Source organism: Melopsittacus undulatus, chromosome 7 (assembly GCF_012275295.1).
Source record: "Melopsittacus undulatus isolate bMelUnd1 chromosome 7, bMelUnd1.mat.Z, whole genome shotgun sequence".
Lineage (NCBI taxonomy): Eukaryota > Metazoa > Chordata > Aves > Psittaciformes > Psittaculidae > Melopsittacus > Melopsittacus undulatus.
Window position 1 is genome coordinate 8,253,286 of NC_047533.1, and position 119,229 is coordinate 8,372,514.

General features: G+C 43.3%; 1 long non-coding RNA gene across 1 annotated transcript; it reads left to right on the plus strand.

Annotated features, from left to right (window-relative positions):
• Window positions 1–28,214: 28,214 nt before the first annotated feature.
• Window positions 28,215–89,760, plus strand: LOC117436541 (uncharacterized). Its single transcript, XR_004549877.1, has 3 exons — window positions 28,215–28,314; window positions 57,114–57,205; window positions 89,651–89,760. It is a non-coding gene; the product is annotated as an uncharacterized lncRNA (long non-coding RNA).
• The last annotated feature ends 29,469 nt before the right edge of the window (window positions 89,761–119,229 follow it).

Genomic DNA, 119,229 nt, shown 5'->3' on the forward strand with positions numbered 1-119,229 from the left:
AATCAGTATCTGTTGATTGGCTTTACTTACTTTATGCACATCTGTGTTGCCATGAACATTAAGGGTCCAAAGCCTGAAAAAAAGGAGGAAAATTACAGATGCAGGGAACTGTTTATCTGCAAAATCTGGTTATGTTCTCCAATGACATTTGTTACCTCACCCAAGAGAAATGCCTCGTCTTTTTCCCAAACAACACACTGGACTTCAAATGGAGAAAAAGCTGCTGGGAAAAAAGTGGAACTGGGTGGCAAAAAGCAACTGAATAATTTCCAAGTGTGACCAGTAACAAACAGAATACACCATGTGGCATATATCAGCCACATGGGAGTTTGTTGTACTGTGAAGTTTTTATTGCTGTGGGTTTCAGATGTCTGCATGACACATGAAATGACAGAAAGACAGAAGCCCCATAGGCTCTGACCAGCAAGAGCCATTCGAACTTTAGAGCCACGCTCAGAGCTGAAGGCCAAGAACAAAAACGAACGTGTGGGAAGAAGAATGTTTCTCAACACACAAAGACAACAACAACAACAAAAAAGCAAAATTTGGAAAGATTTCAGAAGTCTTACAATGGAAAGAGTGTATTCTATGTAACTTCTTAACTTTCCCATCGAGTTATGATTGCTTACTTCAGTAGTCAGTTATATGCATAGAAAGGCCATTCCTGCTCTCCAGGGATCACTGCCAAAATAGACGCAATGAGATAAATGGAGTGGAAAAGCATCATTTTATGGAGTTTAGAGACAGCAGGAGAGTTTGAAACTTAGATCAGAGAACTTATTTGCGTGACTAAATACCCTTCTAGAAACAGGCTTTAAAGACTTGGCTCATCTTGCACAAGAAATCTGCAACAGGGCCAAACTGCCCCTGAGAGCCTCCATCCAGAAGAGGAAATCTCCTGGTGTTCCCACCTCTGTAGACCATGTCTGTGTTGGACTTCCTTCTGTCACATCTTGCAATAGCTTCAAGTCATCGCCTTCTTGAAACCTATGAAATCCTGGGGAGCATATACTCATCATTTTTCCTAATTAGGGGTTTTCTGGGGAGGGTGAAGCCAACAGGGAATTTCTGTTCCTTCTTGCTCATATCTCCTACCTCCTGTTGTCCATAGCCTAGTTCCTGTTCATGTACTCTCAGATCATCTGAAGCAGCATTAATTAACTAATAACTTGTCTTTATGTTTAAGATCAATTATACAGCACAGATGAAGCTTTTCCTTTGTTTTTCGCCTTAGCTCCTGAGAGAGCATCTCTCTTGCCCTTTTCAGAGAACATCTTTTTTTAATTAACTTTTTTATTGAGCTGTTCAGAAAAATCACAATTACAGAGCTTCGAAAATACAATTAGCATAATGTAACAGTATCATCGTTAATGAGGTCTGGCATGCATTCACCCAACAGGGCATGATTACATAGAGCACAATAGCAGCTTCTTTCTTTGCAATACCGAGAAGTCCCAACCCAAGTAACCATTGCCTTTGTGTTGCATAAGCTGAGAATTGCCTACACATCCCAGTCTCTGCTCTACACAGGGATGCTGTAGCTCTTGAAAATGTATGAATGGCCTGTGAACAAATGACACACCATCAAAGGAAAGTAGAAGAGAACAAACTTCTAACTGATCATGACAGAGAAGTAAATGCATTTAAAATGTAACCACTCCCTCTGGCTGTCTCAAAAGCTGATGAAGAACTGGACCAAAAAAACAACCTACAAACCACAAAGTGAGTGCAGAATTTGTGGGATTTTGGAGGGTTGCATCAGGCAGAGCTGAAGTAAAATGTATTTGTAAAGAAAGAAAACTTCTGACCAAAAGCTAGAGATTGTCAGTCAAGGCCCATAGGCCCCTATTCAGATCATGTGTCTAACCTGAAGTATTTACACTTAACCAAGATTTAACCATGTGGGTTGAACATGGTTAGAAAGTCTTCTAGCCCTAGCAGTGCTGTATAACTATGAACACTGAGATATTCAGCAGGAGATTAGATTTATGCAAACCCTGGACAGATTTTAGTACAGATCTTATAGTCAGCAAACTTTCCAAACTGACATCTGCAATTCCCCCCTGCTTAACTTTATCCCATTCTTTCAGTGTTTTCTTGGGTCATCAAGAATATTCATTCTCTTGAGTGAACCCACTGAATGCTTACCCATGTGCCTTTAATTTGAATTTGTTTAACAAAGAAATAGGCATTTGTTTCTTTACTTGTCCTTACATATAGTAATCTGCCTCTGTCTCACTTGTGGAAGTCCTGGTCGCTTCCCTCTAACCACTCTCCAGCCCAACAGCCTGACTGGTGCCGAGAGCTGAACATTGCATTTGTCCATCAGCTGCATCAGACGGAGGTGGAAAAATGAATTCTCAAAGGAACTTCAATATAACAGGCAATTTATGTGCCCAGAGCCAAAACTTGGACCTTCAACAGTCTGTTACCTCCCATTTAAGTACTGCTATTCCTAATGTTATTCTGCTCACTTATTTTACTCTAGATGTCTCTCAATATCAAAGTATCTACTGGCTGTGTGAGATGCTGGGCTGCAAAGGTGTTGTGCTGGCAAAGCATTCATTCCAGTTAGAGAAAATCCACCCTTTTGTGTCACCTCATGAGATTTCTCTTCCTGAACATAGGGAAGGGCAAACTGTTCTCATGATTCCTCCTCAGCCTGGGTTAATGTTTTGTGAAATTGGCTTTTACCACAGAATTTTGGTTGATACCAATCCATGCTTAAAATAAGACAACTAGGTTATTTGGAGCTCAGACACAAATTCCTGGGGGACCAAACTCAGGATTGCAGTCCTCAACCGTAGCAGGGCCATGAACTGCTCTTAGGAGAAAATAGGTATTGTAAGGACTATTATAGAAAAGTGCACAAAAATACGTTTGATATCTCTCTGGTTTTCCTTATGGCAAAGGTCAGACTGTTGTCCAGCCTGCTAGAATTGTTGAGCTGCTAATATTATTATGCCTTTTGAATGCTTTGGCTGTGGCTTTCACTGGATCATCTTTTGATGCTCACCCAGCCTTGCACCCACAATGACTGATTTAGAGATTGTGCAAGGGTGCATTGTGAAAGCTGCTCTGAAGCAGGATATGTGCCGTGCTACAGTGAAAAAGTGCAGGGGTTGGAAGTTGCAAACAGAACTGTGTATACAAAATTCGGTTTCTGGCTACTCCCTTGAACTGAGAACAGCTAATCTTAACAAAACAAAAGCAGACAGGCAAGAGACACGGTCCAGAAAGGCACAGTCAACCTGACTTATCAAACAACCGTGTTTACCTTTTGACACTGTTTTATTCTATTAACAATTACAATCTAAGACAGTTCTGCTAGAGTATTGGAAATCTTTACAACTCTGAGAGAAAAAGTGTATTCTCTTAACAGTTTTGTTAGCTCAACAATTTATTCTATATTTATATTGGCTTTGATGTGAGAGAAGAAAGTGAAAAAGAATGTAGAAAGTGGGCAGTTTCATAATACAAGTATATTTATCAAGTGAAAGAGGCTTAGGAGACAAGAAAAAACTGTAACATGAAACACTGCAAAAACACAATTAGGAATATAAGTATGAAATTATGCACAGCCTAACCTGAGTTCAACCTTTGCTTGCCTGGTATGAAGGTAAAGCTCTTTAGTGGCATTTCCAAAAAAATAAATACCTCGCTTTATGTTCTAAAACTCAACCAGGAAACTGCACCAGCAATTGGCATCACTCTGCTAGAAGGAAGTCTTGGTGTGCAGAAGACGTGATGGCTCAACACTTTTGAAAGTGCTGAAAGGTGCCTGAGATCAGCAAAGTCTCCCACATGGTTTTGGGATTAAATTTATCTGAGGAATAAGACGGGAAAGGGCAAATAAGAAAATATTTTGAGGATATTTCTATAGACCAGTCAGCCCTACTATATACATTCAGTATCATCATTAGTGCCTTATAGAAAGGCTTGTGAGCTTAGAGAAAAGCTGATATCTCAATCTCAGTCTAATCTCAGATCCGTGATCACATTTACATCCGTCTTACATTTATTTCTTCTCAGTGTGCTAAAGCAGCCTGTCTGGCTCCACTTTGAGGAGGAGAAGGGTGACACATATTGAAAAGCTTCTCTACACAAGGAAGTTGCACAGGGTGATGACCTCCCTGTGAGCACACTCCCCTCATCTCTCAGATAAAGTTTCTTTCTTTCCAATTTGGCTCAAATCAAGCTGTAAAAAGCTCTGTTGCACTGGAACAAGCATTTGTGGGTACGTGTTTGACACCAGCAATTGCATGGTGAGGCTGTTGGGAAGAAGTGAAGACCAGGTGCCTGTGAAAGGGGAGACAAACAGCCCATGACAGAGGAAAACATGTAGCCTGTGTCTTCCAGATCCTTCGAATCTACTCCCTGGATCCTCCTGGCCTCTCTCCTACTGCTCTGCACAGATGTGGAAACTCCTGAATGCAGTATCTAGGGACTTGGATCTTCCTAGCTAACAAAGCTTGTTCTGTCTCCTCTCTAATAGGAAATAAATACCTTCCAAAGATTTGGCCTGGTTTGGATTCAGTCTTGCTTTTCCCCTCCTGTCCCAGAAAAATTCTTCCTGTCTATGTGTGTACAGAGCTGCAGATGGTGATGAGCAAGACTTGCATGCTTGGGAAGAAAAATATATGATGCACCTACAATGACAAAAGGTTTTATCATTTGTAAAGCTCCTCAGTTGTCTTAATGGGGAATGGAGGATATTGAAGCTCTCAGTGGTTTCCTTTTCAGAGTCTAGCTTTTTTCCAGAAAATAGTATAGTAATGAGAAAGGATGAAAAGATCTTGCTTGAGTAATTTATTGGATTCACCTGATTTGGGGTAATTCCTGGGATTTCCTCAAATGATCTTTCCCTTTCTCTAGTCCCTATTGGGGTTTACAATTTGCTTCCTCTCTCTGAGGACCTGGTACAGTTATGGTGGTGGTGGGTTGGTCATAGCCATGTCTCCAGACACTGCTACCTGTTGGCTGAGCATACTTAAGCAATGAAGGAAGGACCATGTTTCCTATATGTAACCTTAGATGAGCTCACTGGAGACATTATTCAGGCAGGAACTCGCAAGCACAAATTGGTCAAGTGTGCATTCAGCTGTCTGATTTGAGTATCCCAAGGTATGTTTTCTGCTTGCACATGGGAAAACTCATGTTCTCAGTTTCAGAAGTGGGTATAAAATAAACCTGTTTTGGTATCTACCAGGAAAACTTTTCATTTAAAGAGTTGCTGAAAATTATTGCACCAGAACATCTCCCAGCTGCCTCAGTCTAAGGGAGAGGATGATCCAAGTTACTCTTTTCTCCCTCTTCTTTCTTTGTGTTTCATGAGTGACTCTCCTCAGGCAGCATGATATCAGACATCCTTCGTGGCAGACAAAGAATTCTGTTTTGCCTCTTAGTTTCTTATCCAGTTGTTTTCAATGGGGGAGTTAGTTTTTCCTGTATGATTGGAATAATTACTCTGACAAGGCAAAGGACTGGGACAGATGTTCTCCCTAACCAATAATAAAAGCAGTGTCTTTCAGCTTTTTGCTGGCTGTGAAATCCACCACCATCCCATGATATCCGGCAATGGGATGTAGGTAGTGAATACTTGTAGAACTGGAGTGTTGCTGCTCATCTTCCATCCATATTCAAGAAAGGACAGGGCAAAGAATGAAGGGTTAAATTAAACTGTAAGCTCGCCATCTCCAAGAAGAAGAACAACTGTTTTAAAAGCTCCTAATTGTCGCAGGTTACCTGCCCTTTACAAGATGGAATTGTTATAGTTTTGATATTTCACCATGAAATGGTGCTGCCAGCTGTCAACAGCTCAGGGAACAGTCAATTATATTTTTGTACAGCTGTTTGTAAGAGCATAAAAAGCTGCTGTTCTCCTTTAACCCCCCCAAAAAAGAAATACAAATCTTGGCATCAGTTCTTTGAGGAGAATAGTTAACAAGTGTCCAAAATACTTGTAACTGGAAAGACAATTATTATGCTTCCTTTTGTCAAGTAAAAATGCATTTCCTCTGGTGTAAAGGGAATCGGCTTACTATTATGGAGTTAAACAGGGAATGGTTGTGTCGGAAATTCAAGGGAATTAGTAATCTCCACTTCTGGAAGTGCCACTTCAAATCCAGGGCCAATTCCTGTCTGCCCACAACAGGGAAAAGGCAAAGGAGCTGCAGATTTCACACTAGCAATGTGTTTGTGTGGATGGATCTGCAATGACTTCACATGCAGCGAAGTCCTTAGATTGACCATATCCTGCTAAATCCGGGTTGCTCCTTTCTGATGGACAACAAATGCCTCAATTTCATGCTGTGACATATCCCTTTCATGCTGTGACGTATCCCTTGCTACCCCAGTGATCTGAGGTTTGCATTTCTGGCAATGCTTGAAGGACCTAACCCAGTTCTGCTAGATCCTGCAAGATGTGAACAGTTTCAGAGAATTTACAGTGCAGATAGTCAAACCAGACACTGGGGAATGTTTTGAACTTTTTTATCCGAAAGCTTTGATTTGTCACAAATAAATTGATGTTATCGGGAAGGGCTTGCTTTCAACAAATTCAAGCCTATCAAAAATAACATTTTATTTGGATGTTTTCTAAACCAAAACTTTTACTGTCTAATTTTTAAATGAGAAAATTATTTTGACTTATAAATGTAGGGTGGTGGGTTTTTTTCTACTTTTTAACACAGTGGTTGAAACCAAAATTATTTGGAAATGACAATATATTTACATTGGCCCAAACAGACCTCTTTTTTCTTTTGGAAGCACATATTCTCTGTCTTTTTTGTATTTGGGAGGTGAAATGTTCACTTCAGATGTTTTGGAGTTAAGGCATCGTTTCAAGATATTTAGAGTGCATGGAGACGAAGAGACGTTCCAATTGAGTCCCCAGGCTCACTGATTGAATTCAAAGGTTACAAAAACCCCCTCCTTAAGCCAGGGAAATGCATGGCTTGCAGTCTCACCAAGGTGGCAACTAAAGATGACCCATAGAAGCATCCACACAATTGGGTGCAACCTGCTGGGGAATTATGTTGCATGAGCAGCAGAGTGGGTGTTTCCCAACTTTGTCACTTAACCCACTGCAAGCCCTAAAGAGAGCCTATCCCAGGAAATCCTATCTATTCTGGCTTGGCTGCTCAAGGCTCCTCTTTGTATCATCTACAATGTTCTTCTATCTCACTTCTATCACACATGTGTGAGGCCTCCCCTAAGTGGCACACACCTCCATCTGCTCCAATATATTGTGAAAATTAGATCAAAATCAGATAATTGTTGCAAAAATGTCACTTAGCAGCACTGTGGTTAGTGGGTCTATTTGCTCCAATGATTCCAATCAGCTGAAACACTTCAGCAATTACCCCAAAATTTCTAGCAAGCTTGTATGCAAAAAAAAATAACTGGTTACTGATGACTTGGTCCAAAAGCTGCTTTTTGAGAGTCTTAATCCAGCCAAAACATTTTTTTCCTGTTTGTAGTGGTATGGTTTGTTATAGCTGCACATTGAAACAGGAGCCTTCAGGAGACTAACAGAAAGTTCCGACATTCAGAAAGACATAATTAGTTGCAATTAGCTTTGAGATGGACATAGAAGGCTTTTATGCCTTTCCACGGAAAGTTAAAACAGTAAAACATTAATTGGAAATAACAACAACAGATGGATACTCAAAAGGTGGTCCTTATGGAAGGACAAGGCAGAGGGATGGTCAGAAAGGAAGTAGTTTTGCTAAACAAAATCTGGCTTACAGGATCCCAACAGAATATTTTGAAATTAAAAGGTCTTAAAATTACCTTGTAGCTTTCACAGTTTTGAATAGCTCACTACAGTATAAGTAATTTTGGGCATTTTTTTCTGTCTTCCTCCTTCCTATTGGCAGTCTGTAATTTTTCCAAAGTTGAGAAACTTTGGAAAATATGGATAACTTGCAGAAAAATATAAAGAAACATTCTTTATTGCCCCACATTTTTTTGCCAGAAACAGGACACCTGAAAACTCTCAATTAAAATATATCTTCGACAAAAAGTGAAGCAAAGTAAATTCCAAGCCTGATTTAAGTGAAGACACACAAGCTGAGTCACTTAGGAAAAAAAGTGCCAAAATTTACACACAGACTCCTGTTCCAGCAAGAGCACCCAACCCGCTCCAGCACTCAGTCTCCAGCTTTCTTCTTAGATGGGAATAATTGCTTCTTCCCATGAGAAAATGCTGCTTTCACTTTTACTGGATCATCATCTTTCTGTAAGTGAGTCTTCCCTAGTGAAAGGTTGGTGGGGTTGTTATCTTGTGTGTTTGTTTGCTCAGCATGGTACACTGGGGTGTTCTTGTCTCTGCTATTGAGAAAGACCTAGATTCAAAAAGCTGGGGTGCATTCATAGCATTATCTGACAGCTCTCTGTTTATACCAAACTCCCCCCAAAACTAGAGTTATACTGAAAAAACTGAGTTATACTGAAAACACTATCTGCAGTGCACCATCTGTTGCCTACATCTGCCTGCTCCACAGAAAACCCATGACCACAATCACTCATGAGACTTCAGAGAAGACTCATGAAGATTCTCTACCCAGGCTTTGAAGGTTCTTCCCAGTAAAAGAAAAACCCTGGTTAAAATAAAGCTGGAGGCAGCTGAAAAACCTTTTTGAAGTCTTCATAGGATTCAAAATATGAAGGATCTGTCCATGCTGATGTTCTCTGCACACCCATCAGTAGCCATCATGCCCTTTAACTGGCAATTAGTGCTGTAGCTCACTTGCCTTGCAGGTCCTCAAAGCATCTGGGACTGCCAGACCTTTTTCAAGCTGGAAACATGATGGCTGCTAACAACAGAGCACTGAAATGGATATGGCATGATCCACATCTTGCTGTCTTCCCTAGAAATATGACTTTCACATGCTGTGGGCTTCAAGGCAGTGTTGGTACTAATGGAATGTGAAGAGAGACTATTCCAGTAGCCTGATGGCTCCTACAAGATCTACTAGAACAAAGCTCATGCTGAGGCTTATTAAACAGTTGGTGACAGCAAATGGCTGTGAGGGAGGATGGCAGAAGCATTGGAAAATGCAGCCCAGAGACATGAGTAAGCGTGCTTGGCAAGATGCAGGGTGCTGCTCTATACCTCAAGAGAGGAATCAGATGCTACCAATAGCGATTCCTTGAGCATTCCCCCACCCAATACCCTTGCAAGTAACATGATGCACAAACACATCAGCTAAAAGCTGTTCCCTCAATAGTCTGTTTGAAAAGCTAAAAAGGAAAAAAAACAAAACTCAACCCCCTTAACATCTCTTTTGCAGATAACTCTGGACTAGAGCTGAGTTATGCAAGTAACAATCCATGCCCAGTTCTTCACTCTCCTTCAGCATTTCCAAAATATAAAGCAGCAAGGATGGTGAGAAATTGAGCAAGCAACATGAAAATGGAAAATAAGGCAGATAATTATGATTTAATTTCATCAGTGCAATTGTATGGAATTGAAAAGTCATTTCAGCAGCCCCAGGACATGTTAACAGCCCTAAAGAGTCCAGACATAAAAGCAAGATATTTTCCAAACTTCAAATGGATCCAAAGTTTCCTAGCAGGAGGGAATTGTTTTAGCATGTAGCTTTTTAATTAGATGTTGGAAAAACTTAGTGGTGGACTAGATTCTGCCCTAATTTACATTGAAGCAACTGCACTTTAAAGTATAAAAATTATTCTGTGTGGATATTGCCTTACCAAAGGACAGAATTTAACCCAGCACCTTTAAAGTTCACGCATTTACGTGGTCAGAAACTCTCTTGCCCTGTACTGCAAATGATGGCTAAAACTTCTCAGAGCTGGAGTCAATTAACGTTAATTTAGTTCGGTCTTCCTTGCAATAAATGGATGTAAATGAGGCATCCCCAGTGGAGACAGATTTACAGCAGGCAAAACAGCTATAAAAGTAAGAACAACAGGAAAATGAAGCTGGTCTCTGATAAGAAGGTGTGAGGTAATTATGAGCTTCCAGCCAGCGCATGAAAGTAACACATTTAACCCCAACAGACAGTAAATGTCTAATCTGGCCATTTATGGTGATTGACAGGTGAGACTTGCTGGGAAGAAGGAAAGAGAGGTGACATAGCAGCTCTTTGCATTACAGTCTAGTCCACGGTGTGTGTTACACAGGGCAAGGTTCTGACACAGCTCAGATATGCAAATGGAGGTAATTTAATCCTGTTTGTTATCAAAATTTCCTGAGTGGCTCCTTCTTTCCCATCACAAGGTTTCTTCATCGCTTATGAGCCAGTTCCTGATCCTCTTAATCTCCCTTCTTTTCCAAGTTCAGGTTTTGCTGAGCCTCCTTAGGCTTGCTGTAGACACAATTCAGATGGGATGGAAAGGAGGAAATTAAAAAAGAAATCATATAGCTACTGCAAGTCACATGGGCTGGGGTGCTGTCTTCCTCTTTCTCCAGGAAATCTTGGGTTAGCTTTCAATGGGAAGGTGCATGTCATTAATGGTATTTAGTGCAAGCAGATATATTTCACTCTTGAGGGGCACCGATGCAGTTAGTAGAACATATGAGCAGACAAAGGTCCATGTGACCCAGCAGCCATATGGGACATTCATAAGGAGAGGGAAGATAAGCCTATACTGATATCTCATTTTCTATACTCTCCCAGTTTCCGGTGCTCTGGTTTATACAGCAAGACATAAAACCCCATAGTTGTCTCTTACTCAGACTTGAGTGTAATATTTGTTCCTTCTTTGTCCATACCATTTAGATTACAGGGGAATGCCCTCTGAGCCCATCTGTGCTTGGCAAACGATGAGTGATGAAGAATGTATTAATCTCATAGGCAAAGGAGGGCAAGCCTGCCCACCTCTGGCCCTCTGGAAACAGTTAAGCTTCTTTGTGGCAGAGAGCCTGAAGCAGCTGAGATAGGTCAATTAATATGAGACTCTCAAGGGAAAAAAGAAATTGACTTTTCACAGGGGAGAGCACCAACATTTCAACAGCCATTGAGGAGATGTGTTTCCTGCAGAGTGTACACAGCATTGACCTGGATTGATCTCTGCTCTTGCCTCAAGATCCAAATGTGGTGGGAACAGGTTTTGTGAGCTTTGAATCAAACATCAAGCAGGGCTAATGCCTGAGGGTTTGCAAGAAGCTATGAGTAAGGATGGTGCTACAGGCTAGTGTGACACTGAATGAACTTCAGGAGGGACTAGTAGATAATCCACTACATCTCACATCACATCCTCATCCTCCAGCTGGCTGTACCTACAGTCTGGTGAGCTGGTTTTCCAGTTACACTGGTAGGTGAGGAAGCAAAAAGCCTCCCAGAGGAAAACAGGACAATTGCTGGAGAAGAAGCGCTAGGAACTCTGTAATCCATAGCAGACATGCTCCTGCAGAAGAAGCTGACCATTCAACTATATGTGCTTGACAATTCCCCCACAAATAGCTCAAGGTACTCCAAGGATGAGGGCCAAGAACTGGCTCAGGTTTGGGCACAGGGCTCCCACAACAGAAGGAAAAGGGCACGTTTGAGTTGTGTTGTCTGAGATATGAACTGGGCAGTAACAGAGCGTCTATACATATACCAAATGCTGTGGATAAGACCCAGGAGACACCGGGATGGAGAGTGCACAGTGGGTGCAGGGATGTCTGCGAGTAATGCACCTTAGTCTGGGCAAGAGGAACCTCACAATTTCTCAATGAGTACAGCTCTTTTTGTTCAGGTTTGAGTGTCAGTTGTTGCAACAGGGAGCCAAGCAAATGACCCAAGAGCCCCTGTGGATAGGCAAATGCTCATTAGGTAGTTTTCATTGGCAAACTACAGGTACCCAGGTACCAAAGAGCATCCCAAAATCGTCTGCAGCTCCTCCAGACCGCAGGCACACTGGAACTGTAGACCAGGGCCATGCACTCAAAGCAGTGCTTAAAGCTACATCCTACCACCTCCTGTCACCTCCCAGCAATGTGTGAGGGCAGGACTAATTTTGTAAGCAGCAGGGGTGGATTGTGACAGCCTGTGGGACTGGCTCATACCCAACAGGCAGTGCAAATGCACGTTTGGCTCCACAGTCTGTTACACATCAGTGAAGGAGCCCTCTGAGCCTGTAAAAGCAGCCACTGTTCCGGGTGTACATTGATGCAGGTCCCCCTTGTGCTGCCACTGGAAGTCTCAGCTGAGACTGGGAGTTTATTAAAGAAGGTGAGTAATTATGCAGAGCAGTTCACATACCCACCACGCCATATGTGTGCAGTCTGTGACCTTTCTGGTGGTTTCTGCAGCACACCCTTCAGCACGCTTGCCACAAACATAACAGGTAACTAGAGATGTGCACCGGGGAGCACTAGCTGATTGCATTGAGAGCTGCTAAACAGCTCTCTGACAATGAGCATTTAAAGAGCAGTTTCCTTTCCATCGTTCACTTTTCTTGCCTAATTTATTACTTTGAGGTCATTTTGATTATTAACCTGAGCCCTTTGCTTTCTATGGGCAAGTGCTTCCACCCTCACGCTGCACATTTACACGCCAGCTCTCTGAACGTTTTATTACTCGATTTTCCTGTTTGATTTCCCAGGGTACTTCAGTTCCTGCTCTGAGATATGGTATGTTCAGATTGTTACTTACAGACCCGCAGCTCTCCAAGTCGTCAGGGATAGATTCTTTTCCTCCTTCCCAGTAGCTGACAGATGGTTATTCTTCAACAGATAAAACCTAAATTGTATGAGTGTGTGCTGCTGCAGAAGAGGGTTCTTAATAAGCGCCTTGCTGTGATGAAAGGAAATAGAAGGAAAAGCAACCCCGAAGTGGGGGTATTTAGAACTAAAAATAGATTCCACGTGTCCATTTGCTGGAATTGCATGGCAAAATTTCACATCTGAAGGGCACTTCAATGGCACTGAGGCCTGGTATCGGCTTCTCCAAAGAGATGGGTTATATCCATAATGAACTCTCCTAACAGGCACATTTTCTGAACCAGTGGTAATGATGTGCTAACTCTGCCTTGTGCAGGACCCCATGTGTGAACCTGTATCAAGGGAAAAATGAGTCTGCACCCACTCAGGGTGACACAGTGAGGGATAGACCATCAGAAGCACCAAGGCTAAGCTGAGTTTATCAGGCAGAAGCTGGCTCACTGCAGGCATGAAGGGCTCCCCATTTACCTGACCTGCAAACTCATGCCGTCCTTTGATCCCTCTTTGTTAACAGTCTGACAACTCTGAAATGGCTTTATAAAACTTCAAAACCACACTATGTCTTTGTCTTAAAAGCCCCATCCCAGGAACTGTTCAGTTCACATCTGCATGTTATACGGCTGCTCTGGCTCTCCTTGGGCCAGGTTCTACTCTGGTTAGCATTGACATGGACCAATTCCCACATCAAAGTCTGGATGATTCCACCAACATCAAGGTTAATGTGGTTGTACAAAAACAGATTAACCCCCCTATTATCTTTTTATCATTAAAAACATAGGGTTTAGTATACTGCAGATACGGTGGGTACCAGTGCAGTGAGTGTACAACAAACATGGCCCTTTGGTCAGCATTGCTGCAGCACCATGGGTTGACCCAGCAGCTAGTTGCTTTCCCCATCATACACCTCTTACCTGTTCCTGAAATGCTGAGCCAGCCAAGGTTTCCAGCCACCTAAAATGTCTGCAGATTTTGCTCCTCCTAAGGTAAAATAATAAATATGGTTGTGGGGAATACAAACATCCATCCTGCTGTGAAGGGGCTGAGAGAAAGTGACCATTGGAAAGATATTCCCATAGGAGAGAGACCCTTAGTGCTCCAGAATTTGACAGATGCTGAAAAAAAATGTCTTTATTAGGTTTTCATTAGCTGCAGACTGTGAATGGACTGAGCTGATTAAGCAAAGAACTGCCTAAAGCCCGCCTGTCATTAATCTTTGAATATATATTCATAATTCAAAATCAATAGTTCAGATCACTTAGAAATACCTATTGCTCCTTGGATACAGAGAACAGAAGCAGGGAAAACTATTTGCTAACTTCTGGATTCTTTCCCCAACTGTATCTTCTCAGGTACTCTGAAAAACTCTCTTCATTTCACACTGCTCCTCATTTGAAATTCATCAGGTTTACATGGAAGCATCAGGTAGGAATTGGTGCTTCCCTTCCATTTAGTCAATGCTTCAGAGAAAAAGGATTGGGCATGTATATGCTCTTCCCTGGTGTGCTCCAGTTTATTTTCAGTCCATAGAAAGTCTAAATTACCTGGGCTGCGTGACATCTCCTAGGAGGTGCTCCAGCCTCAGCAAACCCAAACAATGAACTTAATATCAGCCCTGGGAGGATCAAAAGGGTGCGAAGCAGCTCCCATTGGAGAGTCCTGGAGGAGCAGTTTATACCAGCTCTTGCCCTGCTCTATCTGAAAGTTAAAAACTGCAGCAAGAAAATCTTGCTCTTTGAAGCAATTAAATTGCTCCTCTACCCACCAGTTCTCTGAGCACCTCTTAAATCACCTTTAATGTGATGTATCTTCACAACTCCCCGGCAAGATAAGGGCGATACCATCATCCTTGTTTTACAGATGGAGAGTCAGGGCATAGACAGAGCACTGTTGCCTAATCACTTTTCTTTTATTAGTGAGCTTACCTCCGGCAGTGCCTGCTTATGTCTTACTCAGCATTCAGCCCTTTGAACAGCTGCTCTTACATATGAAGGCTCATGAAGGCCGTCAAGTTGCCACAGAAGCAGCAGACCAAGAAGTTTGGCTGGTTATATCACTGCAGTTCTTGCTGTACTGATGTAGGTACAATTACAGAGATCCTGAACATAGAAGACTGTACACTAACCTAAACCTGGTCCATTTAAAATCAGATGCCGATTCACTTCATTCACAAGCAATTGCAATTCATATTGGTGAGAACAGGTTATATACCTCAGGGAGGTAATTTTATTTCATGGTTTACTCTGACTCCTCTAATTAGTACTAAAAAAGCACTTATTTTGGCTGTGCACTCTCTGTTCCCCAGACAGGGAAATCCTTGCTATAGTTTCATATTGTCTGAATATGTGCCTATTTTCAGAATGCATATAAAATCTGCTTGCCATGTTATAGCATGGAACTTCAACATCACATGGAAAATCATAGCTTATGTTTACATTTCCATGGTGTGGCTTTGTACTCATGTGAAGCCGGACATCTGATGCAGCCCTCCTGACTCTTGAGCCTAGTTATTTTTGGTGCACCTCATGACAGACGTTGATCCAAGCAACTGTGGCTTTCCTATGCTCACATACCATATCCATGAAAACCTAGAGTTGGATCCTGAGCAGCTCCATTCCAACACAATGAACCACCCTTCTGCCTGAAAACAAACCACCTAAAATTCAACTTTGACCAAAACAAAACTAATATTTTCATCCCTCCTGTTCAGGCACCAGCTGGCTGCTGCTTTCCAAAGATGCCCTCCACTGCATGGGTAGAACTTACTGCCCTGCAACAACAGCCTGCACAAGATGGGTTTCCAAGGTGGAGTGAAAGTCCATGTTGCATTTACACCATGTGTGCTAAAACCTAAGAGCTATTGAGCACCTTGAGGTGATAGATGAGCTGTGCACACAAAACAAGCTGCCAAATCTTTTCCCGTTGCTCATTTTTCTTTCTTTCCTTTCTCTTCCTTCTTATCTGCTGGTATCTGACACCTGCTGGGGAATGTTGGCCTGAAGCCATGAGGAAGAAGGAGCAGCTGAAAATTGCTTGTCTGATTTCTCTGTGAAGAGCTCTCAGCAAGTTTTGCACGGACAATGAACAAAGTGCCGTTTCGTGCTTTAAAAGGACAAAGAAGAAAGGGTGGGATAGAAGGGCTCTGCAATACAGATCTTCCCACAGTCCCAACTTTATGGAAAGGTAACACAGATCAATCTTGAGTTCTCTTATTATGGGACAGAAAGCCGAAATTCAGGCATCAAAGGGCACGGCAGGTGCTAAGAGCCACCCAGACCGACAGTGTCTCTTGTAGTATAAACAAGTAAACTGTTTGATTTCAAGCTCCAGCTATTTTGCTCAGATACCCCTTGTTTACTGAGTGCTGAATGGCACTCAGCATTTACAGATGTAAAGCCCCTGACTGGGAAGGTCATTAAAATTGACGAAAAGATTGGGTAAAATCTGAGAAAATCCACAGGGGAGCCCAGCTAATTAATTATGGTTTTGTAATGCACCTAAGAGAACAATGTCCAAAGCTCTGAGCTGTTTGAAGGGGCTGTTTAAAAGCAAATTAAAGCAGAATATCTACTGTAAATGTACAATTGAGCTGTATGCTAAACACACAGGCAAAGTTGTTTACCCAGCTCCTGGACCCTCTTGAGCATGGTAGGTTTGAACGTTTGAACACAAATGTCACTGGACTGGGAGAGGTTGTGAGAAACAAAGCAGGCAAGGGAGGAGAGAAAACATCCACTGGAACAAACAGGAGTGAAATACTGCAGCAAAGAATGAAAATAAATAGACACAAAAAAGGGGTAAACAAAATATTGAGATAGAACTGAGTCTTCTCACCACCCTCTAAGGAATCTGTGGCTCTTCCTCTGGAATATTATCTGTGAGGAGTCACTGTTAAGGTTTTGAAGAGATGAAGTTGGCCCCCACTGCTGGGCAGGCTGGGCTCCCATTCAGAGGTGGATGTAGAAAGCCAGGGCAAGCACTGATGCTCTGCACCTCACTGGCAGCCTATGGCGTAGCAGATCTGTATCTGCCACATGGGTACCATCTGCCTGGGATCCAGCAATGACTGACCTCAGATCTGGGGAAAATGGGTGGACTCTGGTGAACAAACGATCAGAAGGTTTCCAGCTACCATTACACCCAGCCCTTATTCAAAGTATTGCTGAACCATCCCAGTGAAAGAACCATCTGCCTCCCATCTGCTCTCCCTGTTTGCAGGGGCATATTTTTTCCATAAGCAAATGATTTTGCCTTGAGTCAAAAAACTGCCTTTTGGAATGGGCCACAACCCCTGCGCTCCTGGAGCTCGGTCACTCCCCATGGATGAGAGCTTGACTCCAGTAGTGAATGTGGCTTTTTCATCTGACAGCGTAACCAGATACCTTTGGCAACTCCGGTTATTTCAGGAGGGGTAAAAAACACAGCTTTCTGCTGATAACCTCATTGTAATTTGGCACAACCTGCTAAAGACTCTCCAAAAGGTGATGACACGTGATGCAAGACAGGTGAAACTGGCTCTTTGGAAAGCACTTGTGTGTACAAGCTTGTTGTACCTGCCCTTTCTAAACTGCTTGGTGGGCAGGGAACAGTGGTGGCTCTGGAGGACTTCACAAGCTGTCAGAGGCAATGCTGTGTGCATTCCTGTGTGGGGCTCAGATGACACCGAGTGAAGAGAGAAACCATTATGTAACTTGGAAGATTGTATTATACAATAACTTACACAGGCAAAAAAGATGTATCCCAGCCAACTGCTCCAGTGTGAAAGATGAGATTCCGAAGATTAGTAAGGCCTCCTATCTGCCAAATCTTGCTGAGCATTACACCACATGGTGGAGCTGGGCTAACCCTGTGCATTATTATGACTCAGCTTAGTGGGAGAGGTAGGGCAGGGCAAGGCAAACTTTACTATCAGCATCTGCTTAGAAATCAAGTTATATTTACAACACCACGGCTGATAAAATGTCTGTTGTGTTTGACTAACACCAAATATTGCAATACACTGCTTACCAGAAAGGGGCTGGATTGGCAGCTAGATTGTTTAATTAAGATTGAATTACCAGAGGGCTAGATCTGTTTTCAAGATGTAACACAGAGATTTATTAGTAAGAAATGAGTTTTAATGTAAAAATAGCAGATGCCACCAGGTACAACACGTAGCAGCAGGTGAGAGAAAACCAGTCTTTGCAACAGTGATCTTAGCCATCACCCATCACTAGCCTGGTGCTGGTCTTGCGTTCATCCAAGGGACAGCCAGGGCAGGGCAAAGGACTGGAAAGCAGGAATCGATGCTGTCCTTGGCTCCCACCCAGCTGCCATGAGGGCCTCGTGCAAGGCACTTTTCCTCCTGTTCTGGTGTTCAATGGTCCAGCCTAGGGGAGGGGTAGTTCTCTTGCTTGTCTCTGCCCTGGGAGGTCAAGCTAGCTCCATCTCTGAATGGGAATATACATGGTGAGAAGGAACATCACATCACCCCTCCCAGTAAAGGGGCCATTGAGTAAATTGATCCCATGCTACACATCCCCACTCAGGAGAGGGGTTAACAGAACTAAATGCAGGGTTAGGTGATCCTCAAAATCCCTCCAGGCTTCCCACAAGGAGCTTCAGTGCAGCAATAGCAACAGCTACCAGTTGCAAGCACAGGAATGAGCAGAGCCCAGTGCCTTGGAGCTTTGCATCCTTTTAGTATTTCTTTCTGTGAAGGTGTGAGCCCGCATTGCTCAAATCCCTTCCCCTTTTGGACACACTGAAAGGTTAAGTGGCCTTCTTCTGAGACAGTAGGACTTCTGGCACCCTTCTCTCACTTGGCAGCCCCTATCCTTCAGTTTTATTTACTCTTGCAATGTATTTCTTTCTGTGGAATGTGAATAAATTTGACCAATGGATGGAGGAGTTACAAGGGAGGGTCAGACATGAATATGGGGTTTGTTTGAGCTTCATTTTCACAAGAAACCAGACTAAGATCCACCCAGTAATGAAATGCCCTGCTCCTGCTTATCTAGTGAGACACTAGAGAGTCTCTTAGCTTCCTGGTGCATTAAGCTTCACTCAGTGCAAAATCTGCCTGTGACCTGGCATCACCTCTGCATTTCCTTCTCTGATATCACAGCACACAAAGGATTTCAAAAGCAGGATCTCAACTTAGGGACACAGACTTATGGACCCAAACTCTGCCTAGTTTTACCCACAAGAAAGCAGCCCTGCAGCTCCCACCAAAGCCAACGGGAGCTGTTGTATATGAGGCATGTCAGGTTATGGCAGCGTTTCTTAATGAACTGTTGGTTCTTTTGAGACTTGTGTTTCTTCGTTGTAGCTCAGTGCTCAGGAGAGAGGGAAGAAAGAGAAGTGTGTTGGTCTAACACTGAAACAACTAATTTATGTAGTTACACTGTGACTTAAGAAAGTTCTGCTTTAAGTGAGTTTATTAAGTGGAGTCAGGATGTCTGACAGCTAGCAGAGCCTCTGCAAATAAGACAAGGCTGTTGGTAGTAAAAAGTAGGAATCCAGTTAAAAAATAGCTCCTCCAGTTACAAGACTGCTTGAAATATTGTACTCTGGAAATGTTTGTGTTTTAAGCTGTTTTAGTGTACAGTATAAGTCATTGATTTTTTTTTCCCCTTGGTTTTGTTGCTAAACCTATGAAGGGAAATGTTTTTCTCCACTTGCTGGACAGCAGCCATGAATTAGTAATGACTGACCATGTTTCAAAAGTGCGTGTGTATTTTAATCTGCATTGAAAGCCATGTTTATCTTCTTTCTGGAAGCTTAAGGAACTTTTAACGTCTGTGCTGCTGGCAAAATGCAAACTACTGCAAGGAGGCAAGCCTGGTGCTGGGCTGAGCAGCTCCCACGTGTAGATGCCCTGCATCCTGGTGTAGAGGTATCAGCTTAGCCTGTGCGGCTGACAGGCAGCTCTGTTCTGCATCAGGCTTCATGACCTCGTCTCACTACCCAAATTAACCTCATCCTGTTTAGGTAGTCTCCCCATTTCAGCACAATCCATCTGTATCCCTTGTTTTTCTATGTTTTCATGAAGGAAATGAAGCACCTCTATGCTGATGGGCTGTCACAGCCCTCTCATGAGGTTTCTCATGAGGAAATCACTGACGCTTTGAGCAACAGCTCTACGGCACTTCCTGACCAGCATCCTAGACCAATGTATTATCTGAGAATAAAGGTGCTTACTTCAGAGTGCTTGCTTTATGAATTTATTATGTCTGAGTCTGCAGCGATTATGTTGGTTCCTCTATGGAGGCAATTTCCTTTGTGCAAGGGAAACTGAGGTAGAGAAGAAGAATCATGTAGAAGCTGAAGTGCTAATCTGATACTTGAGAGACCTTGGTTTAAACCAAGAAACTAATTCCCTTTACAGACTTCCTTGGATATACTGCAGAGTCTTCTACTCCAGCCATTTCCAAAATAAATGTTGGAATTTAATCAAATTTGCCTTCTGGGGCAGTGAGCAAAACACTTGTGAGATAAACTAAGGTAATGGGGCTACATAAGTACCTCTCAGAGGGATCCAGATGGATGTGCATGAAGAGATTAAGTTCCTGATCTTCATCATCTTTATAGGAATGTGGACTGGGAGGAACCCTGCTAACGCAAAAGGAGTATGAGAGAGAAGTGGGCTCCCATAATTTAGAGACATAAGGTCACGTAATGATTTCTCTTGATTCTCAGTAGCCTACTTGAAGCAGCAGAATATTTTTTCTAATTCCCCTTTGTTCAATTACACCAACTGCTCTTCCTGGTGACCAGACAAGCAGAAATATTCACCTCAGACCTTCCACTGTTATTTCTTCTTCTCTGACTGCCAACAATACTTTGGGGTCACTAGGGAGAGCAGTAATAGCAGCAGCATCTTCATGGCTGCTCTACAAGTTTCACATGTATAAAATGTACTGTGAATAATTTGTTAAGGAACAAAAAAAAAGAAGTCAAAGCTTAGAAAAACCCAACTTTGGACTTTAAAATTGCAATGAAATTATCACTTGTTTGGCTACATCAGTTTCACAGTAATTCTCTATTTGGGTGGAACAGGATAATCTGTGAAAGCCACACCCAAGTAATTCCAGTATTTCTGCTAATGTGCATACACTTTGCTTCTGTAACCTGAACTAGCATGTTCCCAGTTAGCTCAGGTATTTCTGCATGGCACTTCATGGAATAAACACATCCCTAGGCCAATGTCCTCTCTTATGACCATCATTTATACCTAGCAAAAGCATTTCCTTCACATTCTACCTCAGTTTTGGTCAGGTCCTGCTGGAGTTGACACTCTGGGTGATGCGGTGATGGATAGAGCAAAGGATAAAGACACTGTATAAGTAGAGAGGTTAAAAAATGACCCCCAAGATCCCATGGAAATATATGGGAAGAAAGGTCTAGGAGCATAGACATGGAGTGAAGAGGGATTAGGATGTTTGAGGGAGTGCTTTAAGTTGATTAAACATGAAAGTATTCCAGAGATACCTTGAAAAGTAAAATGGGGAGAAGCAAGGAAATTTGAGATGTCCAAGGGTGCAGACCTCTAGCGATAATAGCAAAAGAAACATCTTAATAAATGGAAAAAAAAAAGGAATTTCACAGGACCTTGTAATCTTTGGCTAGAGTGAGAATGGATACAAACTGTTTTCTTCAACTGCAAGTGCAGTACTGTGGAGATCATGCTCTTGTCATATGTTTGCATGAAAGTAAGGAGCCCCGGAGAAGTGGGCAGGACTGTATAGTCATACAAAGCTATCACTTTCAAGAAAATACTGGGCATAGTTAACAATGCTATAAACTACAAGATGTGTTTTGTTCAGAAGAGATCTTTCTGTTCCCCAGAGTAGCTCAACTGACTTCATCTTCCATCTCTTGGATAAACCTTTCTGGGTTCCATCGAAGTCCAGTACTTGCCTAGGACGGGGACAGCTACATCATACAGATTATCAGTGACAGATAAGGCTGAACTAGTGTGGTCCTCTTCACTCCATGCACACAAAGTTTGGAAGACCAGAGAGAGTCCTGATAACAACAGAGGGGTTTAAGATTCTTGTAGCTTTCAGCAGCTCTGATCCCAGAGCAAATCCACATCCTTCCTAATAATGATATATCTTGAAAGTTCACAGTACCTCCCAATAATAAAATTGATTTGGGTCGAGGGTTCAGGAGTGGATTCTGAGGTTTGGAGATTGCTGTTTCACAGATGTGTGCCCATAAACATTGACTTCACTATAGCCAGACTAATGCACAGCTGTATTTCTCCTTTCACATTGTTAGGTCTTCTAAGTGTCCTGTTGATCCAGGTGAACAGAGCATGGTATAAAGAGGTTTCCAGCCCATGCCATGCAATTGGGTCATTCTGAGCAAATGAACCTTGAAATAGCCCTTGGGGGTCTTTGCGGACAGCCTGGCACCAGTCTTGAGCTCTGGGACCTTGATGTGGAGATGTGTTGTGGCTTGACTCAGGACAGAAATGAGGGTAATGGCCTTCAGCTTGTATTAAGTGGACAGTGGCTTGCACCATAAAACCCACCACAAGTATTTTATTACTGCCTGGTAAAAAAGACAAGTTTTTGCTTGTGCAGAAGCTGGGGTTTTACTGAGCTGAAAACTGAAATACACCTTAGACTAGGACTGTGCTTCACAGTTCTCACCAGTTGTTGTTGCATTGCATGTAGCTCTGTAAGCTGCATGATCTGGATATTTTTCATGTCCTTCATCTTTCCATTTCTAGATGCTTACCCTTTCGTGGGCTAAAGCTGAGACAAACATATATGTTGAACAATATCCCATTTTCCCATTGAGTTTTTGTTTCCTGTTTGGATTGATTAGTATATGGATGTTTTTGGGCCACCAAGTGAAAAAATAGAGGTGTTAAAACACCATAAAGCTTCAGTGGAAAAAAAACCCCAAACAAACAACAATTAAACAATGGACTTGGAATACAGCTGGATTTGACTCAGACTTCCAGTGTTCAGTGTTAGCCTCTCAAAAAGCTAACATTGATTCAGAGTATCTATTGCAGAGCCAAAAGCTAAACCACATGGTGGGGGAGGGCAAAGGGAGAGGTGGAAGCATTTTGCCAGTGGAAGACTGTGTGCATTATTCAGGCTTTAACATTGCTTGCATTCATGGAGCAATGCCCTTCAGTTTGGGAAAGCATCACAGGCACAGCTCCTGTTGGCAGGATGAATGAAAGGCATCTTACAGAATCTGTATGTGAGACTATTAGCCTGACGTCCGAGCCACAGCAAAAGCTCCACTGATAAACCACACCTCTTGAAGGAGACTGGTATCCTTGCATCACTGACACAGGCAAAGCCCTAAAACCTGGGCAAATAAGGCCTTGTCTACTGGCTGCTCCCCTCGCCAATGCTTTCCAATGTTGCTACCCAAGGGAGGTAAATGCAGGGAATATCATGAAAAAAGAATGACTCTGTCTCATCATTTAAAAGGTAATTTCATGACTTTGGGTGTGGGTTTTGGAATTAGTACCCTGGCAGAAACAAAATCCCAGTCATTTCATTGCAGTTTTCATCAGTAGCTCTTTGAGTGCTTCTACAATGAAGGGCTGTACTGGGGACCCTCATTTTCTAGAAGGGTATATGGAAGAGAAAGGCAACTCAGTCAAGGCTGTAGAGCAGGCCAAGATTAAAACCAGTCTCTACATTCATAGCCTTACCCATGGACAGCACAGCCTCTCCAGAGCATGTTTAATGCATCTACAGTTGGAAAAAAAACAGTCAACAGCGTGTTAAAGATTCCTCTGACTGCCTGTAACCTTGTTGAATCAAAGTCCAATATTGTGCTGAAGAAAAGACATGGCAGTTCTTCAACATCATGGAGCCCTGAATGCTCACAGCCTGTAAGCAGTCAGTCATCATTCAACTGACTGATATTGGCTCACTGGTGGAGAAGTATCTACTTTCAGACAAGTTTTGCAATGCAGAATTATCAACCAGCTTCAACTCTTCTAAACATTTAAATGCAGACACTGTTCATGACCTTATATTTTATTGCTTTGTGGGTTTATTTGTGTGTCTTAAAGTCTTCCTGAAGCACTTTGGATCAGTAGCCCTTTGAAGCACAGACTTGCCAAGTCCATCTTCGGATAAACCTCGTCGCTTTCAGAGCAGTGGTGTGGGTGTATTTGGAAGCAGTCCAAAGCAAATCCCAGCTGAATTGCATAATTCTGGAGTAAAACAAAAATATATGGGGTGGGAAGAGTTTATGGCTTTTGAGTAAAGGAGAAGAGAGGGAAGAGTGAATGAGAGAAAGCTTGTTAAGTGTAAATATCATGTGATCACAAGTCAAGCAAGAGGCTAAACAGAATGCTGTGCAGCCAAAAAAGAAAACTCCGTAATTTCTAATATTAAAATAGGCCTGAAAGTTCAGGCTTACACACTCTTACAGGATAATTGTTTACTGCAGGTCAGAAGTGATGTTAGGAGATCTCTAGTTCAACCACCTGGCCAAAGCAGGGCCAAACATGAGGTACTTCGTTCTGCTCTCACCTTCTTACATCTTTATCACTTTAAATAACACTCTCATGACAGCCCCCCTCTTCATGGTTGCAACAGCAAAAAGGAAAAGAATAAAGAGTAAAGCATTAGTGATTGAAATGATTGAAGGACTTGTATTTCTCTTTCTCAAAAACAAGATGAAGTAAAGCACAAAACTATTATTTCAGTTAACAGCTCAAAAAAAATCAATGTCAGCTGTATCCAGTTGGGATATCATCAATATCATTCCAATGAGGTGCTCTCATGGGATACCTGTTAGAGAATGCTTGCCTGAGTGGTCTGTGTGTTCTACACTTGTGATGGCCTTGCCCTCACACTTTTCACCCACCACACTGTGAGTTAGCCAGAGAAACAGAACAGGAGACCAAACGACACTGACTCTTTCCTTACCCGTCCTGATAAGAGATATCACAGTTTGGAATTAAAATACCAGCAAAGTTTGCATCTCCCTCCTGCGTGACTGTCTCGAATGTTCCTGCGGCTTAAATACACATCAACACAATTTGAGAAACCCAAGATAGAGAGGAGAGCATGTAAATTCCAGCTGGGCTAAGGGACACTAACAGATGTACAGTACAAATTATTTCTTAGCACCCTTGCTGTGATTGCTAATTCTGTCCAAGATTTCTAGGCCGGTATGAAGGGATAATTATTCACATAACCATGAGGATTCTGGGCTGAATACACCAGGACTGTAGTGCCTCTGTGTCCCAAACGCATGCCTGTTTGATGATCTAAGCAGCGGCTGGGTTAGTCAAACTACAGCTTTGAAGATATTCACACACCCGCTCGTGTTCCCAAAGATACTTTTTCAGAAGAGCTCAGATTGTATTTTTAAGACATTTAATGTAAAGATGTGATATTCCAAAGCAAGACAGTGCTCTCTGAAAACTGGGATGGTAGGGTGAGAAAAATCTCCTAGATTGTACACCCAGGCATTAGACTACGATCTTCTGAACACATAGGAAAGCTTCTAAGTTCCCGTAAGTGTTTGAGTGATATTTGAGAGTAGCCTATAAACAAAGAAGAGTTTGAGGCATTAATGCACTGTACGAGGAAGTTTTTCAGGAATAGCAGGGTCTCACAGAAATGAAAATTTGGGGAAAATTTACATTATAAAAATTACTGGCTCTGGAAAAACAGCCTGACATCAGGAAAGCCTGGAATTTTAGAGTTATTTTGTAGCTTCTGTTGCTATCATAGTCCTACATAATTTTTTTAGAAGGCCATGAAAGGTACCTAATTCCCATTAACTTCAGTGTCAATTAGATACCTAAGAAGCACCTATTTGCACCTTTCAGATGCCTAAATACCTTTAACAGCCTAGCATTTCAAAATTAGTCCAGAAAGGCTATGAACTATTTTCAGGTATCCAGCTGTTATTCTGCTACTGTACCAAATATATCAGTCTGCATTCTGCAGGAGATGGAACCCTGGAAAAAAGAAAAACAGGTTATGAAATGTCAATGCTTGGAAAGCATTATAATTTATATTTACCAAAAAAATTAGGTAGCCATTAGGGAAAACTTCTTGGTGTGGGGTTCCTGCTAGGAAACAAGTAGAGTTTTCCACCCTGGAAAACACAAACCGTTCTTCTGTGGATTATCAAAAAGTCAACAGGAGCTAATATTGATGCAGTTTCATGTCAGTCAATTAGCTATTGTTCCTGCCCTAAATAGAATGATTATTTTCATGTTATGCTTGTTGCTAGCTAATAACTGTGCTGACAGATGTCTAGAAATAAGGCAGCACTCAGGTAGTTTCCAGGCAGAGTGATTCAGAGGACTGTTGGCAGAGCATTTCTTAGGAGCTTCTAAATATAACAATTCATTCACGTTTCTCTACATTGTATTGTTCCAGTGGTTTAGGAGGGTTTTCCTTAGCGTTGTTGTGGCAAATAATTTCTGCTTCTCTGATACTTTTTTGAGGACAATAACAGGAAACACCTCTTTTCCTTCAGAGGAGTAACTCTAATTACCTATAACACAATATGATTCCCGTCTCTCTCTGATTAAAGTCTCTATAAGGCCCAGCCATCCAGCTTGGCCACTTGAAAACAAACATGGCTTTTTTACACACAAACATGGTGGCTCTTCCACCACCCAACTTTTGACACTTTACACCCAGCACTGAGTGCCCTCAGCCCAGCTGCCTTCATTGGGTGGACCAAGTGGAGACCAAGCCCTTCCTCACACAGGACCTCACAGCAAAGTCATTTAACGCGTCTGTTCCTCATCTCAATACATAGTAAAACAGAGGTGGTAGCACTCCTTTGCATGTATCTGACACTTTCTACTAGGTGCAGTACCACTTAACATGATAGGAGCTTTTTTTCCTGTGCTTCTCATAGAAGTGGAGGTAACTCAACACCATTCAGCTTCCAGCAGGAACTTCTTTTTCTCGCAAGTGCTCATATTTATACATTTTCATGTAATCAGGCTGGGAAATTAACACCTCATGAGTCAAAACTTCCAAGCCACAGTATTCAAACTGGGACAGATCATAACTGTTTAATCCTCTTTATAATGATTATGCAGCTATCCATAGGAGGACTAAGTTGACTAAGTTACCTTTTAATAAAAGCTGTTAAGTCATTCCCCTATGTTTGACCACATTCTTCTTCTGTAAAAGGAAATGGAAAAAGCGTGAGAATTTGAGTGTGAAAAGACCAACAAATTTACATTTCTAGGCTTCTACTTTGGGTTCTTCTTTTGATGTTGGTTTCTTTTCTGAAAGCTGAAAGGGCTGGTTTGTCTTTAGTCTCTGGTTCAGTTTTGCTTAAATTAGAGGTGATTTATTTGGGTTTTTTTTATGTGGCTTGTTTCCTATGACCTGGACTGAGTCCTCAAAATTAATTCTCTTTAGATATTTCACTCAAATTCAAAAGCCTTTTTGTTTAAAAGGGAGAAATTAGAGATGGAAGAGAGGTAAAGTTTCATATAGTGCTCCTCACAACGTTATCCTCCTTCCTTACTCTCCATCCATTTACAAAATAGCAATTTCTTCTTGCTCTCTTACAAAGACTGTTCCTCATTCCTGTCACACATTCCTTCATTTCATATAAATACCGTGAAAAACACTGCAGACCTCGCATGGGCAAACCTCCCATTGAAACCAGTGGAAATGTTACCTGAGTAAGGTTCTGAGAGCTTGGCCCTTCACTAGTAACTCAAAGGAATGGAAAAAAGTCACCAAGAAACCAAAACACTATGTGTTCTTACTTATAAAAGAGTGGGCAGGAGGTAGAGGAAGGTTGAGGTAGGTTTTGGGGGATTTATATTTAGAAAAAACTTAATTTTGGTGTTGCTGCCAATATGAGCACATGGAGTTTCAATTTGTGGTTTCTCTTTATGCAGTACATTTTGAAATTGGAATTTAAAACAAAATATACATCTCCATGTCTGTGTATATAACAATTTGTCATTTCTTGGCGGGAATTTGAAACTATTTTTAGTGTTCAGAAATAGTCTTCTGTCCCTTTCCTTCACCTGCCTCCCCCCGTCTCACTTCCAAATTACTCTTTTATCAACCTTACAGGATTTTTAGAACTTTCCAGACTCTTGAAGTAAGGAAAATAGTGACAGGAAATTAATAATTATTGAGGAATGGGTCTATATTTTCATTTCCTGGCCCTTTGGAGTTAAATGCTGAGTTAGAGACATTTGTCAAAAAGTTGAACAGAATGTTTACCTGTAGATTCATTTTAATGCACTCCATTCAAGAACAATGCTCTCTGGAAAAATATATATGTTAGTAAGAGAATCAGGAAATCCTCCTAAAGCCAGAGCACTTGTGCTTTAAACCAGTGATTGAATAAGGATAGAATCCCTCCAGGGAGAGAGCTGGTAGTGCAGTTGGTGATTCGCTCTTCCAAACTTCAGGTTTTGGGACATCAGTATGGACTCCTTTGATCATGTGTAAAAGCTGCACCATATGCTGAACCCCAGGCATGGGAGAGCCATTACAGTTCTGACCTGGATTACTTAACGATGGCATTATGACTCCTAACGATGGTGTTGTGACTCTTTCAAAGCTGATCACCATCATTTCCTAACCCACCTCCACACCTCAGCAGCAGTTGTCTCTGATCCTGGATGAGGATGAAGGTGGCCACAATCTCCTAAGCCACTGGTAGGTATCAATTGTATAAATCAGCGCTATTTCTTTTATCTTTGTATTGGTGCCATACCATACCTTTGAAGCTTCTTTATACCTTTTCTAGCTCTAGTTTAGGCAAGACAAGGTTTTTAGGTAACTCCAATTAATCTTTTTAGTTAACCTTACTTCTATAGCTAGAAAAATTAAACTGGGTTTTGGATCACAACATTTCTTTACTGCTTCTTTTTAGATCTTGAGAGAGTTTGTGTGCTCAATAGTGTGTTTACAGTTTTTTTATGATTCTAGCTGGTCTGGAAAAGATAACCATCTACAGGTCTTGTTTGTGTACGTCCACTTGCAACTACAGTAGAAGCTTTACCACACATTTTTTGAGATGGAGAATCTTGAACAGTGTGCACTATTCAAGATGTGTTTGTGCCATAGATTTACAAAATAGCATAACGACGTTATCTTTTTTTGTTCTCTATTCCGCTCCAAATAGCTCTCAAATTCAAAGGTGGGGTTTTTTGACTGTTATTGAACATCGAGTTACTTTTTATAAAACTGCCTGCCAACCTTCCAAGATCTCTTTCCTAAAGGATAATAGCTAAGAGCACATCTGAAGAACGTATAACTATGTATGTTAATTGAGGAGGGGTTTTTCTTAGGTGTGTCACCTCTGATTTATCAACACTGAATTCCATCTGGCATTTTTTTATGAGTATTGTGGAGCTGATTTATTGCTTCTGCAAATCTTCATAGTAAGCTTTCCTTTTTACTGAGTAGTCCTGTCTAGGCTGGTGAGCAAGTTTGTATTTCTGCTGGACATCAAGGTCATTTATACATATGTTGCACTGCCCAAGCACAAGCAGAGATTACTTTGAAAGCCCAGTGGCAAATATTCAGGATCTGACCACTATTTCCTGCTCATTGTTCCTATCTTTTAGCCAGGTATGTACATTAAACTCTTACCTATCTCACAATAGGCTAACAGGCTTTTGTGAAGGACTTTGTTGAATGTATTTAAGAAATCCAGACATATTTCATCAGTCAATTCTCCCTTTTCTACATGCTTCTGACTCCTTCAAAGAATACTAGTAGCTTTATCTTCCTGTCACAAAGTTGTTTGGATTATGGCCCTATAAATTAGTAAGTTATATTTATCCATGTTACGATCTTATTCTTTATTGTGAGCTCTACTAAGCTTCCTGGGCACACGTTTCTAAACTTGTTCCTCCTTGTAGAATTTCGTTAACAATTGCCATAACCTTTGCAGCTTCCCACTTCTCTAATGCAAAGGCAGGCTTACATGCTTTTCCTTAGAACCCTTTGAGGGCCAGTATGGGACATTGTCTCTTTTCTTTTTTTCCTGATATTTCTTAATTTGTTCTATTTTTGATACTGGAAATGAGGCAGCCAAAGTGCATGTTAAGGCCTCGTGGTGAATAAAAATTAAAAATAAAAAGTAATTTCTCATTTACTCTGCTTTACCTTTTCTCACTGCTACTTTCACACCTTCACTGTCTACTGGTCTGCAAAATCTCTGTAGGGCATTCATAACATAATAAATAATTTATTATTATTTTTATGCTTTTCTTAAGTTGATCCCAAACCCCTTTTTAGATTCAACTTTTTGTATCTCACATGTAATTCCTTGTAGGTTGTTCTTTTTTCTTCATTCCAATACAACTTCACCTTTTTAAGGAGTATGTCTTCTTTCTTCTAGCAGCCTCCCATATTCTGTTGCTTAGCTATCCCCTATTTTGTTTGTTACTTTGCTCTCTATACACTTCATTTTAATAGATAGTATGCGTTTGATTTGAGCCATCAGTAAGAAGTAATCCTCACAATACTTTCATCTTCAAATACACTTTTTGCTAGCTGGTGTTTCATGCCTCAAATAAACTGGAACAAGCATGTCCTTCACCAGTTGTCTCCTAGCCAATGCAGCTTTTGTAATTCTTTTCTTAACATGTCAGTCTGTCTTTACATTTTTGTTGCTTTTATTTGAGTTCCTTCAGCTACTCAGCTGCCTGTGAGGACTTGTATTCCTCATGAATCTTATGCTGAGGTTTAGCTCTGCTTCTGACAAATCCTCTGAAATCCAGGTAAAGTCTCAGCAGGGTTTGAATAGATGTCTACTCACAGATGTCAATCACCAGCATGGCTCAGGTCCATATACTCCTCTTCATACCTCCAGACAGCACCACAGTGCCACATGACTATATAAATAAATTTAAGAGAACATCTGAACCCATTCTTTTTCCAAACGCAATGTAAAGAGATGTTCAAGCAAGAGCAATATGGACCAGGGTTGGCACTGGAGCAAGTGTCAGCAGTATTTGGTGGCAAAAAATACAATTACATTTGCTTCTCTAATTTTTAATGAGTTCCTTTGTATCTCTCTACTCAATTAGTATCTAGTTATATCTTAGAAAGCAGAATATTCCCAAAAGGTAAGATTGAGGAGGAAGGGTTGATGATCATCCAACACAGAGATGATCTAGGCTTAACACCTTGATCTGAATTAGGCAGTTTGAAGGCCTGGGTCTCTGTCATTGCAAGTTAGGTCTTTGACCACTCTGTGCTATTGGCAGTGCTGGAATGTGATGGGGAGGCAGGAACTGGTCTCATCATTCAGTTAGAAATTTCATCCACAACCTGGTAAAAAGTGTAGCTGGATCTTACATTCAAATCTGACAATTCAGCATGTTTCTATCACAAGCACCCTGGTTAGCAGTCTGGTTATCAAGTGACTTGGGAAGGTGGATACGTATTGCAAGAGTCTTGAAGAAACTACTTGAAAGGTTTTTCAGCCTGGTTTATTCTTAATGTCAGTGAATCTTGTAGCTATAAGATAGGACAATTCAGAGACAACTACTGGCAACTCAGGGGATAGTAAATCCCTGTTATGTGATGAAATTTACCCTGCAGTGTTCACAAACGTGGGTCAACAGGAGGCTAAATGGATTCATAGGGTTTGGCAAGTGAGATGGAAACTCTGAAGATTACTGACAGGCTAACATCATAATATCAAGAAATTACTCTTTTGAGTATCCATGGAAAGTGTGCAGCAAGCTCCTGGAAAATAAACTTTGATGCAAAGCAGACATCTGTCCAAAGTCTGGATTTGTGTTTCAGCTGAGCTTTACTAAGTGTTCTAGGAGCACAAGCTCCAACGTGAAAGTTTAGGTTCCTTCAACAGGTGTTAGCTCTATTGGGTGAAGATATTCAGATCTACTGTGTTGGATTAAGACATTTTAGGGTTCTCCATTTCTCAGTGCCAGTTCTGAGATTTAAGAATTTACCCATCATTTTGGAGTGCCAAAAAAGTAAGTCATACTTTTAAAATCTCCCAGTGAAAGACATTGTCTCAAAGTTTGAATCATGTAACATAGATTATTGTCCCCATGCTACAAGAACAGAATTCCATGGCTGTTTATGAACTAAACCAGCTCTCCTCCATGATATCTTTTCACCATCAGAGCTACTTTGGAAAATCTTTAGTTCATAACAAGCCTCCTTGGCAGAAGGAGAAGCACCACCTGGCATTTTGAGCTGAGAAAGGATCAAATTAGCTATGGTTTTCAAAAGAATCATACACTAGAAATGTGCACACACCACTGGGAGCAAAGTCAACACCTATGGATGTCAGGGTCCAGATTGGAAGTGGAAGGGTTCTCTTCTTCAAGGAAGAGCTGGTGGTATGGGACTCAAGACTCAAGATCTCTCAAGTTCATATGTTAGGTCTTAAACAGTTCAAATCACTAAATATTGTTTACTCTCTTCGGTGAATTCCCACCTTAGCTGTTGGTCTGGGAAGTCTGGCAACTGTTACTAAGGACAAGGCCAGGATTAAATCATGGAAGTGTTGCTGAACAGGTTATGAAATTGTGCTCTTGCCTGCCCTCACACTGCCAGAAATCATTGCATAACGTTTCTAATAGTTTCCTGGTTTGTACCGCTCAGATTATTTCTTTAGTTCCTAAACCCATAGCTCTTGGTAATACTGCATCATTTACTTTTCTTATGGATATGAAAAAGACTGTTAGAAAATATATTTTATACTATGATAGAAATAATACTTTGACTTCAAAGGTACCCACGTTTTAACTTCTAAACAGCTGATCTAGCAAGCTGAATTTGCTCAAATGTGGCAGCAATAATATATAGGCTGAGGGAAGAGGATCTCCATATTCCTCACAACCTAGATATTGCTTGGTGCTGTGTCAGTCTTGATTTTACAACATTGCTTCTGTCATAAACACATCTGTGTATCCTTGTTGGAGCACTTTGCTTTAGTGCTCATTTAAAATGAATATAACCTTGTGGTGTTTGAGAAATCACAGTGACAAAGCAAAAAACATAAAATTAAGTATAACTGGAGTGTTTGTTAAAACAAAACTGAAGCCAGCCTGGCACACTTGCATTTTACTCAGCCCTGTTGCTGGAATAGTTCCCTTTAGAAGAAAACCAAAAGATCTGAACCTCAAGAAGGAAAACAATTCAGTCCAGACTAAGAGTATTTCAGACAGAACCAGACAAAAAACTCCATGTGAAGGGAGTTTTTTTAAGCAACAAGGGTTTTAAGTTATTTCCACAGAGTTTCAGGACTATCACGTTCTATGATGAAATTTATTCCTGCTCAATATGCCAACTGTTTCAATCTCATGCCTGAAGTCAAGCCTTCTCATAGGAGCCTCTGCTCCCAACACCTCCAAGAGCCAGAACTGCTTTCATGTAGGAACTGAAATCCATACTTTTGTGTGTCAGCATACCTGCTTGTAAGTGAAGGCATATGATTGCAATGTTGTTTTCCTTGCTCAGAGGAAATTTATTGTTAATACCAGAGGGCCAAACTGTACAAAGTGAATTGCAAGAATTCAGCAAGACCACATCAGCTTTCTGACAGGAAGAACCTAAAGAAAGGAATTAGCAGGATCGGATGTGGTGTTTTCTGACAGAGAGCCAAACCTAGGAGGCCAAAATAAGAAGGCAGTGTAAAAATAGATTTATGTTTAAATTGAAATGTGCACAATTCCCATTTCTGTCACTGCGCCCTGGATTAGCACTATTTTATGATAGTTTATAAATTCAAAAGTCCTGGGTTCAACAAACCACCCATTTCACCATAAATTAAGCCACATTCAAGAATGCTGTAAGTGGCAGCATTTCTAGTGGTATTATGTCTGCTTTCTTCCCCAAAAGGACAGGGATGTGCATGAACTTGTCCAGTGAGGTACATCCCAGGCACTGCTTTGGATCACCATGCAGTTTACACCATTGCAGGCAGCCAACCCTGATAAGTCTTACCACAGATTTCCCTCTCTCTTGACGTCATTCACCACCTTGCCCAGTTATTAAGAACAAGGTGATATTCTTCAGCCTGGAAGGGAATTGTTCCCATTGCATCAGATGGACCGTCAGAAGTGCACAGAATCCCTTTTCCTCTGCGTATGAAGCTCTGCTCATGCAGACCACATAATCACAGCAATGAGTACCTGCTTCCTGAGGCGGGCAAGCAAATGCCTTGTAAGAACAGTGTCAGAACCCACATTCGAAAACTCAGCCTTAAACTGCTGACCTGTGCTGAAAATAACCTTGATGGATTGTAGGGGCAGATTCATTGTTTTATCAAACATCTCATGGTCTAAACTATTCAGTCAGTAAACATTCAGCTGGCAAGTAAGCTTCTCCTTCTAATCTGTCCCTTATTGCCTGAGTAGGGATGGTGCCTTGGAGGATGGTGCCCCTTGCTCCAAGTGCCTCATGTTTAACCTGATTGTATCTTTCCAGGTCAGGCATCTCCGGAAGAAAATATCCTACAAATAGACTATATTTAACAATACTTTTAGTGAATGATCCAGGTAAATTCCCAGATCTTTGCCCAAGATCTGCTTCATCAGAGCCAACAATGTTCTTCAGTGTGTTTTGGACATGCTTAGTGAGCTGTTAGCTTCAAAACATCATTGCTTATTCAGTTCTGCCTCTGACCATTGCTAGAAGGCACCATAGAGGGATAGCATCTTTCAGCTTTCTTCTTTTGAAGAGCAAGGGAAATTCATTGAATCAGAAATTGATCTACATGAGGACAGGGAGCTGAACAAGACACCTGAAAGTGTATCTGTGTTATCCTAGGGGACATCAGGTTTCTGTCTACCTACAGTGGACTTTCCATCTCTTTTCACATCAGCTGTGGAAAGCAGCAAGATGGCTGCTGACTACACATGGGACAGCTTCACCAGTTAAGAAGATGGCATTAGGACTTGTAAGCTGTATGGTAGCACTGGGAATAATTAACACCATCTTCACTCATGCTATCTGCCCATGCCCAGGTTGCAAGTGCCACTGTGTATCTCCTGGGAGCTCCCATCCATGGGCAAGGAGTAAGGCAGAGAGCCTGCAAAGCTTCCATCTTCTCCCTTATCCCAAAAGCTCATTGTTTCTCTTCCATGAGCCAGAGCAGAATGAAAATAAGAGGGCACAAATTGCTGCTGAAATGGGGCACACAGTGGCATGGGTGCAGTGCTTCTGAGGTAATTGCTGATGTGGCGTGGCTTTGGCAAGACGTCAAAACACACAGCTGGCTAATATAGACCCCTCTTTTCTCCAGAGCCACCTCAGAAGCAGCTATTGACTCCTAAGGCAGTAATATTCATCTGGCATCTCATTCATTCCAAGTTAATTGCTTAAATGGGTGGAAAAGGAAATCTGTGAAACGAAATGTGCTGCTGCATCAGGCATAAAGGAAACTTCGTCCCTATTAAGCTGGAAATGCTTCCCAAAGACAACACATAGACTTTACCGTGCCGAGGCACTTAAGTTCAATTCTTCAGTGGGACCACTGTTTCAAGAGAGCATTACTAACTCGGTCACAGCAAGCTTCTGTACTTCAACTTCCCAGTCACTCAGTTTACTCTTCAGGACAGTTTCCCCTACAGCTTAAAAATACGGCCTTGGAAAGAATCACTAAATAAGTAAATACTTGAGTCTAGCAAGGTTTTCTTCCTATATCCAAATCCTGGCACAGGTTGAAGCCTTGCAACTATGTCCTATCTGCTAAGGAGCCTTCTGTTGGTATTAAGTGACATATTGTTTAGAGAAATAACACATTTTTGTTAGGGAAGGAGAAAACATTCCAAATAAGCTGCTGGTCAAACACACATTTTTATGCGTGTCAGCAGCTTGGGAAGAAGGAGAAGGGAGCAGTTTCATTTTAAGGGCTTCTCTGAAGAAAAGTTCCAGTTTACATTGCCATGAATTCCTCCTTCAGAGTGCTTCTCATTTTCAGGATGCAATTTTGTGCTTCCTTCTCACAGCGGACTTTTATTCACAATCCATATAGCAGCACTCCTGTAAGAATTGCCTGTTTCACCTCTCTAAACAAAGCTTCTTCAGTACCTTCATTAATCCCTTGCATTTGCCATTACTACCACAAAAAAATGCCTTTTCTGCAGAGATAATAACACTGCAGCTATTTATTTAATTATTGAATGCAGTTGGCATCTTTTAAAGAAGCTTTTATAATTATTTTATTCATAATTGGTTTCTATTTGCGACCCTCACTATACTGGCTCACTGTTAGGTAAGTCTAGCAAAGTTTCTTTCCCCTGAATGTAAGGTTTGAGGAAGGTCTCAGCAGTGTTTAAGGGATTGGCCCAGGATGTCTGCTGACATCCTGTGTCTGTGAGCAATTTTGTCCAGTAAAATAACATTCAGATGAGATTTTAATCCTCTGTGAAGTGCTTTTCCTTCCTCAGCTCTTTTACTGCTGTATGATGAGCCATTCTCTACACCATAGCTATCAACAGCCCCCAAAAGCCAGTGCAATGACTGCCAAAATAGAAACCTATTTGGTGCTCCCATGGCCCTTGAGGCACTCCAGCTCAGCTGCAGCAGGGTAAGCTGTGCATTGCCATCTCCTGTGGGTTCACAATCCAAAGATCCTGATTCCACGTGTTGGCTGAGGGACATAGTGTGGTCTCAGAGTGCATCATTTTGCTGGAGAACACCTCCAATTACAAATGCCTGTTCAGCTTCAGTTTTCAAGTTTTCTCCAAGAAGCCTAAAAATACTTTATTTATTTATTTCCTTTAATCCAAGGAGAATTCCATACTGTTGTGTTTGCACTTCTGCTTACTGGGTGAGATGCAAACTACTGTGCAGTCAAAGTCTGCAGGTAACTTACTTGCAATAGTGGTAGGGCTGATCCAACAGGGTATGGCTGAGTAGCCAGTTCAAGAGTTGAAAGTTTCAGGCAGTTGAAGTCAACAGGTGAGTGAGAAAAAGAGGAGGAGGAGCTGCAATGAGCTAAAGAGAACTGTCAGATTTTGAAATGGAGCAAGGTGAAACTGGAAGAATCGGGCTGAGAAAAAAGCCAGGAATCTCTTGAAAGTGGCAGAACAAGCTCGGTGCAGTTTGGTGCAAGTCCGTAGCTGTGAATTCACCAGCCTTCCTTCAGGCATTGACAAAACCAGAAATAACTCTTTAAGCTCTGTATTCTCTCATACCCTGCCTAAATAAACATGTTAGATGTTTTCTCAGTACTGAAGCACTTCACTTGAATACTCTGAAAGGAGATAGCTGCAATGAGATAGATGATGACAGTGATATTTGATGCTCAAACAAAGGCAACACCTTTTCCTTGCTGGGTGGCTGGCTTCACTAAGAGAGGAAAAGGAAGTTTAACCTGAGTCTTTGCAATTTAAGCCCATTCTTTTTCTATTAGGCATGGACAAAGTCAATAAATCATTATCTCCCTCTCCACATCAGCAGCTTCCTTATTCATGGAAAAACTCTCCCATTCAGTTCAGTGGGTTTCCAGGTTCAGTATTGCTCCCAGGATTTAGGCCCCTGAGGGTTACTGCTTCACTTTCTGCATAACAAAACAAAGCTAAGTATCCATAAGGATCTCATATAACTAAAATAAGGAGCTGACAAAAAAATAAAGGTGTTAATGCTCATGTGCCACTTCTCATCATTTTGGCTCCTATTTTACACTTGTTAGTGCAGTGTATGGGTTAGAAGTGTCTTGTCTCTTGCCCTTTCTAAGGGCACTGTTTTTAAACATAGATTTCAACAAAACAGCCCCCACAAGCAATTAATTTCACCTGAGGAAGGTGGAAATTAAACACAAGAGAGAGGCATTTGTAAGAAAAAAGGCAGTTAAGAAGAAAGACTTTAAAGCTGTACCTTTGAATAAATATAAAAAACACCTTGTCTTTCAAGCTGATACACTGCTGCCCAGAGGAGATATCATACAGTGTCATCAACATTACCTACTGATGTAGAAATCTGTGGTATCCATCATCAGCCCATGTCTGTCATTTCTGCTCTAAGGTAGATTGGCTGTGTGAAAAATGAGCCTTACATGTGAAACAGCTCAACACCATAACGGAGGGAGGATCTGCCCAGAATCATGAGCATTAATGCAACATTTCACCATCTCAAATAACTTCTAAGTGAAGCTTATAGGAAAGAAGGGCTGATAGATACTTAGGAGTTTATTTGTGATTTGGCTGAGGATACACCCCCAGAAATCTGTGACCGGTGCTCTGCACTCTTGTACATCAATGCCCTGAGTGTTGTAAATGGTTATCAAGTAACTTCCATTTCAGAGGAAGGGCGTACAAGTTCAACAAAACATCGGTGTCCAAAGGAGCCTGTGGTGAAGGAGTCCTCTAAAGACCTATTAATCTAGCTAAAAAGAAAACCTTATGAGAACACTTTAGCATTCATAAGTTTTTTTACCCCTGGGGAGATGTTTAAGGAGGGAGCTGAAAGATACAGCAACACACTCATATTTGCCTGTTTGTTTGCCTTGGTGTCAGGTATCTGGTACTTGATAAATGCAGGAATTGTATTCAGTGAACTGCTAGGATGATGAAATTTTACTTTCTTCATCTGCTGTGGTTCTGTGAGAGATAAAGAATAACTAAAATGAAGTTATTAGGAAATTCAATGGTTGAACCCTGGAATTTCAGAGCTATGCTCAGGTCTAACTGACCTCTCTCAAGGAGGAGAGCACCCACTGCCTTCAGATTTTAGGCTTGGGTCAAGTAACAAATTCCAGAATATACATGCAAACCCTCCCAAAATTACATTGAGGCTTTCCTGTAAGTTTTCAAGTCCTACAACAACTAATTTTTGGAATCCAGGACAAACTAGGAGTCACAAATCACTCTAGTCCAGGCTTAGTTCCAGGAATAAGGGAAAAGTACTGCAGAGCACATGGTTATTCTGATATTGCTTCCTCTATGAGAAAAAAATGGTCATTAATATATCTGGACAAACTTGCTTTTCTTCATTTCTAGCCTAAATGAACATCTTGCTCTCAGTTCAGTTTCACTATACAACAGCAAAAATGAGAAAAGAGCCCGACAATACACAAATAGATACCAGAAATGCTGTACAATGTCAATAAAGAAGTCACTGAGCCTTTTCCAAAAATGTTGAGTATTTGCAATATACATTGAAGTGAAATTGTTGTTCTTATGACCCATAAAAGAAGCTCTATGACATTTTAAAAATATTCCAATTATTATCTTCTAAGAAAAAAATAATTAGTTTGTATTCCAGCTAAATTGAAGCAATTTATTGGAAAGATTGTTTCACCTATAAATAAACAGCTTGATTTGTAACATGTAATTTTTACTGAGAGCAAATTTCAGTCTAACAGAAAATCGTAGAATCATAGAATAGTTAGGGTTGGAAAGGACCTTAAGATCATCCAGTTCCAACCCCCCTGCCATGGGCAGGGACACCTCACACTAAACCATGGCACCCAAGGCTCTGTCCAACCTGGCCTTGAACACTGCCAGGGATGTAGCATTCACAACCTCCCTGGGCAACCCATTCCAGTGCCTCACCACCCTAACAGTAAAGAATTTCTTCCTTATATCCAATTTAAACCTCTGCTGTTTAAGTTTCAACCCATTACCCCTTGTCCTATCACTACAGTCCTTAACGAATAGTCCAAATCCTCTTTTGCTGACTGGTTTCAGGGTCTTTCATGTAAATATCCCACAAATGCTCCTGGTTCTGCAAACCCAAAGTGAAAATCATTCTCTCAGAAAATGTAAGGAAGTCTAATCAAATTAGTAAAAGAATAACAGACCTAACAAGAGACATCTAATTAAAAGTAATTCAGAAGTCACCCTGGGATTAGATATATACGAAAGCTGGTTTTCTTGCATGCTAAGGGAGGAATTCAAAGCCACTTCCAAGACAGGTAGCAGACAACTGCAAGAGACTGAATTTTGGACAAAGGTTCCCGCAGGGACACTGGGAAAGCACATAGGCTCTTGTGGAGTTGAGCCCCTGGAGTTTTTGATCTTCAGCTGTAAAATGGATGTACCAACCCTATTTTCCTTCCTCACCAGTATATTGTGAGTGTGATTCAGATTAATACTGTCACCAGCTCTACAAAACTGGGGTCATGGAAGAGCTTGAGATGTTACTTGTCATTGCAGTGTCAAGAATGGTATCTGCTTGACCACCTGATAGCTAAAGGGCTTGATCGCTAAGCAACTACTAAGAAAAGAATGTGAGAATGTTGGATTTCCATTTGTCATTATCTTGTTTCCATTCTCACAGGGTAGCAGCTGATTTGAGATATAAGGTGCATTTCTGGATTTGCAGAAAAAGATTAGCTATCACTAACTATTGATATCACTATTTATTCAGCTTTTCAAGACGGATTTTTTATTGCCTAGAAGGGAGTGTCTGCTATTTCCATTTTCCTGAGAAAAATGGGAGTTAAGTTATATATCTGAAAGCAGCCTATAGTCATGACACATGAGATCACAGACTTCTGACTTCACTAGAGGGTTCAAAGAGAATTTAAACACCGAAAATATTGTGGTGGGCTTTATCACACTGTCCTACCAGGGTCATTTTAGGTTGGTTCAGGTAACTGAAAATAATTCTCCAGAGTCTGAGCACTACTGCTGTGATGGCAGCTTTTTTCATTGTTTCATCTTAGAATCATATAATCATAGAATAGTTAGGGTTGGAAAGGACCTTAAGATTATTTAATTCCAATCCCCCTGCCATGGGCAGGGACACCTCACACTCAACCATATCACCCAAGGCTCTGTCCAACCCGGCCTTGAACACCACCAGGGATGGAGCATTCACAGCTTCCCTGGGCAACCCATTCCAGTGCCTCACCACCCTTACAGTAAAGAATTTCTTCCTTATATCCAATCTAAACTTCCCCTGTTTAAGTTTTAACCTGTTACCTCTTGTCCTATCACTACAGTCCCTAATGAAGAGTCCCTCCCCAGCATCGTTATAGCCCCCTTCAGATACTGGAAGGCTGCTCTGAGGTCTCCATGCAGCCTTCTCTTTTCCAGGCTGAACAGCCCCAACTTTCTCACCCTGTCTTCATATGGGAGGTGCTCCACTCCCCTGATCATCCTCATGGCCTCCTCTGGACTTGTTCCAGCAGTTCCATGTCCTTTTTATGTTGAGGACACCAGAACTGCACACAATGCTCCAAGTGAGGTCTCATGAAAGCAGAGTAGAGGGGCAGGATCACCTCCTTCGACCTGCTGGTCACGCTCATTTAGATGCAGCCCAGGATACAGTTGGCTTTGTGGGCTGCGAGCACACACTGAAGCTGGCTCATGTTCATTTTCTCTTCGACCAACACCCCTAAGTCCTTGCACCAACCATGAGTGAATGCCAAGCACACAATGAGGGTTAGTCATTAGCGTCTAAGACGTTAGATGTAGAGTCCAAAATATAGAATCTCATGGCATTAGTTCATCCATATGCCTAATCTGGTTCTCATTTCCACCCACTTCAGCCTGGGACCCCTTGTTATGTATCGGGTAGAAAGTCACCGACACCTTTATATGTGTGACTTCTGGGGAATACACTCCCAAATTAACAGCTTAGTCTCCAAAGAAGAAGCTGGTAAAAGAAAAACGGTTATTCTGACCAGTACCAGTGTTTCTAACATCCCTGGAGATCACTGTCACTCCAGAATGGCTCCAGACCTCACAGGGGCTGGGGAATATAGGAAACCTTATGTTTTATCATGGAATAGTTTTTTAATATGCTTAAAAAAAGAGGAAACCTCTGTTGAAATTCCTGTACATTCAAAGGCAAGATGTAAACGTGCCCCTAGAGAACAGTCTACTGGATGATTGCGGAAGAGGGGAAAATTAAATTCAGGTGAGTATATAATAAAAAACAACTACTTGCATGTAGCTACATGATTATAATTCATGTGGGCATCGCTAACCTCTTGCTGAATTCTTAGAGATAACAAAACTAATTTGTGGCAGTGGCACTAATGTTGACACGTCACACTTGAGCACTGTGCCTTTTCATTCTCTGAACTTTTATTCCCTTCCTCAGTTTTCTGAAAGGCTTTTCCACCTTTGCTCTCCCTGCTTATCACCAGCCACATTGTGGGGATTTCTAAGGTTTTTTCCAGCTCTTATTTCCTACTTCCTTTATATCAAGGGAAAAAAAAAAAAAAACTCTGCAATTACAGAAATGTTATACATCCCATTTTGTCTCTGGGGCTGTTTCCACACTGAGAGCTCTTGGGTCAGGACTAACTCCACCGGTGGACACTGGGCATATTTATGCCTAATGACCTTCATAGTTACACAACTTCACATCTGTGCCTTTAGAAGCAAAGGATAGATATCAGCAGAAGGAGCATGGCCTTATATGAGATATCAGTGTCCACTTTATGGGGTCTTGCCCACCAAGAATGCCCTCTATTCAGCTAATTGTAGAGCACACATACACTGAATCAGCTAAGTCAGTCCAGCAGAGATTCAGCAGGAAAACCTGGATGTTTGCATGATCACCATTAAATAAGTAGCCTGATAACAGGATGGGCAAACTCCCTCCAGCTCATGGATTAACACTTCAATATTACACTTCACAGAATCTAGCAGCCTGTTATTACTTACACAATTCTTGCAGTATCATTCTGCCTGTTCTTTCCCTCTTTTCATGCTCAGCAAAGAGACAGTTTCTTCAGAAGAATTCTGAGCTCCTATTAAAAGAGCTCCTTAACTCTTCTCTTGACACATTGTGCAGGAAATAGGGACAACCTTGCAAAAGGCATGGAACTATTAAAAACTTTTCTTTTTGGTCAGAAACTTGTAGAGTCAGATGAAAACTTACTGACTTTCTAACTTCACAGCGGGAGGCTGAGATACTTTTCCACTGCATGAGTGAGAACTCTCCTCTCTCAGCAGGAATGGGCAGTGAAGGTGCAGGACCACCAGTCTCACACCAGCTCCCCATCAAGCAACAATGAGATTTCATAGAATCACAGAATGGTTTGGGTTGGAAGGGACCTTAAAGCTCATCCAGTTCCAACCCCTCTGCCATGAGCAGGGACACCTTTCACTAGGCCAGGTTGTCAAAGCCCTTTCCCATTGTGTAGGCAATGGTTCTAATCACTTCTATTTCACATGGATTTTGTGAACTCACACTCTAACTTAATTAGAAATGCCCCAAACTAGATAAGCTAATTTACTAAATATTCTCAAAAATCAGATTTATGTTGTCCTGAAAAGATTATCTTCCTGATTTGGAATATATGTTTAAAACCCGTCAATTCTTTATCTAAGCACCCCAGGATCCACAGTGTAGTTATCCCCTCACGTGTAGAGAGGTTGCATTTGTATTTTTGATTCTACTCAGATGAACAGCCATGCACAGAGCAGAGAAGGGATTTGCCCAGGGCCATCCAGATACTTTGTGGAGGAGCAGGGACTTGAATCACTTTCCTACATTCCTCCTCTGGTTCAGTAAGAGACCAAGATGATTTCTGTCAGTAGACATTACAGGGCTCTTCATCTGACCCTATCTCATATTTCACAGTTTAGCACTCAGGTACAATATTTCCTGCAAGTTTAACTTTGCTAGCATTCCCATTTATCTGCTTTCCTAACAGTGTGCTCAGCATTTCCCTCAGAATATTTTGACTGGGAAGCAAATAAAATAAGGGGTATTACCATTTGTCAAAGCTCTCCAAGTTTTGGAGTAGCATGCTCAGATTGGCGCTTGTGATGGTAGTGTGCGCTTCATGCAAGTCATAGACAAGTGACCTTTCTGCAAATCTTCTGTGTTTCTTCTTCACCAAGTAAATTGCTGGTACACATACAAATCCCTTTTTCTTCTATGGATTCCTATTTAGAAATATGTAAGACCTGCTCTGTACCTTTCTAGGCTGTAGGAATGATGAATTACCCTTTGGATGGGAAATGCCATCTCCAGTGGGAAAATCTAGAAGCTCCTTATAGCTTGTAAAATTCTGGTGTAAGCAATACTCAATTGCACAATTATGCTTACTTTAAAATGCTACCAATTTCTACACTGAAGTCCAGCATTTCTCAAATGTAATAGGAAGAGTAGAGGAAAAATAATGAGATGATTCATTATTTCCATTTCTTTACTGTGATGGCAAATTCTAAAACAGTGCATGTGAGAAAAGAAAAAGGTTTTGAGGGATTCCAGGGACCATTCTCCTCTCTGTATGTGCAAAACAAATCACTGTAAAACTAATTTGATTTATCTTCAAGTAACTGTTTGTGGTAATTTCAGTCTGAGGTTAATGCTTGTATGTCAGCAGAGATTGTGGGCATATATGGGAGGTGGAGGACAGAACAGCAGTAGCACTGTCCACCTCTTTATTAATTATCTGATAAAAAGTTGCTGGTGAAAAAATACATGTTATACTGCCCTGACATTCAATGCCCTTTCATATGAGCAGTTTTGCTAAGACTTACTGGTTCCAAATATTTTTAGAGCTGTTCCTGGTATTTTCCTACTTAAATCTCATACATATCATACCTTACAAGCTTCCCCTTTTGCTCAGCTCTCCTAGATGGCAGAATTTTTAAGGACACTGGTTTATGAAAAACAACTGGCATCTATATCCTTTATAAGAAATAATACTCAAGAGAGAGATTTCTGCAGTCGTCATGCAGGAATAGCAGAATTTAGATTCTTTGCCTGATGCTGAAAAAACTGCTGTTATCCCTTCATAAAATGCAATGATATACAGTGCTCATCCTACAAGCAGTATGTTTCACACCAGCACATGTATCTTTATGTGAAATACAAAATCATTAGTCAGTTCAACACTCATGCAAATCACCAAACCTATCTCCAAAATGGGCACTGTGTGGCCAGTGCCAGTGTGAGGTATGCTGCTCCTCTGCCTCAGTGAGCCTTATCTAGAACGTGGTGGATGCTATCACCTCATCGATGCATCAAACATGTGGGGCCTCACTTGTGTCCCTGACCACAGACGACTTCATGTCTCTGTGCCTCAGAGAAATTATGTGCCATGATGTTGGGCTCCTGTTGTGAATTCCCAAGGGGAAGCACCCACAGAGGGTTAAGGAAGGTTTCTGAGTGGCAGCTGAGCTAATTCCTGCTCTCATTTCCATCAGAATAAACCCAGAACTCTGTGACAGAAGTAAAGAAACACATCGATGCCTTAAACCCAATGTAACAGAGATCCTTTTGCATCTGCACACAGCAGCACCTTCCTTGTGGACATGGGCACGTACCGCCCGGGAAGGATTTGGCCCAGAGTTTGTGGAGTTTGTCCTCATTCCCCCTCTAGACGAGCTCTCCTTGTAATTCCAAAAACGTAGTTCAGTAGCTCAGCACAGCTTGGCTGATGACGAGAGGACACAGAGCAACTTTGGAAACACAAACTGGCACAGGGAGAGTCTTTTTGGCTTTGAAAGGACAGCGCACATGTTCGAAGCCAGAATGTGTAAAGACTTTTGTTCACAAACAGAAATCCCTTGTGCTGACAGGCTCTGAACAAGGCTGACGCTCTTGTGAATGCAATATGAAAGTTGCCTTGTATCAGGATTAGTCAAGCAAAGAGTTTGCAACAAGTAATTGACTCAGAAAATTTAGTGGGAGAAGGATGGTCCTCCAGGGTTAAGAAAAAACAGAAAACAAATAAAGTCCACTGTGAATGCTCTGCTGTTTTGACTTCATTCTCTCTTTAAAATCACCTAGCAAATGTTTCAGGAGTACACGTCTGAGGGTGGCTCATGGTCTGTTTGCTACAAATCATTAGTCAAAGTGTCATACTCAGTCTATAGGGTGCCCATATTCATGGCTGTTGTCTGCACCTCTGGAGCACCCCTTACAGCATCTCTGTGAAATAGGGTACTCAATTCCTCCACCATACCCACAGACAACGGGGGTTAATAAGTTCAGACCCTCATCACCCAAGTCACACAGGGAGTCTACAGCCAAGCTGGTCTTGCTGTGCCCCAGTGGGAATTACAGTGTCAGAGCCACATCTTTTTCTGGCAAAACTGTTATCTTCCTGGTACAGGATTCCTCACTATCAGGCACAAAAAGGAAGCCTTCACATGGACACTCTCCTGGACTCATCTCTCCCATCTGAGAAGCGATGGGCTGTGCTCTGGACAAACTACTGTTTCCATAAACTATAGAAGGAGCATAAACAGACCAACCAACTCCATTACATAGCTTCAAGATTGCCGTGGAGGGAAGAGGCTGATGCCAGATTGTGCTGAAGTTTCTGTTTCTGATCAAAAGTCCCACATTTTACAAGTTGGGTTTTTTTTTTTCCCCAATTTCTTCTCAAATTAATTTCAGACAATTTAAAAAAACAAATGACTTAAATGTCACTTTTCTCTGTGCACTTTCATATGTTCCAGCTTCTCCAGAGAAAGTATTCTCCAAAAAGGTCACAAACAGACATAATAAAATCCCTAAATTATTTCCAACACTTTTCCCTCACTTCAAGCAGATGTTGGGGCTTGGTGCTTCACTGCTGTTTATTTCACTGCAATGTTTTAGTTCCTATGCACTGTCTTTGTTAATTATCTTGAATTGAACAAATTATTACTAGTCATTACTGGATAAGTTCATATATGTACTATACCTAACCCTCAGAACTGAAGAGCAGTGAGCTAAGCATAAAAATTAATGGGTTAAAACTTAGTGCCAAGGAAAGCAGTAGGTTCATATGATAGAAGTCCATTTGTTTGGGACTCACACCCTTGAGTGGTGCTCCTTGCATGGACCAAGCCCTATGTATGCTACCATCAGCTGGCTGGGACTGAGGATTTAGGGGCTTTCCTTTTGTATTTCTTCCATGCAAGTCACTGGACTGTGAGTCTTCACACCTTGTGGGCCCTTCACCCCCTGTCCCACCACTGAGGAGTCCCAGGCTGAGGGAATGGAGGCAGTTTTGTGGGAATATCAAGGCAACTATGTGAGATCCAAGCCTGAGCCCAGGGTGGAAAGTTGGTGGTCTTTAATATCATAGAATCACAGACTGGTTTGGGTTGGAAAGGACCTCAAGATCATCCAGTTACAGCCCTCCTTCATGGGCAGGGACACCTCACACTAAACCATGTCACCTAAGGCTCTGTCCAACCTGGCCTTGAACACTGCCAGGGATGGAGCATTCACAACTTCCCTGGGCAACCCATACCACCCTCACAATAAAGAACTTCTGCTTTGTATCCAACCCCAACTTCCCCTGTTTAAGTATGAACAAATTACCCCATGTCCTATTGCTACAATTCGTGATGAAGAATCCTTTTACCTGCTTTTTTCTCCGCCACAGCAGCAGCATGCTGTTCTCCCCTTTCAGGACATGCATCCAAACATGTCTTTTTCTCTGTTTTCCACACCTATCAAATTACTTTTTCTCTTCATGTCTTTACTCACTATCTCAGCTTGGATGGCAGACTCTAAACAAGATCACCTGAGGGTGAATAGGAAGGAGCTTTCCACTGGATATGTGGGGAGGACTCGCAGACACAAGGGTTTTCCAACAGCACTGAAAAGATTAATTGAAATGTTGAGCCAGAACAGTAATTATTTTACCAAACAGCCCTCCCTTCTTACCTGCTACTGCTGCAATCAAGGCCAAATGGAGGTAGGATATAAAATTACTGCTGCAGGTCACCAATACTCTACATTTTAAAAGCTGTTAAAACAGAAAAGTGCCCAAGATTACCATGTAAGAAAGAGGGTTTTCATTAGAGAAATGGGTGTAATGCTCTAATGCTCTACTACTGCTTCCCAGCAGAATAAAACACACAAGACTGGACTCCATTCTGGCTTCCCAGAATGAATCCATTCACTTGAGGAGAATTTCTCCAAATTTACTCTGAGATCAGAATCAGACCTGTACAAGGAAAGATGTAAGAGACACTATTTCTTTGCTTTGCTTTACTTTCCTGTGAGCATATTTTTACCTCATTCTATTTGCAGTTCAAATACAAAGAAAACAATAAATGTCCCAAAGAAGAAACTAAAGTGGGGTGGAGAGCAGGAAATGAAAATACTCCAGTCTTCATGTTTATTCTTGCCATAGGAGTAAATAGGGCTTGGTTAGTGCACAGCTCTGTCACAGCACGTTATGTTTGCTTTTCCTTATGCCAGTAAAGCTTCACCAACTGCCGTGAAATCACCACTACAGTGAGCAAAGAGAAACCGGCTGATGCTCAGAGTGGACAGCAGCTATCTCCTTCCAGCTTTCAGAAACGGGCACTGCTGAATGTTCTCCTTTCTCAGACCTGTACAAAGTAGTCATCACCTTTATGCTAACACTGAAGGCCCCTGCACTTTTATCACTGTGAATCTGCTCCACCAGATCCATGGGAGCAATGCATGTTTCCCCCCACCTGCATTTGCACACTTTGCTTTACCAACCATCTCCATACATCTTTGTTCCTTAATCCACTTTGCACTTCCAAAAACATTCAACCACCTTTGCTGAAATTTTCCATGTTTCATTTCTGACCAAAGGTGAGTTTGGATTTTTTAAAAAGCCAGAGGAATATTTCATTTGCTGCTTGTGAACTGAAATAAGTGCCAAAACAAAGAAACCGTTCCCCCAGTTTAAGAGGGCTTCTGGCCACAACTCATTATGGAGTGCAACACCAACCATTCAACATAAGAGAGTTGCACATAAACCTTATGAAGGTCTCACCCCACCACTCATTAGGCAATAAAGAGCTACACCTGGACTTACACAAGTAATGGCAGCTTGGAAACCAAATGATGCAGGAGGTTTCTTTACTGATCCAACCCAAATCCTATTGAAATATGCAGGCATCCTTCCATTGATTTAACTACAACTCAACTGGACTTCAGCATCAGAAATAACATGGTAAAATGTAGGGCTGCTGTCTGGGTATTGTCTGTTTGTGGCTAGCTAGCCCAAAGAGGCTATGAGCTCCCTGCATGCCCCTCTGCCTATATCCCTGTATGCCTGCCTATCTCCCTGTCTCCCTGTATCCTTGCATACCCCTCTGCCCTGTATCCAACATTTTTTTTCCCTGAAACAAGTATTTTTCCTAACAGCTGTCCTGGTTCTGGTCTGAATTACCAAAAATAACCCTCTACCTCTCAAAAGAAGAAATGGCTGGTAATTTTCTTCCTTTCCCAGCCAACACAGAACTAGTTAGTCCCTTTCCATAAGAACCAAGTGATTTTCATTGAAAGAAGAGGGGGGACTATTCCATTACTGAAGGGATATTGAAAGTTTGGTCTTTTTTTTGCTATGAAGAAAAGTGAAGCTGCAGACATCTCTCACATCTAATAATGGAAAGCTCTCCTGAATAACCTTGCTTTAGAAAGTGTGAGGCAGAGCAACCTTTTTCTGCTATTTCATTTTCATTTTTCTTCTTTTTATTCCCTTTTTCTTTCTGCCCATTGCAATCTTATCCCTAAGCTTTTTTTAATGCTTCCTCTCTGTGCTAATGCTATAGTGGTTTCTGACTTACCAGCACAGAGTAATGTTGTTCAGCCCTCAGAAGGAGCTCTCTGGGGTAGGACTGGAACATGTTAGGGAAGTTTGTTATGGCCTCTGTCTTGGCTGACACACTGGGATTGAAGTAGGTGCCTCCAGAGCTAAAAGCCCAGGTTGTTGCAGGCTGAGGTTCAGAGCCAGGCTGCGTAGCTGGGAGCTGTAACAGCTCCTATGCTCTACGGATTAACACAGAGGGGAACTTGTGAGTGGTCCATGTGATATCTGTTTGGGAGGTAAACAGAGGATTTCAGTCTCCTGGGCTGTCAAACCGGCTCCTTTGACAAGCTCTAAATTCACTTAAAGCCATGTAATTTGAACGTGCTGTGGGGTCCAAGTCTACTTCACCCTTGATACTGCATAAATAGGCCCATTAAGATTTAGCCAAGTTTTGTGTGGCTTGTTCGTAAACAGTCACCATGATGTCTCCTTTGGAGAGATAAGCACTACTTTGCCAGAGCACAATAGGGCTGCTCACAGGGTGTGAATCCATGGCTTCAAAATCATGGGGAGGGGAGAAGTACAAAACCAAATTGTTCTCAAAAGGTGCTGTTAAACTTTAGCAGCTTGTGTATATTTTCCCAATAGAGACCTTGTATGCTGAGCTGTGACTTTGTCAGCACTTGAATCATAAACACAGTCTTGCAGGGCTTTTATAAATCAGACATAAAATTTTACCATAGGATGCAACTTTGGACACAACTCCTCAGCTAAGGGAGAAATGTAAAACTCATGTGCATATCTCTAAGTGTCAGGATGTTTAAGTTCTCTATCTTGCTGGACAGAAAATTACACACAGAGAAACATCACATTGCACTTACTTTTGATCAGATGTTTGAGGGGGTTTTTGGTAAAGCTCTAGCAGTCCAAAAATGCAGTCTTGGATGTCAGATTGTTCTCACTATTCTCTGAACCAGCATTAGATACCATTTTATAATCATATGAACTAGAGGAAGCATTCCATAAAGCACTGTGTATGAGTCTCAAAGAGGATGATTTGACAAATCTGTTCCAGCCTGCAAGAAGAAGCACAAGCTGGACACCCTTGGCTAATAATTTCGGCAACAAATATATCTTTTTGATTTGAAGCATACCAACTTCAAACACAACATTTATGCTCATATTGGAGAATCTTTAAGATTCTCCTGTGGCATCGCTGGGTAGGAACCCAAATTATTACTACATATAGGAAAACTCAGGTAAAGAGAGAAAAATTAGGATCTTAGTCCATAGATGTTGACTGAAGTCACAGGGAAACATAGGGTTGCAAAGGCACAGTGTTCAGGTGAGTTGCTATTTTTAAACCTCTTAAAAGAGAGTATAGTTAAGAAAAGATAGTGCTGAGAAACTGCACAGGTAAGAATTCACTGTCGTCCTTCCTGGTCCCCAGTGTGATAAAGCAGGACACAAAGAGAACATGCACACAGCTGGGCAGGGTGAGAGCACTCATGAGAGTCCTGGAGGTAGCCAAACCACAGAGCTCCAAGCCTCTGAGGGGGGACATGGACCCATGATTTTCTGTGCCTACAGCCCCTTGGTTAGAGCAAAGATCTGGCGGTTTAGACATGGCTGTCTTAGAGCATATGAAGCCGAAGCAAAGCCTTATTGCCTCAGACTCTTCCTGGTCCAAAGAGGGTTGGTGAGGTTGTGTTACAGCTATCTGCTATAACTGGTAATATTTGCTTTATCACTTTTTGTGCCTTACGTCATCTGTATGTCTGCATGGCATGTAACAAGTTGCAGTAATGGGTTAATCCTCTCTCTTTTTACTCATATTATCCTTTGAAGGGCTATACTTGTGGTAGGCTGAGTACGGAGTTATTTGGATGTTACATCCCCACTCTTAAGGCCAAGGAAAGGCTTCCACTGATTGTTGTGGGGCTGAATCCATCACTGTCTGTGCAAGAAGAAAGCCTAGAAATACAACAGGAGGGCATCCCTGAGCCCCTGGAGATGGCTTCAGTCCAAATCCCACTTTTCTAGTCCACCCTTAACTCCCTGAGCCTTTGCTGCTTTCCAAGTCCCTCATCGCTCCATTCTCCTTCAGGTTTTCTGAGTGCTCCTGCACACAAACCTCCTTCATCGCTCCCCAGTGTTTCAGCTCAGCACTATCTCCTTGCACTGTGAGCCAGATGGAAGGAATGCCATCATTACAGCTGGAAAGGAGACAACGTCACACTGCAAAGCAAGCAGCCATCTCAGCACCCAAGCTGCCAGTTGCAAGACTGAAGGAAGGGGTGTCAAGGTGTCTCTGCTTCACTTCAGTGCATTTGTGAGCCTTCTTTAACCCCTTGGTGTTTCTTTAACCTTTTGCTGCATGCCTGCTGCTCTGCCCATTGCCTAAGCTTCCTACTCTTCAATGTCTCAGGTTTTCAGCCTTCCATGTGGAAAGGACTATTCCTCTTACACAGAGTGAGACTTCAGGGAAAGTGAATGAACAGAAGAGAGCACTTAGAGCCCAAACGTTGAAAGGCTCCTTACACAAAGCACAAAAGAACTTTTCTCCTCATCAGTGTTTTCAGGAGACAAAAGAAAACACATTTTCTGAAGTGTTCCTTGGAGATATTTTGTTTTGAAGTGGTTAAAGAATTTCAAATGTGAGATAAGGGGGAGACACTGGCATAGAGCGAGGATAACAGCTTGTTCCTCTAAGGGCTAGGATTAAATTGCAGGGAATGCTGGCACTCAGCCCAAGCTCAGCTTCCCCAGCCCGACACTTGCTTAAAAAGGTAGAACTTGAAACATGTGCTTTGCACTCTCTTCTTATCATTGCCCTCCCGGCTTCAACCATTGTTCATGTGCACTGGCATTCACAAAGCCTGCATCTAGGTTTTGCTCAAGACAGCGTTGATAAGCCAGATGATGAATGTGGAAAACTCCTCCCTGAGAGGGTTTGACTGGGGCTGTGTTTGAAATTGCTGGCAAAGGACTCTCCTGTTGTTTTTTTTGTTGTGCCCAACTTTGGGCAGTCCTGTTTGCAGAGGACTGCACGATGCAAAGCAGAGATGCTCTGCTTGCAGGTGACTCATTATCAGGTTGACAGTGCTTAATACTGGATTATGTCAGCTCTGTTTTGACACAACACAACTCAAAATCTGTTCCAGTTCCAGTTCCCACTCTCTCTCCTTACCTGCTATTGCTCTTTTTTTCAATAGCAAAGGCTTGCTTGCTCATGGTTGAAACTTAACATAATGTGAGCCAGAAACTGTGCAAATCACTCACAAAGTCCTCCCTTCTCAGTCTGCAGGCGTTGCTGACAGGTATGAGATGTTTCACCTGTGTAACCCTCAGCACACGTGTTCTCACAGCATATGGGTGAGTGGGGATTTTCATGCACTCTAAGTTGGTGTGGAGTCATAGATTAGTCAGGTCTGTGAATCAGAATATACGTCAAGGCCCTTTTTGTACGCTGAGAGTGTCAAGACCTGTGTTTGCCTACATCCATTTATCATGGCTCGGTATGTTCAAAAATGTTGTTGTTCTTCATTAACTCTTTCATCTGTAAAAGGCCAGAATCTTCATGCTGCCTTTGCTGCTGCATTCCTGGGTCTCCCAGGTTAATTGATTAATGAAGTGGAGCTGCTGGTATCTGTGGAAAAGAGGGCATCTTGATTTAATGTAGATACCACAGTGATAGTCACTGAGGGCCAGAGGTAAACACAGGAGCCTGATATACATAAAGAAAGAGATGTGTGCCTGACAGTGCCCTGAACGCCTAAACAGCAAGGCAGAGTAGGATTTTACTCTTTCAAGTAAGGGAGGAGGTGGGAGTTGACAGAAATTACACAGTTACTTGCCTAAGATCATGCAAGGGGGTAGTGGGACATCTAAAACCCCAGGTCTTAGCCACAAAGAAATCAACTTGCAATTATAGGTGGATACATCCTGTTAGGTACATGAGCTATGTGTAGACTGCTGTCTTATTTGTTCAGTTCTGGTAAGAAATGATGAATAGTCCCATCTCTAATCAGGCAGAACACAGGGATGCATACTAAGCTGCAAAGCTCCCCAGCTGACTTCTAAACCCAGCTGCTCTAAGCAGGTAAACTTTGTGCTGCTCATTCTCTTGTTCTCCGTGATCAATTTTGGCATGCCGTAGCCTGTCTTGTTTACAGGTGTTTCAATGTTCATAACTCTGCTTTGTCCCATCACAAGGTGAGGTCCCGAATCCAGCCTATGTAAGCAGTTATAGTGCATGGGTTAGATTTTAAAAGAGACTGAAAGCTCACTTCCCAGTTTGGGTGTCAGAATATATTGGGACTGGATTGGGGAAACAGATGCCCTTTAAAAATACAGAACCATCAGCTGAACCTTGATCTTCCTGTGGTTTGGAAGGAGGCTGCTGTATGTTTTGGGTTGAGTGAGTTTCATCTGTTTAAGAATTTTTGGAGACAAAATATGGATTTTAGCCTGTGCATCCAAAGTAGTTGTATCATAGAGTTTGGCCTGTGTTGTCTCTGACATATTGTATACATGCAGCTTTATTTAAGTAACAGCTGGGATATATGCACATATGTCATCTATCAAACATTGGAGAGGGAAACGCATGAGCTGGTGCATTTTTGTATACTCGCTGTCATCGCATTCATGTAGAAAGAATTAAGACTCACAGAAAAAAAACTTGCTCCATCTGACCATGGAAATCTTCTTCCTTTAACCTTATGCCCTGCATGGTTGAGCAACTGTATGGAAAAGTTTAAGTGGATAGTACAAAGATCAAAAGAACTCTATCCATTATAAATTATGAGTCTCCTGCAAGTCAAAAGAAAAAAACCCTAACAGAGTCAGGTTCTGTTTGTATTCCTGTGGGTTGTTGTTGTTTTAACCTGTTAGTGTTTGTTTCTTTAACTTCTTATTTTGATGCTGATTGTGCTCCTCATCCAAAGCCTAGGAAAATCATTAAAACAGGGACTGTAAACTCTGTGGAGCAACAACCCTTTGTTTGTCTCTCTTGGAGTGGTGAGTAGCTGCTCAAGGATATAAATAAAAGTGATTCAAGGCCCTTTCATGGGTAGAAAAATGGTATGTCTCTACCAGGGCTTTGTAGAAGATATCAAAATCTCACTTCCCCAGGTAATATGGGTGACACAGGTGTGATACAGGTGGTGGGAGGGAAGATCAGAGAGAACCTTTGTGAGATGGATGAAATTCCAGTTGAAGCAAGATGATGCCTGGCTTTGAAATGTGTCATTTTGGTAAAATCACCTCTCAATGGAAGCACAAGATCCAAACACTGGTTACAATTTTCTTTAGCCTCTCTCAGACAGCAGAAGCATCTGGATGTTGAAACACTACATGTAGGTTTGGATAGCCTTTGTTCTTCATGCCATATTAGAGAAGTCAGTGAGGTGTAAGGGAAAGGCATGCAAATTGTATTTATCTTATGCATATCTCATCCACAGATCTACAGATCGTCTCCCCCCAACCTCAGAATTCAGAAGCTGACATTTTAGAAAAGACCCAATGCTGATCTAATCCAGTATCTTGACTCTGACAGTAGCCAGTGGCAAATACTTGAGATAGCTGCATTAAATCATGACTGCAGGTGAATTCGAAATAATCTTCTCTCTCAGAGTACCTATCCTGCACTGACATAGTTAAGGAATGACTTCAGCTCTGAATCAGAAGGTGTACTAGCCCTTTAAATGTATATTCTGTTATGATGTATAACTTACACCTGGATATCCTCCTTATTACTAGAAATACAGTTTTCTCAATCTGGTTAAGCATCTCCCTACAGCAGTGAGTGCCTCATGCCTTCATGACTGGTACCAGGAGATGGTGTTCCCTTCTATATTTTAATAGTTCCTCTGAAAGCCACAGTGCTTTTGTGTTCTGTGTTTGGAGAAACACCTTAGGATGTCTCTCAGCACTTCCTTTCTCACTTGATATGACTGCTTCCAAGGGCTCCTCCAGCTTGAAGAGCTTTGCCCTTAAGAGCATTCCTTCCAGCAGCAAAAGCTTATATGGATCTCAACAAACTGACCTGAGGAGAAACCCCCAAATAACGATTGAGATGCCATGGTCATGGCCCTGGAAGTGCCTTGCTTTCCTTGTGGCTGGAGGGAAGGTTGAGGTTCCCAGTGCCAAGTGTCTTGAGTCGGGGTGGAACAACGCATGTCCTTCATGAGTTTCTGCATCCACCCCTACCTGCACTCCATCTGCACATCTTCTGGTTCTTTTCTTGATTTAGTGGAAACACCCACTGAGAGCAATCACACTCCTGAGAGCAAAGACCTTCAAAATTGTTAGGGCTTGTGAACATACACTAAAACAGTTAGAGATTGCATTCAGTTTTGGTTTTAAAATGTTACAAGCCTCAGCAAGTAATACCAGCTGAGGTTTGCGTTCACAACCTTCTCGTGTCCTGAAATACAGCATGTGCCAGATCATGTCTTTCCCTTTCTGAGCTGCTGGGTGGAAGGAGAGCTGTCATGCTGTTCCCCATTAACACCACCACCAGTCTGCTCCTCACACCCAGCTTTCTCACAAAAATCCAGTGCCTTGCATGATGAATTTGTAAGACCTAAATTTCCCAGGAAGCATTTTCATTACTCATAAACAGCATTTTCCACTGGCCTATCTGTAACTCATTCTCTGAAAAGGTTTCACATGGATGCCAGTGTCTCCACAGGCTTGCTCCTGTCCTGAGCTTTTTTCCAGTAATCTATTACAAATAACATCATTTCACTTTCATGCAAGAAACTTCAGCCAAAACCTTAATCTGAACTCTGAGCACTGGTTCCCCCTCCCTTCCAGCATGTTGATTTTAATCTCCTGTATGGAAAATGCTGTTAAACCCATATGGACTGATTTGGCCATCAAGAGCACTGTTCCAGCCTTTATCCTACTGTGAAATGCTGCCAGAGGAGGAGAGTGGTGTTTTACTGTCATCCTGCCTGCAGCAACTGACAGCACTGGACAGGCAACAGTCTCATGGTTCATGTTTAACTTAATCTATGGCTGTCAAAATTGTTGGATATTATCAAAAGACAGGAAGAAGAGAAAGGAAAATCTTAACTCCATAGGGCTGTGGTCAACTGAGTGTTGAAACTGGCATAGTTGAAAAGAGGAAGTCAGTGAGGCAGCATATAAACAGGAATTAAGGAAAATGAGGATGAGTTGTAAGGTTAACCCAGGTCTACTGTGTGTCCTACAGTCCAGCCTGCAAGACAAAGCTCCTCACAACATTAGAAGAGCACCAGATGAGCCCAGGCCTGGGGCTAAGGGACCAGAGAAGGTTGAGCTCTGCTCTTCTGTCCTAGTGCAAATGATGCCATGGGCAGGGATGTGATCTGTGTTTCTGACTCTTCCTCTCTTTGTAGCTAGTATGAGACTTATGGAAGATGAATGCATTCTGAGGAAGAACCACTTCTGTCTAGCAGAGGGCACCTCTTGCATACCTTAAGTTTACAAGCAAGGTCTGTAGGGTGAAATACTTTGAGACAAGGGCCATATAAAGCCACATATGTGTGGCTATATATCATCTTCTGCACCACATATGGACTTCAGCATGTTGTGCTTGGTTTCATACCTGTACCCACCCTCAAAAGGTGCTTCCTCATGGCTTTTTGTGCTTTAGCAAAACGTCTGGGCAAATGGTGAGCAATGATTTCCTTCAATTGTTGCTGCCATCCTCCACCACCCTCAAAATTATTCATTCTAAAGGAAATTTATAAAAGCTTTTGTTTGAGAATTCCCTCCCTCTAATTGAGTGCATTGTACAGAGATCAAAGCACTGTTTTTAGTGGGTCTTTAGTAGGCAGGAGTTTTTCTGAACAGACTCCAAGCTTTTGGTGCAGAATGGGTCAAAATGACCTTTGCTTTCCCCCTCCTTCCACATTCATACATCACTGGACTAGATTTAATTTCTAGATCAATTATTCTTACAGACTTAAAGTTTTCATACAGTGTGGAAGAATAAAAAGTGCTCCTAAATTGCACACATTTTAATCTTAAGAGTGTTGCTCTAGGAGGTAATATCCCTCTCAAAGGCTTTTTAATGGATACATTTCACTTCTACCAGCTTTCCACTTATGGGACCAAAGTGGAGGGAAGTGGATCGAAGACTGAACCCCCGGCAAGCTGCCATCAAAGAGATCCAGATTTCATGTGTGGGTGAGTTTCCTTATGCAGTACTCTCATAATTGGGCAAAGCAAATAATAGCTCATTTTTTACCCCTGAACACAGAACTCAAATGTCGAACTTCATCGCAAACATTCATCACAATGAGGAGCATTGACTGTTAAAGAACTAAAGAAAAATAAACAAGCAAAATTTATACATCACCTCTAGGGAAAACCTCCTCCCACACATGAGTGTCAGATACTAGTCTTGGCTTGACTGTTGCCTGAAATGCTAAATCACTAAAATGGGGAAGGAGATGGAACCATACCATGGCTGGTTTCAAAGCTGTGTGTAACTAATGACCTTTGGAAGAAGCCATTTGTCACCTGCAGGAAGTCCTGCATTTAGAAGGGCCAATGGGTTATCAGAGGAAAACAGTGGTGGGATGGCTCTAGAGAGAAGTGCTTAATGAAAAAGGGCAAAAAAGAAGAGCAGAGGAATATAATGTGAGGATTTACTCATAAACAGGCACATTTCATTGCTGCCAAATCAGCAATCTTACTAATGAGGGTTTAAAGAGTCTCTTGCCAACTAAGTAATATTACAGTGTGTGAAAAAGCTCAGGTTTTCTAAATGCTTGCCTCTAAATCTCTAGCCAAACCCCACTGAATGCGTTCTCATTTAATACTCAGTAAACTGTTTTATTTCAGTGTAACATAATGCATTCAGTGTTTCTATTACACTGAAACGCAATTTGTATCATTAAATCCTGAAAATACCACCACTTTGCAGGTTTATTCAAGCTGCTGAATACATCATAGTGCCTACTACTGCTATATTGGGGAGTATTTTGAAGAGGGACAGTAGTCCGAAACAGTACTTGTGTTACAGCAGTTTCCTAGTCTCAGACATTTTTTCCCCCTAATTTTCAAAGTCTGTAACAATCCATCTGGAATTTTACATCCATGATCTTCTGGAAGAACAGGCTTTTCTTTCTGGAAAGTTTGAAGTAAAAATGGACAAAGCGTCTTTGAGACCTGGAGGTTCAACAAATGAGGTGTTTTCATGCTTGGAAAAGTTGCCCAGTTTGTGTTTATTTTGGCTCATCTGATCGCACATGGCTACAGCTACGGACAACTGAGGAGGATCAATGCATTTCACCAGCTCTTAGTAATGTTGTTTAGAGACAAGGAGTGGAGCTTTGGCCCAAGAGATGCAATTAAAAAAATGGGCCAACATGCTTGAGTTTAAAGCTGAAAATCTTAATGTGAAAGATCACCGAGTGCAAGAAGCAGCTAAATTACGTTCACCTAAATGGACAAGGTTCCTCATATGGCACTCTGAGGTGATTTGAAAAGGAGTTGGATTGTCAACCTCAGACACAACACACTGTTCACTTGGACCTTTCACCCTTGCAGAGATGTCTTCCAAATCTGTAGGAGATGTCCTGCTGGGCTGCAGCTCTTAGTGCCATCTCCTATTTCCAGCAGTGTAGTTAATGTTCTGGCTCCACTGCAGATCCTCAGCTATGCCCACAACCCACCTACAACCCAAGGAAACCCCATATTTTCCTTGACTTTATACCTATTTTCTTCACTTCATGACTCATTTGAATCAAATAACTTTTGACTTTTTTAGCAATTGGAAGTCCATTTTCCCCCAGCCATACATTTGTGACTATTCTGGCATTACGTGTTTGCAAAGATGCAATGAGGCTGAGGAAGTCTCTGAAGCACAAGTTGTTGAATCTTTCTTAGGCATCTGCTACAGGCCAAGGCTCGGAAACAGGATAATGTGTTACCAGGGTTTTTATACAGCCACAGTGTTCCTGTGCTCTTATAATACATCATTTATGCTATACTATAATAGCTGTAAATCTGTGTGAGTGATGACGCTGTATTATTTTCAGGAAAAGGATGTTTCTTCTTTTAGGTGGAGCACTGATCTTTGTGTGTTTATAAGCTATTCTTTCTGTCTTATCCACAAGGGAAGTGAATTTGGGACTGTCGACGCAACAAAAGGTGTGACTTCAGTCATAATAGCTCAGTCTAGTCAGGCTGTTAACAACAGCACTGACAATATGGTGATGCTGGGTTTAGCAATGACCCTGTGAGTAAATAGCAGAGTCTCAGGAGAGTTCATATGCTGTCACCAAAGCTTTCACTATGGGGTCTTTGCTGCTACTACAGTTTACTCCAAACATGTACCATCTGGTCCGATTTTCTGCTGGAAAGCTAAGCCTGGCTGTACAGACTCCTGCTTTCCCAAGTGTGATAGCCAGTGTGAGCATCTCAATGGTTGAAGCTGTTCTACACTTCTTTACACAGCTTGGTTTCTGGAGGGCAACCTTAACTCATCCTACAGACATTGGAAAGATGAGGGCCCTGCTAAAACGCCATGGCTTCAGTTCCACAAGACTTCAACAGGAAGTTTGAAAAGCCCTATGCTCTTTGCAATGACAAGATGCTTTGGAGGAGTCACAGGAAGCTGAACCAACCCCTCACCCTTCCTTGCCTCACTCTGCCAGTAGAGGTTTAGACAAAAGTTTGCTGTGCCGTATTGCCCAAACTATTAAAGACTAGCATGAAACTACACATGGCAAGCAACCCCTCTAGCCAACGACACATGTAACCATCCAAGAATTAATGATAGGAAAATTAAACGGATATTCTTCTTTTCCAATGAAAGCTACATGCATGCAGCCACAATAATAATGATTGTCTCACCTTGGCCAATTTCCTTCAATAAAAATCATGCAAAATGCCTCCTAGGAAGAGTTCAGGGACAGAAGACTTTGGAAATTGACTAGGATAAATCATAAACACAACAGCCTTCCCTCTAAATTAAAAGCCAAGCTAATGGAGAGGTAGAGGTCCCAAATGTGACACTCAATGATTACAAGCTCACCTGTGTTTAGTTGTACGCACATAAGTGCCAGTGAAATAGTAAAGCGTTTGTGAGAAGGAAAAAAATCACTTCAGCTCCTGGATGGGAGCACACAAGGGGGAGAAGCTGCACAGTCAAGGCTTGTGTCACTTGATCTGCAGCCTTCTAGGCAATGTAACTATTCTTTTCGATTTACCGCGTATGCCTGGATAAAGAAGCTGTTTCTCTACAGGGCAAGGGTACTCTCTGTCTCTGGAAAGTCTCAGTCACTTGGAAACAGAAGTGGCAAATGCTGGCAGTGTTAGCATAGTCACTTTTCCATCACCCATACTGAAAGTTGTTTTCTGTCTCCAATCTCTCTGACATGAATGGTCTGATTCTGACAAAAAAATGTGTGTACACAAAGGAAACCACTGAATGCAATAGCAAGGAAATCTGTTTAATGTGCTCATTGGGTGCTGTCTTAACCTGGGTGTTTTCAGGGTTCACAGCACTCCATAACTGAAAAATTATAGATAAAGATTTGCAGAATCCTGAGATCATCTTAAGAGATCATGAGATGATTGAGGAATTAGCAACAGATTTACTAATTTGAATTCTAAAGATGAAAGCATTGCGGCTTATATTCTCACCCTCTTCTTTGCAACAGCTGCTTGTATTTTTGTTTTCATTAAAAGGTGCATTCTTGTGTAGTTGCCCATAGGAAAACAGTCATAAAAAATTCATAGAGGAGAGGGATTTTTGTTTAGCCAGACACTTTCCCAGGTACGTGCAGACAAAAATGTCATGGTCTTACTACAGGTCTTTCAATGTTCTGTGTTTTAGCTAAAGGCCCACCGGCTGTTGCAAAGAGGGTGAAAATAAAGAGATGTGTATGAAAATTAATCTTTCAGTTAAAAATAAATAAATAAGAAGCTTTTAGGCATCAACAATACAGAGAAATACTCATGTATGTGAGGCTGATGCTCAGATGGTGATTCAGATCTTAAAGGTATGACTTTTACAGTGAGATGTCTACATTTCCAAGCAAATCTCTTGGATATAAAGGCTCATCTCTTAACTATGGGGTTGGGATGTAAGAGATACTCCAAAAATGCTCAGTTGATCTGGGGAAAATGTAGCCTGGAGTTAAGTGTGAAGGCAGGACACAGTTTGTACATGTGCCTCTGTTACAGGACAGAGTGTAAACACAGACCTGTCTGTGCATATTAATAAAAACCCTGTTTATGAACAGCAGCAAGTTCTGGGAACACTGAAAAATGAGTCCATTCCTGGTTGCTCACACCACTGTGATGATGTGATGCAATGATGCTCCCAGCTTGCAAACCTGGGATGCAATGGCTGCAATTGAGAAATGCACAACCTGGATTCATCTCAAGCAGTGGTGGAGTCTGAATCTTAAAGCTGCCATGTAAACAGCAGCACATGGAGTGAGTTTCCAGCCATACTGAGACTGCAGCAAACTCCTCTTTCTACAAAAGGGATGGTCCCCAGGCCCAAAAGATCGGATTCAATCCCGAATAAAGTAGCCTGTGTTCAAAGTGGTCCTCCCAAGTAAAATGTTGTGCTGTTCATTGTGTCACTCTCAGACCCATCCTGCTCTTGGAAGAGAACTAATGTTGCACACTTCTGGCCTTGCTGTTTGGCAGGTTATTGTAGGAAACCAACTTCTGGTGCTTTTAGAATATCCAGACACCAAAATGAAAATCACCACACATACACACCCCACATCTGAGCCCTGAGCCCAGGTCAAAGAAAAGTTCACATAAGTTGCAATGATAAACCAAGGGCTAGCACAACATCTTTGTACATAAAAGCTGAGATTTCATGATGTATATCAAACACCCACAATGCGCACTTCATGATCTCTGAAATCTGTTTCCTTTTACAACTCATATGAGTCACTAACCAGGTTTAAACATTCATGCTTTCACTTCGTCCACCATAAGTACCTGTTCCTTGAGTTACAGTGCAGGTAGCATCTGTCCCCAGTGTCCCTGCCATCACGGAATGGCACAAGCCTATATGCTCACATGATTACTTGAAGAATGGAATATCATACCAAACATTGTGATTCAGGATATGTTTTCCTGGGTCACTGAGCAAGCTGTGGACAGCTGCAGCAATGCCTCTGCACAAAGGAAACAGAAGCCACCTCATCTACAAACAGAAGATGAAGAATTAGCTCTTCTGCAACAATCGCAGAGATTCACCAATCTATGTGCAGCATGAAGATGGGTATGTATCTCAACACTAAAAGTCTAGCACCAGGCTCCTGAGTCACCAAATTCAGCTCGTGCTTTCTGAAGGCTGTGGGACAGAGTGGATGAGCCTGGTTACAGAGGGACAGACCTTTGCTGAGCTCTGCCCACAAGGACCTCAAGCAAACTATCTGTTAACCTAGGTGTCAAATGAGTGAGTGATGGGCAGCTCCTCCATAGGGCAGAGGCATGAGGTCATGGTTCTTAATGTGGCTACAAACAGTACATCAATATTCATTCCAGGCTGCAAGAGCGCTGGGACTTGCACTGTCTTTGAGCACATTCCTCCCAACTACAGAGTGGCTATGAAGCCTCTTCACAATCAAGCTGGAGCTTCCCTGCACAGCCTCAGGCCCGCCAGCAGCAAGGCCAGATCCTGCTACTGACGAGGAATGGAGTCAACATCCCTGGGATGGAGCAGCCTGGATCCCTTTTCCCAGCTTTTCATTTGGGATGGTTTTGTTTATCCAGCTCACACATTTGCATTTGCTGTTTTGCCATTTCATCTCATAAGAGCTTGCTAAGCAATTCTTCATGGCTGCAAGCATTGGCAGGGTGCAGCCTTCCACCAGAGTTAGTGGAACTTTTCTCTGGCTCTACAGAATGAGTCACTCCAGCACTCCCCCCCTCTTTTCTTTCTCCCTGTGCACAGAGATGTTTGTGAGACACAAAAGGATAAAAGTCCTGTGAACTCCTGGGTGAGTGCTGACATTTCTTGCCATGCAACTGATAGGACTGAGCTTATAAAAATGAAACTCCCTAATAAAGAGCTCGGGGGATTGCAAACGCAAGAAGTCTTCTGGAAATCACCTCCCAAAAGCATTGTGTATTCATTTGAAAACGCCTTGCTTCCATCCATAGTTTGTGCTGAGGGTTAATCAGCCTTGCTGTTTTAATTGTTTTTTACATGCTTTATTTCCCTTGTGAGTTTGTTTGCCCTTAACTTCCAGGCTGAGCTTCTTCTTACTGGTTCTTGTGTTACTCTCTGGCTGAACATGAAAGCCCTTGTAGTGCCCAGTATCTCTGGAATGTACTTAGACACTTCATCAAGGCAACTTGTGTTCAGTCTCCCTTTTACTGTCCTATTTATCAGGGGACAGGAGGGAAATCAGGAACAGTGACCACCCCAGGAAAATCACAGGTAGCTGGGGCTATGTCCAGCTAAGGAGGGATTACAGTGTTCATTTGTGGCTTTTTGTCTGCAAGACAAGAGTTCCCAGTGGCCATTCTGCTGGGGGCTTCTTTCTTCACTGACTCCCTCAGGAATCCATTCCTGCCCCAGAGATCATGTAGGTGATGCTATGAGGAAATGAAGTGACATGATGACATAGCCACTCAGTGACAGAGGGAGGACAGTGAGTCCAGCGCAGGAACCAGAGCACTGTACTAGGAACTGATGTTTCTTTGTTTTCATTACTTCATTCCCCTTTACACAGCCAACCACCCATTTTCCTTCACATTGGTACTTTTAGCCTCAAGGCTGTTGTTTTCAGTTTCTTGTCCTTTCTTTCTGATTTGGAGACTGTAATATCCTGGGAGAAGGATCATTCTTACTACATCTACATGGCAACGTGGCAAAGTTGTGTTCCCAGGGTGAGATGGGCTACTTGTTGTGGACATGGGCCTCAAGCCCTTCTCCAGTGCCTGAGTCTGCTCTTTTCATGAGAGCCCTTCTTTTCACATGAGTCTGCTTCCCAACTTGTCCAGCAACTATCTGTTGAAGTAAAGGTCCGTGCCTCAGTTTTCTCAACCAGCAAAGAGCATTTCAATGTTTATCAGTGTTATTCATGGAGGTACACACTCTCCTTATGGGAGTAGGACTAGAGGTGTGGTGAAAAAGTGCTCTGAATGGTGGTGTTCAGATATGGAATTGCTCTGGTTGCCAGCAATCCCTCTTTCTCAGCTCTTGCCTATGAACTAATTGGTTCCTTAGATTTTATAAGGAAAGTAACAGCCCTCTCCTGTAGCAAAACAGGGATTTTTAGCAGCAAATGAAGAAAGTTCCCATTTTGCAGCTTATTAACAACTGAATCTCACACCCTTTCACTCTCAAATGGACCTAAGATTTCTTCCCTTAATTTTTCCCGCCTCAAAATCTAGGTTGGTTTGTTGAAATAAGAAGTAAACATAATGACTTTAATGGGATGAGCTTGCGGGGCTGTTGGCTGACTGAGGCCACCCAGCTAGAGTTCAGTGTGAGACAGTCTGCACCTTATAAGGCTAAGAGATGAAGGCATTTACAACAAAAAATAAAGGATCTGAACATGTTATTTAAATCATGGTGCAGGCAACTTTTATTTAATTCCATTTTTTTCCCTTCTGGTTCATGACAAAACCTGAAACATGCAAGTGAATATAACATCTAACATTTGTTAAACCCAGACTGAAGGCCAGCCAGATAGGACTGAAAACAAACTGTGAATATTTTAAATGGAGTGAGATATACACGATGGAGTAAATAAAGGGCACATACCACATAAGAAATATTGGACAAAGTTCAAATGCTATTCATCTTGGAGAAAGGCTTTAGGGCAGAACAGTGCAGCGTAGAAATGCTCGCATGTGCATTAGGATCCATTATAGTCTGCCAGCTTTTTGGGGGCAAGGGGAGTCAAATCATTACAAAGAACAAGAGAAAAAAAAAATGACATCCCAGGTATTGCATGCTATTAGGTAATCACAACTCTGAAGACCTAGGAAAAGAGAATAGGGGTTGTATTAGGCAATAGATGGAAATGATCCAACATGTCAAGAGTTCAATGCTACTTCTAGGTCTTAAGTGCTAATAAAATAAGCTCCTAAACAGCAGAAGGCACATGTCCAGCCCTGAATGCTTTCCAGTTCCTCAGCAGCTATTATTTTTTTCTGTTTGATAGAGTATTTTTAACTCTACTTCCCCAAGCCCAGAGACAGTCACAAATTTTGCTTGTTTTGCCTTTCTTTGGGTGCTTTTTTTAGTTGGGGCCACTTTGGAAACTGAAACTATTGAACTGAAATTCCTGCTGTGCATAATGCCCCTTTTCCAATGTTTAAAAACATCTCAGTCTACTTGTGGATTAGGTGCGAATCCCAGCTGTGTAAAAAGACAACGTGCACAGCACACACAAGATGGGAAAAAATCGATATAATATACCCATAAATCAGGAGTTTGCTCTGTTCAAGCAATTGGCCCAATTCTATGACTGGACAGAAGCTGCTCACCAATAAAAAGAAAAGGAAAACTCTAAGAAGAAAATTAGTTTTTTTGGAGATGTTTGGACTGGGCTTCGGTGCTGTCAAATACAAGTGGTTGCCCAGCACCCTGGTACCACTGATGGAAAGTTTGAAGCTCTCAGTAGTATTGAAACAAGCTGTCTAAGGAAGTCTGAAAGGACATTTATTCCTGTGAGAGCTGGACACATAACTTGCAGGCCAGCAGGAGAGTTAACAAAACCCTACCCATGATCTCCTGCTCCTGAGCCATCCTCGCATCCCCTTCCCCAAAACCTGGTGCATCAGTCTTCTCCCTCAGCCAAAAGCTGACAGCTCTTGGCAGCCTGGCTCTGCGTGGCTGTTGGTTTTAATCACATCATTGCTTCATTTCTGTTTTCACTTCATGCTCATGTGTCTGTTGCCCATGAACTCTGCATTTTAATAGCACGTCAGAAGAGCTGTTTAGATGCACTTTGGTGTATGAGCAGGGAACCCCCATTTGTCATCTCCCACAATATTGGGCATCTCAGGCCTGTTTGGCTATCTCCACAGGACCTGTTTGCAAGGGTAGAAGGCGACAATATTTCTCCAAAGACTCTTCTCTCCATCAAATGACAAGGGTCTTTGTGCTACCTCATGGGAGTCCCTCTCACCCCACACTGCCCTTGGAATAAAAAAGCAGAGAAGCACTGTTTAAATATGCATCTAAAACTCTGCTGCACAATAGATTAACTGCCATCAGCTTTCTATTTAGTGCAAGGGAAAAACAGTAGAGATTTTTAATTGATAATTCAGAAAGACACTCCATTGAATGGTGTTAATAATTACATCTGCCTATTATGAGCTCTTCATCTACGCAGGGGTAATAGAGCCTTGTCCCTCAGGGACTGGAGCCCAGCTGAGAAGGCGGGACACCAAGCAAAGGAGTTGTAATTTGTATTTTGTCAACAAAAGCTGCTTAATCCTCCAGAAAGGCATCCTTCAGAGAGGCAAGCCTTTGTCCCAGGGTTTTCAGAGTGGAGGGGGAGGATGGAGAGGGAGGGAGAGAGGGAGAAAAGGGAATTACTGGCCACATGTAATTTATGGTTGAAAAGGTTCATTTATAGCTATCCCACTGTTGTATGCTTAGCCTGAGACCCTACTAGCTTCTCATTCTCTCATCAAGTTTGCCTTTTGTGGCTATACGAATGGTAATGATTTGAGGAGAGGTTGGTCATGGCTGTTAAGAGTCATCTAGCTTGATCAGAACTGAAGTCTCAGATTGATATTCATGTTTAAATACATTTCACCAGCATGAAATTTGGGGTCCCTGCAATAATCAGGTAGGAGCAGGCAGTCATGATGCAGTACTTGTGCATGTATGTATTTATTAGCCACGTTTCAGTTTGTTTTCTGTAGGTTTCAGATGACACAAAGGATCTTTAACATCTGGTAGAAATTATTAAATGTACATGAGGAATAAATAAAATAATAAAAAGATCAAAACTGGAGCTCAAGCCCTCCGAGCTCTGATGATCAGAAGGTAATGCCTGGTTTTGCTTTCAGGTCAGATCCAAACCAGAAGACATCTATTTCTTGTACTGTAGTTTGGGTACAGTGAGAAACTCAACAACTGAAGCAAGAAGTCCTATAACAGCAGCAGCTACATGACATTTATGCCATGCAAGGTTGGCACCTCATGGAAACAGACTCCAAAGTAGCATTACCCTGTTTCTCCATTTGAGTTCCAGTCTGCACAGCCTACAAAGGTTCTTAGCCCAGAAATAAGACAGAACAGTTGTACACCTTCACAGCAGGTATATCAGTGAGTTGACCACAGGCTAATAACAGAGTTGGATCTAACTGCAGCTCTGTCTGCTCACCCTAACCTTTCCAAGGTGAGATTACCCACACCTGGGCTCATGCCTCCGACCAGTGAAGTGAGGATCCTCCATCTCAGGTGTAAAAATAACTCATAAGTGATTAACAGGGAGTGATCTGAAAAAAAAACCTGGGCTGAAGCCAATGAAACTTCTGCCATCCTCAACATAAAGTCATGAGCTACATTGCCACAGCACCACTTCAGAAAGGCTGTTTAGATGCACTTTGGTATGTGTGGATCATCATCTATCCACCCATAAGTGCCTAGCCAGGCTGGTGCGAATAATATGTCCTTTTTTGCAATGAGCTGCTCCTGGCTTCAGGTCAGGGAAATGGCTAGGGGATAAAGGCTAGAAGAGGAAGATCCTTCTCCTTCAGTACAGGACAAAAACGTGCTGGGAGAAAGGGAGGTCCATACAGCCATGCGGCAGTAATGAAAGTAACATACAAGAGGATTTGATTGCAAAGCACAGCTTGGCCAGCAAAGTGTTTACTCTCTCCCATTCTCAAGAGGAAGGCAACCTGTTCTCCAAGATTTCAGAACAGGATGCAAGGAGCTGTAGCTTGATTGTTCAGGTATCTTGTTCCTTTAAGTGTGATGCTAAACTGCACATCTAAACACACCCAGATATGGTTTTCTTTCCCTCCAGCTTTCTCCTTTCTTCCCTCTTCTTCCCTCTTATCCTACCCATCTTGTCTCCACCTTTCTAACTGAAATCATACACCCTGTCTCATTTCTAGACTGTGGCCTTCTTTTTACTTCAGAAGCTAATTGTCATAGAAACTAAGCAATATGAAGTCACAAGCCTAAGTTCAAGAGTCATTTGAGGGTTTCCATTCTCTAAAAGAATTTCATTTTAAAGGATGAACAAAAGCAGCAAGGGCATTTCTGGGACAAAAAGAAAAGACACTTTGCAAACTAAATCAATAAGTGTTCCTGTAACAGCCTGATCATTAGTTGATTCGTATGGCATTTCATCAGTGCACCCGTTCAACAGGAAACTCACTAATCAGGCAGTCATTCTCCTCTGTGTAGTACATAGCATGGATGATTTCTTCACTCAAAGGCATTGTTTGGGAGTTCAATGGGACTAAGCAACTGCCATGCCGTTCTTATTGCACCACCTTCACTGAACACCCCCCCCCCAAACCAGCAGTGAGGTTTCACCTAGCTTGCAGACCTGCAACGGCATTGCTTCTTTACATCCTGGTAGCTACCCATTTTGTAAGCATGTTAGAGTGCTTTTTCATCTCATTTTTTAGCAAAATAGAGAGTTTAAGGCCGTCACCACATCTCTATATTCTGTGTAGTTTTTTCCCAAGCTTCACTGCAGATCTGAGTTTCATAAATGCAAACACGACAAATAACAGTATGTGCAATGGACTGGGCAAAAATCATCTCTAGAGTGAAACCATTGAAGACAAATACTAATGTGAAATCATGAGCCAGGTATTGAATTTGTCTCTTCCACATTACCCCTGCTAATATATGCAGTAAATGTCTCTGAGTAAACGAATTTCAGCAAATGTTTCTTAGCAATGGGTTGTCATGCACTTGTAACTGTGTGTTTTAACACAGCAGCTTCCTTGCCCATGTCTCCCTAAGCATCTTTGGTCTTGCATTTGAACCATTAGGGCTAGGCTACTAATTATCCGGTTATTAATCTTGGGTCTGAGTAATTTCTCCATGGCATTACCAGAGTTAACAACTGAATCATAGGAAAGGAAAGAGAACATGGTGCATCATGTAAGCAGGGTGGATGCTCGCAACACTTTTGGGTTGCTGAAGTACATATGGTATTGGCTTATGTTACAGCACTGACTGATATTGATTCATGCTTGTGTTGATACGCTGCCATCCTAGTAGCAGGAGTTAGTTGTCTATTTAGAGGCGTCATGCTCTGTTTAGTCCCTTTGGTCATTTGGTAACTGTTTGCATTACCTTTCTTTGCCTTTATTATTACTGAAGGGGGACCAGTATGTTCTTAATTGTAAAAAAGAGTTGGGCACGTACCTGAGAAACCAGAAAAACAGGATAGGAACAACGTCTGCAGAGGAACTGCTCTTATAGAGCCACCAGTGACTAAGTAGGGGAGCTGCTGGGAATGGGATCAAGACCTTCTCACAGTTATTTCCCTCTGTATCCTGGGGCCTCCATGGAGCACAAGAGGTTTTCCTGGTTTGTAAATAAAACCAGAACCAGAGACTTATTTTTTCTTTAACTCTCATCATTCACGAGAGGAGGACTGAACATCAGATCACTTAAAAACCCATTAACCAAAAGCCTTTTGCTCAGGCAAGAACAGAATCAGCTTGACCAAAACACTTCTCTGCGCCTGCGTTTGTGAGACAATGACTCCAAATAACACTTGGGGTTTACTCACAAAACAAAACCAGTGTGTTTCTGTTGAGCCAAAGCCTGTTTCAGGATTTCATATGCAGCAGACAAGCTTCAGCCAGTGAGACTGTGCCAGACTGCTGAATTTGCTTAAACTTTTCAGTTTGTCTAAATCAAAAGGGAAAAAAGGCACTTTCAGCAAGGGAATTAAATAGCTGTGCTAATTTACCCCGTGTTCCTTAGGCAGTGTGTTGAAGGGAAGTTTTTGCCCATTTTTTAGTTTTAGTCATGGAGAAGGCAGGAGACAAAGGGAGCTAAATTCAGTTTATCCTGTCATAACTCACCAAACGCAATCTGCTCATCGCTAACAACTGATGTGGTCCCTTTGCAGACTTACAGGATATTTGTCCTATATAGCTTTTCTGGATTTTGCTGCATTTCATAGAAGGAAACTCATATTGTTGTCAAGAAACAAGGTTTAGGGCCATTCCCAGCTCTGTTGGGAAATCATTTCACTGCTACTCCACATTTCATTATCTGTTCTCATCTTGCTGGTTAAAATCTTCTTGCTGGTTATTTCTTCTCTCTGAGACATTATTTTCTCCAGAAGCAGCATTTTCCCAACAAACTGTCAGCATCATTATAATTTTCTATCTTTCCTCCTCACCTGCTGCAGAATATTTGTACTGACAGGTAGGGCTAAGCAGGGATCTCCCAGGACTCTGAATTTGGCCCCCAACTTTCAGGACATGCCATCCATGCCAGAAACTGCCCAAGCATAGTATGAGCTAAGCCCAGCCCTCTCTCCCTCCACTGCTCCTGGAAGCCTGTTACAGAGCCGTGCTGCTCAGGTGGCTGGAAAACATCTTCTAATTTCCTGACTGTGTTTATTAGTGACCAGTTTATATCCATTTGTTCTTGTGCCAAACCTGCCTTTTGCTTTAATAGCTCTTTTCCCTGCTTCGTATTTACTTCCCTGGTGTATTTATAGACAGCAATCATGTTCCCTTCATTTTGCTAGGCTTAACAAGCCAATCTCTTATAGTTCTCTCCCATAAAACAGGCTTCCCAGGTCCTTATTATGCTCCATTCTAGTTGCTTTTCTCTGCACCTGTTCCTGTTTGAGTTCATCTTTTCTGATAAAGTCAAAACAGTTTAAAATCACTGAAATATCCCACTGACTGAAGGACTGGGCTTGATTATTTTTTCCAGCCAGAAGCATTTTAATAGACCTTGATATTATTTTGTAAGGCCTATGAACAAAGGTTATGTATTTCTTGGATATAAGGAGGAAGTTTGGATATAAGGAGGAAGTTCTTTACTGTTAGGGTGGTGAGGCACTGGAATGGGCTGCCCAGGGAGGTTGTGAATGCTCCATCCCTGGTGGTGTTTAAGGCCAGGTTAGGCAAAGCCTTGCGTGACATGGTTTGTGTGATGGCAGGCAGGATGGAACTGGATGACCTTAAGGTCCTTTCCAACCCTAACTATTCTATGATTTTATGATTGTTTTCAATCCAGTTATAATCTAATTAGTACCTGAAGGACCACAATACTTAATAAAATGGTTGCTCTGACTACCCAGGAGATATGTGGCCATGATTGGCATGAAGCAGATGCTTGCTCTGCCTTCAACATTGCTCCATCCAGTGCTGGGGGAGAACCTATTTATTTAACTCCACCAGTTAACCTTTATTTTTTAAGGTTTGCCATATCATCCATCAAACTGGGAGGATTTCTTTTCACAGGTGCAAATGAGCCATCATATGTTTGCCAGCTTGGAAAACAGTTAGAAAATTAGGGGCTGGAATTGGGAGACAGAAGAAATCACAGTCTCACAGCCCTTGCTGGGATGCAGCTATCCTGCAAGAAGCAGAGATGAGTTTTCTTCCATCACAGGTTTTGTGCTGGTTTCTGAGATCCTTGTCAGCAAAAGTCAGCAGCTCTAAAGCTGAGCCCATCCCATAATGAAACAGTTATCCCAGCCTTAAAGGCAGGATTAGCTACCCAAAGTGAAGCAGAGAGCCCCTCTGCACTTTTTAACACCTCATGAAGAGATCTGGCTGCCAACAAAAGGAAAGTCCTAATGTGTAAAAAATGCATAATAATAAGGACTTTGGCTGAGTGGAATTCCATCACGGATCAGATGAAATTGCCTTGTGCAACTTGCTGAGGGCTTCAAGCTATGCTAAATGACCTTTGTACCATGTAAAATGGGCACTACTGCAGGATGCAGGGAGAACCAGGGGCTGGGCTGCTCTTTTCTTTCCCCCCCCTATGGAGTTCAAGCTTGTCAAGAATACAACAAAAACCAGAGGGAGAAAGAAGGGGAAGAAATGTCCCACTGAATTTTGTCCCAGGAGAAAGAACATCTGTGTTCACATCTGTGAAGGGTCCAGGGGGGTACACAGCAAATGTAGGATGCTACTGTCAGGTCCTGGGTAGCCAAGGATATGTGCAATGCCCCATGCAAGAGTTAAAATCCAACCTGTGCTGAATATTTAAGGCTACAGCTGAAAACCACCCTGCCTTTGCCCTCTTTTCCTGCCTGAGGCTGCCCACTTTACACTTGTGAAGGGGCAGTGATTCTCAGAGGGTTTGGGGCTGAGGTTTCCATGGGTGCACTCTAAAAATTAAGCCCTTGCTGCCTCCAAATGATGATAAATCCATGACTGACTATCTGTTGGTGTGTCCAAGGGCTGTTGGGTGACCAGGCAGAGTCATGTCCCTGTCCACGTGGGACTGATCATGACCCAAGGCAGTTCATGGGTGCCTGCACGATCTGGGAGGAGCTTTTCTTTCTCCTTTTTCCCTATGGTTTCCTCACCTGCCTTACAGACACCTGAGCTGACAAGAGCTATAAAGGCAGACAAGGACATAAGAGCTGATCCTCCTGGAGGAGTTAAACACTTCTAGGGTAAGAATTAGCTTGGATCACACACTCTGGGTTTCTCTTAGCACCAGATCTGGGACCAGGAATCAGTCTTCCCTGGCTCAGCCTGGCAGGAGATGCTGGGCTCTTTTCTTCTGTTTGCAGTAAGGGCTGTGACCCTTTCTGTAGAGTCAATAGGGAATTTTACTTGACCATTTTTTCCCTATGTTATAACAGAAGATAACCTTGAGATTTCCTGCACCTTACAATACAGTTTTGAGTCTTTGACTTTAATTATGAAGTTTGTTATAGGGAGCAGGGCAACATTTTTTTCCAATGGAGGGGAAGACATGTGGAAGAGCTATTTGGTGGCTTTGGGACTGGACATGGGCTGCCGGTGATGGAGGAGGACTGAGCTCAGCATCAACATGCTTACTATCAGTTCTGCCTCCATCCTGCTTACTCCACTAAGGACTGGGACCAATGTGCTAGGAGCTGTACAAACACAATTCAAAAGCTTATACCTGCCCACCCAGAAATATTGCACAGAATGCCCCTAACAAGGCAACAGCACAGGGTTCTTCCTCAATAAGAGAAAAAAGGCAATGGACACCCAAAATTGATGAGAAGAATCCAAGATATCTCTACAGACATACTGTGCATGTCCACAGAAGCAGGATATGCTCATCTGTTATTACACACCCACTGGCTTTGTGTTTTATCTGAATGTGCATCAAGTTTCAAACTTCCCAAGAGCTCACCATTCAAACCACAGTCAGGTTTCAAAATAAGTGGCTTTCACCAGAAAACACCACGTTAGCATCTCCTAAAAGTTTATCCAGGGGGGTGTGAAAGGGTTTTGACAGAAACAAGCCAACTGCAGGCACAAGCACCCAAAAATCAGCCCTTGAGTTGTTGTCAAGACTTGTATTTCTGGTGTTGCCTTCGTCTCCCACATAATCCCATACTGCCCCACACATACACACCCATGTATCCTGAAGGGTGAACAAGCCTGAACAGGCAGAGATGAGCATCTGCTCAATGGCATTAGATACCTAAATTGCTTCAGTCTCCTGCCGGCTCTCCATGCTGCTTTGCAGGTCTTTCAATAAGGATGTCCCAAATAGAGACACAAAGCCCACAGAGCACATGGTATTCCTGAAGGTCAAACGGCACAAGGAAAACGGAGCCAGAGAGGAGAAATGGAGCTGGAGTCCTGCATTCTTTTTCTACCCACTCCAGTGTCATTTTGCATGACTTGAAGCTGTTTATTCTAACTCCAAGTCTTGTTTCACCTATCTGTGGAATTCATACCGACCTGCCAGGAATTTCTCAAATTAATGAGTTAATTTGGTCTGGGAGCACTGGAAGAGCTGCTATCGAAAAGCAAAGGGGATTTTTTTTATAATATTATTATTACTATTATTTTGGGGTTTTTTTTTAACATTATTGTTATTATTATTGTTAAACATTTTTCCTCCCCCACCTTCTCCCACTGCTCGTGGCCAGAAGGTAACTGCACCTTCTGAGAGCATTACAGAGTGAGTGCTTCCACACATCTCCCTTGAACTTTTCTCCTGAAGGGCTGGTATCATGCTGTCAGAGACCTGATCCATCTGGAGATAACAGGAGTAATTTATCCTTTGTGGCAGCTCATCTTCTTGCCCAGACGCCCTCAGTGTTGAAGCAGGGTGGAGGACAAGAAAGAGAAGTTTCCTTTGATGCCTTCTTTTCTGGTGGTAGCAACAACATTTGACTCTGGTGATGTCCAGTTCATCTTTCTTAGCTGAGATGGCCACTGAATAGACACAGAGAACACAAGCATTGGCCTTGCAGCTCTTCCTCCTGTGCTAGCATCCCTTTTGGATGGGTTTTGCTTTGATACAGAGTTGGATTTCTGGGCAAAGGCTAAGGGGGATGGAGGCCCCCTCTGTCCCATAGGTATGGTGGGTGCCTTACTCAATGTACACCAGGGCAGCTGAGCAAGGTCTCCCCAGCTCCCTGGTCCTGAACATCCCTTAGACCTCTTAGAAAGGACCATTCCCAAGGGATAATAATGGACATGCAGGCCTGTTATGCATTGTCGTGTCAGCACACTGCAGGCATCACACTGTGCCCACAGAACAGGGTTAATGGTGCTCTTCCAGACCACAGGACTCCATGGACATAGCACGTTTATCCACAAGCACGTTGTAGGGCAACGCTCCACGGTGCCTTCCCCCCATACCGACCAGTCTCCACACAGCAACCCCTTTCTTCTTCAGTTCAAAGTGCTCTGGCACTTCATCTGGAAAATTCTTTAAATCTACATTACCTCTGCCTTATTTAATCTTTTCGGGAGCGCTGACATCCAGTGCATGAAAAAGAGATTTTAAGCTGAAAGAAAAGCTGCCTCTGATCGCTTCTTGGGGCTAAGTTACAAACTGAATTGGAAACTGAAAGGTGAAAAGAATATGTTACCTTTTAAGTGTCACATTCTCCTCTGCAAAAATGCCTTTTAACTGAGCTGTTACAGAAGGAATAGAAATAGTATCAAGCCACAGCCTTAGATTTTTCATTGTGTTTCGAATGCTCCTAAGCAGGTGCCTTTGGTGTCTGGCTTTGTTCTTGCACAGATGGGGGCCACCAGGCACATACTTGGAATTTGGGAATCCCTCAGACTGGGGAAGTTTTATATCTCTGTGGGGAAGCACTGAACTGCAAGTGCCCAGTGCTTACAACATCTCATAGCACAAAACCAGATTCACCCTCAGCATCAGCAGCATTACAACAGCCCTGAGCACACTGCAAACATCAGAAAGAGAAGCTGTAGGCACCACCAATGCAGCTGAGCATCAAACTTCTCTGTTTATTATACAAGTAAATTGCAAACCACAATGGCACTTGGAGCTTACCTGGTTTTAGTTTGAGGTGCTGCAGTTGGATCTGAGTTGAAGGATGTGCAGCAACTTATCGTACAAACATTTTCTCCATGCCGCAGGACCCAGGGCAGACAAAACACTCAGGTGATCCTGGCTGGATCCCCATCAAAACCATGTTAGGACACAATCAGCAGGACACAGCCTTAGGACACATGTCTCCAGGAGGCACAGCTGCCTCCAGCCAATTACTGATCAAAACCATAGCCCCAAAGTGCCCTCCTGCATCAAAACATCTGTTTACCTATGGTGGAAAAGGTATCACCTACCCCTCTGCCATTCCCAACCAAACTGTTCATCCACTTGTCCTGGTGGATGTAGGTTTTATAGGTGCCAGTGACAGAAAGATGGGCAAAAGTGCTGGGACAGGACAGAGAGATGCAGGAACCTGCAGTGCAGGTCAAAAGCAGATGGAGGGTGAGGAAAGGCTGGCTGGAAGCACCTCTCCAGGGCTATTTCTTCTCTATGTATCTCCCAAATGCCATCATCTTCAACTTCTGCACCTATGGAATGGCTGTCTCCTGGGACACTTACATGTGTCATACACTTACATGTCCCCATCCTGACAAACTTCTGTATCTGTCCCCATTCCCTTTTTTCTCCCCAGGACACTGACCTGGGCTGAGACCCATTGTTTTTCATAGAACCTAACTTCAGTAGGAGTTTTGCCCAGTTAAGAGAAAGAAAGCCATACTTGCCCTATAGAAACTATTGTCGCTGTTGTTTGTGAGCAAACAGACTGTAGGACACTTATAAGAGCAGTGTAACAGAAAAAAATGCTCTTTATGTATCAGACAGGCTGAGAAATGCTGATTAAAATGTCTCCTGTCATGATCAAATGGCAAATACGAAGAAATATTTTCTTATTGTTACGGAGCTTTCATAGCAGCCTTGGCCAGAAACCCTTTGATATTGTACAGTACCAAGTAATGTGAATGCTCTTTACAGAAACAAGCACAAGCTTTTGTTGCAGGAGATCTTAGCTCAATCCTTCCCTCTGACAGTGACTTGATTTAAGAGGTACCACTGTGGTTCAAATAAGTTGCTTATGCATGGGCATCTGATGCTGTTGGACATGGCCTTCAGTGTCCCTCCAGCATCAATACGGACAGAAGTGGGCCAAACCCTTCTGTCTGGTGGTGTCTGAGAGGCAATGGATAACCAGATCAATGCAGTCAGATTAAACTCTTAATCTCCTGTGCATCAAGTTGCAGTCTACAAAACTTGAAACACTTTTTCCTCCTTGTTTTATAAAACTCCCTGCAAGATCTGCAGATGGGATCTACACCAGGGCTCCCTTAAGCAGATACCATTCTGTCCTATAATACACATACTAAAAGTATCTTAAAGGATAGCTGTTTCCTGTTGCACTGATCAAAGATTTATTGGTCTCTCTCTGGAGGCTGGTGCATTTCCCATGTGTGCACCTCCTCTGCATGCTGTGAGCCTACCGAGTACCAAAACAAAATACAAACAATCAGGAGCAAATTGCTTTTTATTTATGCAACAAAGCTAATAGGCATGGAGTGCAGAGGCAGAGGAAGCTGCATCTCCAGCAGCTGAAGACCTCCCAGTGAGCATTGGGTGGAGCCTGGCCTGCCCTCAGCTCCTTGGGGCTTCATCCCCTTCTAGTAGTCCCAGGTAAAGTGCATGAATCCAGTTAGCAGAAGGAAAAAGGGAGAAGCACCGCTTGTGTTTACACCAGAGTGCTGTGGCTTGCACCCTATTAGCTTATGAGTTACAACAAGTGATGGATGCATGGGTGAAAACTCAGGAGCAAACACCCCTCCTGAGCAGATCCAGATTGCTAGGAGCTAGAAATGCATCTGGTACCAAACCAGCATGGCTTGGCTATAGCAGGGACTATAAGGAAAGGCTGTATGTGAGCAGCTCCATCAGAGCAGCCCCAGGACAGGCTCTGGTGCAGACAGCTCTGGCTCACTGGTCCTCCCAGCCTCATCCTGGAGCAGAAGTGGAGAGCAAGTCCACACCAGCCCCAGAATGATTCCCCCACAGCAGCTGTGTGGGGATGTAAGCAAGGGGAGCTTGGACTACTGCTGCTTGCCATGCTTTCCATCTAGCCTCTTGTGTAGGGAGGACAAGCACAGGAAGTCCTGCTTACTTCTGGACAGAGTGCTGGGTGGCGGCAGATCAAGACCAAGATATCAGCAGCACAAAACATGGAGGCAAAGTAGGGAGGTGAACATTGATCCCTTGGGGCAATTTGCCCCCCTGGCAGAAGACATTCCTTCTCCTCTATAGCAAAGCACTCCAACCAAATACCCATTTCTCCAGGGTTTATGCACACCTGAGTTTGCCATCGCCTCTCATCACCATCAGTGCCTACCTCTCCGAGGGCACCCCAAATGTGCAGTTCATACCTGGAGCCCTAGGGATGGGCTTGGCTCTGACTCTGGGCAGACAGGTGAGTGCTGCTGGTAGGGCAGCCCTGCGGGGGAATGATTCCCTGATTTATCTCCAGCCAAATCCTCCCTGATGTAAATTGTAGAAGCTGTCTTGGCAGTGAGCCCCATCCCCTTATATAAGCTGAAATATTGCCCTTTGAGATTTATCCATTACTGCCAGACCGCTGAGCTGTTTGTCTCCAGCAAGGGCCCCAGAAGAGGAGAGGATGGTTGTGTTCGTACCATTTTTGTCTGTTAGATAAATATTATTACGTATTCTCCCCTGCGTCAGAGAGCCCAGCACTGCTTGGATGGAGATACCTCTGCTCTGTTGTGCTGAGACACTGGCTCAAATACTAGGGATTTAATTTGACCCTGTAAACCTCTTTCACAGCTAAATGTTAGATCTTGGGCAGCAGGGGGGTAGAACATCTTTGGGGAGACTGAAATCTATACACACAGAGAAAAGGATTTCTTAAGAAAAATTGAAAGCAGCAAATCACTGTGCATCTGGGAAATGGGTTTTCAGTGAACTGTAATCCCATATCCCTTCTGTGCTTCCTCTCCACCTTCCCACCCACAGATACTCACGCACACACACCAGCACCTTTGAAACCCTCTAGAGCCAAACCCAGACCATGCTCTGCCGTGCACAACCAGCATCTCTCCAGTCATTTGTGCCCCTGTTTGCTGGAGGGATCTGCCCCCATCCCCATGCTCCCACAGTGATTAGATGATCCAGAGCTATGTGTTTAAATGTTGGTGAGATGACAAGCCTGGCAGAGGAAAGCGGCTATTCCCTCTGCAGAGCTCTGATAAGGCCAAGGATCTGGTTAATAGACTGGGAGGAGCTGATGAGGTCTGCTGAGTTACATAGCTGCAAGATTGCAGAAGAGAGAAGAACTGGTGCCCAAGCAGTGTAAACCCACAGATGGAGACAGGTAACCTGAAAATACCAGCTGAGACATTGCTTTCCTCATCTGATTTCACTTGAACTGCCACTTGAACCTAAAGCTTGAAGTGTTTCCTTGAACTGAAGTTTAACAAGTGCCCTGTGGCTGTTATCATTCCTGAATCCACTCTCAGGCATTGGCATGACAGGAACTGTTGTAGAGAGGCTCTTGGGTGGGATCTTATGGCAGAGCTGGGTCAAGTCTTCCTAACTGGGTGACAATTCACATTCCTGAGTAGTAGCATCAACTGAGAACTGTTGTCCTGGTGGGGACACCTCTTCTCTTTCTGTCCTTGACCTTCCAATCTCTTCTGGAAAGATCCATTTTGGCTCATCCTGCCCAACCCAACGCATTGAGCTTGGCTCCACTGCTGTTCCCTCAGTGCTGAGGAAAAGGCTGCCTCTCTAAGGGGAGCCCAGCTCAGATGTGCTTTTCTCTGCCTACAAGGGTTGGGGGGGAGCAAATCACTGTCTGTCACAGCATGAATCCCTATCCCATTCCCAATGCTTCCTCCATTTGACACCTCTCATTTCAGTCCTTTTTGCCACCTGGCTTGAGGGAAGAGCCTCACCTGAACCAAAAACCAAAGCAAAACTGGGGTTCAAAGCATGAGATCCTGCACTAGGTAAACCCCAATTTACAGTAACAGAGCCCCCCATCCCCTTCAGTGTGTTTCTCAAGGGCTGGGGACCATTGTTAGAGAACAATGCAGCATTTTTATAAAAGAGGAGAGCACAGTTAATAAGTTCACTGAGAAAAACACAGCCTTTTAATATCTCTCTTTGTGACTCATAGTGTGAGAGCCAGCTGTTACTACTGGAGTGAAATTCCTTGCTGATTAGTCTTTTAAAGGGCTTCCCAGATAATTAAATAATGATTTCTCTCCCCATTCATTCTAAGTGACAGGAGAGCCTGGCAAACCCACTAAGCATGGAAGGGCAGCATGTTTTCCCAAGCCTTATAGGAGCTTAGCTATTCTGTGGCTAATCCGGTGCTCAAACCCAGCCGCAGACCCCTGCATCAAGGGACAGGCTGTCCCACTCCATGATGCTCCAGGGGTGACTTGGGTTTTGCTGCCTGAAACACACAAACAAGGCTTTAGGCCAGGGTTTTCAAATATGACAGGAAGGATGGCCTTACCTCTGTGGACTTTATTTGTATTTATAAGGCTTTTTACCTGAGCTTCCAAAGAAACTAAGTTTGTCCTGAGGTTTGGATGAGCTGAGCAACACCAATTAATGGCTCTCTGTCCTTCCTGAGCTGTGTTCAGGGCCACAGCTAGAAAGAACAAGTGATATGGGGGCCATTTGGGGGTATTTCTGGGATAATCTGGTCTTCAGCACATCTGATGTTTCCACCACATTTCCAAGTCATGGCGTGATTCACAGTGATTTGCTCAGGCAAGCATTTCAACCATGTTATTTTGTGGCCTCTCTGGGTACATCTCTGTGGTCTGATGGAAATAATCTCTATTATTTCCACCAAAGTATAAAAGGTGAAGGACAACCTGTGTATTCACTAGGTGTAACACTGTGGTATAGCCAATCAATGAAGGATTCATTGTGGCCAGGTTGGATGAAGCCTTGGGTGATATGGTTTAGTGTGAAGTGTCCCTGCCCATGGCAGGGGGGTTGGAACTGGATGATCTTAAGGTCCTTTCCAACCCTAACTATTCTATGATTCTATGATTCAGGAGCAGAGTAACTGCATCCTCACCTAGCTTCACTTGTTTGTGTTTTAGATATGATTCTTATCTCATACCTTACTAAATCAGAAGGAAATTTCAGGACTCAAGAACCTCTGAAAAAAATAAGGTCAGAAATTTGTTATTTTCACCACCAACATTAAAAAAGGATTCACACATATTTTACCAAAGAACAAGACTGGTTTGTAGCTTCATTTATAGTGAAACATTTTTCCAGGGAACAGATGCTTTTATTTAATTGAAGACCAATCAGAAATATCATCTGAGACAGAAAAACATTGACCAGCCATATAAATATGTGAAAATGAGCTTGCGAGGTTTACCCATTCCTAATTGAGAATCTGTTTCCATGGTTAATTGCGAATCTGTTTAGGGGCAAAGCAGGGGTAGGGTAGATAGAAGGGAGAAAAATATTTAAGAAGCAAGTGGTTTATCAGCAACATACTGTAATGAGAGTCTAGCAAAGAAAACATGGATTCATTTTATTTTTTAACTAAGAGCCATCTGGCCATCTTGGCAAGAAGAAAAGATGCACCATTAGCAAGAGAGTCTTTCTGAAGAAGTTATTCCAACCGAAGTGTAACCCACAAGGCATGTTTGGGCACTTGGAAGTGCTTGGGTTTGTAATGTCTCCCCAATAGCAGCACTGTTTAACCATTGCATCGACAGGTAAACTGAAGTAGAAGGTGGTTAGGTGGCACTGCTGTAGGAGAAAATCAGTCAGTGGTAGAGGTAGAAGTGTTTCTCCTCTCTTTGCTCGGATGCTAAAGGAATCATCCCCAACTGTAGTACAACCTGAAGATGGACTGAACTTTCTGACGGCAGATTTTGGATGAGCTGTCCCCAAACCTGCAGCCATGAAAGCAATGGGCACTGCAAAACTTTCCATGAAAGCCTGGCAAGGGGGAGGATTCTCCTATAGAAAACTTGCATTTAAATAGCATTGAGCACTTAGCCTGACAAAAGGCAGGAAATTCAAAGCAAAGGGTGACACTCTGTCTTCAACTTACATTTTTATGCCTTTTATTCCTTTCTTCCCCACAGTGCAAATCAAGGACAGGGGGTCAAATTGATCCCTTCGGGAAACTCCCTGCATTCAGTGCTGTTCCACCAGAAATGTTTGGTAGCTCAAATAATCAGACTAAACAAGTTTTCTGGGAATAGGAAGTCTAAGTGCATTTCTCTGATTCACAGTGCAGAAGGCTTCCATAGCCAGCCTTGTTACTAAGGGTGCTGTGTTGTCCGGTCCCAAACCCTTGCTCCTGGAGAAAAGGTTAGTGAGAGGAGACAGGAAGAAACGAGGATGCTTTGTAAACCGATAATGTTCCCTTTGATCTGAGAGGAGTGAAGGAAGGCAGAACCTTTTTCAGATAAACCATGGAAAGAGAGCAGTCCAGGGCATGAAGGCTGAGCTTCTGCAGAGGCTGGAAGAAAGAGGGATGGCTTGCTAAAAGATAAAAGCTTCAAAACGCCAAAGCTGGGCTTCTTGGGCAGGAGATCTCTACTGTCATCTTTAATTCAACAAGGTATATTTTTTACATACGTTCAAAACATTACAAGAAAATGCTAAAAAAAAAAAACCCAAACAGGAAAACTAACCTGAATTCAAGGAGTCTTAAATACTGGGAAGAAGTTCAAACTTAAAGTCAAAATGCTACCACCCCCTAATTCCTTTTTATTAGCTGTGTCCTTGTAAAAACCCAAAACCAAATCTTTTAAGCATCACTACATCATTTGCCACATGAAAGGTCCCTGTTGATCTGCCTCTGTGGTTTCTAAGACCTCTCAGAGTGGGAGCACAATGGAGGACTCTCCTGCCCATCTCACCAGAGAAGTTTTGGATGCTCTTGCCCTCAGCTCCCTGTCCATGCAGCAAAGCCCTGACTCCTGTGAGCTGAAGGGGAGGGAATGTGTGAGCACTCATTAGCCTGCTCCTGTGCAAAGGCAGCCTCAGGCCACCTTCCCTGATGGATCAGGAGAGAACCAAACCTTGCTGGCAGGTTTACTGGGTAAGAGAACCAGCAGTAGATGCAGTAGTCAACAACTGGCAGTAAGGCTGGCTTTTAAACTCTTTGCTGTTTGCAGATGCCCTTAGCATCCTCTGTGGGCAGGCTTAAAAACCAGGTGAGGTGAGCCATTATTTTACTTGAAATAAAAGGCTTGAAATGGGACAACTGGTATCCCCCCCACGGCCTTCAGCACGCACAGGAGCCTCCTTCTTCAGGGAGCTGAGCCAGGAATCACAGGGCAGATGTTGTGGTGTAGAAGTGGGGTAAAAGCAGGGGTCATAAGATTAAATACATGCAGCACATTAGGGACAAATTTAGGAACTTTGAGAAAGAGAGAGGCCACGGTTGCAATGCCTCTTCATTCCCCACACTAATAAGGAAAACTGAGATAGCTGCAAACTGTCCCAGGCTGTGATCAGCCGGCACCCTGAATAACACTACAGAAGGATGGATTTAGCAATAGTAGTTTTGCTGCCTTAAGTGCTATGCAAGCTGAGGGTGTAGCACAGCCCTCTGGGCACAGGCTTGGCTCCTGCTCTGAAAGAACCACCATCAGTTAACCGAAGGGGCTTTCAACCCTCCAAAGGATGCCTTGCTTTTTTGAAGAGACACTCCGGGTGAATAATTATCCTAGGTTGAATCTCAGCTTTGCCCATCCTGATGGTCCCTTTTTAACTGCACCGGGCAGGCAGCAGCCGTGTCACAATGAAGCTGTTCATGGTTTCAGGGGGAGCTGCACTTCCAGATAACTCCCCTTCTGTTCACCCACCAAACACAGCCCTGGCGTTGTGGCTGACACTAAAAGACTGATTTTTGGTGCCTTACGAATGCTTGTAGCAATCTCAGCTGGTAACGTATTGATAAAGTAGTGAAATCCCAGATGCAAAGAACAGTTTCTTCTTCTGCCCAGGAATCTGGGGTGGGTTGAGATTTGGTTTTGTCTTTTATTAACTACTAGGAGGGGAAAGATAATAAAATCTTTCTGCCACTCTTAATTAGCAAAAGGGAAAAGCAGTGCAAAAAATCATTAGCAGAGGCAAGTTTCTCTTAATATGAGATTGCAGTCGGCCACCCCAGGCATTCCAAACACATCTGATGGTGCAGGGGCGTTCAAAGTCAGCTACAAAAGCAGAGGAACTCCTCCACATCCAAACGTTACTGCCCTCCTTATATTGCACTATAAAACCGGGGTGTCAAAAAGGCTAGAGATTTTACACTTAGTGTCAGTGTTTTATAGTCATTAGACTAATTATGTTGCTGTTTTTACCACCTTTATTCTACTAATTGGCCTAAAAGCCAAACAGGGACATCATTACTTCACACAAACAAGCAATTATTGGGCTATAAACACACCCTGGTTTGTGTTCCCTGGGTGAGGAGGGAGCTCCTAATGCTCTCTCTGTGGTGTCTGCCACAATAACAGGCATTACAGATGCACTTGACTTTAGCTCTGCTTACAAAGAGGCCTCAAAGCTGCTGATACACGAGAGAAACTGGATATTTGTTACCTCTCTACAAATAGATTAAGGAAAATGGCACAGCTCCAGGTTCAGCCCATGCATTGCTCTTTCAGTGCCAGGGTAGCTTGGCTTCAGTTTTGGTTGGGATTTGTCTTATATTTGCCTTCCTAGAAAGGGACTGCCTGCTGGATGTGGCCAGAATAGTTTCTTTATGAGACACCCATGAGAAATGTTTGATTTCCAAGAAATTGGGTCTCCTTGCATGCTACTGCCTGAAACACAAGCTACAACTTTCCAAGACTTCTCATTGCCTAGAGACCTGCAAAATACATCTGCTTTGTCCAAAAGGGCAGTGTCTTCCCAGGTTACATTCCCTGGAGGCTCCTCACCAGCTATTGCTCTCCCAGCTGGGCTGTTTCAGTAAATGCTTCCAAAAAACAGTGACTGCTCTTCATTCCTCCTTGCATTCCTGGGAAGGCCATATCTGCTGGCTACAGTATTTTGCTCTGGGGCTTGATGCACTACATGCATGTAAGCACTGCTTGTGTTTGAAATTAGACTTATTGCAGAGCAAATGTTTAGAAGAGCTGGGTTATGTGTCAGCTGGTGGCAGAATTGGGGTCTTCATCACCCACAGCAAGGCTTTTGGTACTGTAACTCCTCAGAAACCCTATCACACCTACCTCCAGTGGCCGCATGTGCAAGGGATGCTTTGGAAAGGTATGAAAAAAACAAATGTGAAGTCTCCCTGAGTATTACCACACTGGCAATATCAGTGGTCTAATATCAATAGCATGGTCTAATACTTCATTTTATTTTAGCACCAGGGAGACAGCTCCCCTTCAGATGAGCTTACAGACTTGAATTCCTCTTCGAGGAGACCAAATGTTGACCATTCATTGTCTTACAGGGGCCACAGGGATTTTCTGTAAGCACCGGGATATCAGGGAAAGATTAGGGCAGTTTGAAAAGCAAAGTTTTATCTCAGGCAAAGCAAGGAATGACCTTGCACCTCCCAAAATTCCCTCCCTGGTTTTCCCAGGGTGTGTTAGTCCTCAACTGAACAGTAAATTGAAATGCAGCGTTGTTATGAACCCTTAAACAGTAGATGTGCCTCCTACGAAGGATATCTGCTTTTAAATGTTGGTTAAAACACTTTGTGTGATTAGTCTGAGTTCTGATGCTGAAAACATCTGTGTTTTGCCTAAATAAAGTGCTCGGGACTGAGGTCTTTTTACATTGGTGAAGGGCTTTGAAATCCTTGTGTCCTTACAAGTGTCACTGTTTTTTTAAATGCTCTCCCTGAAGACTTCATCAAGGACCCTCACTTCAAAACTGCTGATATAACAAGGTCCATTAGAGGTAAATTACATATGAAGTAAAAGTCAAATGCTCAGTGTTCTGTAAACGTTTTCTGCAGCCTGACTCTGTCTGCTGCATTTACCCAACACATCAAATCTTTGTCTCTACAGTTTCTTAAGCAAGCCAAGTTTTTGTTTTGTTTATGCTCCATAAATCCATTCAAACCGAGCTAGAATGGTTATTTTGAAGCTATCTCTCAAATGTTTCGAAGGGACTTTTGTAATATCCAACAGAGCTGGCTCCTCTCCTTTGGAAACAAGAAACTGCAGCTTCAGTGAGAAATACTATCTGAACAATGTCTTCCTTAAACAGCTCCCAGAAGCACTGCATTTCCAACTCTAAAGGGAATTTGCATGTGTTTCAGCATCAAAGGTTGATATGACCCTATCACCTAGGGACTGTCATGTTATCTAAGTGCCCGCGTATCAGGAGCACGATAACATTGTGTGGTTCACAGCTGCTGCAGAAACGACATATTTTCTGAATTAACCTAGGCTCGGATTTATATAAACTACCCCTGATAACATCTGCCCAGGGCTCTCCTTTGAAAATGTGCAGGGATCCTGCCCAAGCGGGCGCGCTCCTGCAGCTGGGAGCAGAACAAAAACCAAATCCAAACACCTCACCCCCCTGGAAAAGCCGCGCTTGGTTTCGTGATGCTCACCCCAAGAAGGTAGAACAATGAAGATGTCAAGCGGCTCCTTGGGAGCGAGCCGCTGTGTCTTGTCATGCTTGGACATGAACGGGATAAAAAATGTCTTTATTACCCAGAATGGTAACCTTGAAGTGCACTGGCTGCTTGATCCTATAACTTTCCCATTAGAAGAGAGCACCCGCAATCCTAATGAGGCACAATAAGTAGATTATGAGACTCCTTTTGTTTTGCTAAGCAGCAGCTTTTTCTGGAAGGAGTCTCACAAAGGTGTGCGGGGCCCTGGTGCGTGGGGCCCGGGGACTGATACGCTGATTTGTTCGGTAGGGCTGAGGAGAAGAATTGGAGAAGACAGCACTAATGTGCACTAGAGCCATGGGGGGCGGGTGCCAGGACTGCCTAAATTAGACTCATCAGTATAGAGGCTCTGCCCATTGTATGTGGGCTATAAAGCTGTCAGAGAGGAGCCCGTTTGAATGTTCCCTCATTCCTACCCTGGCGCTTCCTCGCTCTCAGCAGAGAGCTAAGCCCTGGGATCTTTTGTTTGCATGAGAAACCACTGGCATCTTACATTTATAAGGACTTTTAAGGCTCTGCTACGAAAAATAACTTTGTCTCAAAAATACAGGGAGGTTTGTTGTTGGGTATCTTTTAACTGCATGCAAACCAGCCAGTGAGTTTGTGTGCTCCTCTGAGAAGCTATTTTTACAGAGAGATCAGTGGTCATTTAAGATGCAAACGAGAGCTCAGCTTTTTGCCAGGCTGCAATCTTTCCATCTTGCATATTCATTTCGATGTCTGGAGGAGGAGACAGCTCCAGGGGAAAAAAGCAGGGATGGATTCCTGCCTCTGCGAAGGGTCTGGATCTGGTGGAGAGATAAGAGGGAATGACAAGTGGGGTAACCACCTCTGAAGTGGGCTTCTTAGCGATGTTCCCGTAACTATTCCTATGCTGGATGGATGTGAAGAAGGCACTAGGAGTGGTCAAACCCACTTGTAGGCTGAGATGAAGCGTGCAAAATTGCATTCTTGTTTTCTGTTGGTTTTAATTAGGCTGCCCAACCTTGGAGGATTGAGGTTGTGGAGTTGCAGGTCAAATAAGGACCCTGTAGCGTGGCTGTTGTTAAAGGAGAAAGACTGCATAACCAATCAGGAAGTTTCATCACAGCCCACTCAGATGTTAGTTGTCTGCTTGTCATCACTCTGGTTGAACTGGAGATATATGGAGAAGATTCTCTCCTATTCTACTTTGGCCTCTTCATGTGAATCTGGCAACAGACAAAGTATAAATCTTGGGGGGAAAAAAATAAAGTAAAAGTAGCTGGAGTTTTGGGTCCTTGGGAACTCTGCTTTGTGTTACAAATGAAATCCCAGTGTACCTTCAAAGGGACAAGGTTGCTCTGGTCTTCTGACCTACCTGGCCACAAGGACCTGTTGTGCACATTTGTGCAAACCCTCATTTCACCAGCAAAGTACTTGAGTGTCTGAGCACAAGACATATGCATGGATTTTCACAAACTAGAAGGAAACTTTCACGCATTCATTCCTTTTGATAGATCTAGAATAATTTGCTGGAGAGTTTCACTTCCAGTCCTTGCTCTGGAATAGCATTGGAAATATGGCTTTCCTGTGGATTTAGTAGGGATTGAATTTTGTAATCTCCCGGAACCCATGTAAATGTCTACACTGAGCTGGCACAGCAAGAGGGAGAGGACCCTATTTAGTTTGTCACTGCATGCTCCTTGAGTATGTTTACTACCATTTTAATACTGGTATGTACCAGGGCAGATGGACACTGGACAACCAGCTCCTTCCCCAGAATGGCTGACCCAAGGCACCAGTAGCCAGACATGAAGCCACATTTTCATACCTAGCCATTTCCCCCAGCCCAGGAAAGAAGACTCAGTTACATGATCACATCTGTCTACACTTGAATCAACGGCTGGGATCAGCTCAGTCAGCTGAAATAAAGTGCAGCATAAATGTGGTGGAACTGGTTAAAGTTACACCAAAAATGATGCACACAGACAAGAATTTTAGACGACAGATATTTCAAATTGTCTCTGTATTGGCAAAAAAACCCACAAACCAATCCTTTCTTTCAGTTCTTTCTTTCAATTCTTTCTTTCAAACCAATCTGATCCAAGCTGCTAGTAATGCCTTTTGCCAACAATAAGACATGTTACAGGTGTGTCTTTGGGACTTATAGGTCTTACATTCATTTTCTTAATGTAACATTGGTTTAGACCTAAACTGTAATGATTGATTGGAAAAGCATTTCTGGATTCATCTTTTCTGACTGTATCAATGAAGTTTGGAGGTTTTTTCCCAAAGGTTTTCCCTTTGATCCCCCAAATCCCCAGCTGATTTTACTTCCCCCCCCCCCCCCCCCCCCCCCCATCACTGTCCCCTTTTTGCTCTGCATTGACAAAGGGTTTTGGGAGCGGCCTCCTTCCAGTGCTTGGATAAGGACTCTGCTCACAGTCACTGCAAGCCTCTACAACTTGGCAAACATACCACAGAGCATCACAGTACCCTCAACAGTGCTTTTAAAACCTCTCTTTCCACGGAATCCAAAGACAAAAACCATTGCAGCCTGATTTCTGAGAAGCCAGAAGGCCTCTTCAAAGCTGGGATGTGAGATGGATCAGAGTGGAGTACCCAAAATACCAGCATGAGTGAGGGCATCTTCACCACCCTGCTGTCAGGGGTGTACATCCTTTGCAAACCACTCCTGAGAGCCCACCCTGGATGGTGGGAACAGCACCAGTTGTTGGGAAGCAGTTGGGGATGTTGCAGCACTGGCATCATCCAACTTACAAAAAGCAGCCTCAGGCTGCCCGGTCGCACCCTGGATTTCTCCATGGAGCATCCAGGGATGTGCTTAGATAAAAGATATTATTGCAAATAAATCCTGCTTTGCAACCAGTTCTTGGCAGTGTGGGGGCCATTGAAAAAGGGACTGTTAGAAAACAAATCTGAATCTGTATTGTTGGCCAAAGCATTAAACGATTGTCCAAAATAAAGCATAAAACTTGTTAACAAGCAAAGCACACTATCGGATTCAATAGCAACAGAAGCAGGCAAAGAAATATGAAAACCTGCTCCGGGCACTCTGAATGCAGCCCTTATGGACTAAACCAATTTCAAAGATGCAGTTTTATTTTTCTCCCATTTTTTAAAGGACTTTATTTTATTTTTAGCAGCAGTTCTGTTTTTTCACCTTTTTCTGATATTTTTCTGTAAATAATAATTGGCTTCTTTGTGGCAGCATTTCCACATTGGCAGTGGCCTGTAGTGCTTCCTTGGAGGTGGCAAGAAAGAAGGGAGTGATTTGTTTCAATGGGTTATTGTTGAGTGAATGCAAATATCTGCAGCCACTGGAGCAAATAGGAGCAGGGGATTAGGCGCAGGAAGCTGGCTGAGTGGCATAGGCCATCTGTCCTGGTCCTGAGAAAAGAGGAATCTCGTTTGCAGTGTATGTTAATTAGTTAGCTGATTGGCTCAGCTGTCACCTTTGCAGAGTGAAAGCGCACGGGCACAATTAAATTCATGTCTATATATGTTTATCAAAGCGCATGTTTTTAGACGGCCTTGGTTTTTAGGTGTAATTTTGTCTTCCCAGAGACCAAGAGGATTCTTTGCTATTGTGCTCGCCAATGGAAGGGAGGAAAAAAGGAAGAAAGGAAAAAGAAAGAAGAAGAAAGAAAATACCTTAATTAAAACATGATCTGGATTGTTTGCTGAAGCGTCTCTGCCCGAATTCTTTAATGCACTTGAAATTACCCATTTGCATCAATAGGCGTTAGCTGAATTTATTTCCATTCAAATGTATTCCCTTGATGTTTCTACAGAAGGTGGTAGGTTTGGAAATACATGTATGGCAAGTTTGGGCCCCTATGGTGCCCCCATTCAAACACAATGTCAATTTCCTACACTTAAAAGGGACCCGTTAGTTAAAGTAAAACACGCTCTGGTTTGGGGTAGGTTTTGTTTTTGTTTTCATTACACTGACATCTCCAAGGCAGCATCCCCAGTAACTTTCCTTGGGAAGGAGTTGTCTACTTGCAAGCCCCAGGGAGTTATTTCCCATGGTGTCATTTCAATTATATTTGATTTATTTGTTTACTGTCTTCCAGTCCTTGTCAGTGCACAATGGGCCACGTTTCCCCCATCCCCGGGCATACAGGGCCCTGCCTGCAGGGTTTTGGGATGCTGTGGAGCATTGCAGGAGCCATGAACATCTGCCTGGACATTCATACAACTTTAGGAGCTTACAGAGAGAGGGCAGGCGAGAGGAGAGGGCAGGTCAGGGGCGAGGGACCCTCCCTGGCTGGGGACACCGACATTGACCTTCACACAGAGACATGAAAGAGCTGCAGAGGCTCCCGGTCCCAGGCTGGAGGAGCAGCCAGGGAGCTGCTGTTGGGCAGCAATTGAAGACGTTTGTCCCTACTGGCCTCAGAGGAGAAACCTGTCACTCAGCCCACTTGGCTCAGGCAAGTCCTGAGGAGAGGAGCTGCCTCCAAAAGCTCCAGCCTGGTGCCATCCGTCTGCATTCACAGCCCCAGCTCCCTGGAGATAAACCTGTCCTGTCCTTTCCATCCTCTGGCTGCAAAACCAGCCAAGGGCCATGTCTTCATGCTCCTGGGGAGATGCTGTGCCTCTCAGTTGCTTGTGTCTCCCTGCAGGGACTCCCCAGAAACCAACAAGTTGATTCACATGGCAGGGAGGGAAAATAAAATGCCAGGGACTCCCTTTATTGCAGAAAAACCCTCAAGTGCAAATGCATTCCAAGCTCTGGTGACCAGAAACAGAAGAAGAAATGTTTATAGCCAATAATTGCAGCTCCTAGTTGTGAGCCATGTAAAAGAAATATGCATCCCTGCTAAAGGCTCGCATCCTGCTTCCACCTGATGGGTTGGTTTAAAACCTAGCATGTCTGAATACTCATCTCTGCAGATTGATAAAACATGTAGCAACCTCTAGGAAAATGCAGGTAATACCTACAGGGCTCCTTCCTTCCTTCCTTCCTTCACTTTCTTCCATACTTCTTCCATTTTTTCTTCTTTTCATCCTTTCTTCCATCCTTTCTTTCCTTTCGTCCTTTCTTTCCTTCTTTCCACCTGCCGTCCTTCCTCTCTTTTCACCTTTCCTTCCTCTCTTTTTGTCTTTTCTCCTGGTATTTTTTGATGTAAACCTCCAGCTCTGTAGTTCCTCTGTCCCACTGGAAATGTAAAAACTACGTTGGGTGAAACCACTCTCAGAGGTGCTCAATCCCACCAGGAGAGACGCCTAAGCACTGTCACCAGTACAACCCTTGATGGGTAACATGGGCTGTCTTGGAAGTATGTTCAGCCCCTGGCAGAGTAAATTAAACACACACACATATCTAGCCACATTACTCCTCTACATGATTCATGGGTCCTGTCCAACTATGATATTTTGTAATACCTTTCATTGGCATCACACCCTCATGGGTTGTGTGTGTAAATGTGTGTCTTCTTCCTTTTCAAGACAAAGCACTACATCAGCTATATTTATAGAGGATCAGCAGATGGCCAGCAAGCTGTGAAAAAAAATTATATTTGTCAGGCTTATAAATCTGTAAAGGGAATTTAAGCACAGCTCCATAGCACGTGATGCAATTAATTCCTAGAATGGTGTTTTGATTCTGCAAAATCATCCCAGGCCTTCAGTGCACAGAGGGTGCAAAAGAGTTGCATGGTGCCGTCATGATCTCAGTGCTTTTGGGGTGTCCTCATAGCCCACGAGGTAGGCACAGCACTGCTGGCCTCATGAAATAGAGGGAGAACTGGGCTGCTCAAGCCTGTGCTGAGGATCCTGCAGCAAAGAGAGGAGCTGAAGGGAACCTACAGGATGCTGGAGAGGGATGCTTCATTGGTGACTGTAATGATAGGAAAAGAGATAATGGGCTCAAACTGAACCAGGAGAAGCTCAGGTTAGATATAAGGAATAAATTCTTTGCTGTGAGGGTGCTGAGGCACTGGAATGGGTTGCCCAGGGAGATTGTGAATGCTCCATCCCTGGCGGTGTTCAAGGCCAGGTTGGACAGAGCCTTGAGTGAGATGGTTTAGTGTGAGGTGTCCCTGCCCACGGCAGGGGGATTGGAACTGAATGATCTTAAGGTTCCTTCCAACCCAAACCATTCTGTGAAATGAACATGGGCCAGAATTTGGATTCAGGGTGAGACAGGAGACATGGGATGAACACAACCCTTTCCATGCACCCTATCCCAGGTGCTCACAGCTGGAGCAGTGTTTTCATGCTGGCTCTATGGTATTTCATGCTCTGTCCCTTCTGGATATTAGTCAATATCCCATGCCTTTGCAGGGGCTTCTGGGAAGCTTGTGAGAAGCCCCAGTGCGACAATAAAGAGAAAAGCTGGTGAGGCTCAGGAGGGCAGAGACAATCTATGACTGTGGTCCATCAGAAGGAAAAGGTTGGAGCCCTGTAGAAGCTAGCAGATATGTTCCCAGCATGGTCCTAGAATGGCATAACTAAGGCAAGATCAGAGTTACTCTCTTTTTCTTCAATTAGTTGCAAAATATATCCAGAAATTTGTGTCACAGCACTACAACATCTAGTTCTCTCATTTTCTAGCTAACCAATAATCAGTTTTACTCCCCTTCACTGCTTGGGACATAGGGCCTGACTAAGCAGGGTTTTAAAATGCGTATAATGTATTAGCAACGAGTGCAAAACTCCTAGTTAAGACAGGTAAAACCTATGCATTAACATCAGCCAATGAGAACAACCCCTGGGAGTTCCCCCTCAGTAACACAGCAGGTGTGAAAATGTAACTTGTCCCCTTTATGGGAAGCTTTGGGATGCATTAGCTGAGATGTTTTAAAAATACACTTTTCCTTCTAATTTAAACCAGCTTTTTGCATCGAGTTGCTTTGGAGTTTTTATGGGCAAAGGGTCCAAGATGCTGTTTTATAGAGGGATTTAATTCACAGCAGAGCATGGGATGATGAATCTGATCAGCCATTGGAGGTGGGAGAGCACCACTGTGCTGGGGAGATGCACTGTGTCAGCACACACTGAGCAATCCCTCCTCACAATTACCTTTCCACTGAGGAGGAACAGTAAGTGCACGTACAAAAAGTCCTCCATGGTCATTACTCTTAATTACACCATTACTTGACTCAGGACTACCACAAAATTATCCTGATTTGCCACTGCCTTATGTAGGCTTTTATACGGGCACAAATTGAGTGCTAAGTGGGTGCAAATCAATACCAACTCCTGAGCAGAGATTTCTGATGAGGCAGTGTTTTACATTCAACTTCTGTATAGCAGTAGAAGATACCACACACAACAGTGGAAAATCAGCTCCTCCCTCCCTCTAAGATAGGGAGCAGCACCCACTTGCCAGAAAATTCCCAGCAGTGAACCTTCTATTCCCACACACGATTTTCCTTTCAAGTCCATTCTACTTCACTTTTATGATCCCCAGCCCTCACATTTCCAAGTGTAAATGACAGCTCTGCATCTCCCAGGTCGTTTGTCTCCCTCAGGGATCAGCAATACTCCATGTTTCATTTAAAAGCTGTCTTGTAACAGCCAGAGTTTTCCTCTGAACCCTCTCCCCACCCCTTGGAAACAGCCTTCCCCAAAACCTAGCAAGAATCAAAGCTGAACTGTCCAGGAAACCCTATTACCTAAAAAGAAACAGAGAAGTTATTTTGGAAGACAACTGTGAGGGCATTGATATCCAAAGCTATCATAATATCTGACTCTCAGAAAATAGGAATGTCCATTCCTTGGGTCAACTGGGATGATATTAAATGGGAAGAGGGAAAGAAAACACTTCTTGTCTTTTGGAAGAGGGACTCGGGGCTGCAGCAGCGCTCCTCAGCCAAGAGTGCAGGCAACACAGAAATCAAAAGCTGAGCTTTAAGTGCTTCCAGTCACCAGCCTTTCATCTGCAGCTCTGCAAGCGTTTAGAGATGAAAGTCCTGGAGTTTCACTGGGAGTGACAAAAAACTTTCCTTAGGACCTCACTTGATAGTGTGGCCGTCTGCTGAATGGACTTATATTTGGGGTTTGTGCCCTTTCCCTTTCTTTTTCTCCCATCCCTAGGACTTAAATTATACAAATTGGACCAAATGCAGAGGCAGAACAGCTGCACGGGTCTGCCCCATCAGCTGAAGGCTGCAATCCCAGCCCCTTCAACTGGATATGTACAGGTAGAGTGGTCTTGTCCCCCCCAAGAAGAGGGGTTTGGATGTAGTCTTCACCCTCCACTACATGTCTACAGAGCCATGTGGCTGTCTCCAGGAAAGCAGCCAGAGAAGGAGGTGACCAGACGTGGCTGCTGTGGAAAGCATTGGGTATATGCAACTATTCAGCAAATTCTTGCTAGTCACGGTTCTGTTCTCAGAAATCAGGATCATTCAGCATATGCTTCACAAACAGAGGGGAAAAAAAGACAGGAGGGGGATAAATCCATGGGATAATTTATTCACGATGAATAATTCAACCAACAGAAGTGACTACTCCAAAGATTAGGTCAAAAGTTGAGCTCTTGAATAAATGAATTGCCCTTTCACAAATCTAAAAAGCAGAAATCTCAATATTTATCATTTGCCAACACACAAATATTCCAGAACAACATTTTCTAATGAAGTGGGGAGGGGTGTTAATAATAAATTCTATTGATAACAGGAGTTAGAAAACCAAATAATAACTGACTGGAACATGTTTATATATGAAAAGCGACTTTTCAAACAAACTGTCAACAGTGGGCTGCATTATAAGACTATTAGGAAATAGGAACTTTGTAAATAACTTGCCTATCCCAGCAACTAGTGAACCTACTGACAGTAAATAAGCATTACCCTGGAGCATGAACCAAGCTGTCACAAGCTCAGAGACATATGGCAAAAGCACAAGCAAAGAGGCTGGAGATCCACAGCTGAGACCAGACACACAGGCGAGAAATGGGAACCGTTGGAGACCTGGAGGAGTCACATCCCCTCCCTGGCTGGGTGCAAGATGGGTTTTGTCTAATGTGCCTGCACAGCCCACTGTAGGGCAACCAGAGACCCTGACCTCCAACCCATGCAGCATGGCCACTGCATCTTTTTCACTAGGACCATCCACCTAGGGCTAGGCTGCTTCTGGTTGGGGCAAAGGCATGTGAAGTGCTCAGATATAACGTGCCTGCAGTCAAATACCTATGGAAGCTCACTGTGTTCTCTTGGAAATATGTTATAGAATCATAGAATCAGAATAGTTAGCATTGGAAAGGACCTTAAGATCATCCAGTTCCAATCCCCCTGCCATGGGCAGGGACACCTCACACTAAACCATATCACCCAAGTCTCTGTCCAACCTGGCCTTGAACGCCGCCAGGGATGGAGCATTCACAGCTTCCCTGGGCAACCCATCTCAGTGCCTCACCACCCTTACAGTAAAGAATTTCTTCCTTAGATCCAATCTAAACTTCCCCTGTTTAAGTTTCAACCCAATACCCCTTGTCCTGTCACTACAGTTCGTAATAAATAGTCCCTCCCCAGCATCCTTATGGGCCCCTTCAGATACCGGAAGGCTGCTATGAGGTCTCCACGCAGCCTTCTCTTCTCCAGGCGGAATAGTCCTAACTTTCTCAGCCTGTCTTCATACAGAAGGGGCTCCAGTCCCCTGATCATCCTCGTGGCCTCTTCTGGACTTGTTCCAGCAGTTCCATGTCCTTTTTATGTTGAGGACACCAGAACTGCACACAATATTCCAAGTAAGGTCTCATGAGAGCAGAGTAGAGGGGCAGGATCCACAGTTCATTCAGGATGTAAGCCCACAGAGATCCTGACTGGCTTTGCTATATGCTGTCATACCATGAGTAGATGCTGATTACCCCCAGCATGCTCTGAGCTGGTCTTCATGGAGTTTCATTATTGGCCCACCTGCTATGCTACTGCATCAAACCTATACTTTTCTAGTAATTATAGGGGCAGATCAATATAGAGGTAGGAGCTCATTTGGGCTCATCAACTCATTTCACACAAGTTGCTGCTAGTCATGCTTGTTCATGGTTGATTGAAGCAATGGATGGAGTTCATCAGACCTGGGGAATCCTCTGCCACCTTGCTGATAGCAGTAACTGAACTTCATCCTAACCAAGGGCAATGTGAGTTAGTGCAGTTTGGACTGATCAGAGTTCAGGTCCTGCAGGCTGGCTTAACCCAGTCTTGAAGTCATGCCTTGAGATCACATTTAGAAACACAGAGGCACTGGGTGGAGAGTGGAATTCTATTTTTCTTCATACTGTGCATAGCTGCAGTGAGCAGAGCTCTCAGCTGAGATTAGTCTCTGGCACATGGGGCACAGGAAAAATTACTTGGGCCACCAACAGCCTGAAAAGGGGGAAGGAGGTTGATGAGGGACAGAGACATGGCTAGCTGGGGTGCTGCTTTCCTTTTCCCATGGGGATGCAGGATAAAAACATCCCAAATACTGTCTTCCTATGACATCCTTCACCTGTCCCAAAGAGCAGACATCTCCAACTAACCCTGAAAATGAGCTTGGTGTTCCTGAACTACAAAGAACTGTGAAACACTGCCCAGATGGTTTGACAACCAGCCTTTATGGGCTGGAGCAGGACAGAGAAGCAGCTCTGCTGGGATGGGGAGCCTAGGAAGGTCAGTGTGACATGCATCGCTTTGCTCTGCAGTGATGAACCTCATAGCAACTTAGTGGCCAAGGTAGGAGTCTCACCCCACTGTTTTTGAAATCCTCGTTCTCTCACTGCAACCAGAACACAACCTCTCCATCAGACTTCGTAAAGTTGGCTTGATTTAATTTTTTTAGATTTTATTTTATTTCTGGAGAAAAATTTAAAAAAAAAGAAAAAGAAAAAAAAGAGAAAAAGAAAAAGAAAAGAAAAAAGATAAAGGAAAAGGAAAAGAAAAACAAGAAGAAAGAGAAAGTGAAAATGAAAAAGAAAGAAACAAGTAAAAGAGAAAAAAGAAAGAGAAAAACAGAAAGAAAAAGAAAGAAAAGGTCATTTTCAACTTGGCAACAGGAATAACAAACACATAAATACAAGAGCCGACAGCCTTAATTTGTGGTTACATTTCTACATTTCATCTCAACAAGGATACTGGATGCAGGGGAGGCAAATAGTGCTCCTGCCCTATAAAAGAGGTACAGGGGGGAAGAATGTAGTGAAGTAAATTATAGAAATGGTCTGGAGTCAGAAGGACTCCACTACAAGCAATTAAAAGGAAAATTAACTGTAAGGAAAGTTTTCTTTCGGTTTTATAGCTAAACCCACAAATAGAAGAAATACTGTACAGCTGAACTCCAACAAACAACCATGCCTGAATTTAATGAGCAAAATGAAGGGCTTGTTTTATGGGATATGTAACATAATAGTCCCATGGTAATGGAGCCTATTTCTCCACTGCTCTGCCCTGCATGCAGTTATTCCAAGTGGTGAGAAGTGGGTGTAAAATGCTACCGAAACTGAGTTTCTTCCTTGTATCCTCCTTAAGTCACATCCTACACCCCTTGAATGCACTGTGCTGTGTGTGAATCAACAGATTAAAGAAAAGGGAATAGTACCATGGTTAGGAAAGGAAGAGAAGGTAAGGAGGGAGGTTCTGGGCTCACTCCCTTGCCACAGACTTCCTGCATTATCCTGTTTGAGTCACTTTGGCAGAAGGTGGGATGGCAGTGCTCTAGCACGGATCCAAACCACTGGTGAAGGCAGGATGCACTGAAGCATGATTCATGCAATGCAATGGGATGCATTGACCATGAGCACCCATGCTGTGGCTTAGCCATGCATCTTCTCACTTGCTGCCCCTTAAATGGCCCTTTGGAGCTGTAATTCCTCTCTCAGGGATGAAATACCATTGCATGTCATGTGTGGCTATAGCTATTACATACCCTGTACAGAACCCTTGCAGTCAAATACCCCATAGAGAACCCTTACAGTCAAATACTCTGTACAGAACATTTACAGTCAAATACCCCAGAGAGAACCCTTACAGTCAGATACCCCTACAGTAGGTGCACCAGTTTGCATGCAAACTTTGCTGTTATTGTGGGAAAAGATGCTTGTGAATCTTGAGACAAAAAGTAAAAATCTGGCAGCAACAAGAACACAGCTTCAATGATGCTGCAGATGATTGGGCTGTCCCTGCACACCAGCAAGGATGATGGACGTCTCATTTTCCATGTGAGAGGCATGCAACACCATAACACAAAACGCAACTCCATCCCTCCCACTCACACATCCCCTGCATTCACTGAGCAGGGTAAAAAAACCCATAACTAACTACACTTATACCCCCAAACCACTGCCATCACCCTTTGCCCCACAGACTAATCTGTTCTTACTTGCCCGAGCTTACTGAAATAAAAAGGCAACTTGGTGTTTATAAATGCAAAAGAAAATATATGAGCTGTTTGCCAGGGAAAAGGTCTTAAGGCTATATAGCAAAAATTATTTCCAGTTGACTCCTTCCACCCCATCAGTTTCAAAGAACCAATTTGTTGGCTACTTCATTGCTTTATTCAAAGAAAATAAAATCTGGAGGTTTTTTTATTATTATTGCTCTGATATTTCATGTCATTCTTCTTGTGGGCAAGAACAGAGCAGAGGGAATACCAGCAAAGAACAGAAGAGAGAGAAGCCTTGCCAGCAGCTGGGTATGAGTGAAAGCAGTAACCTTCAAAGCTGGCTTTCATCTCTCCTAGCCCATGTGGCATAAGACAGTGATCTTTCCGAGCGTCATGCTCTCTCTCCTTCTCTTTCTTCTTTTCTCTCTATTTTGGGTGTTGCCAGGAGAGGCTGCCTTGTTTGGAGACATATAACCTAGGGCTGCACCCCCCAGGGCATAACACATAGCGAAGCTTGCTGTGATGCTCATGAGCATCCTGGACCGCACTTCCCAAACTGGTGAAACCCCAGGGCCTTTTACCCAAAAGATGCATTGGGACACACAGCAAGGCCATATGTCCAGGATCAGCTCCAAGCAGATTGAACTGCAGGGTCTGAGGGCCACGAGGCTTGTGGAAATAGGTTACACATGATTATCATCTCACTTGTCCCACAGCTGCCATCAGCAGCATGCTTCTTGTAATCAATATTGAACCACAAAACCTCCCACCTGTGTCTGGGGCCATGGCTGGTGTTGATGAAGTACATGTGTGGGGTTGCAAACCACATGGCACCTTCTGCCAACCAGCAGCTGGCTCTGCTGGAATGATCCCATCTTCTGCACACAGCCAGCTAATCTCAGAGAGTAAAAGCATCGCACCAACAAACCTGCTGGAGTTGCTACTCCTCTAGGGTTTCTCAGTGATATCAAGCGACAATCCCAACTGCATCACTCCTTGCTTTGAGCTTGTCGCCTTCCACACCAGCCTTGCTGGGGGCTTGGACTGCTGAGCAAGGGGACAAGAGGCAACACCAATTTGTAACTCATCTCTCAAAACAGAGAAAAAAACATCTTGATATAATGGTTGCAACAGAGGTTTTAACGCAGAGCTATTTACTGCCCATATCCTAGGCTGACAGAGTCCATCTCAGAGGTACCCTGTTGCTCTTCCCTCCCTCATCCATATCTTGGCAGCATCCACAACTGGTTCTTACATGTATTACAGAGCTTTTATTTCTATTTGTTGGGGAGGGTTGTGACTAACAAGTACTCCAGAAATCAAAGATTTTGGAAGATTAAATTCCTTGCAAATTCAGGGTGAGCTGAGCTAAGAGTTTCAGCCAGAGGGGGACTGGGAAAAAAAAAAGGAAAGAAAGAGAAAAGAGTGGGAGGGGAATTGTGAAAAAATTTCGAAACACATTGTTTCAACATCTTCTAAACAAAACGGGTTGGGTTTTTTCTGAAATACCAAAATGTTTCATTTCAACATTTTCACATTCGTGTCTCCAAACAGCCTTTTTGTTTTACAAACCGATGGAAGCTGAAAGAAAACAAAGTTAAGTGAAAAGGTTAATAAATAAAATTAAATATGTTGGGGTTGGATTAAGAAACTATTTGGGGTTGACCCTACAGGAATCTTCTTTTTTTCCTTTTTTTTTTCCAGTTTACCAAGAAAATGCAAATAATTTGTTTTGGTTTGACCTGAAGCAATTTATTTATCATTCTTGGAACCTGCAATGCCATTGTTTACCTAGAGCAATTCATCAGCTCCCTGGCACTCTTTTCTTGTGGGAATTAGGGATATCAAAGGGATTAAGAGAGACTACATTTTGTTGGCTACAAGGAGGTTTGCTGTGGGGTCTGGTCTTTTTGATACCAGCCAGGGTAGTTAGGTGCTGTGGTACCCACAGTGCCCTCAGGATGCGAACTAGATGTGGGGAGATGTGAGATCTTTTATTAGGCCAAAATAAAATTACTATAGAATGTATTACCTGCACCCACAGTATTCACCTTGCCTGGAGGATGAGGCACAGTCACTGCTAAGGCACAGCTCTTTCCTGAAGGGTACAGTGGCATCCTGACTGATAGATTTATGGGTTTTGGAAAGAAATCAGGAAAGCCAGGTTTTCTTTATTTAGGAGAAAAGGCAGAAATAAACATCCCTATCCACACATATGAAAGATGCAGGCAGGCAGAGGGACAATGTTGAGGCCTCAGAAATGGGACTGGCCCCAGGTTGCACTCCTCACTGTGCTATGCCAGGGGCTCCGGCATACAAGCTATTGATTTTGGTTGCGTAATGCTGAGCTGTAAGACCTCATCAGCTGCTACTCATTACACAGGCAGAGCCCTTCTTGAATAGAAACCATAGCAGAAAATAGATCTCGGGATGCAAAACCTGACATCTTGAATTCATAAACTGAGCGACAGCATTCTTGTTTAGAGTCTGAGGGTGGCCTGTTCTGAACTCGCCTTTCTTTTATACCAGATGAGTCTAACCTCACAGCCAGGATGACTCCAGTGAGTATCATTACCCTAAAGCAAAGAACATGACTCAAGTCTAGCAGTGGTAGAGTCGCTACAAAGAGCCCAAGCAGGGGACACCAAGTCTGATGCTACCATCTGTCCAGACCTATTGACTCTCTGATGATCTCAGTCCCAACAGCAGCAACAGCAAAGGGTGTGACAGTCAGATCGTCTTCTCACACGTGATATCCTAACTGGGGAAGTGCCTCAGAAAGCCCCAGCCACTGGAAAGAGACAGAAAATGAACCAAGAAACCACCCCCCTCCACTTACCCACTGCCAAACCAGTTTCACTTCTGAAAGCAGGATGAACTTATCCCACAGCACGCTCCCTTCTCTGTTAACATGAAGGTAAAGGAAGGCATGGGCTGAAGTGGATTTCACCCAAAAGGACACAAGACCCTTTGAAGTATCAGCATTGTTGTGCCAAAACACCAGCTCCACCTCAGAAGCTGCATCTTCCTTGTGTGCTGCTTTAACTCAGCTAAAGAAGAGAAATACTTTGTCCACAGGTAGGTTGATGCCCAGCCACAGCTTTCAGGGCATACCTGGCACACTGAAAGACTGCAGGAGTGGACAATCATCATCTCCCTGACCCAGAGCCACACAAAGCAGAATGGCAATGGAGGGGCTGGGGGAGGATTCATTGACCCCTCAAAGGTCTTTGCAACCCATTTTTTTTACAGTTTTACATACCTGATTCATTAAGATGTGGGTTTGAGGATATTGAAGCTTTATGCCAGATCTCTTGCAGGAGCTAGGCAGGACATCTAACCTCTTCCCACCTTTCAAAAACCATTTTCCAAACTTATTGTGCTGGTTTTGGCTGTAAGAGTTCTTCATAGAAGCTAGTACAGGCTTTGTGTTGTATTTGTGCTGGAAATAGTGCTGATAACACAGGGATGGTTTCATTACTGCTGAGCAGTTCTTAGAGCCAAGGCCTTTTCTGCTCCTCACCCCAGTCCACCAGCAAGTACAATGGGGGTGCACAAGGAGCTGGAAGGGGACACAGCCGGGACAGCTGACCCCAACTGACTCCAGGGATGTCCCATGCCGTATGATATCATGTTCAGCATACAAAGCTGGGGGAGAAAGAAGGAAAGGGAGGATGTTTGGAGTGATGGTGTTTGCCTTCCCAAGTCACCATTACACATGGTGGAGCCCTGCTGTCCTGGAAGTGGCTGAACATTTGCTTGACCATGGGAAGTGGTAAGTCAAAGCCTTGTTTTGCTTTGTTGGTTGTACATCTTTGCTTTACCTATTAAACTGTCTTTATCTCAACCCACAAGTTTTCCGAGTTTTACTCTTCTCATTCTCTCCCCCATCCTACCAGGGTGGACTGACAGAGTGCCTGTGTGGGGCATAGTTGCTGTCTGGGATTAAGCCACAACAGTCCTTTTTGGCACCCAATGTGGTGCTCAAAGTGTTGAGATAACGACAGGTTTGATTGGAATGTGCTAGATCAAAATTATAGCTGTTGTGGTTTAGCTATTAATTGGCAGGCTTCTGTGCTTGCCATGGGTTTTGCTTGTGTTACTGTCGATTAGGGTCTAGTGCTTGTTAGTGGCTGCTCTTTGCTTTCACTGCTTGTTGTAGTGCTGTGCTGCTTATCACCTTACTCTGCTGTGCCTGGGAACGTTCTGATAACAGCAACAGTGATGTGCCTGGGTTGGCAGATGGCCATGGCATCACTAATGTTTCTGCACCAGGCAAGCTGGAACACTGGTGTGAACTCGAATTGAAGAGACTATGACCTGCAGATGGTCCATGTGGGAGCAGGGCACCCGTGACTGTCTGTGGCTGTGAATAAGTACACACCAAAGCAGGTACATCTCAAAGGGTCTATGGCCTTGGTTATGTCTGTGCTGCAGCAGATATACCTCCGAAGGGTTTGTGGCTCAAGGATAAATCCATGCTGGAAAAGGTACACCTCAAAGCATCTGTGGCTGTGGATAAGCCCATGCTGCAGCATATACATCTTGAAGTACCAGCAGCTGTGCATGAGTCATGCTGGAGCACCTCAAAGCATGCAGCTGTGGATAAGGCAGCAACAAAGCGTGTACTCCCCTGGAGGGACTGCAGCCATGGGTTGCAGCCATAAAGGCTGGTTGTCAAACCATCTGCAGCAGGCTGTGTTGGAGCAGGTTCACTTCTGAAGGGCTGTGAGTAAGGCCATGTTAGAACAGGTATATCTCTGAAGGGCCATGGGTAAGACCACTCTGGAACAGGTTCATCTCAAAGCAATTGGCTCTGGTTAAGTCTATACCGCAGCAGATATACCCTTGAAGACACTGTGGCTGACAGATAAGGCTCAGCCCTAAGGGACTGCAGTCTATAAATAAGTCCAAGCCAGAGCAGGGGCAGGGGAGTTCATTGTAATGTTAAACCCTATGGTCTGGACGAGGGGTGGAGATTGTAATGGGAATACCTTTAAACTATTGTAACCCATGATTTGAGTTGCATGCAAGGCCAGGTTGGAAAGGGCCCATAACGGGGGTTGGAACTAGATGATCATAAGGTCCTTTCCAAATAAACCGTTCTGTGATTCTATGATTCAATGTTATAGGTATTCCTATAGCAGGAATCACCTGACCAATGGAGGACAAACCTTACAAGAAGCAGCAATGACCCGACCTGAGCTAGCTTTGGTGTCCAATAACTCCACGCAATACACCACCTCTCCTGCGTGAGTGATGACCTTAACAGATGTGGTTATTTGAGCCCAAAGTCATGGACTAAATGAACTCATGGGACATTGTAGACATTTATGGACATTTTACAGACATTTTATAAGGGTGGTCCATAGACTAGGGGAATGATATCTGTGTATTATATTAAAGGATGGGAAGGGGGGAGGAGGGGGAATGAGAACATATTGGATGATGTGGGACCTGGGCATGATATAAATGGTATGGAATAAGGGGTGGAGAATGTGCATCCACAGCTTTTGCTTTTCTTATTAAACTGTCTTTATCTCAACCCTTGAGTTTTCTCAAGGCTTAGTTGCCAGCTGGGATCAAAACACAGCACCCATTCATGTTAGTGAGATACTTCAGATAATGGTGCTGAAGACACGGAAGCATCTGTCTGACCTGCAGGTATGGACAATTTTCAGGTATAACCTCAGAAGGAAATAATGTGTCTCAAATACACCTCATCACTGTCCCTAACCTGCCCTTATCCAATCTTCACCAGGGCATCCACTAACAACATCAAGGTCTTCTCCTGCAACTCCTTTCTCAGCTCTCCATGCTCCACACCATGCCAGCCACAGCCTTTCACAGACTATTTCTGAGGTGGATGCAGTGCAAATCCCTTTCTTACCTGCTCAGTAGGAGGCAAGAAGTCAAATATACAAGATAAAAACATCCCATATGCAGCAACCTGACTTAAGCATGCTGTCACCAGGTTCTGCCAATTTATCCTTTGTCAGCTCTTTCGACTTGCTCCATCTTTCCTCACATATTTCAAATCTGCATCTAATTCAAGTACGACATCCATTTATTTTCTTAATACTTTTATTCCCCTGAACTGTGTTTTCATGGTGGGCAGCCGTTGTTGCAAGCACAGTGCTGAAATAAGGCACTTATTGGCCGCAGCTCCAGGGATTTTAACCGGATATCTGCCTTTGTTTAAAGTAAGTAAATCAGGATGTTTCCTAAACACCATAAGGACAGAAGTTTAGACTTCTACTGATTCAGCTTTTTGACCTGAAGCCAGCAATGTTTCAGTCAAGGACATTCCCTGGATGTATCCAAGCAGTCTGAAAATCCCTTTCATCAGGTCCAGGAGCTCTGTGACTCACCCTTTCAGGGATGCTCCCTTTGGAGGGGATGCCTACTATAAAGCAATCACCTGAATACAAACCTGTAGTCACTCAAAACTGAGTCAGATACATCCCACTCTTCAAATGCATTTTTTTTGATACAAGTCTATATTTATATCCTTAGGGACATACTCACCCATACTCCCTGATGAATACAAACTTGCAGCCGTGACGGGATATGGCTTTAGACTTGGCTGTCGACAGAGCTTTGACACAGGTTTTGACACAGAAAGGGCTCATGGTGGTTGTGTTCCTGAGTACCTATTCCTATAGAAATGTTTTACCTCCAGCTTTTATGAGATGAGGAGTTTCCAAAGTGCTCAGAACAGAACACGACAGTGAACTTGAAATAAGAGTGTCTTCAGCTCCATTTCTTACACTGATGTCTTTCTGGAAGCCCACAGGTTAAGGATACAGCTTCCATAAGTAAGAACAAATGGCAAGATGGACAAATCTTCCAAGCAGATCCATGGCTTCTGAAGACTGGAGAATCCCAAAAGCCTTCAAAGGATCTGTGCGTCCTGGGAATTGTGTTTTTATTTTCTTCTGAAGAAGCAAACCATGGTTTCCCAGATGTAGCCCATGGGCTCCCAAATGAACTTGGAAAGTACCAGAATACACAAAGGAAACAGGCTGCTGCAAATATTGATTGCTGCAAAGAGGGAGGGTGAGTAATTCCTACCATAAATTGGTCCAGTTATTGGAAATGCTGACAAAAGTTAAATGCACAAAAAACTACAGTGGTTCCCAGCACTGAGATGATCTGAGACAAAGGAAGCTTTGCTGTCCTTCAGCCACAGGCCACCAACAAAGAAAACAGAAACTGCTGATGACATTAATCATTAGTTGTCTTAATTAAACAACTGAGAAAAAACCTTGTAATCAAATATCCACCTTCCTTTTGTTAAGGAAGGGTAACACGTTTGCAGCACAGGGTTTGGAGAACAATCTCTCAAGGTCAGATTTATATTGCTTAAACTGATTCCCATTTGAGGCTTTGAGGAGCTTGGGTCGGTTGTTCCCATGTGAAAGAGCTTCACTCTCAAACTGTTTACCTGTGCTTTACACTTCCAGCCTCTTTCCCTAAAGTCAGCTGTTCTATTTAAGGAAAGAGATGCTTCTCTCTATGAACAATGCTAGTAAAAAATGACCAAGTCCTGACTGTAGCGTGTCTACAGAGGTCACTGGCTTTGAAGGCCTCGTTAAATACACTTTATTTGTCTCAGCTAGTGTCATTATGGTGATTCACTCTGTTTCTCTATGCCAGCAAAATGAATGAGAACCATTTCACATGATGCAGAGTGTGTAGTTAAATGCCTTCTCATGGGCGCTGACATCACAGCAGGGTGTTTTCCCTCACCTCTCCTCCCTGGCATTGCCCAGGATTTCAGTGGGAGAAAAAGCATATACAGATGCAACATAGGCTTTACGCTGTACAGCAGCAGTACCCTGCACTACTTAGATTTTACTGGCAGTGCAGTTTTTAGATGAAAGCTGTACTGATATATAAGCAGAGCTCAAGATGTTGTCCAGATCAGCAAAAAAAGAGGTTAAATAATTAGCTATAAAAAAAGCAGACTTAATGAGAAGCCAGGTAATGCCTAACCCAATGTGATATTAGAAAGCAAAGGCATCTAAGTGAGGCAATTTACATATCTTGGCAGCAATGTGCAGCTCAGTAGGAATGTCTGGAAGGAAATCACATCCACAGTCAGCACAGCAATGTTAAGCGAGATTTAAGCCTCAAAAGTCTACAACTTAAAGTCCCATCACCCAGGCTTCAGTTCACTTGTTATTCCCATGTTAACAAATGGGTAGCAAACCAAACAAAAAACCCTCTGAAAGTCCAGAGAGCCAACAAAATGACTTCGGATGCAAACTCCTTGGGAAGAATGATGTATCTGTATAAATGAAGTTATTGCAGACAGTGCAAAACTTGATCAAAGGCTCCTCTATAGTGGAGATAACCTGTAGACATACCTCGAAGCAGGTTTAAGCATTGCAATCAGCAGCATCTAACCCAACAGCACAGTGGAGTAACTACTCATATACTTACCTGTCGTTTGGGTGTGTTTTGCTGCTGTTTGAACCTGCACCTGCTGGTAAAGATATGGTTTGGATCAATCTGCTCTGCATTGCAGATACAATAGTGATGGCAGAGTGGACTCAGAGTTCACCAGATATGAATCTCCAGCATCACCCAGTAAGGGAGAGGCAATAGCAGATACATGCTAAAAATGAAAGCAGAGCATCTGCAGGGGCCATGCTGCCACCAGACAACTGGAAGAAAGCACAGATGGGAATGGATGCAAGCCGCTCATCAAAGAAACCTGGGAGGAAACATTTTATGGGGTTTAAGCGACTCCAAGGATGTGCAAAGAACAGCTCAAGCTAGACAGGGATGACCAAGAAGTTGACTTAAGCGGATGATGGTGAGGGAAACATCTAAATTCAGAGTCTTCAAAGTCTTGTAAGTGGGTAAGCAGAAGTGATGAACACAAAAGGAAATTATTCATTTTTCAGCTTGTTTCCACTACCAGCCTCCAGTGTCTTCAGAGCTAAAACTAAGTGACTGCAGTTCAGCTGGGTAAACACAAGCCAAACCAGAAAACATCTCGATCGTGAAAATATCACTATTAGCTGCCCACCTGCAACCAGTTTGATGCTGAAGCCTATGCTGTGAGAGTTTAAAACCTGCTGGCCCCCAAGGACATGTCTGCATGGATGCAGCCACACTCCCAGCTGCTTGAGCAACCTGTCTGGTCCTGTTCACCATATACACCTTGACGTGGACACGGCCGCCCAGGCGCAGATTTGGGAGCTTCCCCAGCACTGATGGCCCTTGAGCAAACACGCTTTCAAGGGCAAATGTGGTATCTTTTCTTTCACCTCTTTAATCTTATCTGTGCTGCCTAAACCTGGTCTAACAGGCCATCCAAGGGACAGTGATTGCCTCAGGGATGGACATGCAACTGGAGAGAGACTGCCAAGTATGCAGATGGTTGTTATCTGCAACAGCATTGCTGTGCAACAGGCTGAGCCAGGACTCTCCAGCCATCTCCTAAAGAAGAGCATGCCCCAAAAGCATGGGGTTTCTGTCCTTCAGCCTTCTGAATTTGTTCTCTGCAGAGGCTGCCTTTGATCAGAGCATCACCAAAGCCTTGCCAGATTAAATTCCACCAAGAGGATCCTCAGCTGTGGTAAATCAGCACGGCTCCCTCAGGGTGGATGGAGTTATGGCGTAACCCCCCTGCAGAGGATCCAGCCGTCTTTCATCCAGCTCGAGCATTAGTGATAAATGCAGCTAGTTTCAAATGCCTTTGTCCGTCTTGCTGGAAGAATGCTGATTGTGAAACGGGAATTTGCAATGCTAACAAAATCCTGAGGACTGGCTGCAGAGGAAAATAGCTGCAAACGCACAAGACCAAACCCTCTCCTGGCTTAGAAGATTCCCAGTGTCCCAAGGAGTCATAACAGGGAAGCAAAGACCAATAGTGTTTAAACCTTTCTCTGTGCTTCATGTGGAAGATCTGTGGGCAAAGAGGACCTGATGCTATAGAAGCAGCTGCTTTGCGAGATCCCAGTGCACCAAACACTGATGCTGGCTCCATCATGTTGCACAGTAGGGGTTTGCTGCTTGCACTATTTTCTCCTCACGTTTGACTCTGGACACAATCATTATGTTTCTGCTAAGCTCTGCTACTCCCTTGTCACGTTGCACTGCCAAGGTACAGAGTCGGTGGGTGAAAATGAACCCCAGTAAGTAATATGCAAACAGAGACCCTGACTCCATCTGCCCACTCAGCGTCTCCCTGTTTGCTTGCACCTTCTCTCATTTCTGAGAAGCTCACCCTCAGCTCAGTTCCTCTGCCTGCCATGTCTTTCATCTAGCATTAGAAATAGAGTTGGTGCAGGCGATTTCTAAACTCACTGTGAGCGTGAAGAGGTGAGAACTGAAAACTGACTTTCCACCAATTCTGGCCCAAATTGCCTGGAGCCCACTTGTATTTTCTACCCAAGCTGGCTTTCATCACCATTTCACAGAGCTGCAGTCCTCAGGCTTTCCCTTTAAGGTTTTAGCACCCTCAGGAAGTAAACATCACAATATAGACCAAGCTGGGAAACGCAGAAAGCAGCAAGTACCCTAAAAGAGATAGCAGGTGATTTTGGCAAGGCAAAACCTCTCTTCTGCAGACCTCAGGATAGATCTCCCATCCTTTTATCCCAGATCCTCTCCCATACCAGTCCTTAAGATGCCCCTGTACTCCACGCTGCCATAAGGCAGGTAATGCGCACCAGCAAACAACCTTATGTCTTCTAAGTTGGATTTGTGTGTGTCACTTGGATCTGTGGTGTCAGAGCACAGCCAGCTCCCAACATACAGAAGCTTTATATTAATAAAGTTAAGTCTGCAGGCGTGACAATGACACAACTTTTTTATTCCCTTTCATATAGGTCATAGCAAACATGCAGGTGAGGTTGAGGCTTCCAAATACAGTCTAGGAAAAAGACTGAGTGCAACAGAATGAAAGGTGCCAGAATATGGACAAGTGGTTATAGCATACATTGGCCAAAGGAAAAATCACATATTTCAGTCTTCCTCCGTCAAGTACCTTTGACAAGGAAACAGTTAAGTCCAAACCTTTTTCTTCTTTTTTCCTGCATAAGTGTCACAGTCTCTTGGCAGAATTCATTTTGCCCTGAAAAATCTCACTGACCCCATCCAGTGAAATTCACAGATCTTTTAAAGTTTTCCAACATCATCAAGCAGAAAAAATAAACACTTGTGATGTTAAAAGCACTGCAAGAGCCTGTTTGATTTGGGGAATTTTCCTTATTCACTCTCAGGCCCAAGCATATGGTTAGTATTTCGGGAACCGGCTGGAGGTGGGACCTCCCCAGCTCTGCTCAGTGGGCGCCATTGGCTTTCACCAAGGGTCCCCAGATACAACCAAGCAACCATTTCTCAACACGAAAACCCTTCAAGTGCCTGTGAAACACACAGAGTGACACCAGCATAAGACCTCTAAAGGAAACAGCCTTGGGAAAGGAAGTCAGAGAACTAGAAGAAAAGGAGGGGAAAGAGTAAGTAATCCCAATGGCAAATTATTAGTCTCCTTTTGGATCAGTGTTGGACTGAATAATGGCCCTGCACTGCTGTTTCCAACTAGATGAGCCATTGGCAACATGGCCATGCTGTTTGCTTGGTGTAATTCATGTATTTAGGGTAGTTCCCCCCACAGGGTGCTCTCGGGGCAGCATCCAGGCAGCTTTCCTCCGGGACACAGCAGAGCAGGTACACCCAGCTGCAGGGACAGCTGTTTGTGGAGAGAAATGATGCTCCAGAGTTGAAGCATCCCCAGGTGAAACACCATTTCCTTTAGGTATATCCTGTATTTTCACTTGCATGTAGGCTATCCTTTTGCTTTCAGCTGGGTGGTTCATGATGGTAAGCCACAGCACCTTATTTCTAATTGTGTTTATAACCAGTTTGACACATTACGCTAATGTTTATTTTTCAAGTCATTCCATGAAACACTTTCCTGACACAATCAAAATGGCTATTAACTTCATATTTGGCCTTATCAGGACCAATACTCACCAGGTTTCTTAGATCTGTCCAAGCCTGCTCACAGAAGGAATATTTTCCAAAGCAAATACAAAATACTTCATGCAATTTAAAGTTAGTACATGAGCGCATCTCCTAATATCAAACTCACCAATGCTCTTCTCGTTTCTCTGAACCCAATATTCCTCCTGCAAAATGATCCATAGCCAGCCATTTGTCAGACTTCAGACCTTCCAGTAATGCTTACAATTTCCTGAACAGTCAACATTTATTTTCAAGTGGCTGAGTCAAGCCACAGGTAATTTATTGGCTGCAATCAAAATATGAAGTGAGGCATTTTGAAAGCTAATGTATAACTCTGGAGGAAACCCATGGTGCCATGATGTGTTTTAGATAGCAGTCGTATTTATGACCAATGATTGTCAATATTATTTGTGTTTATGCCTCGATTGCTGTGCGATGTCATACAGTCCTGCGTAGCCAAAATCAGTACCTTAATTTTAGAATCAACTCACAGCATACTGTGAAAAATGCTATGAAACATAAGTAGCATACTTTAGTCATCGAGCATGTAGCATACTTTAGTCATGTCTCTCCATCAGCCTTATCTTTCTTATCTTTAAAGAAAACTATAATTGGATAATCTTTACTTAATGTAAACTTCTAAAAGCTGGAAGCCATTTCAAGATTACACAGATTAACTGTGGCTACCTGTGAGAACATGCTTCAACATTTCTATGAATTCAGGGTGGATAAAAATCAAATGTCTCCAGTATTTATGAAACTATTTTGGCAAAGAAATGACTGGAAATTTGTCACACATCCTTCAAGCAAAAATGCTCACTTTTCTGTAGTGTCCTTGTCTTATTACGCTATGAGCCAGGCAGTTGGCTGGAAGTAAGCAGAGGTTTTAGCTTTCTGTTGGTTTGCTGCCTGGCTCCCAGGTTAACTTGAGCAGTCAGCTGCAGAGAGGAATGTATTTTTAAAGCTTGGGTTGTTTGATTTTGCTGTACTTTTTACACATACAGATATTCCTTGTTACACAGCCACACAGCTCTCTGCAGAGAAACCAGCCTGACACTGCCTTACCCCCCTTCCTCTGTGTAGTAAGATACAAACTATTACAAATATTTTGATATTTCTATGGTTTGAGGCATCAACAGCCACAGAGAAAATATGCCCTTTTCAACCAAGTTCCTACTTGTGTTCTCAATTGGAAAAGAAGATAATATATTCCTGGCAATCTGCAACTCTTTTGTCTTACCATGACATATGATTAATACTATGCCTGAATTTTGGAGAGGGACACAAATTTTGCTGTCACAGTCAAGTGACTTGTACGAACCAGAGTGGATACTGCAGCCGCCTGCTTGTTGTTGGTTCTGAAGTGCCCAGCTTTGTACACTTTTCCACCCAGAAAATGAGGTTTGCTCTCACGAACCAGGACAGAGAGATGTGCAAGATCTGCACTGTCTGCACAATGTCTCCCATGAGCCCACTATGAGCAATTAAGAAGCAATTTCTGAGTAAACTACATTAAGCCTTTTGGCAATTACTGCTGGTTTTCTGATTCACTTAAACTCTTTTCTTTCCCCGTTGCATCAAGTTCAGAAACTAATGAGTAAGAGGAGTAACTTGATTTTGTCCATTAATGTTAGTTTCCAGTTACTGTCATACATTCCCATACTGATACTAGTGTGTGTAGTTATACATACTAGTACCACTAAATGATCGTAAACCCCTACCTAATATTTAGATTCAGCCTTGAAGCAAACCTCTGTCCCCCCTAGCTAGCAGGTCCATGGATTCCAGACACTATAGAGACTGAAGCAGACAGTCTGCATAAATATATGGGGGGAAAAAAAGATATTTAGTTACAGAAAAGTAAGTATATAGTAGTTTTCAATTGGTTTCACTGTAGTCTGTGGGTCTCCAGGGTGCACTGACTTCTTCTGAATGGTCTACAAAACTTAACAAGAAAAATAAGCCTATTGTCAGTAGGCTTCAATTTAACTATACAAGGGGCTGAAGCTGTGCTGGGAAAAAAATGTGGATGTCTGCAAATGAAGAAGATTGGAAACCACTGACTGAAAGCCACTGGCTATTCTGGCTGTGGGGTTTTTTAAGGAAGACTGCAGTTATGCTCTAAAAAATGCCTTTAGAAGTATCTATTTACCCTTCACTAGTACTGAAGGCATATTTGAGTGGGATTTGTAAAGAAAATGTAATCTTTTGGATTTAATGGTGATGCACAAATGGGAAATGGTGTCATATGAAACGGAGGCCACAGACCTTAGGCAAGATGGTGGTTCAGAGAAAAGAAGCCATCAGACTCAATGGACCACCTCTGGCACTTCCAGCCAGTGCCTGTAGGCTTGGGGAGATCCTCTTTCTCTTTATATCCCTACAGTGAAGCCTTAACCACCCCCACCCCCCCCCCCCAACCAATGAAGGCAACACATGAGGCTGCTAAAATGGGGTGAAAATTACCCCCATTCAGCCACTGAGCATCCAGGATCCCTCTGCTATCAGCAGATACTGGCACCATTAGAAGCAATCCAAGTTCAAAAAGTCATATTTTTGAGACATGCAGTCCTCTCCATGGATCACAGGGATAGCCCATATCCACCGGGTTCCTAACTCAGGTGCTAACTTCACTTGAAGATATGTGGGTTTTAAAACCAAAGCAGACATGGGTGACAAAGTGCTGCAGAGGCAGGAGATGCTCAGAGGGTGGGGAGTTTCCAGAGTCACACAGTTAATGGCAAATCTGGGGGTAAACCTTGGGTCTTCTACATAAATAAAAACCTTTGACCCACAGGTGAATCTTTTACAAGGTGCTCAAGATCAGGGGTACCTGGCATCCAGTGTTTCCAAATACTTATTAATGATTCATCTGATCCATTGACCTACAGCAAAATTAGCTGTGAACAGCATGGCAGGGCTGATTCTCACAATACAGCTGTCCTCCAGCACTTTTCTGGTCCCATTTTAAATGACTCAGGGTTTCCTTTCAGAACAGATAGAGCTGACCTGTGCTAAAAGTATATACAAACTCCCCCCAAAACTTGGGGCAAAATGCAAGAGAGGAAGGGGCCATTGCCAAAATGTATCGTGAGCAATTTCTTCATATAAAAGGGTAATAAAAAAGGGAATTTCTATCCAAGGAAGAGTGCCCAGCATTGAGCTCACTTCACAGAAACCTGCAGGATGTTTGTCCAGTTAGGAAGAAAGTGTTTTTCTTTACTCAAAGTATTGACTTGCACATGTGACCCAATGCCACCAGGACCACTATCCATCCCCTGCCCACCCTAACACCACAGGCGCTGGCAAGGCTCTTTGTGCACTATAACCTGAGCAATCAATTCCTCCCCCTAGGAAAGAGGCTGCTTGAGCATCGCAGTGTTCCTGGAATGTTTGGAAATACTTGTCAAAACACGACTCTGGTTTCATTGTTAGTTCTATTAACATTCAAACATTTCCCTTGTTGATTAAAGGCACTGGCTCCATGCAAAGTCTTAAAGTCAATACCTACCTGCCTCCTATCCAATTTCTTATGTAACTGCTGTTTTCCACACCACAAACGTTCTTCTCTTAATGACGAATGAAATGATTTATGCCACAATTACTACTCAGAGGCCTTTCAGGGCGGATGGAGGCCAAACCTCCCTGACCACAGGTTGCATTCTTCATGTTGTTTGATCTGGACATCCAGCACGCTGCGTGAGGGGAATCACATTTCTGCAACAGCACAAGATCCCTGAGGTAGTTATCACTTTATTATAACAGAGCTGGACAAGGTCCCACGAGCCAAGCTGCACATCAGGAGTTGGTATTTGGGAAGGCAGTTCACCTTCCTCAGCTTTTTGGGGCAGCCAATTGTACCATGGGGATAATAACACTTAACTATCCCCTGTAGAGCTATCTGTTTATAAAGTATCCTGAGATCCTCAATTGCTTTTCCACTGCAAAGCTGCTGGATGTGAACAGAGGGTCTGGAATGCATGTGTACATTGCTTCTTATTTCAAAGGCCAGTAAAAGCTATAAAGCCACCCAATTCTGTAGCACGTCCTGTGTATTTAATACACTGATACATCCACCCACCCTATCTCTGCAGCAATATACCCAGAGTAGAGCTTGCACCATGTTCTTTGGTAAAATAAAACTACCACAGGAATTGCAAGGAGATAGCCATACAAATCAGGCCCTAGGTTTGTGGCTGGGCTGCTGTCAGACTCAGCACCGTGTCAGCACCAGCTTGCAGGAGCACACAGGCTGTATTAAAGCAGCATTAAGAATGGCTGATTCGTCCCCATGTTTGAGCCTTCCCCTGAAGCAAGACAATATGTCACTGAGAAAGAGCTTGCCAAAAGTCATAGCACAGGTGCCCTGATGTTGACTAAAATTCTGCCATTCCTAATACCTGAAAGATCTTAGCTCACATTTATTTTAGGATGTGGCTGCTTATTCTGAAATCTCTCGTGCTGCTCAATACACATCCCCTCCCCTGCCTTAGAATGGGGCAGAGCAAGTGAAAAGCCCTTGAAGAAAGAAGGGTAAGGATATGGCCACCAGGCTATACAGCAGGGCCAGGACCTGGGGAAGAGCCCAGTGTGTGACATCTCCAAAGGGTTGGATATAAGTGGTGTTTCCATATCCCCTGCTGCAGGTGGGCAGGCAGTGATAGGCAGACAGTGTCCTATGGTGGTATGTGGTTGTATCCAGGAGTGAGGATTTCAAGTATGGCCACTGGGCTCCCAGAAGCTCATTTTGGCAGTGCGTGGTTTCTCCTCACAGGCACCAGTATGCATAGGCTGCTGGGAGATTAAACATGTTGTGGCTTCAAACAGCCCCTCAAAGTAAAGCATCCTTCTACCCCCACAAGTGCAATGCTCCAGCTCCTTTGAAATGTCCTAGTGGTGATGCCATGAATAGTTCTGGCAGGCAGAAGAGATCTCTGCCTTCTCCTCTCCATGCTCTGGAGCATTGTCTTGCTTTACCCCAAAGACAGGGCACACCCAGCCTGCTCTGGTGGTCAATGGCACCTCGGGGAGCTACTGTGACCCCAGTGCAGTCCCCGCATGCAGCAGCTGTGCTGAGTCAGCATTATTTCGAGCTCTGATTTTAAATCTTTGCTTCTCACACCCTCCACAGGCTTCTTGCTTTGCTTTGGGTTTGGGTTTTTTCTCTGCATTCTCTCCCATCATTTGCTTTGCTCTTCAAGTTGATGACTTATTTTACCTCTACCAGCACCTCCCCATGCACAACTCCTGCAGAACAGGCTCGCTGTATGCCTCTCCAGCACACTCATTCATCCTCTTTTCCCTGCAAATCAAACAACTTACCCTTCCAGAGCCCTCTATTCCTCATGTGTCCATGCTGTTCAGTGGGAAGCAAATCCCATTGGATGAGGTTGTGTTGCAATAAGCTCACAGAGGGTGCAGGCATAGAGAGAGCCTTCACAGGGTGGCTTAACTTCTTGCAGTGTTTACCCTGACAATCATTTGGATCCTTAATCTTAGCAACAATGACTTTTCAGCTTGAAATTCAATAAACCTGCCTGGAATCACAGTCCTTTGGGCTGGCTAGCTAATAAAAAACGGTTTAGCTATTCCCATGCACCTTATCGATATAAATGGATGGTGACATGAGCTCTGGAAAACATACCCCAGCATCTGCATCCAGTGATGCTATTTAACCCCCGGATGCTAAGGGTGGGCAGCTTGGGCTCCTACTCCTGCACACTGACATTGGTCTCTGAGCCAGTGTTTCAATTCAGTCTCATGTAATGGTCCGTTGGGTTGGAGGGACAGCTCGATACAGCACTGTGGGGCACACAGGTCAGTTAACAAGCCCCGCTGCTGATAAGGAATATTTGGCGATATTTATTGTGTGTACCTAGTCTGATATGATTCAAAGACTCATGTGACCACATTCTGATCAAACTTGCCAGCATATTAAAACTTAAATGAAAGTTTTAAGTACTTCATTGCTTTGCTTCAACTCAGTATTGATTCAGGAGTTGCTAAGGAAGCAAGTTTTGGGAGTGTGGGGGTACCAGTCCCCAGTATCACTTTCGCAAGGTCCTTCTTGAGCCCATCACAGGGTTAGCTCAGGGTGGTCCCTCTGCTCTGCTGTCTGCCTTGCTAAATATGACAGCACAAAGTGCAGGGGAGCACCTTGCAACAGTGCACTGGAACTGGCAGGGGAAAGGAAGAGGCTTGTGCCACTGCATCCTGTCTCACATCTCATCACACTGTCTCCTCCAGCAATATCATCAAAGGTGACTCAGAAGAAACCTCATCCCAGAGGGCATTTGGACCAGGCATCTCACAGCCTGTCCCATTCACATCTTTTGGACAGAAAGGTAAATGGACTGCTCAAACCATTCAGATCTGGAGCTGATTTTGCTGACAGTGTCCTGTTTAACTTATTTTGAGACTATTGGAAGGTTGCACTTCCAGAGAGAGAGACTGGGAGCTTCTCCTAGGCAGGGCTTTGAATAGGAATGAAAGGAAAGAGAGGGTTTACCCATGCCAATGCCTAAAGGGCCTACAAGGACCTCCCCCTAAACCTCCTCAGGACAGCTGTCTTTGGTGGCCAAGCCCCAGTGTGGTCCAGGCTTATGGAGGAGCTGTGGAAGCATGACAGGAACAGGCTTGGACATCAAGTACACTGTCAGCCACATTGTATTTCAGCCCCTAGCTCAGAAAAAGGCAGCAACTCACCATCCATGAGCTGCTGAAAGGGGTTTGATTTTCATCACTGACAGCTCTGGATATTAAAGGGATAAACAAATATAAAGTTCTGGGAAGAAAATGTTTATAAAGGGTAAAAAAGAAGAACAATCACGTTGGCAGAGTATCCCTGTGTGAAGGCAAGGGCATGTTCCTAGCTTGAGGGGGGAAGGAAAACTTAGGGGCTAATATGTGGCTCAGGGCATAACAGTCCTAAAATACATGCAATTGTGTTGTGCAGGCTCTCCTAGGCTTCAAACATGGATTTTTTTATGGTAAGAAAGTGGCTGAGACACAGTCCAGAGCTGTAGTTTTTGCTGCACAGCCCTACATCCCAGGCTCTGCCTCGGTGGCCGCTGCAGTGACGAAGCAGCTTCAGCAAACGTGTGCTTGATCGGGTCTGTGCTCCCCAGCCTCACATGAGTGTGCTGCACTAGAGGTTAATAAATGGGAAACCTAAAAATATCCCACTCTGGGGAAAACTGCGAACCTTGAAGTCCTTCACACAGGACTATCTCAGTACCCCTTTGATTTCCTGTTGCAAAGGGCTTCCAAATGTTATAAGCTTTTAGTTTTCCTCCAAATGAAAACCAGTTCAAAACCATTAAAGGGCTGAGCTGACTTGATCTGAGGTGCAGACCTTTACATCTCCCAGCAACCTTAAAGCTCCCCGGGTTGGGATCGGCTGTTTCCATCCTATTACCCCACTCCAGGAAAACCATGAAGGCATTCGCCTTCGCTTGACATGGAGAAACAGTCACTGCAGCGCTTCTGAAATGCAGTCACAGTGTGAGAAACCACCCTGAATTCTCACTTTGGTTTGCATTTTAGAGCTTAGGGAAGCTCCTGATCCTCCTTTGGTGCTCTCCTTTTGGAGAATGGGGCTCAGAATAGTAACAATAATGGGTGTTGCTCTTACCCTGCTGACTTTACATGAGATCAGAATTTGGCCCTGCTTTTGCCAAAAGTCAACGACGGCAGCAGCTCCTCACGCAGTGCTCTAATGATGCTGCTGTTGTTTTTATTTGTATCGATTTGCTGGCACCTCCAGCGCAGCAGTTGTGAGAGCAAACATCTCGCAGCCTGACACGCTGCCAAGCCGCCTCTGTGACGGTGAAATAACCACATTTTATTTCTCTGTCTGCTTCTCCCCCCATTGTTTTCATTTAAACCGATAGTGTCACTGGCGAGGGTCTCTGCTGACATGTAGGATTTCCTCGCCGCAGCCCCGTCTCAATGCTTCCCCCACACAATGCGACAGTATTGAGATGTCAGAGCCTCTGTGCCTGATAAAGGTATCAAGACAGATCCCGGTCCCAGCGACAACAGCACAAACTGAGCCCTCCCCAGCGGCCACCAGCGGTCCCCGCTGTATCCCTCACTTATGCCAAACCTCCTCAGTGCTCTGGCTTTTCCTCTGACCCCAACAACCTCAGCTTGGTTCTTACGCAGGTTGGGGTTTTGGGGCCCCCCTCTGCAGAGCATTTTCAGCTCTGCTAATATTTGCATCTATTTTCGGCGAATGAGCTGTTGCGTCAAGGGGGATTAAAGCAGAGCTGTGACTTCTCGGCGCGAAGCCGCTCGGATCGCCTGTCAGCAGGAACTGAGGCATGTCATTTAGGCAGCTCAGCTGTGTCAGGGGGTCTCTGAGATGACCACACTATCCCAAACCACAGCTATGATCCCAAACCAGAACTAGATCATTGTAATCATAACTAAATGCAAGTGACATATAATTAGGTTTTATTAAAGCAGCAAACATGCAGAGTCTGCAAAGGCTGTGATAATTCCCAGCAATAAAACACGATTCTGAGGTTTGGTGGGTGAAGCCTGGGGGAGAGGGGGGGGGCTCTAATGAGGTTGCAGGTGGTTTCGTGTCGGGGTACAGGATGGCAACCACGCAGGGGAAGAGGATGTGCAAGTCCTCAGACTGAGCCGAAGCGCTGCTCATCGTCTGGTCCACGGGCCCCCTCCAGCCCCTTCCCACCGCCTCTTCTAGGGCCAGAGAAAGGAATCGCACGGGTGCCACCACGGGAGCGCTGCCGGGAGGCTGAGCCAGCTTTAACTCACGTCTATGGGAAAAGGGCGCCTGCCTCACCCCGAGCGCTTGGGGGGAGAACCCAGCGGCGG